Source organism: Colias philodice, chromosome 1, assembly GCF_061535455.1.
Source record: "Colias philodice isolate Cphi_HAF_F1 chromosome 1, ilColPhil1 Martin Lab GWU primary, whole genome shotgun sequence".
In the NCBI taxonomy this organism is placed as follows: domain Eukaryota; kingdom Metazoa; phylum Arthropoda; class Insecta; order Lepidoptera; family Pieridae; genus Colias; species Colias philodice.
The window spans coordinates 14,396,329-14,540,507 of record NC_143086.1 but is presented as its reverse complement, the minus strand read 5'-3'; the positions used below and the strand labels follow the sequence as shown (position 1 = coordinate 14,540,507).

Sequence of the window (144,179 nt, the reverse complement as noted above, 5' to 3'; positions counted from 1 at the left end):
TTGAAACGTTGGGTTTAATATAAAATCGCGTTTAAAAGCTGTTAAAGAGTCGTAATTTTTAAATGTATACATGAGATAAACACGAGATAATATTTATAAGCTCTCTAGGGTATCAAGTAGAGTATTGTAATATTATCTATAGACTATAACGATGCCAATTTTTAGAACTGCACATGAAACATATTCAGTACAAGTTCTATCAAAAATTATTCAAATATTTGCCGGAACAGAGCAACGAGCTAGTGCCACAGAGGGTCTATATGTTGTTTAGAAATAAAACCGATAGCGGGATTTAAAGACTGCTATTTCGTGCTTGCGCCATCTATATTTGCCTTATGTAAAATATTTTGTAAGCTTATTTTATCTTCATTCATCAGCTAAAGTATCTTCATAATTGTCAGATCTTCATAATATGGAGGGTAGAGTGAATGAATGAATACTCTATTTGCACCAGTAACAAAATAATAACAAAAACCACAAACAATAGAAATACGTACAAAAGGCGGCCTTATCGCTAATACAGCAATCTCTTCCAGGCAACCAGGTAGAGGTAAAGAGAGTCATCTCATATTGTAGAAAATTAAAAAAAAAGGCCAGGTGCGAGACGCACTCGCGCATCGAGGATTTCTTAACAAACCTATTTTTTATTATAATATGTTGTTACTCTAAAATCTAAATTTATGTTTTTAGCAATTTTACCTTTATCTGTGTGTGTGTTGCTTGCGAATGTTGATATTTGCGAAAAATTGCAGCATAAACGGCTGTATCTTTTGACTGAGTTTGCAAATATAAGTTTTTTTTTACAACTTCAAGGGACTGTAAAAATGAGGGTTCAGTATAAATTTCACGCGTAAATGAGAAAAAGGGTCTTAACAGACAGACAGATGGACAACAAAGTGATCCTATAAGGGTTCCGCTTTTTGTTTCTGTTAGGTTGGTTAGATACGGAACCCTAAAAATGGTATCAAGTTGGTCTAGCCTATATTAGGTGAAGTTAATAAGATGTGCCTAATTATGAATGCCTATTTTATATGCAAGAGGAGGTAACAGAGTAGACGCATCAAATGGTAAATGTTCCACGTCGACCATATGCACCCACAATCCCAGAGTCCGGGGCCGTTTAAGTAGGAATATGCTCTCTTCTTGAAGGTCCTCACTTGATAGCCGTTTGTAAACGCCGCATGAGGGAGTTTGTTCCAGGTACCTATCTGTGGTGCGCGGGAAGAAAGATAGGCTCAATTTTGGTCTCCCATACAGAGAAGTGATGTGTGGCCCTCGGTAAACACAACTTGCACCGAGACACGACCTGTCGTCGTACTTGTGGTGTAACAGGTGCTTTGTTGGCATTTTAAGAGCAAATACGCACTTTTCTTGAAGGACGTCGTAGATGTTCGAGAAGGTGGTGGAGCGCCAACAACCCAGATAGTACGGAAGGAACCAATGGACAAAATAATTATTTCTAAAGCTCATGTACAACTATATTTTACTGCAAAGTTTCATCCCAATCCGTCCAGTATGCATCCATTCATTGTCTCAAACTTTTGCATTTATAATTAGTAGGACTAGTAGAAATAGTAGGATTTGAAAATAGTTTGGCAAATCCAAAAAGTGCATGCAATGGTTGGTGCCATGGTGGTTAATGAAACACTTGACTCGACTGTAAGCTTGTACTGAACTGCTTAAACTGTAAAACAACAGGACTATAATAATATATTCTGTGACGCATACATACACTAACATCTCCCTTCGTAGAAAATAAAAAAAATTGTAATAAACATTTTTTTTAGCTGAATATAATGCAAATTTTTTCTTCGTATACATTTTGGTTACATATCTTAATACCTATCTTATAAACGAGTAAATAAAATAAAAATTAAAACAATAGCATGGATTTCCACTTATTACTAACTAGGTTTCCGACCGCGGCTTCGCCCGCGCATAGTCAAAGAAAAACCCGCATAGTTCCCGTTCCCGTGGGATTTCCGGGATTGCGTCATTTTCCCGGGATAAAAAGTAGCCTATGTCCTTTCGCGGGTATCAAAATATCTCCATACCAAATTTCATGAAAATTGGTTCAGTAGTTTAGGCGTGATTGAGTAACAGACAGACAGACAGAGTTACTTTTGCATTTATAATACTAGCAGTCCGCCCCGGCTTCGCCCGTGGTACTTATTTACGTTTTCTCTACGTAAGAACCATCCTCGTACTTCAAGGAATATAATAAAAAAAGAATTAACGAAATCGGTTCAGCCGTTCTCAAGTTATGCGCTTACCAACACATTTTGGGATTCATTTTTATGTTATAGAAGATTAGTATGGATTACTTATTTATAAAACCCCAAAAAAAGAACATTCCACATGCTTAGTGCTTACACATTAGCTTACAGAGTAACTAATACTAATAGATTAAAACAAAAAATCTTAATTAACTTCAAAAGTAAGAAAACAAATTGAAAAATAAAATACAATATTAGAAAATATTTTATCGTCATATCCGTATTTAAAAATGTCACAGTCCGTAATTAATTAATAGTCATATCCGAGTAATGCAATAATTATCTTTCAATAAATCTTACAATATATCCTCATAGAATACGTTTATTTATGTGCTTACAGTTTACACATCATACTTAGAAACGACATCATATTCATTAATATCTGTATTCAATTTTCTTCACATGTACTTTCTCATACGTACAATATCAAGATACACAATTTTATTTAAACTCAAACTCATACTCAAACTCAAACAATTATTTATTCAATTAGACTTCTTCCAGAAGCACTTTTGAATCGTCATTACATTTTTAAATTTACCACCGATTCGGAAAGCAGTAGGTATCTATGGAGAAGAACCGGCAAGAATAATTAATTCCTATTTTTTTTCAAGTAATTAAATGTCACATTATTTAATTGTTCATCACTACATAGTATAAAACAAAGTCGCTTTCTTTGTCCCAATGTCCCTATGTATGCTTAAATCTTTAAAACTACGTAACGGATTTTGATGCGGTTTTTTGTAATAGATAGAGTGATTCAAGAGGAAGGTTTTAGTAGGTATATAATTTATTATGTTTTAGACAAAGCGGGCGAAGCCGGGGGCTGAAAGCTAGTAAGAATATAAAAGAAAAACTTAGGTGATCAAGCATAAGATTCCATCTATACCATAACATAAAAAAACAATCTCATTTTTTTTACAAATATTTATTTTTTCCATTCTTCTATTATTCACAAATATCATTAGATATTTATCATGGTAATTCATTAAACTCAAACTAAAATATTTATTTATTCAATTGGACTTCTTCTAGAAGCACTTTTGAAACGTCATTAGTTACATATTTTTAACATTTACCACCGATTCGGATAGCAGTATCTACGGAGAAGAACCGGCAAGAAACTCCATAGTTGCTCTTTTTAATCATGTCAGTTTTACAATTTAATTTTACAAAATACATAATATTATGTAACATTTTTATCATAATATGCCAAAGAACTGTCCTATGGTTTTTACGCGACAACCCTCCATGGGTTTTTATTGTCCATAATATATTTCTTAATAGATCGAGAGCCCACGACGGCCAGACTCCTTATTTTAGAAATGAACCTTGAAAACTGTCCAGCTCCTTAGGTACAATCTTTTTATAGGTCCCCAAGTAACATATATAAAACTAGTGGTCCGCCCCGGCTTCGCCCGTGGTACATATTTCGCAATAAAAGGTAGCCTATGTCCTTTCTCGGGTATCAAAATATCTCCATACCAAATTCCATGCAAATTGGGTCAGTAGTTTAAGCGTGATTGAGTAACAGACAGACAGACAGAGTTACTTTCGCATTTATAATATTAAGTATGGATGTAGCTTTTAAACTATAATGAAAGTTAGGTACTATTTTATACACCTTCACTACCTGTTTCCTGCCAAAGTAACCACAACCCAAACTTGATAGTCGCTGGTCGTTCTTATCTGTATAGGAGACATAATATACAGAGAAACTTTCAACTTTCCTAAAATAAGGCAAGTCTGGCCGTCGTGGGCTCTTGGGTCTGAAATAGTACATTTTTTATATAAGTTTTAAATTTAGAACTACTAAACTAATATTATGAAGAATTCTGTTGTAAAAGCGTATACCTGGACCTATAAATGAATTTTCAACTTTAGCTAGTCGGTAAAATGGCATTTCAATTTTATTTCTGTTTCTTGTGTCATAACAATGTCTATCTCCTACTTTTGTGTGTAAGTAAGCGTTATTGTGTACATATAAAATATTATTAAATATATACTGCGACGGTACAGTAAGGATACCAGTATTCTTAAAGATAGGTATCTCTTAGTGAGTCTCGAGCACGCAAATTATAATATATAGAGCGTATGGCTCTGTTCTGTAATATAAATATAGTTTATATATCTACAGCCCTGCCCCATAGTAGAATTCCATAGGACATAATCATGGACATAACGCTATGAAAGTAGTTAAAGTAAACCAATCTAGCCGTCTCTTCATCGGTGAGATGCCTTATTCTTCTAACTGCATATGCAGCTGAGCTTTCGTCTAGTCGTAATCTATTTGAATTATATTTTAAATATTGAAATACTAGTGGTCCGCCCCGGGCTTCGCCCGTGGTACATATTTAGTATCCTATATCCTTCTCCTGGCTTTAAACTACCTCCCTGCCAATTTTCAGCTAAATCGGTTCAGCCGTTCTTGAGTTATAAGTGGAGTAACTAACACGACTTTCTTATATATATATAGATACGTTTCATTTAGGTATGAAATTAGTGTAATCCTGCCAATCCAAAATGATATCTAAAAAAAATTTCAATTTACGAATCGACAAGATCGTATTTCATTACGAACATTTTATAAAATGCACAGAACGATGCATTGTGACTACACGGTAACACGAAATACGAGACGAAATTACAGACGTTGCATACCATTTCCATATTTGGTCGCAATTTATAAAACAAACGCTTAAATTTACTAATAATACTGCTTTAACTTGAAAGTTCACTTTTAGCTTTTTTTTCACGATATTAAATATTATAAACTTTTACCACCAATTATTTTTGTGTATTCCGTCGTCACTCTTGAATTTCGTTATATTCGGGATTCTGGTCAATTTGGGAAAATATCAGCTGGTCTCCCGGCTCCGGCTGTATCCTTCCAAATCTCCATTTTGTTTAAAATTTTTCTTCATAAATAGATGATATTCCAAATTTCCATATTAGTTTGTTTTGTTTTTTAAACTGTCTTCATAAAATAAACTATGTATGTTCTTTATTTTCATGTTCGTTCTTTTAACTTATTGATATTTATTTTCCATTTTCCAAATTAAATTTTTTCTTCTTTTAATATTTTATTCTCTTCAAAATTATTATTCTCCAAAAATGATCCATAGCTCAGTACTGCCGCGAGACAGCACTGCAGGCAGGGTCACCATGCAATGGTTGGTGGTTAATGAAACAGTTTACTACACTGTAAGCTTGTATTGCTATTGAACTGCTATTACAACTGCTTAAATTGTAGAACAACAGGACTATATTATATTCTATGACGCACACATACAATAGATTACACACTACATGCACGCCTCACACGTTCTATACTATAAACAGAAAACTTGGCAGGAAACCGTAAGATAAAGTAGAAGAAATATAAATTCAATTATAAAGCGGGAAATAAAAAAAAGTTTTATAACACCAATCTATTATTGAGCTCATCCTTATAGGATAAATGTACACGTTTAAAAATAGAATCAACTCATCAGATTGCCTAATTTTTTCTTTATCGATGGAACAAACAGACGTACAGACCATCGGACAGCGTTGATTCATTTTTTTTTAATTTTTCATTATCTACCATATAAATTAAATAAGTTAAAGACCAGCGATCTTTCGAGAGTAGAACACATCCACACGCTTCGCCTTGTGTGGCGTGCAATTACAATCCCTTTTGATAATGCAATCTATCTTCTATATATATAAAAATGAATTGCTGTTCGTTAGTCTCGCTAAAACTCGAGAACGGCTGAACGGATTTATCTTATCATGGTCTTGAATTATTCGTGGAGGTCTAGGGAAGGTTTAAAAGGTGAGAAAAATTCGAATAAATGAATTGCTGTTCGTTAGTCTCGCTAAAACTCGAGAACGGCTGAACGGATTTATCTTATCATAGTCTTGAATTATTCGTGGAGGTCTAGGGAAGGTTTAAAAGGTGAGAAAAATTCGAATAAATGAATTGCTGTTCGTTAGTCTCGCTAAAACTCGAGAACGGCTGAACGGATTTATCTTATCTTGGTCTTGAATTATTCGTGGAGGTCTAGGGAAGGTTTAAAAGGTGAGAAAAATTCGAATAATTGCGAGTAAGATAATATAGTAAGACGACAATTCCATTTTCCCATATAAAAGTTGACCACATACTTTCTGTCAAACATTTGACGGTATATTTTGTACTCTCAGTTCCACTCGAATTGAAGAAGGCATTAAAACAAGACTTTTGAATCGACAACATAATATCAAATTTGCTCATAACATCGTGTATTTCAATTTCAAAATATAAAAATAATTTTGATTTTCGTACATGTCAATCATTAGTTGTCAATGCTGTCAAATACGGAAAATATTGTTTGACATTCATGCGTTCAAAAATGTATTTTGTGTAAAATAATTAAAAAGTAAAAAGGGTGAATAAACTATTGTCTGTATTTTTTTAAATCAATTATTGAAAAGTGCAATTATACAAAGATACATAAAAATTCCTCAAATATTTGTGTTTACGCGTGCTTTCAGAAATTGATAAGGTATTTTCGGTGAGGAAACTAACCAAGAAGGATAATTCGATTAATTATTAAAAAAAAATCTATAAAAATGTAAAAATTGTGACAATTATTTGTCGCGATTTCGTCGACTGCTTCAACAATATTGCGTTGAAATAATATTATAACGTTAAAATTGAAACGGAGGCCCTGACTCATTCGGTTGAACCAAGTTAAGTTGCGTTTTGAAGATTACATTTACGCGATGCAATTAGCACAGAGAAGATGCAGAAAATGTTTGGCTATTGATTATTTTACCGGCGACATACACAGGTAGCCTGAGGTAGCCGAAGTGAATATGTGCAAGATGCAATGACATAATAATATGTTCGTCATTATGGTCGGCCAGATCTATTCATTACATTTATATGTAATCGGAAATGGATGGAAATTATTCAACTGTTGCTTCCCGGACGGACGGATCAAGGGATCGGCACGACATCACCACACGTGTTTTCAACTAAAAAATCCGATCACTGATGAGTTACATTAAAGGAAGACATCTTTGGGATTATTCAATGGATGTATTCAATCGAATGACGAAAATCTGGCTTGCAGCATGCACACATTTTAATTTGGTTAGTCAAAAGAATGACATATATTATGAGTGTGCGTGGATTGTTAATCCTGAAACCGATCCAGACCGACATGTCGATGTTATCACGAATATATGATTCATGGACCGTGTGAAACCATCAACCAACAAACACCATGCATAGTTGACAGCGAGTGTATCAAAAGGAATCTACGAAAATTTACTGTAGAAACTATCACAGGCAACAAGATGATAGTGGTAGAACTATCATAACCAAAGTGAAAGGAAACGATTTCGTTGTCGACACCAGTTAAAGAATGGAAAGAGTTAATCCGAATGCATCCCAGGCTGCAAAACGTAGTTTAATTCGATAATTTTTGTCTGGCACGTGTATGAAGTAATTAAGTATCTAATTATTGTGTTTTTTTATTCTATTTACCTGTACCTATGTGTTATTCATCGAAATAAAATGCTGTTATATATCTTTATTTATTTTGTATCATTGTATTCCATTCATCAAAGCCTAAATTAGTTCCAAGCCCAAAAGCCCAAAGATAACACGACATTCATTGACTGGACGGTACGAAGTTCGCCGGTCCAGCTAGAAAAAAATAAAATAAAAAAAAGTTCTATAAAAATGTAAAAATTCAAATTATTTGTTGCGATTTCGTCGACTGCGTCAACAATATTGAGTAGCTATAAACAAGTTAAATTGCGTTTTGAAGATTGCATCCATTTACGCTATGCGATTAGCACAGAAGAAGATGGAGAAAATGTTGGTCTATTGATTATTTTACCGGCGACATACACAGGTAGCCCAAGTGAATATGTGCAATATGCAACGACATAATAATATTATGTTCGTTATTATGTTCGGCCAGATCTATTTATTACATTTATATGTAATTCGAAATGGATGGAAATTATTCAACTGTTATTGCTTCTCGGACAAATATCAAGTGATGGGCACGACATCACCACACGTGTTTTCAAGCAAAAAAATCCGATCACTGATGAGTTACATTAAAGGAACACATCTTTGGGATTATTCAATGATGGATGTATTCAATCGAATGGCGAAAATCTGGCTTGCAGCATGCACACATTTTAATTTTATTAGCCGAAAGAATAAAATATATGAGTGTGTGGGGATTGCTAATCCTGAAACTGATCCAGACCGACATGACGTTGTTATCACGAATATGATTCATGGACCGTGTGAAACCATCAACCGCCAATCACCATGCATGGTTGACAGCGAGTGTTCCAAAAGGTATCCACGAAAATTGACGGCAGAGACCATCACAGGCAACGATGGTTACCCTGTACCCATTGTATCAGCGTCGATCGCCCGATGATAATGGTAGAATTATCACAACTAAAGTGAAACGAAACGATGGTGTGGTCGACAACAGTTAAATAATGAAAAGAGTTAATCCATGCTGCACAACTTATTGAAATTAAATCATGTTTCGCTAACACGTGTTTGAAGTACTAAAATAAAATACTATTACATATCAATAAATATTAATATTTATTTTGTATCATTGTATTACGTTCATCAAAGCCTAAATTAGTTCAGCAAAAAAGGAAACATGACATTCATTGACTGGGCGGTACGAAGTTCGCCGGGTCAGCTAGTTATATAATAATAATATTATGTCCTATTTATTCAGACGGGTATTTGATCAAAAATTTCTCCAGCGCTCATGTAATGTAAATTATTTTTATGTTCTCGCCATTCCGCAAAAATATTAATAAAGCGGCTTATATGATCTTCCTGAAAGTGAACTAGAAATTGATTCTATCTTGATATTATTGCATCTATTTTAGTGGATCACCTAGTTCATTTAGTCGCATGGCTATGATTTTAATATGTGAAAAGGATTAATTCACCCACGTTTAGTCTTGTCGTTCTAAAAATATATTTTAATAACCAATATTCGTTCTTATTTTATTATTATATGATAATGTAATAACGTAATGTAATGTAAAAACAACGTATGCCTCGGCAGACGTTGTTCTGCCCCACCTCCTTTTCCTTGTTTTTTCTCCATAAAAACCTTTCTTGTGCATTAAAAAAAACGTTAAAACAAAATTAGCCGAATTGGTCGAGCCGTTCTCGAGTTTTGCGCTTAGCAACAGATATGGCGATTCATTTTTATTATAAAGAAGATGTACTGTTACTAATTTCTGGACTTGTACATAAAACTGTACAAGTTCCTCAAAAATTTATTATCCTTAAGACTTAGTTGGGAAACTAGCCAGTGGCCCAGACGGTCGTTTAAGGGTGCTCAGGAAAAAATACTTATAGCGGGTTTTATCAAGGCTAGGCTGGAACCCTACGCCATCTATATTGGCCTCATGTAAATAAGTTTGTAAGCTTATTTTATCTTTATCAGGCACATCAGGTATTTAATTTCAAAAACAACGTCGCAGGTAAAAACTTTTTACTACATTATTGAAAGATTTTAAATTTGTAACACAAAAAGAATGCAGGACAAACTGCAGCGTTTATACCCATCTAGTAACTACACCCTACCAAAGTTCACCTTTAAGCATTCAGCGGTTTCCGAAATTTCGTGTTAAGTGAGTGCGTCATCTTTTGCATTTGTATACCTATTTGTTTTCATATTTTATATAAAGATAGATAATATAATTTCGTATTAAAAGTGTTAGCGGCATCTACGATTAAATAAATGAATCATTATAAAGATAGGGACCAAAGCAGTGCTATAATGTCAGTGCCATAGATGGCGCTATTATCATCACAGCAGCCAGTGTTTGGATGAGTTTCCACAAAACTTTGGCGTGCTGTTTCTTAATTTCTTTTAGAACTAGATCTCCATGAGAATCCAAAACTAGAAAACCTTAATATCAGTGCTATAATACTGCCCTACTTTGACTAGAACCCCAAGTCAAATCCCCATCGTCAGGGCCTAATAGCAACAAGAAACACCATCACCGTAACCAATCCTATGAACAACAAAAAGAACATTCTAGATTGTGGACAAACTAAGCCTTTGCTGGATCAAAAACAAGACGTTTCTAAGTTTAAAGCAATTGTGTACAAAGTTTGCACGAAATCCTCTTAAACTCCGCTTCGAGCGAGCAACAACTAATTAAACTACAGCCGTGAGCTAAATCGAAACTTAAAGGATCTTTAGAATTTGACGCTAAAAAACAAGAACATACTACTTTGTTTATTACTAACTAGTATATATTATAATTACACTCGCTCATCGCTTCTCAGGGTTAAAAAGGAACAGCGTGACCACAGTAGAAAGAACGGAGGAAGTAGGAAGGTTGTGCCGGACCCGAGCAAAGGCTTTTCTGTGTACAAACTGACCGTCAAAGCTACTCCTCTCCCAACCACTGCCGTCAACCGATGCATTAAATATGTATAACAGAAGGTCACCAGCTGATGGTTCAGGACGCAAACTCTTCTGATCACACCGTTACATACAAGATAGTTCTCCTCCAGGTATTTCAGCAACTTGCGAATGATAATGTTTTTCATTATCTTGCAGAGCAAAGAAGTGTTTGGTCGATAAAGCGATGGGTCCGAGCGGTCGCCTTTTTTCGGGAAAGGATGCACTAAAGCTGTCTTCCATGAGTTCAAGACATTGCCATAAGTATAGAGAGTTTTCCGCAGTGCTTTTGAGTAAAACTCTCTGAGTGAATTTAATTAGAAATATAACTTTTCGTATTAATCTGTAGTGATTTTGGAAATATCTATCCATCTTAACATTTTATACGACTAGAGGTACTAGAACTTTATAGCAGATGAATGCAGAATGATATGTAGATATTGAAATGATTTCAAGCTATTATACTAAATTCGGTTTAATAATTTTCATCAATCGGTGGATAGAACTATAACTGTTTGATATATACATCTTTCTCTTTCCCCAAATAATGTTATCAAAAGTTTAAAGCATTAATATCAAGACTAATTCAATGTATGATAATAAAATCCGTCTGTCTGGCCGCTGGCCAAGTTAAACTGCCTTTGTGCTTACGTCAGATTATATCGCGACCCGGCATATAAGATCAAAGCTGAAACACCATGAATTTCAACAATTAACCAAACCTTATGATTTTATTAAATTATTTTTTATTTATTTTTTTTTTTTTACTGGCGGCAAAGAGCCAACGACCGGGCTCAGTGGCGTGCATTAGAAGAGGCCTACGTCCAGCAGTGGACATCGAAAGGCTGATGATGATGATGATGATTTTATTGTAAAAAATAGGTACCTTTGATAAATTACAGACTTACTTTTATTATTTTAATATACTTATCCTACTAATATTATAAATGCGAAAGTTTGTGAGGATGGTTGTATGGATGTTTGTTACTCTTTCACGCAAATACTACTGAATCGATTAGAATAAAATTTGTTATGTAAATCGCTGAAGACCCAGAATAAGACGTAGGCTTCTTTTTATCCCACGAATCCCACAGGGACAGGAACTATGTGGGTTTTTCTTGAAAACGCGGGAAAAGCCGCGGGTGCAAATCTAGTTTACTTTTTTAGTCACAGATGCCATAATCCTTACGTAGTAACTATTATAATCTATGATAATACGGATTTATAAATTCATAAAAAATCTAAAACATACCTTTTAACATTTAATGCTCAGAATATTTTAGTATATTAGTAGTTACACGTTCATTTTGTTTTCGACAATTCTGAACCTTCAACGAGCCTTCATTTAAAAAATGAATCATCAAATCCGGTTCACCCAGGAAAAAGTTCTGTGGTTACAAACCCAAAAAAATACAGTCCAATACTCCTTTTTTGAAGCTGGTTGAAACGTGGTATCATATAAACCGTTATCCTCGTAGTAGAAGTTTTAAAATTTAAACAATGTGATGCAGTAAGAACTAATAACGAACTTTCTCACTATACTATGAGGAGTAGCTTCATTTTTGTAACCGACTAGCATAACGACGTAGAATTTGCTGGAACATTCTGTAATATCTTCATGTTTCATGATATGAGTTTTAACTTACTTGAAAAATTAGGGATTAAAATTATATTATTTTCCCCAAAATATTAGGTACTATTTCATATAAAAACAATGCAAGAAATCAATCAATTTTTAAAATAACTTAGATTGACTTGTGCGAATAAGTTTTTTTGGGGGTCCGCGGATGATGATAAGGTGGCGCTAGGGATCCACGGATCCTGGTAAGATGGCGCTACGGGTCCGCGTTTGAAAAGGAAAGACTGGTGTAGGACATGGCTCAATTACATTAAAACGAATTGTTTGACAGGGTCTGATATAAATTCGTACGTGCTTGAATTAAGGGTGAGAATGTTTTGTGATTAAACGGTTCAACCTAAAGCCATCATGGTTTAACTCAACGATATTTTTGTGTTTTATGCGTTTAAATACATATTATTGATTTATTTTTATTTATTCTGAATAAATAAATAAAAAATACTTGAAATCTCTCTCTAAGAACAATTAGATAAATAAATAACTAATTAATTAAATTAATTCATCTAATTTAAAGAGAGACAAGATTTACACTTACACTAGTAACTACACCAGTGTACGCGGCATATAATTCCTACGTGCGATATACCTCTCACTGTGACGCAAATATTAAAAAGAACTTTACGAATGAGAAATAGAAGTAATAAATCGTTTGAGGCCACAAAGTCTTGTCGTAACTAAAAAACAAAATTGCTTCAAGCATTTCCGAGAAATTACAATGTCCACCAAAACGCCTGAAGCGATTCGACATGGATTCGACGTAGGTACAGTCTCCAAACTTTAACGTACACCACCGGTCTCAGACAATAAATATACGGAAAACTGGCCTTTTCTGACTCAAACCGACCACTACATTTCGTTTTATTTTTTCCGACGTTCAGAGCTCACAAACCAAAGAGATTAAGGTGCGATGAAGTAAGCCGAAAACGGTTTTTGTAAAGTACTCGACTAGTGATGCGCCGAGGTCTATCCGGTTTATAAAATCCTATTATGTGGTGACATTCTCTCAATCGACTGGATCGATTGCTTCTATTTATAGCTTTTTTGTTTTGCTATAGTTGCGTGTTGGTATGTGTGATTTATAGAAAAAATAACACTTGTTGATTGATTTATAGCTGATATTTGTATGCAACTGGCATTTCTGTAAGTGCTATTCAAATTAGCAGTTCTGTGCTGTGGTAATATAATTTCACGGATATATTCAGTATTCACGTCTCCGCTCTATTACCAATAAACGTATGGATGACGAGCATTAATATTGCGAATATATATTAATGGAAGTCCATATCGCATTACACTCGTCGCGTTCACTGAAATGAGTCTTAGACCAATATGATTTGTGTCACTTTAGCTCTATATTATGATATTATGATAATATGTATTGTATACAGAGGATTATTATTTCAGAGCAAATACAACTTTCAGTTAATTAAAATATTGGTCTTGTATATTTGAGTAGATTTGGTTGATTTTATTTTATTTTTATGACTGGATACGTAGATCTAAGCTTGATTGTGTCCAAGAAGATATTATGTCAATGCAATATTGTCTTTTTCTTGCAAATTTAAAGCCCTACAAATCTAGACAAAGGTCGGGCTAGTTAGAAAGTGCAAAAAGTAATCATAGATGTAAAATTATGTTATATTTGAAAAACCGGTATAAATGGGAACATCACTAGTACTTACTCAGCACACTTAGCATGTTTTTGCGCCTCTTGGTCTCAAAAGTGTAATAATCTTTTTCGTAATAGCTTCATTTCTTGAAAACGTGAATGGTATTGGCCTGTCCGGTATCTTATTAACTTGACCCTTAGTTGTAGGCGTTTCCGAACGTATGTAACGCACATGTGTAGGTAACTTAAGTAGTAATTTTGAGACGCAAATCCGAGTAACAAATATGAGTCATATAACATGTGAGTTGAAATTTTGAGTTTCAAATAGAGACATTAGAACAGAGACATTACAAGTAATTCGCGTGTATCACGCCTCTATAGAACTAGCCTTAATAGACGTTAGTAGGTTCTAAAACTTGTTCTAAAACTAGGTTCTAAGACTTAAGTTCGACTAATGGGTCTTAAAGTACTTATATATTCTTGTTTTGTAATTATATAATAGACTATCTCAGTGTAAAACACTAAAGTATGATTTACAGTATCCCGTTTCGCGACCGGCCATTCCATGCCCCGTCCGGGGCTCGATCAAACATTATTATTTATTTTGTATATATTTTTTTGGATGAAGTGATTCAAGCCTGAGCGTGGCTTGGACGGGGCCCGGATGGGGCACGTCCTTGAAATGTGTATGGATATTTTTCATTTGTTTCCCGGCTCCAGCAGCGCTCTGTGGCCCCTAACAGGTAACAGGTACTTAAGAAAAATTGCTTGTAAGGTTCCACTGAATAAAGAAATTCAATATAGCCATTTTTTTATACTTCAATGAGTAATTTAAAAATTTTTATTTCATTTTTATTGTTTCACCATTATTCCGTAATCTCTTCAAAGAAAAGAAAAGAAAAAAACATGTTTTTTTAACGATAGGTATAAAATTATTAACAAACAATAATTTTCCCCTGTCAAACTTATTGTGTTGTTTGCGAAACAAAAGGCTAACAAAGGTCAAAGCCTTAAATAGATTCTGTGATATTGTGTCAAATAAGAGTTTCCATTCAAAAGTAACAAGGTCCCTCACAGGGAGTGCCTGAAGCGGTTCTATACAAAGAGGGAAATATTTGACTTTTACCAGTCTAAATACATGTTTTTAACTTTTGTTTACGCATAATGTTTAGATGCATTTGAGAATGTGTTACAAAAGTGATTTTTATACAGCATAATTTGTATAAATAGGAAAGATTTGATCAGTGATACGTGTTCAAAATCTAACTACATGTCAAATATCGAATCAAATAAAAAAAAACATCCAAGTTCCAACAATCCAATTTTTACATTTTTTTTTTATGTCTGTGATAAAACTTGCTTCGTATGAAATCTCAACATTCTGAAGTACCCTGTATGTTTTATTTCCCTGCTAAATAACGAAAATTTGAAGAAAGAAGAAAGAAAAAACGTTTATTTATTTTTTTATTTATTTATTTAATGGCACATAGTACACGTACATAATGAAAAACAATTTGAAATGATGAAATTTAAATAAAATTTAAATGAAAAACTATTTGCAGCATATATAGCTTTTGATTGTGTTGGCTTAGAAGTTTGATGTCAGTTCATAGTTCAGAACTTCAATTGACGATATACCTGATTATTTTTCCGACCCAAATATCGACCAATAGAATTGCACCATTCGACGTCACGTGGTACAACATAATTTTTTGAAAATTTTCTCTGGTCGTTGATGTCAAACTGACAGGTTGAATTCAATTGTGAAAAATAATCTCCCGAATACCACACGAGCTTCAAAATTATCTGGCATTTCCCTCAAGGTTCCCTGCAAACAAATAAAGTCGTCAAGTTTTTCAGGAAAAATCACTCGCGCTTCGCGCTCGTGATTTTTTAACCTTGACTAAAAACTTGACTCCTTCATTTGTTTGCAACGAACCTACCGGAAAATACCCGATAATTTTGAAGCTCTTGTGGTATTATAAGTGATTATTTGATATATCTTTCAGCTTGCTACATCCACGCGTTTCTTAGAAAAAGGATCTTGACAGACAGATAAACGAACCACTAAGAAATTCTATAAGGGTTCCTTTATTTCCTCTTGCGGCTCGGAACTAAGCAGCTTTATTTACAATTTTTCATTCAACATCATTAAGTTTTTGTCCCAACCGAAATGTAAAAGAAGCAAGCTAATTATCGTATAAAACCCACGTCGCGTCTCCACACATTTTTTGTTCCACACCTAAGTGCAGTTGTAAACAGTAAGCTGAATTTACGAGACATACTTACGTTTGTGGCTCATTTATCACGATCAAAGTGGCGTATGCGTAATAACGGACCAAAATTTCCTCTGTGTGTGGCCGAAACACAATTAGCGAGCGACGCTACATTCAGGATTTACGGAAAATAAGACTGTAATGTCCTAACCGTTAATGATAGTTGCGGCTCCGTGGATTTTTGTTCTGTTTCGTTGAACGTGTATAATGGTAGATGTTGTTTTGAACTGGTAAAAGGAAAGTTGTATTTGAGGACATATTCATAATTTTATGTGCATCTAATGACTAATCTGTTACTTTTGATGCCAAATAAATTACTTTCTAATATGTTATACATTGAGAATCAATAATTTAATCATGTAATAAGGGACTTATAACTCGGGAGTGTTTTTACCTAATAACAAGTGAAAAGCTTTAGATATCTGTTGTAGAAAGTTTTATTGAATTTTACAAATCTTTTGAATATAAAACGAGAGATCACAATAAAATTATATCAAAAGTACAAAATTTTATTTCTAACTTTTGTAACACCCCTTTCCAAGAAACCTTTAAAAGCCAATGGATTTAAACTTCAATCGGAAAAATAGCTTCATTATATTTCAGAATATTTTAAATATTAATACGTATTTCAACTGCTTCTCTACAGAGAGCTTTATTTTGTAAAATATTGATTCATTCGCAGTTTATTACGATTGGAGCAATGAGGAAGATTTATTTCGTCTTTGTGTTTTCGTGTTGTCGATCGTTGAATTTAATATAAAAGTATAATTAATAATATCTATTAATTAATCAGGTGCTCTCAGAAGAAACATTTTTAAAAGAAAGGAAAATATAAATTTTTATTAATAAGCTAGCTTCAAAACTTTGTGGAAATTTCTAGGAGTTAGGAATTAGGATATAATGCAGCAGCAGCTTTGGTTGATAATAATAGAACTAACTTACATTGATTCTTATAAATTATCTGGAGTAGGGATAATATTATTCATTCGACCATTTAATCTTAGGTTATCCTGAAACTATTAACCTGAGTGTGTTTTAAATACATAGTATAATATAATTGTACACTGCGTTCCTATTATGAACTCAGTACATCTCAGACAAGACATTTTAAATTTATTCAGCATGTAAACTGAAGATTTAATGATGTCGTTTATATAAAAACACGTTCGTCGTTCAACAAGCCCTTGCTATAAGAACTCAACAACTCATTAATTGGGTCGCGCTATATTATTTTATATTCCTTTAATGATCCTCTTCCTTCGCTGATAACAATATTAATTTTTGAAATGAATTTTTACGAGTACTTTCATTACATTTAATTAAAAATTTCATCATCGCACGTAGGTAATTTGGAGATAATTTGCGCGATCGTATCATTGGAATACCTACGAGCGGAATTTTCCCGTAGTGTTAAGTATACAATATTAATGGTTCCATTTATTTATCTTAAATGTTTGCGCAGTTTTATAGTTCGTCATAAAAGGATTGTTTTTATACCGCTCGGTAAGTCAAACTGCGTGTTATCGCTGCGGTGTTTCAGTGTAAGTGCATACCAGTAAAAGCTCCAACAAAAACAACAGCCATCTCTGTTTCACTCATAAAAAGCACATCAAATTTTATTACATCACCCATTCTCCACTAGGGTAAATATCCACGAAAATCGAGCTCGCAGTACTTACGTTTGTCATAAAATTAATGATCGAGTCGCATAAGAGCAAAAATATACAGAATATCAAAATAATGTACAATTTTGAAATTATTAAATGCGACTTTTACGAATGCGGCGGAGGGAGGACGATATTTTATGCATAACCGTGGCTTTATGGTCGAGGAAACATAGTTACAAAGACAAACGTCTCTTTGTTATAAGTTTTTATTGTTAAGGCTTGTTAGCTTCTAGTTTACCTATATACGGCAGTTAATGGGTGATTATGGAAGTAAGTGTGCTTGATATAAGATTTTATGGTTCTCGTTAAAATTGAAATAATATTTCTTGGGTGTGGATGAAAATAATGATCTGTTAGACAATGAAAAGATTTTTATAGAATACTAGGTTTCCGCCCGCGGCTTCGCCCGCGCAGTCAAAGAAAAACCCGCATAGTTCCCGTTCCCGTGGGATTTCCGGGATTGCGTCATTTTCCCGGGATAAAAAGTAGCCTATGTCCTTTCTCGGGTATCAAAATATCTCCATACCAAATTTCATGAAAATTGGTTCAGTAGTTTAGGCGTGATTGAGTAACAGACAGACAGACAGAGTTACTTTCGCATTTATAATATTAGTATGGATTTGACTCACGGTCCATCAACAATAATTCGCCCGTGTATTTATATATTATTTTATATAAATATGTATTTATATTTGTATATTTTATCTGTTTGTCTTTTGCATATAAACTGGTAACATGGATCTAGTAAACCGATTTTGATGACATCTAAGCATGCAGAATTAAATATCGGAAATTTGAGATGGATAGAAGACCCTTAATAATAATCGTTTATCTGCTGATTGTTGGAATTATTTTCACTACTAGACTACAGGACTAAGTGCTTGAATTCACGTATAGTAATGAACGAAAACATGATATATTTGCATTGAATTGATTTGGACAATAATAGCCGTCCCTAAAGATAGTTTAACAGAAAACGCTTGAATATTAATAACTGCTTAACTACTATAATACTCGTTGAAACTAGTTGGAGTGCGATTTGGAATTTGTACAGCGCTTAAAGCATAGTTGTGATGCTTCAAGAAGTCTTGAAGTACTAAAGCCGAGATATTTAAATGTCCGCAAGGTTTTTTAAAAAATACGCTGCAGTGAATTTATTGCTTAAGTTACACTGTTTATTAATGGAGTTGTTCTAGAAGCCATGGGCGTAGCTAGCCATGGGCACAGGGTGGGGCAAAAAAAAAACCGGCCAAGTGCGAGTCGGAGTCGCGCACCGAGGGCTCCGAACAAACCTACTTTTTATTATGTTGTAACTGTAAAATGTATGTTTTAGCAATTTTTCCTTTATCTGTGCTATAAGACATTGCTTTTAACCAAATTTCAAGACTGTGTTCACGATGTAGGTTTTGATTCCCTTGCGAATGTCGAAATTTGCGATAATTTGCAGCATAAAACGGCTGTATCTTTTAATTTTCATTTTTTCACAGCTATAAGAGACCGTAGACTTGAGTATTCGATATAAATTTCAGCTTGATACCTCCCACGCGTTCCTGAGGAAAAGGGTGTTGACAGACAAAAATACCTTTTTTTCAAGAACGCATGGCGGTATCAAGCTGAAATAATAATGAATAAATCAACACAAAAGATACAGTCGTTTATGTTGCAAATTTCATCCCTAATCTATACATATAACAAATCTGTAGAAGGGTCAATTCTGTACATTGAAAATATTCAAAAAATAAATAGCAGGGGGCGTTACTGGATCGGTACCAAACCCAAATATGTGATTAAAAAAATTTTGTCCGTCTGTATGTTCAGGCATCACGTGAAAACTAACGGTTCGATTTCGATGAAACTTGGTATAATTATACGTTATTATCCTGGGCATAAAATGGAATACTTTTTATCCTGGAAATCAGAAAAATGAAAAAAAATCATAATTTTCTTAATTTTTCCGCACGGACGGAGTCGCGGGCGGAAGCTAGTACAATAATATGATTCCTTTTTATCCTAAACATGTCTATGTAAATGGAAAAATAAATCTTAGAGCATTAATCTAATTTAATAATGTCTACCATTTTAAACTTAATTGCTCTAAGTTTAAAATGGTAGACATAACACAGTAAATAAAGCAATTAACCTCGCACTTCCGATTCAATTTCATTTTTGTTTTAGGTTAAGGGTCACTTATTGACCATAAAAACACAAAATGCTGATAGATACAGGTGGAGCTTTGCTCGCAATCTTATAGTTTTTGACCGATCTCTCGAAAACTATTAGAGCAGGCTCCAAGGAGATGTTCGTTTGCAAAAATAGCGGACCTAAATCTGACTTCTGATATATATTGTATAGGTCCCAGACATCCTATAGACAGATGTTGCCAACCAGTTTTGTGGTCCCCCTGCCCGCACCCCGGTAATTAAATATGGCATACTAAGAAAAACATAAAAATTTCCAAAACATGCCGTGTGGGGTATCAAATGAAAGAGCTTATTGAGTAGATCACGAATATATAGCATACTATATACATTTCTTACACTTTCTCTAAGATTTTTTAGAAAATTTACGAAAATGGTCCATTTTTGAGTTAACTTTAAACCACTATAGATTGAAAACTCATGAATATATTTTTTATATTATTATTTTAAATAATTAACAATAGTCCATTGTTTATGATTCAATAGTTCGTAATATAATATAAGTGAGCTATGTGGTGGATTTGATGAAAATAACTATATACTATATGAACTTGAAAATATACTCGCCATCTTTGAATGCTCCCCCCACTCCCCCATGCAACTATTTCACTGTACGAAATATTGAATCGTAAACAATGGACTATTGTTAATTATTTAAAATAATAATTTAAAAAATATATTCATGAGTTTTCAATCTATAGTGGTTTAAAGTTAACTCAAAAATGGACCATTTTCGTAAATTTTCTAAAAAATCTTAGAGAAAGTGTAAGAAATGTATATAGTATGCTATATATTCGTGATCTGCTCAATAAGCTCTTTCATTTGATACCCCACACGGCATGTTTTGGAAATTTATATTTTTTTCTTTGTATGCCATATTTAATTACCGGGGTGCGGGCAGGGGGACCACAAAACTGGTTAGCAACATCTGTCTATAGGATGTCTGGGATCTATACAATATATATCAGAAGTCAGATTTAGGTCCGCGATTTTTGCAAACGAAACTCCACTGAGAGTCCGGTCTATATCCACTTTAGGGCAAAAGTTACACAGACTTTTTTGTAGAAAATGAAATTTCGCATCTTTTATATTTTGTTAACTTTTTTGTAAAACTTACTGCTTACGGTTTATGGACTATTTAATGAACCGGTTTATCTTTTTTGGTTAATAACTCGTAAAATATTGGATTAATCAATAAAATGCATGTATGTAGTTTTTAGATAACTTTATTCTCTACAACTTTTGTTTGTTGTACGTTCAATGTATGTAAGAAATGCCGCCGCTCGGCGGGTGACGTGGCAGGCCAAAAGTTTTTTTTACGGATGTAATGAAAACGAAGAAGAAATTTCCAATGCAAGTGGATTTTTGATTTTTTTTTACTTATATAGAAATTTTTTTAATACATTTTTTTAAATATTTTCCTTTCATTTCCTTTTATTTTATTCTTGCATCCGAATATAAAATAACTACTCAATATTATTTAGTTCTACGAAATACATATACAGGGTGTCCCACTTTCGGTATACTAAGCGCAAAGGGACTTGTAGTTTTGCATACGCTGAGTACGTAAAAAATAATTATAAAATTCCAGACGCATTTTTTTTTTAAATAGAGGAATTCTTAAAATTCCATGTGTACACCCCCAACAAGCAAACCGCCCAACTTTGCCACCCGCATGTGAGCTATCGTTTAAGATTATGTTTTCATAGACAAAATACTCACATTAGCGAAGCGGTATATGCCGGCTGCGCGAAGCTAGAGACGAATACATGGATTTTAAGGAAAAATTTAGCAAAAAATTTTTCGCGTAATTTTGTTATTAAAGTATTTTTATGTGATCAGTGTATGCAAAACTACAAGTCCCTTCGCGCTCAGTATACCGAAAGCGGGACACCCGGTATACGAAACATACATACCTTGAAATTTTCTATTTTTCGCCCGGTAATCCAACATTAAACGTTAAATAACTCAAAAAGCATTAGAAAAAAAGTTTCAAATAAAGTAATCCTAAAAAATGGATATATGCATTTCATTGATTAATCCAATATTTAAAGAGTTACTTGCCAAAAACGATTAACCGGCTCATTAAATAGGCCTTAAATCGTAAACGGAAAGTTTTACAAAAAAGTTTACAACGTTTGAAAAAAGTAAAATTTTACTATCTTAAAAAAAATTCAAATATTAGATAGTTTCCGAGATATCAGCCAAAAACTTTTATTTTAAATTGCGAGCGAAGCTCCACCTGGATCTGTCAGCTTTTTGTACTTTTATGGTCAGTAAGTGACCCTTAACCTAAAACAAAAGTGAAATTGGATGGGAAATTTAGTGCGAATTTGGCTAAATAAAAACAGCTTTATTAAATGCGGTAATAGTACTACACTACTTTTTCTGTCACCAAAGGTGGTTTAAATCATGCAACATAGAAGCGCAAGCTTTTTGTGTCGACTGACAACTTTCGAGTGAGAATTTTTTAACGGATATTAAGTTCGGTACCTAGATAATTCAGTTTTTTAGATTTGGTTAGGTACGTTCCAGGTCAGAGCCAGGGTGGGGCAAGCGCCCCACCCTGGCCCACCGTGGCTACGCCCATGCTAGAAGCGCATATATTACGCCGTATTACTTACAGAATGTCTAGGTAGGTATCTTCTAAATGTCTTTCTATTCTATTCTATTCGATTCTAGTCTTCTCTCAAAAATATCAGCTCACGATATTCGGAATTTTCACCCGGGACCGCCAAATTAATCTTTGCTCTTTTCAAATGTCATAATATTATGCAATCATGTTTTTTACATGCTAGCCGTCTCAGCATATATTGTTCTGCCCTATTGACTAAAAAAACTACATTGTGTGTTAACAAAAACTTCAAAAAAAAAAACAAATTGATCGAGCCCTGTTGAGTTTTACGCTTAGCAACACATTAGGCGATTTATTTTTATTAAGTAAATAAATTAGGTAGGTATTATACAATCCACATCCAGTATCTCTTTTTCATCATAATTCTATTAAAATGTGAATTTTTGTAATACAGATAGATGGATGTATGAATTGATGGATGTATGTAACGTCAGCGAATGGATGAAAGGTAAATTTGATTTTTAACTTTTAACAAAAATACAAATTTCAGTTTTTTTTTTTTTAGGAAAAGCTCATGTTCAAACATATTGTAACGCTTCGATTGCGTTTAAATAAACAAGACTCAAATTGAAAAGTTTTATCAATTTAGTTTGCGTAGGCACCCTAAACAAAAATATTTTTATATTCGATACAAATCTAGCGAACTTGTAACGAATATAGTTAATTTCATAATAGAGATGTATCGTAAAATTAAGGGGATTAAAAAATAAGATACCTATAGTGGAACATTCACGGTAACCTTCATAAGAAATATCATTTCAACAACATACATTTACCAAATCATATTCTACTAAATTCAAAACAAATATATACCACGAAAATACCTACATAATATAATGTAGAGGAGACCAATTGATATTGATTAGCACTAGCAATTATATTTAGCACCGTACATAATTGACACAAGACATATTGAAACTTAAGAAAAGTTTCAATAAAAAGACTCTAAAGAATTATTACATTCTATATTTCTGCTTGCGTTTGCAATCGTTTTCTCTACGTGCAAGGACAACAGAATTCAATATAATTGTCCCCTAAAGCCTTTTGAACGCCTTGCGGACAGATAGGCTATTCTGCGAACGTGCAAAATCAAAGGAATGAAATCACTATTGTAGAATATCACGTAGATATAATAAAGATTTAAAAATGTCTTTGAAAAGAAAACTTATGTTACATAATGTTTAAAATTAAAGTGTAAAAAACCCACTTAACGTTTTCTTTTATTTAAAAGAATATGTTTCTAACTTTCTAGTAAAGCAAAGAACAAATGCAGAAACAATATTATGATCATGTAGCTAAAGATAAAATAAGTTGGTTGTTGTTGTTTATGTGAGTAGTAAAATATTCCAAAGATTTAATAATATTAAATAAAGTATAAAAATTAAAAAGTAATAAAATTAATACAATAGGTAATTAATTATTAAAAGGACTACATAAACATTCAGTGAATTTATAATGCGATTTAGATACGTATTATTTTATATCCAACATCAAATTAAGTCCATAAACGTCAGTTAATCCATAACACAATCTTAGATAAATAGTAATAAAAACCTTACACTCTTTTCCACGCATTCGGGTAAGAACCAATCACGTAGACAGAGCGTCTAAACACAAAATATCGGCAAACTTAGCACAGGGCGTGTCAAACAATACGCTTCTATGATGAATAGCTCCACACTAGATTATTTCAAGTGGAGTCTTCGAGCACGTACAGATACTCTAGTAATTAGCCTTTTCTTTAGTATGTGCTGATAGACTTGCCCGAAATTGATAATGTATTTCCAATCTTGGATCGAAAAATATACATTTATAGTATTTTGCATCAACCTTTGTTTATTGTATGTTTTTTAATCGATATCTAACCACCCTTCATTAATTAGACATTTTTTCTTAGAAAATGTATTGTTAATTCTATGCTTACCTACAACTTTTGGATAAGGGGATAACCCCTTTAACAATAAGTTTTGCAGCCAAATAAGAATTCTAAGAAATTAATCGAACAAAAAGAAAATGCAAAGAAATAGAGTAGGAAAATAATATGGACAGATACGTGCAATGTGCATTATGTTCCATACCATGACTCTGGATTCGCGCCAGAAGAATAATTAAATTAAGTACCATTGAGATTAAATATACTGTTACGTCATGCCTCATACAAATAGCCTTTAGCTTCCAGAGTAATAATGAATTGTAAATAATATATGTACAATTTCAACATAAGCCTAAGTTTGTATGTATTATGAGTGGTAATACTGTTATTCATAAGATATATAGGTACTTTTAAGATACATTATAATAAATATTAATTGTTACTACGATGGAGTTGTGACTGAGTTACAAAACTCCATATTTAAACATACTGAGAAAGTTTCTAGAAGTGTAATAATGAACAAGGCTCTTCACATAACTAACAACGAATCTTCTTTCAATATAATAATTTCCCCTCGTTAAAACTTTTCAACTTGTACTAAAGAGATTCCATATGTTACTTACAAAGGATACATATTAATATTATGAGTATATTACTTGACAATATTATTCAAATACAATGGATATGTTAACAAAAACTTTATAATGTAGGTACTTACGTGATTTTCGCTTATTGGTACCTTAACTAGACATTTAGGATTCATTACATGCTCTATTATAAGTACATAATAAGTACAATAAAAGTTTGGAAAATCCAAAAGAGCACTACTCATAATGCTCATTTAATTATGAAATATAAAAAAAAAACTTATTTTAGTTTTCGTTTTTTATTAATTGCAATTAAACGACACTGAATTAATTAATCATTCGCATTCAGTGACCTATAACAATCGTCGATTAGAATATTTAAAAAAAAAATTCAACTCAAATGATGGATTTTTTCACAAGTTATAGTGTTTTCAGGTTTCACACATGACGGAAAATTTTTTGACCTATTTCGGTGTTTTTTTCCAATTCTATTGAAGTAAATCAATTTTTAAAAAGTATGGGATTAATCTCCATTAAATTATCTCGACAATAGTATGCAAAATATCTTGATTCCGTGAACTAACAAGGCTATAATAATAAGAATAGCTGCAAAAATGAGGCGAAAAAAATTTTTCGATCGTAAAGCACTCTCTGATGCTTCGCATCATGAGTCGTGCAAAAATCTAGAGGACATTAAATCGTAACCGCCTTCTCGGTACGCAATGGTTACGAGAGTATAAAATCGAAGAGTTCTGGGTTCAATTCTCTGTGGGGGCTAAGAACAACAATATTTCGGTCAGGCAGGGCACAGTATGTTGATGACCTGATATGCGTTAAGAAAATCGATTAATAAAACAGACATAATATAGCGTATCTATCCCAAGCCCCACAAGGGGATACAAGACATAACACATAGTAACTCAAGTCATGTCACAATAAAAAAAAACTATTTTTTTGTACAGAATATAAACTACACACTCTTATTACGTATCTAACACACTATTGCGCTCAAATAGTTATAAATCTTAAATAATATTTAGTGCACAAAAGAATTTAGTCGTCCTCCCTAATTTTCTCCAAATTACCGTTGGACGACGTCCAAATGATGGAAGCCAAAGGATTTCTTTCTAATATTACGTAATATTTAATCTTGGAGTATATCTCCAGTCCATTGTGTGTTCTTTGCCAAAACAAACCTGCTGACCGTTAAGTATGGATATAATTGCTGTTTCATATAGTACATACCTTTCTAATATAGTACCTACTCGGTACTCCTGGCTTGGTCCAAGAGTCAAGACATCCTTCCTTCTAAATTAATATTAAGTAACGCAATCCCCGCATTATGGATATATATTGGTGTTGGACCAAGCCAGTCGTATATAACTATACATAGTCGTATTTACGATAGAACTTCACTTCAGGTTAGTTCGTTTAACTAAACAATTATTGTGAAACATACAAGAATAAATAAATTCTTCCTACTTGATAAAAAATGTATTAGATCGTAGATCAATTCTGGATTTCCAAGAAACATCGTTCTAGTTTACCCACATTGTCTTAGGTTTCTCTGAAATTGTCCATATTTATATCCCAGATGACTAGAAACTTTTTTTATCTAATAAGGTAAAGTTGATCTCCTACTGTCCATATATAGGTAACTAGCTTTCCACCCGCGGCTCCGACAGCGCAGTCAAAGAAAAACCCGCATAGTTCCCGTTCCCGTGGGATTTCCGGGATAAAACCTATCCTGATTCCCGGGGTAAAAAGTAGCCTATGTCCTTTCTCGAGTATCAAAATATATCTATACCAAATTTCATGCAAATTGGTCAGTAGTTAAGGCGTGATTGAGTAACAGACAGACAGACAGAGTTTCTTTCGCATTTATAATATTAAGTATGGATTCTTTATTACTAATGTCATTTAGATGATAATGTTCCTTAAATGTATGAAACGAAACTTATCTTATTTTACTTGATTGATAATATGCTCAGATAATATAATATTTTGTAGGTATCTCATAACTTTAGTCTTCTCATATCTTATAGTATCGTTCCGCTGCACCTGCGACATTATGGAACTTATAAAGTTGCTAACTGTTGACTATTTTATGCTTTCTCTGTGTGTGTAACTTAAAATAATGTTCTTTTTTTGAAATACCTACAGACAGGAAAAGGGGGGTAACATTTTGAGAAAGAGAATGATAACTGAATCATTTTAGTCAAAGAAATATCAATATTTCAACCTGATGTTTACTCCTTCTTGAAAGAGAGATTTTAAAATTATTATCTCATCTGTATAATATTATATCGTCAAAATAATTTATGTAATTTTGGGATAAGGGATAAGGTATAAATAAAACAACACATCATAGAATACATCAATCGTGTTTATTTAGTTATAATCGTGTGACAAATATAAAATAGTTTAGAAAAATATCGAGTGACGCCGTCGGCTTTCGAGGAAGGAATGCCAATCTCTAAGATTCGTTCCCCAGTGTACCCTGGATATAAGCCTGGGAAAAGTGTAGAGCGTCAAATAAAATATCACACGAACGCACATTGCCCGCAAGTAAACATTAGCTGTTACGTAGTTCTATTAAGTAGTCTCTAGACGGTAATGCAAGCATGACATGCATTTACGTGAATTATCAGGCTGCATGAGCGTCTAAATTACGAAATCTCGCATTTTCTACAATTTGTGTCCAGCCTGAGTTTATTATGAAACAATTTAAGCTTTTGCATGAAAGCAACCGATCTTTAAACCTCTCCTGATCTTTAAACCGATCCTGCTGCATATCGGTCTAACTTTCAGGATAGGTTGAAAGCTTCATCATTCTGCTGACAGCACGTAGTTTGTATGTCAGCCATTTCCATCATCAAACTTAAGGATCATTCATGCATGACACCACGTGACTCATGTCATGCTGAAGTATCGTCTAGGGACAACTTTAAATAATTGTATTTTTCACACCTTTTTAATATATCTGTTTGATTTAAAACCAAAAAAATATTGTTTAATTGTATCCAAGTGCATGTTCTCAAAAAGATAAACCAGTGGATGCGATCAAACTCAATGCCACCGAAATGAATGAAAAGAGATTTCCAACTTATTTGATCGCGATCAAAACGAATTCAACTGAATTCATCTTTTTGTACTGCAATATTTATAGATCTGTCCACTTAGCTTTCATTATCACTGGTAATAAGATTTTAAGCTGACATTTTGGAAATATTGAAAAATTCACTGGAGATTACTATAGCTTTTCAATGATACTTGCTGACCTTTTAGACACCCTCTTTACGTAAACTGCCAATCACGCGAATTTTAAGTCGGTCAGTCTGTAAGTTTTGCAATTCCCAATATTCTGCGCAACTTTCATTACCTTTAATCAAATCTTAAAAAATGCTTTTTCTAAACGCATTGTCTAGTTTTTACTTGGGTAAAAAAATCGATTTACGCCGAAAAAAAAACTAATTAAGTAAATAGGTTAAGTTTTGATTGTACCTACTATTGTTATGTTTGCAACACAAGAAAGTGTTACAATAAATAATAAATTACTGTATTTTCTTTCCAACCCGTAGTAAGATTAAACAGAAGCATTGTCGATATTGAAATGTCTGGAGTTTATTCAAGTAAAACCAAAGCTCACAGCCATGGGAGCAAGTTTAATGCTCTGCTATTTAATGGCGCGATGAAGTTTCGTTTGGAAAGGATTAGCGATCTCTGTGCGAACTTCGTATTATAAGCTGGTTGAATAGTTTAATTAGTGTGGGTTTAAAACGATACAGTGTGAGATTTAGTTTTATAATTCTGTAGATACGTAAAGATTTGATACATATTTTAAGTCTTGGGAGAATTTGTAGCTCTTGATTCATGTCTAGATCAGAATTATATAACATATCAGGCATTTAAGGAAATTTGTACGAATGTGCGTTTGTGCGAAAGGTTACACTTACAAATTATCAGTAGGATAAACGAATCACAAAATAACAGCCAGATTTAGCGATAGTTACGCTAGATAAAGGTTCAAAAATTCTTCAGTCGTTTCTAGACATTTCGTCGTTTACCCCGATTTCAAAACAATATTTACAAACATTGAAATATTTCACGTCAAACGTAACGTAAAACAGGTACAAATGAATTTACAAGTGTGACTAATAGGGATGGGAAGAATGCGTAATATCACTGTTATAAAATTATTTCACTGTTATTTTAGCGCAGTGTTTAATTTCAACCGTAGTTTTACTGTATCCGTTTTACCTGGAACAATTCGTTAAACAATTATGCTATTAATTTGGTATACATAATTGGCATATCAAATTTATAGGCCGATCATTTGGCGAACTCAACACTTAACCATACTCATTGTCATAATAATCCTAAACAAATACAGTGGTGTTACAAAATCAACAATACAAACATTTGTTATGTAAATAACAGTATTAACTTACAAATGGCTTATTTTCAAGTGAATTAGATATTAAATTAGGTATTATTCTCAATATATCTAAAAGTTATAAAACACAATAACAAAATGACAGAAATTGGTTGTTAGAGCAGTACAAAGTACGATAGCAGCAGTGAAATAACAGTGATTTTTAACACACGAAGCTTTCCCATCCCTATTACGGAACGAAACGCTTGAGTCAACGATCGTTCGCTTAATGGAAACAAACTCATGAAAAGAACACATTTGTACCAGTTATATTTGGCACAATGCGTAACACATTTGTAATGGGAAATAACACAAAATCCTTCGTGTAACGCAGAGGAATTTGATTAAAAGCTTTTACCATTACTTAAACATAAAAGAAAGAAATACAGTAAATTCAATAAGGATTAGAATTATCTTAATACTTTATTCATACAGGAAGTAATTGAAGGATTTACAAAGGAGGTCGTCCGAAATGGCGTTCTTTGTTAAATTGTTTTATCAATTATTCATAAAAAACATGTTTTTATAAAAGTATAAAATTAAATAATAACATTTATAACATCGTTTAAAACTTATTTTCTATCCTTAGAAAATACTAAGTCACATTGATTTCGAGAAATCATAAGCATTTGATAAATGCTATACTTTTAAAAATACATATTTTAGATACATTTTTTCAATTTGTTAATTTTATATCCTCATTTTGAGGTTATTCAGATGTTTCAAAGTTACACTTCTATATTTTATCGAAGCCATTTGCGGACATAGATAGAAGACAAAGGTGGGGAAATAATATCGACATATTTCTATAAAACAAACTGAAGTAGTAATTAATTTATAGTTTTATCCTGACTTTTTATTCAGGATAATTCATTACCGTTCGAAAAGATTAAATTTCACACGTAATTAAAATGATGTTTCCATTTCCCAGTTATTTAAATCGGGTTTCCAATTAAAAAAAAACAATAACTATTCCGTATGTAACACTTTAAAATTTTTTTTGACGTTATCCGCACCAATTTGAAATTTAATTAACACTTTAGTGTTTCAAATAAATATGCCGATATTAAAGGCTTCATAGAAGGGAAACAAGAAGTGCAAGTTACAGTGAGAGTCTATCACTACACAGATTAACATTTATAACTTACGGTTATGCTACGTGCATAATGCTATAATCGTCCCAATGTATTATTTTAGTGTGTACGATTTTTGGGGTTAAACTTGATTGATGAGTGTTAAGTAAAATTGTGGAAAATTTGCTTTATGTAGTAGTGTATTCAAATTTTTGTTTACAGCTGATTTTTAAAGGTTGTCAAAAGATTTAAGTTACTAAACTTTTATGATTATTTTACTTAGATGGTTACACAATAATTAAAATCCGTTTCAGAACCGTAAGGAAAAAAAATGATCAAAAAGTATAACTTTTAAGAAATAGATTTGCCAGTAGGTAACTGTTATTTGAAGATACTCAAATTATAACATCACTGTTGTATAGACATAGGACGATTAAATACATTATGCACAGTTTCGTACATTATATACTGACAGTGTACAGGGACCTTTAAGTGTGAAAACATCTAACGGACCATTCCAAAACTTCAGTATATTTATGAGTGTATTATTTATAACGACACGGTAACGTTAAGACGACGATTTATCGTGCGCGTATCGTCGGCTCCTAATTACGGAACGCACGCAATCGTAAAAATAAACATTGTGTATTTGCGAAGAGCTGAGAGCCTGTGGTAAATAGAGTAAATGTGAGCTTATCTCACGTTTTATTTGATAGCAATTTGTTTTATTTAATCTAATACGAAGGTTAATGTAATTAGCATTTAATACTGGAATGATTTAGAAACTATGATTTATTTTCAGGTAAATGATGAATTCATCTTACATGAAAGCGTTTTATTATTGAGATATTTCTCAATTAAATTATTATGTTGCCACCAATGTTATTTTATGCATGTTGGCTTGAAGTACTGTATCAAAATTCATTGGAACACTGAACAAAGCTTACTAGGCAACTCATTGTAACTTTCTTGTAGATGTGCTACATATTCGTAGGCGTTTGCTACAAGCTACGCTTTGGAATGGAAATTAGAAAATATAAATTAGAATAATGTTTGTATTCAATGTATTTAATATCGGTGTCGTTTCGTAATCGTGTCGTCACATATAAACAAGTAGTTTTGGAATAGTTTGGGTTCCATAAGTATATTATAGACCCTATTGAAGGGTTCTACACAACACCAATGACATTTATCGTGATAGATACACACATTAATTATAATAAAATTGATTATCTGTGCCGTATTACTAGAACTTTCCACATATCTGCCGACGAAACCCGCATCAACAATTTGAATTTGATTAATTTTGTCTAATTAATTTAATAAAATTAAGTAATTAAAACAAGAAAATCACCAAACTAAAAACAATGAAAAGGAACAAAAATAAAATCCAAATTTTTATTCCAGAAATAAATATAAACTGATAAAGAAAATGATAATAAAATAATACTACCATTTCAAAAAAGATTATTTAAGTATATTAAATTTAATAATATTTTTTAATAATTATCTAAACTACAGTTCTCAGCAGAGCAGTGGGGACGAAACTGAAATAACTACACTGCGATAGAATTATCCAATAACTTCATAAATTAATTCAAACGTATAATACAATAAATGAAGAAGGCGATTTAATTTCAATAAAACACATTAACAAAACAGTTCCAAATTCCAACAACCTATAGACCACACAAAACATCTACCGCAGTGAAACAACACTGATATGTGCGAAAGAGACAACAACAAGTTCTCAGTCTCATCCCCATCCCGCTGAACTTATCTTGTACATCCATTGACCGCTGAGTACTGAAACGCGAGAGAGCATCGTATCAAGGCAGACATGTATATTGTATAGTGTAGAGCAGGGGTTCCCAAGCTGTGCGCCGTAGAAAGTTCGAGGGGCGCCGTGAGCCGATCTGCTCATATTCGCGAATACCTTTTTTGAGCGCTCGAATCGGTAAGAAACATAGCGTCGTAAAATGACATACACGATTGCCTTACCTAATATCGACTACCTATTCGATTATTATATCGACGATTTCCTTTTCAAATAGCTAGGTTGGGTAGGGCGCTGTGACAAAAAACTTAACATAAAACTGCGTCGCGAGCTGAAAAAGATTAGGAGCCCCTGGTGCAGAGTGTTTAAGCGTAGTCCGTGTAGAATGCATTGCTGGTGCAGTTGCCGTTGTCGGAGGGAGAGTCGGGATGCTCCTCGGGTTCGATACCGTTGGTGCGCATCTCGTCGCGGACCTATGGGAAAAGTTATTTTAATTAGTTAATATTAAAATTACAGATGAAATTATAGTTATTGGTGCAGTTTGTTCATTATTTTCAGAAGAATATGACTATTGGAGTACGATTTGATAATAAAAAAACCGGCCAAGTGCGAGTCGGACTCGCGCACCGAGGGTTCCGTACAATTTAAGGTTTTCGGAATTTTTCCTTTATGTGTGCTTGATGCCAAACGTTGCTTCATGCCAAATTTCAAGATTCTAGGTCGACTGGAAGTACCCTTTATGTTTTGATTCCCTTGCGAGTACTTGCGAGTTTCAAAATATGCAGCTTAAATTGCTGTATCTTTTGATTGCGTTGACATAGAAGTTTGATTTTCACAGCTTCAAGGGAAAGTAGACCTGAGTAATTGATATAAATTTCAGCTTCATACCTCCACGCGTTCCTGAGAAAAAGGGTCTTGACAGACGGACGGACGGACAGACGGACAACAAAGTGATCCTATAAGGGTTCCGTTTTTTCCTTTTGAGGTACGGAACCCTAAAAAGAGTGCGTGTGCGGAGCACACGTGTTAGAAGTGAAACAAGTGAAACAACTTCTTTGGCAAGATTCAAAGATACCAAAATCATCGCCTTAATCCATGACGTTACGGTATTGTCATGACGCGACCTTGAAATTTTACTCTCAACGCGCATAAAGAAGTTTAACTTCAAAAACAAATTGTTATCAAAAATTAATGTGGTAGTGATAATAAAGATTACATTGACATTAGGCGGATCCCCGCAGAGCGAGCAGCTCTCCCGAAGCAATTACTGCGCGGAGCAGCTCGGTTGGTGTGGCTCTTCCGAGTAACGCGGTTTTAATTTGACCGAAAATATAGTCAAACAAGAAATACATATAAACGTCATTCTGCTTATTACTAACAGCCAAACTTTTATTGATTAAAAATTGCACATTAAACCAAACCCTATAAACTGCAGCACTGATTTTCCCTTTAATACTTTTGTATCATAATGAATGCACATTTTACAACTAATAAAGCATGCACCGTCAATCCATTCGTTAGTCGCGTCGATGAAAACTCGATTTTATACAAAGCCTTTAATTATTATGTATCGACCGCCTCTTTGGTACAGTGGTTGAGGCGTGAGCATAGAAGCCAGGGTTCCTGGGTTCGATTCCCGTTGGAGACGAAAAAAAAATGTCTCGGTCTAGAATATAGAAGGCTGATACTTGTCCTTAAAGAAAAATCGATCAATGAAACGGATGTATGCATAATGCATCTTACCCCACTAGGGGACACTGGACTTTTTTGTTATTATTTACTAGCTTTCCGCCGCGGCTTCTGCTTTGTCTAAAACCTAATAAATTATATACTAAAACCTTCCTCGAGAACCACTCTATCTATTAAAAAAAAAACGCATCAAAATCTGTTGCGTAGTTTTAAAGATTTAAGCATACATAAGGATATAGGGACAGATAAAGCGACTTTGTTTTATACTATGTAGTGATGGGCATAAGCCATAGCCAATATCGAATACATTATACACGTATATAAATGGCATTTCAAACAAAATCCTCAGATAATAACCGCCATCCATCACGGGAGACACATTTTTCAAACGGATTTTCGTATTTCGAAATAAAGCGCTGCGAGTTAGAATCATAGATTAGAAAGAGTTAGTTTATTGCTTATGGAAAGTCAACTAGGGAAGCACATAGGAAAGTAATCAATTAATAGTAAAAACTAAAAGGTTAATGATATTAAAAAAGGGATAGAATAAGTCTATAAGCTTGACTTTTTGGGACTAGTATAACTTTATAAGCGCGAATAGAGTCGAATACACGTGTAAAAAGGAATGAAAGCAAATAAAGTAAATAAATCCGCGGTTTCAAATTTCCTTCCAGAAAAGAAGAAACAACAGGGAAAAGTAAAGTTATTCCTACTCTTATCGTAATACACAAATAATTAAGAACGAATATAATATTAGATTCTTGCTTTAGGCGCGTTGAGAGTAAAATTTCAAGGTCGCAATGCCGTCACGTTATGGAGTAAGGCGACGATTTCGGTATCTTTGAATCTTGCCAAAGAGATTTCATTTCTGACACGTGTTCTCGGCACACATGCTCGTTTTTGTTATTTTTCTCGTACATCTCATAGAAAAAATGGAGTTACCAGAAGTAACCAAAAAAAAAAGACGGGTTGCACTCCGGGAGTGCCGGCAGAAGTGAAAACTTGATTATTGAGCATATTTGATATTTTGGAATGGTATCCGTCTTACGCTTTTTCGATCAGGTCACGTGTCCTGACGCGAGTTTAAGATTTTATACCCATTACAGAAAAAGTGCTCAACGCCGCTAAAGAAGTTTTCACTTCAAAAGTATTTTCTTCTCCATACCTTCTCGACCTGCCTCATCACGCGCAGCATGTTCAAGCCGGCGAGGTTCTTCAGCTCCTGCACGGTCCACTGGCCGCTGCGGAGGAGCTCCGCGAACAGATCCGGGTAACGGGACACGTCTTCCAGCCCGCGGGGTACACTGCGGTGTTCAAAATATAAGAAAAACTAGCTCTATTCTTAAAATAATTATTCTGTAACAAAATAACTTTACCGCCTTCTAACAACAGAACTAGCCAAAAAAAATAGGACCAACCGGAAGGCAATCGATTTAAAGTAAAGAAGAAACATCGAGATCGGTTGACCCGGTCTTGCTTGAAGGCACAAAGAATTTCATTAAAATCGGACCATCCGTCAAGGTCCACTGAAATATTATATGCAAAAAAAATTGTGCATAAGGACTTTAAATTTGATTTTCTTTACTAAATTTTATTAATATAGTCGAACCACCTAAAGTTAGTTGCAATGTACGCTAGCGGCAAACAGATACGACGTTTTTACTACTTTTTTCGATTGAATAAAAACTTTAAATTGACATTGTTTTTTGGTCAGTATTTTATCTACAGCGCGGAATTTATGTTTACAAAAGTAATACATATCTGCTGCAATATATATTTGAAATCCTTTAGATATAATATCTACCAATATATTATTTTAATCACTAGTCACAACGCAACGCGACCTAATCGTTATTGAGGAAATAAACCTATTCTCGTGATCCACCACCATTATAAGCTAGGCTATTTCTGTATTATACACTCTAACTAAACTATAATTGTTAATTATTACATAAAAATTCAGTTCTATTTCTGATCCTTGTAATATAATTACAGTTTTTACATTGTCTGTTAATTTCATAATATTAAAGGCTTTAACCAAGAAGCAAGGGAACTGATAATGACTCCAGGCCAAAAATATCAATTCGTAAACTTTGCCGATTTACGTTGAAACTCTTGGAAGTTTGCGAAGTTTCGATTATCGATTGACTTCCACAAATTGGAAGCAAGGTAGCTTCTGTACATTTAGGGCCTGTTTCACAAAATGTTAGACATCCTTTAATTAAATTCTTTGACGAAAAAACTTTTCTTCATAAACATTTTTGCATAAATCCGTTTTAATGTAGGCTCGGATAAATCTGTTTTTGTAGAGGGTGTTTTCTCGTTTCGCCGAAAAATGGCTCGAAAGGTAGTATAACTAGAATCATAGTGACGTCCTTTTCACAGGAACGGTTTAGACTGCGTACTGGACAATATATCAGGAAAGAACAATGCAGTTCGAATTGGTTTAAGCATTGACACAATTAATCTCATTCCCCACATTTCTGACTCAGATTGCAATCGATTGATTCCCTTGCCACGTTTTAATTTTTCCAACACGTTTGCCCATTAGCACTATCAAACAAAAAGGGGTTTAAACGATTCCCAATAGCAATCCGAAGAATGTTGGCGCGACTCGATCAATAATAAAGGTCCAGTCATTTTCTGAAGCCATTTTGAACGAAGGAAATGAAATGGAGGGAAAACACTGAAACGTTCCTCTCAGCTTAGTATCCACATGAGTGGTCTGAAGATTCCGCCATAATTCCTAAAAAAATTCTCTAAATGTAACTCGATATACTTCTAAAGATTTTAATGCTGATTAGAAGGTAATTCGGTAAGAGCTTCTATTTATAGAAAGTTTTAAGTATAATTTGATACGAATTAGTAATTGGAAACGATGGAAAGGTACTTTTAGGGTCTTTCTATCTACTTAAAGAATATTTTTAATAGGCTTAATTTATTTACCGATTAGTTTATTTGAAATTGGTGAACTTTAAAATCAGGTTATTTAAATGCATACCTATTTAAGTACTGGAAGTAGACTCCCTGTCTATTATAATGTTAGTAATTAAGGCATAAAGAGGGGGCAATCCGCGAATATTATGTCTTACTTTATAAAAGAACTCTGTCGAATTAGGTAACGATAATAAATTTTATTTAATGTGTAAAGTAAAAAATAATGGTGTGTTTCAAGTATTACAATATTTAATATTATTTACCGGTTGACGCCATCATAATCTCCGCCGATGCCGACGTAATCAGCTCCGATCATCCTCTTGATGTAGTGGAAGTGTTCTAGAAAGAAAATAAATGTTAGTAAAGTTATATTTAAATTAATATGGAAATTATTAACTTTTGCTAAGCTAAACATATCTTTAATAAAAAGTAATTCATATATTTTGGATATTTTTTTATATTTTGCAATAATAATAATACATAATAAAGTAAGTATCTGACACCCAAACTAGGTAATAAATAACAACCTGTATTTGATTAAAATATTTCCAGCAGTTTCTGAATAAATGGTGTAACTAAGTATACAATTAGTGAAAGGCTCTTGAAAACATTTTTACACTTAAATAATTTATTGAGCTAGTAACGATTGAAAGCGAACGAATACCAATTTAAAAACAAAATTCCCTGGAATGGCTTAATCACGCGTTCATTATGCCAATTCATTCGTTCAAACTAAAAATATATTTATTCGTTTATCTGTTTGCGAATATTGCTACATGTTGCGAGTAACGTCGATTTGTATTTTTACGATTTCAAAGATAAACGACAAATACGATTCGTATCGAATCTGTGTCCTATTCCTTTGGTCTCAAAAGAATGTTTAGGTAAACAGGCAGGTAAAAAATTTTGAAAAGTTTCTTTGAAAAGATATCTCTTAGAGATTAGAGACAGTTTTTAAAGTGATCATTAAATGTATTAAATACCAATATTATGAATAACAACTTTTTATGAATGTTTATTAACATTTTATTTCCGAATTATTCTCATTTTCTAAATCTTTGTCGATACAAACTCTACTGTGACCCTCAAACAGAATGAAAATCTGTTGTATAATTTTTGAAAAAGACAGAAAGATGTATTGTACAATTGACTTTGTTTTATAATATGTAGTGATTTAAAAACAAAATTTAGTTTTAAAATTATCTGAATTCACATTACCTCCAAAGGTCTTATAGATAAGGAGTAGGTAACATGTTGGACAGCTGAGCCTAAGTGATAGGTTTTTGTTTTTCATCGGCTCAGCCTAATGGCTAGAATGATTTGGACCTTCTTGCCCCTAGGTAGCAAGAATCTAATTGTGTGGATTTAGCATTCATTAATCACACCTTATCTGAATGACGAGCGTTTTTATTAATAAAATTTAACTATATCCCGTGTCTTCGTTCGTAATTTCTTTAACGTATTCACTATGTAAAAGGAGCTGTTGACGACCACCTTGGTACAGAGGGGTCCTGGGTTCGATTCCCGGTTGAGACAAAGAAAAAAAAATTGTCTCGGTCTGGCAGGACACAGAAGGCTGATCACCAACTTGTCCCTAAAAAAACGATCAGTGAAACAGATGTATGCATAATGCATCTGCCCCTCATTGGGGACACGGCACTTCGCTTTAAAGGAGCTGTTAATATTTAACTATCGTAATCTTAGATACGTAATATAACAAGTGTCATTACAGAATATTATTATAAAATATTCAAAATAGATACAACTACTTGAAAGGTAGTTAAAGGATAAAGAAAGCTAAGCCAGCATAATATTTATTTACATTTCTCTATTTGAAGGATGCATCATTAGTTGCTAAATCCATACTTCTGTTCACGTAAATTTACAAAATCATACTTGTAATATCGAGATTGTGATTCTGTTAAATGTAAAATAAACTGTTCATTCAAGCCATGTTCTAACAAATAAATTACGATTTTTATATACTAAAATACTTATGTTATTGCTTCATTGAGTTTCAGTCAATTAATATCAAATTTCATCAAGCCTTATTCTAAAAATTATGTACCAAATTATGTACCATGGGCCAAGTCAGGGTGTAGGTACATAATAAAGAGTCATTCTAAAGGGTGTGAATATTGTCAATTGAAGGAAAAAACCCAAACATTTAATCATTTATTGGACACTAGCTTTCCGCCCGCGGCTTCGCCCGCGTTTTCAAAGAAAAACCCGTTCCCGTAGGATTTCCGGGATAAAACCTATCCTATGTCCTTTCTCGGGTATCAAAATATCTCTATACCAAATTTCATGCAAATTGGTTCAGTAGTTAAGGCGTGATTGAGTAACAGACAGAGTTACTTTCGCATTTATAATATTAGTATGGATTTCACACTGGCATCACGCTCACAGATACGCCATGGCATCCGGCTACAAAGCAAACCTTCCGAAGTTTCTGTCGAACTTTCCAGAAGTTGTTCTTAGTTGAATTATTGTTGCTATATGAGACGGTTTGGAATGCGACTGCGATTTAATGCTTTTAACACGTTTAAGAAAATATAATTATAGAAAGAAGATTACTGGATTAAGGAATATGGGAAATACGTTTTTCTAAGGTCAATTTGTGTTGAACGACGCTCTTGAACATTTTTGAGTGAGTCCGTCACAAATGAGATATTTCTAACACCCTACGCGTTCTTACCCAAATTCGTATATATATCTACCTATACGTTCCATCACGATGCGCGCAAAGGAATGTAGACTGGAGTCCACTAAGGACTAGAAGCTCGTTAGAAGGTTATTCTCTGATAGAGTTGTGTACTTGATTCATCAAGAAGTGAGAATAACAATCTAAATTCATGTCCAATTGTTGAATTTAAATTTAATTGATTGACTAGGTATTAAAGGGAACTTTTACATTTATCACACAAATGAAGTAATAATAAATTATTTTACCTTTCATTTTTTTACTCGCATGTACTTAGACGGATTTTCGTATCGACTGTTTAAAATAAAAAATAAAAAAACGGATTTTTGTATTGACTGTTAATTTTTTTAATTTTAAACAGTCAATCCAAACATCCGTTTGGAAACCTCGAACAAAAGGTAACGCAAAGCAAACATCCCTGTTTTGACTGCCTTGTTTTGTTTTAAGTACATTTCCGTGGGCATACAAATATTCAAGTTATTATTAGGGACCCGGGATAAAATTGCGCGACCTACTCAATTACTCACAGCCTTAGCCGGGGCAAAAGGGAATTTTATTTACTTAAATTTTCCATTTTCAAACGGTGATGTAATTTGCGAAAAACCTTGTGAAGGAAAAAATGTTTCCGTAAGTTTGTTAGTGAATGAAAATGTTGCCTGCGGTTCAATATAATTCGTTTTTTTTTAAACTTTAAATAATATGTGATATTTTATCTGAAAATATTTTGATAAATTTATTCTTCAATAATCATTTACATATATCCTTACGTGATAGTTACACCCCTCATAACTCAAGAATGGCTAAACGGAATTTAATGATTTTTGGATGTTTGTATTGCCTTACCAGCGACATCAGAGATGGTAGCATTAGGAGCGCACTTCACGAAGTCAGGGAAGAAATTCACCATCATCAAGCCGCCGTTTTCTTTCTGTGAACAAGTAATTGCAAAATTAATTTGATAGATTAGGCAGAGACAATACATAATTAATTAACAACTTGCTAAGTTGTTTTTCTCACAATTAATAAGTACATAATATCAAAAAGTATTAGCGTTTAAGTAAAAGAATCGAGGCTTTTCGAGTAACTTTTTAAAAGATATCAGGAAGAATCTCCCATGTGTTCATAGATTATTAAATTATTAGATATAAATTAATACGTAGCCCACTACCAAACTATTTCCAACCAGAACACCCATAAAACCTTTAATCCTCCCAAATCGAATTACAATGCCCTCTAATGTAATCAAACGCTAACCTAATTACGTTCCAAATGAGACAGCAACCTAATCCCATATATAAACAATTATTTCGCGATAACAATATACCGACAAACCATAATGCTATCAAACAATTCAGTATTGATTTGGTCTTCCACATCCATCTCTGAGGATGACTAGTCAAATTCCAGGAATATTAAATGCAAATACCATGAATAATTCATTGGAGAGGTTAAATTGTGATGCGGTATTCAAGGTAACGAATATATGCCATTTCTGAAGTGTTATGCAGCTAAGACTAACTAGCAACGCGCCTTGGTTGCGCTAGAGTAATCCTACCGAGCCTATATTATGTCATTCGCAAAGGGCAATTTTAACTGAAGAGGCAACATTTCAAAATTCGTCCAGCAGTTTTCGAGAATATTTACTCAAACAAAAAAATCCTCTGCATAAAATGAGTGTTGATTTGATAAATATATAACAAAACAGATTGTGACTTTACAGCATTAATAAACCAATTGATGTGGTAGCGATAAAATACGTCTCTCAAGTATTTAATTTATTCATAAACTAGCGGTCCGCCCCGGCTTCGCCCGTGGTATATGTTTACGTTTTCTCTACATAAGAACCATTCTTGTACTTCAAGGAATATAATAAAAAAAGAATTATCGAAATCGGTTCAGCCGTTCTCGAGTTATGTGCTTACCAACACATTTTGCGATTCATTTTTATATATGATAGATGTGATAATTGCTGTACAATTTCCATAATCATTGTTACTCAGATAGGTATTAAAATTTTTATTATTCCCTTAAAATTGAAAACCTTCGTCATCCCGAAATTTTGTACAGGTGTTATAAAAAAATGGTGAAAAGTAAAAAAGCGGCCGTGGCGAGGTGAAAGGTTACGAAATATAGATTTTTTTCCAATATTCGCTGTAATTCTTTCCAATCGTTCAAAGTGTTCGTAGAAAATATTGGATGAAATATAAGGAATTTTTTGTTTAAGATTTTGTCCTACAGTTTTGACGATCACGATTTATTTATTAGTCAGAACCTTTAGTAATAAATAGCCTAGCATGGTTTTTCTTTATTTCCATATAATAAATACAATAGTCAATTTTGTTAATTGACTTTCAATCAAATTAACAAACAATGAACACAAAGAAAATTAATCTTACCATGACACACATTACGAAAACAGAAAGCGAAAATTTATTAATTTCCGAAAAAAGCACAATAAAATACATCTAACATTCTATTTCTCCATACATTCAGTCGATTTTTCATTCTACGCAGTTGTCGACGCTAAATCTAAAGGCCTATTCACACAGGGCGGTAATTTAAAGAACTGACGTGACAATATGGGCGCTGAAAGGCATTGCACGCTGACTGCCTTTGTTAGCATTGTGGACGCGACTTTGTGACTGTGTGGTGTGTACAGATTTGGCGATATTTCACCAACAAGTTGTGAAACTTAGCTTTATAAGGTGGAAGTGTTGAAAATTGTTTGATTTCTAGATATTTTGAAATTTGTTACTTACACTTTACACTAATATTATAAAGAAAAAATATTTTTTGGATTTTGTTTGTTTTTATTTTTGAATTGAATCGGTTCCAAAAATGAATAGATTTTAATGACATTTTCCGCAATAGAAAGCTACATAATTAGGAAGGGTAGCCGGTAGAGTAGTAGTAGTAACTATTTAAATCATACGAACTGGTTGTTCAACGAATGCAGAATGGTAGATTAAATTGAAATAATCATGCAACTGCATCTTAGTTCTATTATACCTGGATTTATATAAGTGGCTTGTTATGCCCAATGTTAGGATTTCTACACAACTCTTCAATGAATATTTGTTCAACCCAGATTCTGAACCCGAATCCATTCGATATATACTATTTATTCTACCATACTAATTACAAAATAAATCAACGAAGTAGTTAAATATTTTCGTGAAAAGCGGGAATATTGTCTATGATCGACGCTTCTATATTTTTTTTACATTTTAAATATCTGTTAGGATTTGATTTTTATACAGCTTCATGTAAAAGTTCAAATTATAATTCACCGAAGACCAAAGGGTCAACCAACTTAGTAATAAAACCAAAAAATAAGATCAACGAAACCTTACCAAAGATTGGATAATATCATCCGGAACGTTCCTCTTATGAGGGCAGAGGCTATACACCGAGGAGTGGCTGAATATCACCGGAGCTTTGGACAGCCGGATCGCTGCTCTGGTGGTGTTTTCCCCAACGTGGGAGAGGTCCACTATCATGCCCAGACGGTTCATCTCCCTCACCACTTTCTGTTGACAAATGGTAGTGTAAACTTATGGTATTGGGGTAAGATATGGCTGTGCAGAATTCGTTAGGTTGGTAAAAGGAAGGGTGGTATAGAAAGTCTTTAGGATAGAGATATAAAGAAGGTTGTTGGTGGTTGGAAAGGAATTGAAAATGAGGAAGATTTTATATAGTGCACTTATTTATGAAAATACACAAAAAAATTTAATAAATTCGCGATGCAATTTTATATTACAAGAAGCAGTCCATGAACATCAGAATATGTATTTTTAAATTTTGATGTTCAAAAAGAGCAGAAAATAAAAATTCAGATAAAATAGAATGCATGATGAAAAACTAAATAAGTTTCATGAAATAAACAAATTATCGAGTATGATATTAAATTAAAATTCAAACAAATGAAGGATTTATGAAAAACGGATTAAATAATATAATTTCATAGAATACGGTTTAATATTAAGTATATTATTACGATTACGGTTAATACAATGGTCCGGGTGTATATTGCTATTAATTGAAGTTAGTTAAACTAGCTAATAGGAATTCCGCTGCTATGTTACATGTGTTTTAGTTGCTTTAATTAAATTAATATAGAGTCCATCCAATTCAATTCAATTTATTCAAAACTAGAGGTCCACCCCGGCTTCGCCCCTGGTACATGTTTACGATTTCTCTCCATAAGAACCATCTTCGTACTTCAAGGAATACTATAAAAATGGAAATCGGTCCATCCGTTCACGCGCGATGCTGTGAAGACTTATTTTACAAGAGAATAAACAATTGTTTACCACCTGACCGCGAAACAGTTTCTTAATTATATGGGTAACTGAATCATCTATTTTTTCATCATTCACATTCATCATCTTGACCATGATCTCGCCTGATGATAAGCTGAGATGTGGCCTAATATGGAGAGCGCTTCCCTAGAATGTTATTAGAAATGTTTTATCCTACTACTATTATAAAGGCGAAAGTTTGTAAGTATGGATGTATGGATGTTTGTTACTCTTTCACGCAAATACTACTGAACCGATTACAATGAAATTTAGCACACATATATAGGGCAGCGTGGATTAACACATAGGATAGGTTTTATCCCGGAAATCCCACGGGAACGGGAACTATGCGGGTTTTTCTTTGAAAACGCGGGCGAAGCCGCGGGTGGAAAGCTAGTTTTATATAATATTATGTTCCTTTAAATAAGGTAGAAGATGGAGAGACATTTAAGTAAATGATTTTAGATATTTCGTTTTTGGTTTTGTAATCCTTGTTAAGATTGCTAAAAGAATTTCTACGTTAACTATTTTAAAGTAAATAAGGATTGTTATCAGCCGATTGTATAATTAAATTGCCTAGTTTTCTTCAAATATTATTAATATTTATTCAGAAGGTCCAGTGCTGGGTAATGGTCTTTTTAAGCTATTGCATAGCTTCTATCGCGGGCCTTGAGCGCGGGGACCGAATCGAGAAATTCCGTAACGAAAAACCTCACGCTCCCCACTTCGACGGGCGCGGAGGTGTGTCTTGAAGGCATAGCATGCAATAGCTTTACCGCGGCAGTGCCCGAGTGCCACACGTCTTTTTTTTGTAATACGTTTTATCGGCATCAAGAGCACTTCAAATGGTATTGGGATTTCCTGGAACTGCTACGACTACAAAACCTGAATAGAAATATCACTAATCCTTCTATCTGATTCTTTAAATAAGAATAATAATTGTACCTACGTTTAATGTTTGATTTGTGAGTCTATTGAATACATCATTACAGATTAAAATATGTATGGCATAGAACATAGTTTATTAATAAGGCTTTCGATTGCTTTTTTCTTTTGTTTGTCAGTTTTCTTGCGCTCACCTCATGAGCGTCTTACATGATTATGATATTATTTATATGACTTACAAGTGTATTGCAGAAACTATAAACGTATTTATTTTATTTCAATTCTTTTCTCTTTACAGTACTTAACACGTAAAAATAACAACTCGTGAATGAAAATAGAAATTTAAATAACAATGCAATCAACAATCACACATTGTTGAATTCACCTTTCGCTCATTAATCAAATAACACAAGTTGTTTAGAGGACGCTCAAATGTGAATTATTCAGAATATCACGTATCTGTGGAACTAGCAATTTCATACGAACGCCGCTAATGATGCCATTTTAGAGTTTATTGCCCCATAGAAATTTAATGCTCCATTGGTTATGATGAAAATGTTTAACGAGAATCTGCAATTGGACTAATTATGGAGGTGGACTATTAAGTGCAGGATTTAGCCCAGAAACAAAATATGCGCTAAGTAATAAACATAGCACCAGAAAAGCCATATTTAATTGTCCTTGATTGCTTGTCCGAAAAGGCACATTTTAAAAGCAAAATTGGCACGCGAAACGTAACGTACATGTCGTAATAAAAACCAATTTAACTTCATAACACATGACATATTCGTTTTAAAAGTTTGAAACAGTGCTTAAAAGCGAAACATTCCGCATAAGCTACGGGCGTGCTCTGGGCCTTTTAATTTTAAAGCCATTTATTGTATGCCAATTTTTACAGGCGACCTACCTTCAAATATGCGTACTTTAACATTTATTAAAAACCGCTACATACAAATTTTTATTTTTAAATTTAACTTATATTTGGATAAATATACTTAACCAATTTAAAGTAATTTACCGCAAACCGTAGCCAACTTCGATGTAAAATGTCAAGACTAAAAGTACATAATCTCAAAAACTAAGCAGTTAATAAACGCAGCAGTGACTTTGACCAACTTTAAAACTCTAATTACGGCAGCAATCATCGGCTTCTTAAGACTGCATTTCAGACTTGTGGAAAAAATAACGAGTGAGAAAAAATTCCTCGCAAAAATCTAGACTTGGCACAAATTCTTGGCACTCGCTGAGCTTTTAATGATACGTGAAAATAATGTATGGCGGTATTTTGAAACGGAAAATTATGCGAGTAATAATAACAATATTTTTCATCCGGATTACTTTAATTAGGCTCTAAAAGCGTAATTATAGAGAGGTATCTTGCGGTGGGTATAAAAACTTGGGCCGAGGTCAAAGGAAGTATCATCTAGCCTTTTTATATTCCTTAGCTTGATTAAGTCGTTATGAAGGTAAATGGAATGGCAGATAATCTCGTTCTTGGGCACGGAATTCCAATTGTCTCTATTTGGCTGTTCGTCACTATAAGCATTGCGTTCTCGGGTTTATTTTTATTAAACTTTTCATCTAGTCCTCTTTATTTCTGTCCCATGTTTTCCTTTGTAGCTTTATCTCTTCTATTCTTTATTAAATTCTGGTCGTCTTGACCGGCTTTATATTATTATTTACTGAAATAAATAATCTATAAATATAATTTATAACAAGTCTCCGATTTGAATAATATTGTTTATCTATATAGGCCCAGGGTTGCTGGGCAAAACTGGCGACAACGAGCAAATGACCGGGCTCAATGGCGTGCCATGACTGAGGCCTATGTCCAGCAGTGGACAAACATGGGCTGTTAATGATGATGAGGATGATGATGATGTTTATCTATATAATCATACAAATTTAAAATAAAAAATTTCGATCAGTGAAACAGATGTTTGCATAATGCATCTGCCCCCTTACCCCACTTGGGGACTCGGGACTTCATTTATGTATGTACTAATTCAGCTGAAAATCTATTTCTGTGCTAATTTTTTTAGGTTTATATAAGTAGGAAGAGTAGTCTTTGGTAAAAGACAAACTTTTTGCCTTACAAAGTATTGTATTTATTAAGATTTAGATTTCTATGGAGGAGACACACAAGCTATTGCCGAATACCATGTTCAAAACAGCACTCTTATTTTTGTTTATTACTTCACAGCGTTATGAGAGACAGGTTTTAATGAAAGTTTGAATTTCAGTATTTCTTTGAAGCTCCGAATTTTCTTGTGTGTCATATTTATGTTCGTCTCTTTGAACTGAAATTTATTTTCAAGGTTTAGAAATATGTAGGTATTATGTTTAGTTATTTATTTGCTTGCTATCTTTGAAGTAAATAATTATTAATTACTATAAAATATAATTTAACGTACAACTATATTACTACTAAAACAGTTCTTAATATGTAAGCATTCTTGTATATTTTTCACAAAAACCTTTATAAACACAATCAAAAGCAGTTTACGTTTTGCGATCTTTTATAAAAAATGTAATATTGTTTTCTTTACATAGATATCCAATTCAAAGAAAGAACGTGACCTTTTCTTTTCTCTGTAGGTACATTTATCTATACAGGAAGATCCAGGATACAGGAGATTTTAAATAATGTAGTGGGACAGTCACAAAGTTTGCATCCAGTTCAAAGAAATAATTATTAAAATATTTTTCTAAAGACTAGAAAACATTTGATCACCGGGCGGGATTTGAATTTGCGTCTTTCGCCTTGCCTTGCCGACGCCTATCAGCCACCCGTGATCCCACATGGGCAATCGAATCTCTTCTAATCTACTAATTTTTATAACGTCGACGACGACGAAATATCATTGTTATTATTATACTAAAAAATCTGTGTATCATTTATGTGGGTTATGTTTAGGATTTTAATTGTAACAACTCAACACGCAATGCTTCCTAATTTCCTCTAACTAAATCCAATCAAATATGCTATCTAGATCCTAGGGTTTACAGAACTGAGATGCACTTGACAGATACAATGGCAATACTGGGCAAACGGATGCGATCTTAGAGCTGTAAGATATGTTGATTAGCATTCACTGTTTTAATTAATATAGTATTGTGTTTATTTATCACGCTTTTATAAGCTTCATCTGTGTTTGTATGTAACCAACTTCTTTAGACTCGATTTTAACGCGCTGTAATCGGACAGATTTAACAAATGTGTAATAATTTTTAATGAATTTTGTTTTACGTTTAAATATGATTATTTTTCCGACCCAAATATCGACCAATAAAATTGCACCATTCGACGTCACGTGGTACAACCTACATGGTATTATACTGATAATTTTTTGAAAATTTTCTCTGGTTGTTGACGTCAAACTGACAGGTTCAATTCAATTGTGAAATTATTGGCCGACATTTGGGACGGAAAAATAATCTCCCGAATACCACACGAGCTTCAAAATTATCTGGCATTTCCCTCAAGGTTCCCTGCAAACAAATAAAGTCGTCAAGTTTTTCAGGAAAAATCACTCGCGCTTCGCGCTCGTGATTTTTTAACCTTGACTAAAAACTTGACTCCTTCATTTGTTTGCAACGAACCTATCGAAAAATACCCGATAATTTTGAAGCTCTTGTGGTATTATAAGTGAACATTGATGTTTAACAGAAGCGAATCTTTATGAAAATGAGACCTTATAATTGAATGTGGTTGCGTTAATAAATTTCTGAGAAATATCCAATTAACTTTGTAATAAAAGGTTAACGTTTTGGTAGATAATATTATGGTACCAATAAAAATGATTCGTATAATTATTAAATAAATGATAGTCAGAAATTTGTCATGCTGGGGCCACACTAACGGGAAATGCCATTAATTAACGCGATAATGGACGTTAACTTTAGGTGTAGCCAGTATTATTTAACAACGGTATTAACATTGCCGTTTGGCGAGGCGATAGCTTTATCGCGAGAATTAACGCAATGAAGCGGTCACACTACGTCCATCTTGCTAGAATTTTAGTAAAATTAACGCCGTTTTTATCGCCAACAATCGGCATTCACATTGACCGTTCAAGTGTAGCCACGCCTTAAAAATTATCGGAATAATTATCGCGATAAAGGGCATTAGACGTTAGACGTTAGTGTGGCCCCAGCATCAAAAATTGTCAAATAGTTTGAGGTCCAGTACAAGCTCAAAATAGACTTATTTTTTTTTATGGGACATTGTATAAATAGGGAAACATTCTAGAACAACTTTATGCTTGTAATAGACCATTAAGGTTAAAAAATTCGCATAGAAAAATATGCCAATTGTCAAAGTATTACAAGTATTAACACATTTTAGACTTCTGTGAGAAATAGTATGTAAATTTAGTATTTTAATATAAAAAAAAAAAATCTTACCTCACCAAACTCCGTTAGGCCATTGGCGGCGGGTGGTTCATTTGACGAATCGGCCCTATGGAAAGAGACAACACCATAATATAGAAAAGTTGAAAACAAGTTAGAGAGAGACAAATATATTAATAATATCCTCGATAATGATTGGCTCCGATCAATATTACCATGTGTTTTTCAACTTTCCTATCGCAAGCAAAATAGCAGAAAACTCGTTAATTTAAATTCATTCGCTTTCGCATGTTGTTTATTTTTAATACATTTGCCTCAGCAATAATGAATGTTTTGCCTTTATTCGGATATATTATGGTTTTGTTGTTTATGGATGTGCAAATATTATTAGCTTTATTACGATTTATCTGTTTTTCTCTGATGAAAGGGATAACAGTCATAAGGAAAAGAATGGCCAAATGATAATAACTTATAAAAAAAACGGATTATTACTATATTGTATTCTGTAGAAAAAGTTTGGAGTTAGATGCAAACTGTATTAGTATAAGTGCCTTAAAGGTTAAAAATAATTTTGACAATAATAATAGGTATTTGAATATTAAGAGATTCAATAAGGTATGCAAAATAAAAATATAGATCGGTAGAAGCATAGTTTAGGATTATTGAAAATACATTTATGTCCATGATAAAGGAATTAATTCTAGGCGGGATGTGGGTACAAAGGTCCGACAGCACACCAAAACGTATGGATCCAACTATAGAAGTACCCTTTGAGGGTATTTTGTATTTCATAGCACCAATTTCGCTTATTTGGAGGTTAGAATATATTACCGTATCGAAATACTAAGTGTGGGTAGAATAGTCTGCAAAATATTGTTGAAAAATGTAGAAATTACCATACCGAAAGTCTCTTTGGTTAAAACGAAAACACAAAATTATAATAATTTTTCACTTTACTTTGTAATTCAATTTTATTATTGAAAAATGTTTTTCAATTTGAAGCATTTCTCCCGTAATTCGATTTTTATTACGTTTGATTGAATTCTTGATGAAAGCAAATTATAATTTTATTAAATCGTATTTGAGGTTATGAACAAATGTGATACGAGTATAGAGATTTTGAGTAATATTGAATAATATATCGTTTATTGTAAAAATAAATTGAGGGGAATATTTACTATATCTGTTTATTTTATTTTTACTTTAGACAATAATTAGTAGAATAAATTGATCTACAAACCAAATAATTACATTGTTTTTGATTTCTCTTGATTTTGAAAACAATTTAGTCCCCGAATATATGATTTAATTTACAGGCGTCTACAGCTCCTCTATCGTATGCGGAGGGAATTACAAAAGCGAAGTTCGAATACTCAAACAATAGATTCAATGGTTTTATTAAACAAACCCACGGCTGCTAAATGATGCAATTTTGAAGCTATGGCCGTTGGAATAGATAATTGGGTAAAGTTGAACGCTAAGGTTTTATGTACTTTATTGGTTTGGATTTGTGATGGACTTTTAATGTGATCTGGGAATAGACAATACTTACAGGTTTTTGTAAATGTTTTTGTAAATGTAAAAACATGTAAAAAAATGTAAATATGTAATGTAAATAGATATATGATTATTTTAATATCATTGCTTCACGTTATAGTTTTGCGATAGAAATTAGTAAAAGTTCTTAGTATTAATGGAACTATGATTATCTCTAGACTTCTAAAGGATTGAGAAACTACTCACTTATATTATTATTGTCAAAATGATATTACTGTTTTATATAACACACAAAACTTTCATCAACAATTACTTCAAGATTTTCATTTAGTTAAAATTTTACATAAAATAAAACAAAAAAAAAATGAATGATGAAAAGATTTTTTGACAAAATATAGAATTAAAATTTTCCCCTATATTTTTAGCATAATATAGTGTACTTACCATGGCGTATTACAGGTGTGAGTGAGAGTCATGTACCGCACGCCAAGCTGGTAGTAGCTACGAAGGACCCCCAGGGAGTTGGCGATAGAGTGTCCCCCCTCTATACCGATGAGTGATGCGATCTTACGTGGCCGTGCGCTGTGCGCTTCCAGGATGTCTGTTGAAATAATGATTTTGTAATGATAATAGTAAATTTAATTTAACTATGAACTAGAAATTTCAAAGTGATAATTATTTTAAACATGTGAAAGTGATTGCTAATTTATTTGTTCTGTTTGCTTGTTTGCTCTACCTCATTATGCATATTACATTGTTATTAATAAATGTATTAGAGTTCAATGGTGCATGCAATGGCGATAAAGTAAAATAGCGTCATTTGTTTATTTTTTTATCTCACATCGCCAACATGAATATTTAGATGTATAGAGATACTACTTAACAAAATTTATTTCTAGCATCAAGTATAATCGCTACTTTTTTGTCAGTTACGACCTTTTATTTTGTACTGTTTATTTATTTCAATTGAGTTAACAAACAAAATTCAACTTAAGTTTGTAATTATACAGTTACTATGAAAATAAGATTTGTAACAACTACGACATTGGGGCTTTCAAGAAAAGAGCTTATTTGTCCATAAAAGGTCGGCAAAGCACCTGCAACACTTCTAGTGTTACAAGCATAAGTTTCTGTGATCTGTGGTTACAAGTGTAGGTATATGCGCGGTGGCGATAAAAAAAAACAGCGACGAAATGAACACAATTTATTTTACATAAATTAAAGGAACATTCAATTGAAATATAGCTTTATACGTTCTTTTGAATTCTCTGATGTGTTCAAATTTCAAAGTATAAGTAAATGTTAAAATCTCCCGAGCATTGGAGAAGGAAAATCATTATTTTTACTTCCCCAGTGTATATTAATTTATCACGTTTGTCACATTGTAGCTAAATTGTAACGTCATCATTTTTAACGTATTTACTTTAAGTGCAGGTCCACACTGCGAGCCTAGCGCGGTTGCGACGGCGGGCGCGAAATATCAAACGTATGAAACGCGCCTTTGCGTCCACATTGAAATGACTATGGCGGAAGCCTAGTGCGACGGTAATGAGCGAGCCAGCGCGCGTAGTTTTCAAACTCTCCTATCCGCGCGTTCTGGCCACACTACGGGCCTAGTCAGCAAGCGACCCAATGCGCGGACGGCGGGGGTATCAAACCAGTTCGGTCTTGTCGCTCGACTTCTTATATTATATCCTTTATTGTTTTTCGTAAAATAGCGGTAAATACTTAATTGTTGAAGTGAAACTTCTTTATTTATAAGTGCGATTCAATCTAAAACACTTACATACACCACAGTAATTTTGTAGGGTATAATCTCAATTCTTCATATAAGATTCACCCGTTATTCCTCTGTTTTATTTATTTCGTGTACAACTTCTATAATGATCTCATCTCAAAATCGGACTGTCCAGTAAAAATAGCAAATCGTCCAAAGTTTGCAACACCCGAAAAACGTCGAACCGCTACTTGAGTTCGCGCGTCGGTGTGGCCACCGCGAGCGCCCGCTCGTCGCGCCCGCCTAGGCCGCCGCCACCGCGCATTCAGTGTGGACGCACACTAACAGGGCGCGATGAATGTCTTTTGATTGTTTTGTGTTTCTTCTTCAAAAGACAGAATTATTAATAAAGTAGGTATGTAATAAATAATAAATGTTTGCAACGTTTTGAGAGTCATGTTTTATATACATATAACATTCTTAATGTTCTATGCTTTTTTCTTCACCTTTCATTTGCTTTTATGAGCAGCGATTAAGAATCTAAAAGTCGTTTCATCTTAACGCAGGTATAATTGCTGTAACCAACCCATTGTTTAAAAATTTAAAAATCTCTATTTTCCAAGTAACTACAATTTGCCATAAAAAATCTTTTTCCCAGGTGACTAACGCCCAACTTATTTGGCCCGGCTTGAATGAAAAACCTAATTATTTTCAAAAACAAAAGAAGCAGGTTGGCGTAGCGCTAACACGGCCCATTGTACAGAAAAATCGCAATGAAAATTATAATTGTGTGCCCGCAAACAATTAAGGCATAGAAAAGGAAAGTGTAGCCCAAATAGAATATTATTTTTGCCTTGCTATTTATTGCGGGAAGAATAATAGTGTTTATTCTGTGTTATTAGTTTTCTATTTAGTCAGTTTCTTTCCATTGTTTAAGAAATTTACTTGAAATAAGTTCAATTTAAAGTGGAAAACGTGAACATATGAATAGAAATTTTATTTCATATTACGTAAACTCAAACTCAAACTCAAACATTTATTTATTCAATTAGACTTCTTCTAGAAGCACTTTTGAAACGTCATTAGGTACATATTTTTAACATTTACCACCGATTCGGAAAGCAGTATCTACGGAGAAGAATCGGCAAGAAACTCCATAGTTGCTCTTTTTAATCATATCAGTTTTACAATTTTACAAATTACATATGTAACATCATAATAATTATATTAACATAATATGCCAAAGAACTGTCCTGTGGTTTTTACGCGACAACCCTCCATGGGTTTTTATCGTCCATATATTCCTTAATACTGTAATAAATTAAAGCCAGCTTAAGCTGAAGAATTTGATTGTTTGCTTGAACGCGTTACTCTCAGGAACCATGAGTTGGATTTGCGCGCTAGTACCTAAATTATATTATCCTGATAACTCGTGAAAAGTGGAACTGTATCTGCCTATGTTCCTCCTTCCACTTAAATTGTTCTAAATTGTAAACTAAATACTGGAAAAGCACTTCACATTGAGTTAAGTATGATCATTATTTGTTTATTGGTCATGAAATAATTTTGTTAATGTTAAGTCATGTTTACTTTAATTCGAAAATGTTTAGTATTATGTGGGAAGCAATAAAGTTTGAGTGGGTTACTATTACTTGTTTATTATACGAAATTAATATGAAAACACATAATATAATGCTATACATACATACAAACATACATAAAATAATATCTATGTTACAGGGAAACCAAAAATATTAATTGAGTGTTTAATTATTGTATAGACTCTACATATACAAAATTCTCATATCACAATGTAAACATACTTGACTGGCCGGTTGGCTTGGTTGGTAGTGGCCCTGCCTTCCAAGCCAGAGGTCGTGGGTTCGATTTCCACCCGGTGCAAATATTTGTGTGATGAACATAGATGTTTGCGCCGTGTCTGGGTGTTAATTATCTATATAAGTATTTATTTAAAATTATGTATGTATGTTTATCAGCCATCTGGTTTCCATAACACAAGCGAAAGCTTAGTATGGGATCAGATCGTGCCGTGTGTGAAAATTGTCCCAAATATTTATTTATTTATTTATACTCCTCCGAAACTGCTGGACCGATTCTCATAAAATTTTGTGTACATATCGGGTTTGAAAATCGGACAACATATATTTTTCATACCCATAAGTGACAAGAGTAAGGCAGAACAATATTTGACGGGACAGCTATTTATATTTATAACTTCTAATGTTACAAGTGTTTATGGGCGGTGATGACCACTTAACATCAGGTGGCCCACCGCCTACCTGCCTCTTAGCTTGCTCTATAATATATATATATATTATAATTATAAGAAACTAGCGGTTCGCCCCGGCTTCGCCCGTGGTACATATGAAAAATAGATGTTGGCCGATTCTCAGACTTACCCGATATGCACAGAAAATTTCATGAGAATCGGTCCACCCGTTTCGGAGGAGTATGCAGACTAACATTGTGACACGAGAATTTTATATATAAGATAATCTCACCAGTTACAGAAGTAGCCATTTGGAAGTGCTGCGGGTACTTTTCAACCAATCGTTTGATGACATCTATTTGCTCCAAAGTGAGCTGGACAGCGTCCTTGTTCTGGGCACTGCAGGGCACGAATGCTGACCAGAACTGGAACAAAAATGATGCATTAGTCAAAGTGAAATCCTGGGTCCCGTTAAAGAGCCAGATGGTAGTTTCAGGATCCGTAGAAACGCGGAAATTCAACACCTTGTGACCGAGCCCAAATCATTGGCCAGACAAAGGCGCAACGCCTCCGATGGCTCGGTCACGTTTTAAGAATGGGGGATGATTGGGCCGTGAAAAAGGCATATCTGGGAATTGCAACTGGCCGACGCCCTGTGGGCAGTCCCAGATATCGATGGAGCGACGCAACAGTAGCCGATCTACGCAAGCTGGAGGCCGTCAATTGGCAAGAAACTGCGCGCGATCGAGGAAAGCGTGAACTCGTGTCGGAAGCCAAGACTCTGTTTGGGTCGCATAGCTAGTTAAGTAGTAGATATAGCGTTAGATCAGCCTGTAGCTGCATCTGCTGAAGGAATATTCACTTGTTTAAATTTTTCAAGTGAAACTTCTATAGAAGCATTGAGAGTAAAATTTCAAGGTCGCGTCATGGCAATACCGTCACGTCATGGATTAAAGCGGATTTCGGTATTTTTGAATCTTGCCAAAGAAATTTCACTTCAGACATGTGTGCTCGGCACATACGCTCTTTTTTTTAAGTAAACATGACTTGAGAATGCAATTTATGCATCACCTTAAAACAATAAAAACGTCACATTATCAAATGGAAAATCTAGTGGGCTATTATTATCAAAATGTCTAACAATATAAGCGTAGTTCTTGATACAGGTTCTAAGAATACCAAAGCGGGGTTTGCGGGAGAATCATTTCCAAGATGTATTTTTCCAACTACTGTTGCAAGGTAAGAAATAATAATATAAACTTTTAGAATAATGACACGCATGAGGAAAGATTTCTATTTTTGTATGTTTTGTATCAACAGAAAATTAATTTATAGATTTTAAAATTACCATTACCAAGCTTATAACGATTAACATTGTCTGTATTTTTTATCTCGGTTCATCCAGGACAAGCTAGTGAATTATGTTCTACTACTTATAGAAAATTCTTCAGACCTAATCTAATCTGATACAATTATTAAGACTTCAAAACAACACAACACTTGAACTTAAAACGACATTGTACTCAAACTCAAACATTTATTTATTCAATTAGACTTCTTCTAGAAGCACTTTTGAAACGTCATTACATATTTTTAACATTTACCACCGATTCGGAAAGCAGTATCTACGGAGAAGAACCGGCAAGAAACTCCATAGTTGCTCTTTTTAATCATGTCAGTTTTACAATTTAATTTTACAAATTACATATGTAACATCATAATCATATAATCATACTAGCGGTCCGCCCGGGCTTCGCCCGTGGTACATGTTTACGTTTTCTCTACATAAGAACCATCCTCGTACTTCAAGGAATATATCTAATAAAAAAAGAATTATCGAAATCGGTTCAGCCGTTCTCGAGTTATGCGCTTACCAACACATTTTGCGATTCATTTTTATGTATAAAGATTATCGTAATATGCCAAAGAACTGTCCTGTGGTTTTTACGCGACAACCCTCCATGGGTTTTTATCGTCCATATATTCCTTAATACTGTAATAGGCTCTCTGAACTAGTACATTTTTTTATATAAGTTTTAAATTTAGAACTACTAAACTCTTTACTGTCCCTACTACCGTGGAGGTACATAAAATATATAGGACATATATATACATATAGTCTGTATTTTAAATGTGATTCGTGCTTCGGCTCCGATTGAGCCACGCTTGAAAGTGAAGGGTCTCAACCATCAGAAAATCGGCGCTTAGGTTGTTGCATGCAATTTTATTTGTTTTTTTATGTGTATTTCTTTAAACCTACACTGTTATTATTGATAGAGTGCAACGGATTAATACAAAATATTAATGTAAACATAATTTTACTGATACATTTAATGTCTTGATATGAGTATTTTTTGGACATAAAAAAATTAAACATTTATATTTTAAAATGAAACCACATAAATTGAAGCTGTAATACGGTCACTACCCGACCAACACGGTATTTATTATATGTATTTAATTTGTTCTATAAATATTTTTTTTAAATTCAGGACGCGATACGAAGCCCTTTCCCACAGTCCAGAGATATACTTTGGCAAAGAAGCAGTTCAGAAAAGGGGAATTTCAAAGCTGACCTGGCCAGTTCACCGTGGCATGATCGAGGATTGGGACGAAATGGAGAAACTCTGGCATCATCTTTTCTACCGAGAATTGCACGTCGCACCCGAAATATCACCAACCCTTCTTGCTGTGCATCCTTTGACCCAGAAAAGGGATAAGTGAGTGCCTTTTCGCATGAATGTAATTCCCTTTTACGAAGTCCGAGTGAATTATTTATACACCATTTGGAAAGATTAATTGAAGGTCTTTACTTTTTAATGGTGGTGTCTTGAAACAATAGTCGTGCAAACCCTTAGTTATATGCTATTTATTTCAGCTATTGTACCACACATAATTAGACAAAAGAGTAAATGAAAATTTTTAATATTAATCTTCTACCCTTTTGTGCATACATTGGTTATTTGTGTTATCATTTTTGTAACCACGCGTTATAATTTTTTTGTTTATATAAATATTTTTTTGTTTGTTTATAATTTTTTTAAACGGTGAATAGAAATAGAAAGCCCGACCGACCACATAAAAATATCATGTACCTAACATAACATTATTATTTGTTACAACTGAGTTAAAAGGATATTGAATAAAATACGTAACTACCTATTCATTTGAGGAATTTAAAATTTCAAAATCTGAGCCATACAGCACACTACACAATATCTAAAAGCTTATTTATAGTTCATTTTGCTGCGCTCATATAAAAGTTAAGGAGTACAAACGTAGCACAATAGAAATTCTAATATCAAACTCATATTTGAGTAAAATGGAATGTATAGCTCTCCATTGCTCGCGTAATACGAGCCTGCATAATATGAAGGAGTTGGGGGCGCATTGTATCGTTATTAACAAATAGCTCCCGTCTCTCGCTTTCATTGAATAATGAAGAATCTGGGCTCCGTCTGTTTCTATTAATCTCAGTCCTACCTCCACATGAATGCTTTTACATCGACTTGCAGACGGCAATAATTCCCTCTTCAAATGCATTTCGGCGCTCCGTAATTTTATAAATTAATTTGTATATTTTGCGTTCTACAAATAGAAATGTCAGAGAAACTCGTTAATTTTAATTATTCAAAGGAGCATTTATTGAAAAACGAGGAATACCATTTCTCGGTAGTAAGTATCTCGCAGTTGTGCTTCAAAAATATATGGATGCTATAATGTTTAGTTCGTTTGAATCAAATTAAAATAAAATCCTTTAATTAAAGAATCCATGTATAAAAAGTTACTAGGCTTATGAAATATTAACCAATTATCTGTATTTTTACTTGATCTTCTTATATATTAGATATATAATTGCAAGTATATCAGAATATACTTGCAATTAGCTCATTATAACCATACCATTTTTAGGGAACGAATCGCCGAGATCCTATTCGAATCTTTCATCGTCAAGGACTTATACTTGGCGTCTTCACCAGCGCTAGTAGTGCATGCTAGTGGAAGAACAACAGGGGTGGTGTATGAAAACGGATATTCCTGCAGTTACACGATCCCAGTGTTCGAAGGATTCCCGCTTAAACATGCAACAGTTAGCTCGGAAATAAATGGGAAACTACTGACAGAGAGACTTCAACACTTGCTAAAGGGAGTTGGGTATTGCTTCACAACACCTCATGAATTTGATTTATTGGATCAAATGAAGGTAGTTTAATGTTTGAGTTTGTTTGTTTTGTGTGGAGTAGTAGACTTCCATTTATGTTTTGCTTACTTTGCGTGATTATACTGTGTGAAGAATTGTTGAATTATAAACATTTGTTTCGGGTGAAAGTATATTCAAAGTTTGTTTGAATTAGTGTGGGAAATAAATCCATCGTTGAAAGTTATTGTTTGTAATATGAAGTGTTTTATGTTGATAAATAGACAGACTTTTATTATTATTTGATTTATTAGCGTTCAGTAATAGCTGTACAATATAAAAATAATAAAGTTATATACCGATTAATTAATATTGTGTCATTACGATGAAACACGACTGAAGCGTCGGGGTATTCCTGTAAATAAGTTAGTCATTCATTTGTATTGCTACTTCTTATACAGATAACATTGTATAAATTCAATAACCTTATGTAAAACTCCTATAAATTAGATAAATAAACACAGCCCACAATAGTTGATAGTAAGAAACATCTGACAATGTTTCGCTCAAGCATTACTTGATTGTTCACTCGTGCTTTTATTTACTTCCTTAAAGCTAAAATTATATGAAATGTTTCAGGAAAACCTATGTTTCACACCAAACGACTATGAGGCTGAAGTTACTGAATTCGCGTTTTCAAAGGAGAAAGTTCAGTATGAACTTCCGGACGGCCAACACGTGATCATTGGTGATGAAAGATTTCGATGTCCCGAAGTGTTGTTTCAACCGAGTCTCCATGGTCTAAAATGCCCAAATATTGTGGAAGATTTACGTTTAAGTATTTCACGATCAGACTTGGATTATAAGGCGTTATTCTATAATAATATAATCCTCTCTGGTGGTAGTAGTCTGATAAAAGGGTTGCCGGATAGACTGTTTTTGGAATTGAGGAAGCGGGCGACGGATTCTTGCGAATTAAATGCTAAGATTGATGCAATGCCTTCAAGGAATATAGCTGCGTGGGTCGGAGGGTCTATATTGGCATCGTTATCGTCATACAAGGACTTCTGGATGTCCAGGGAGGAGTATGAAGACGCTGGACCCGATCGCGTTCATTATAAATTCTTCTAAGCTATGACAAGAGTGGATGTTACAAAAATATATTTCTTATTGTACTAATATCTTCTTTACATTTATCTAAAGTAATATAAAGATTTCGTATCTAATGAGCTTCCTAAAAAGACATATATAATATATTTAATTGTGTAAAATACATGCAGCTCCTACATGAGATATAATTGTGAAGCCATCATTGCATTGAAATATAACACCATAAGGCAAATAGTTTAGCAAAAGTATTAAAGCAGATCTGACTTTTAAATAAATACCATCTGCAAATTTCTCACCAGCTGCATTGCTATAAAAGCAACACTGCCGCTTTTATGCCTCCTATATAAATATATATAGCCTATTTACATTCACCGCTTAGCGTATACGAGATATGTAGCGATAGTAATGTGATGTTTTTAAATCCTCAACAATTAAACGATGTTTACAAACACTACGCGTATAAAAATCTCGTGCTGTTAGTTCCGTTTTTTCACGAACTTTGTTGTTTTAAGCCGTTGTTTTAATTTGGCCTATTTTGTTAAGAGGCTTTGAGAGGCGTGTTTATTTGCTTTATAAGTTTAAAGTAAATAAGAACATCATCGTTATTTTTCATTTCAGAACTGTGAAAATTACATTCTGTTTTCACGGTATGCATACCTTGGAATATAATATCTCAAAATCACTAAACCGATTGCTGATGTTTAAAAAATTCAGAAATCATAATAATCTTAATACTATTATAAAGGCGAAAGTTTGTATGGATGTATGGATGTATGGATGTATGGATGTATGGATGTTTGTTACTCTTTCACGTAAAAACTACTGAACCGATTACAATGAAATTTAGCACACATATAGAGGGTAACTTGGATTAACACATAGGATAGGTTTTATCCCGGAAATCCCACGGGAACGGGAACTATGCGGGTTTTCCTTTGAAAACGCGGGCGAAGCCGCGGGCGGAAATCTAGTATTAACTAAATGCTGAATAATTATTATGAAACATGTATTTTAAAACTGTTAAAGATCCACTGTGCTCACTGTGCTCATACAAGGAATTATAGTAAGCCTCGAATAAATAAATCTTAAATAAAAAGCCATAAACATGACTGTGTCAAAACATAAGCTTGTCAAATTAGCATAATCAAACAAAACATCATTGCGTAATACAGGATAACTCTTCACGAATCCCAAAAGCCTGTAACATGGCATTCGAAAAGCCGGTCGTCGTGTTGGACCATGGAAGCTATATAATGAAGGCCGGATTTGCATGCGATAACCACCCTGTATCCATGTTTAGAACGCTCGTAGGCCGCCCTAATTATTTAAAAGGTACTTACGGACGGGAATATTACGATGTCTTTATTGGAGACGAGGCGGAGGCTAGAATCGACGATTTAGAACTATGCAGTCCAGTTGTTAACGGCCAGATTGTACATTGGGATAATATGGAGAGGATCTGGCATCATGTGTTTTATAGGGAATTGAAAGCGGCCCCTGAAGATAGATCTGTGATGATGGCGTGTGATAACTGTTCTACTATGGAAGAAAAGTATGGAGTTTGTTTACCGATTATTGTAGACGTAGTATAAAAACTAGATATGAAAGAAAAAAAGTGCCACGTCGCAATGTGCGGAGAGGCACATTTTATATCTCTTTCATTGGTCGATTTTATTTAATATGCACGTGTTTCTTATCGTATTAAAGTGAGTTCTTGTACCTATCTAACAATCCGTGAATATTAAGTATATCTAGAAAGTAATGGTTTTCATTCATTAAATTATTCTAATCTAGTTTATACAGAGAACAGTCTTGGATAAAGTAATAAATTTAAAGAAGATCTCATTTTCAAAGCCTTGTAAGGTAATATCTTATTCTACAAAGTCGTTGGATTCAATTGTTCAATAGCAGACAAGGAGTTAATTATACGTTTCAACTAGTAACAAACTCAGGGTTTAAAAAGCGCTTAAAGAGAATAAAAAAATAAGTCTTAAACGTATAAAATAAATGAAGGCGAAATTGCCAATTATCATTAATCCATTATGCATCGATAATGGATTAATGTGTATAATACTGATAATCAACATATCAAATTTACACCAGCCATCATTTCAGGATAAAATGCTGCGAGATATTTTTCGAAGTATTAAATTCGCCGGGCCTGTGCATCCAACCACAAAGCGTTCTGGCCATGTACGGGTCTGGTTTCACAACCGGCATATGCGTAGACATCGGTTATGATACTACGGATGTAAACCCCGTGTTTGAGGGAGGCATGATCAAGTATGCACATATTCAGACCGGTTTGGCAGGCGCTCAAATATCGAATTATATAAAACACAGCTTGGTCGAACGCAACCTAGCTCACGGAATCAAAACTCCCAAGGATATAGACGATATTCTTAGAAACCAATTGTACATAACCCCTGACTGTGCCATGCCAAGAAACAATTACAAGAGGTCGGTCAACACGGCTTGCGGCGTGGCAATCGATCTGACTAATGAAGCGTTCATGGCAGGGGAGATGTTTTTCCAACCGGATTTCGTGATGGGTGAAAAGACAAATTACATCCCTTTGCATGACGCTGTGTTGACGGCTTCATTGAAGTGCGATTCGGAGCTACGTCCCGAATTGTATGACGCGATTGTGCCTTGCGGAGGCTTTGCGATGGTGCCAGGTATGAATGAGAGGTTACAAATCGAGCTGGAAAATCTGACACATCGGCCAGTGACAATTTCGTCATCAACAGAGGCATATGCTGTAGTGTGGCTCGGTGGAGCGACATTCGCGGGATTGCCAGACGCAAAAAAACTCTGGGTGACGAGAAAACAATACGAGGAACACGGCGTTAAAATAATAAAAAATAAATTCATGTAACTGTTGATTTATTTAACAAAGTTGTATGTAAATTGGACGTGCGCTCCTCAAATTAGCGAAATGAATGCTCAATTTGGTTCCTGACATTTCACACGAGTGCCTTTCAGTTTAGCCGCGGAGTTAGTCACAAAGTTTTTAAACGTGAGATGAGCGTTAAAATTATGTTAGCGCCGGGATGAAAGGGCAATTAAAATTTCTTTCAGATACCTTTTAAACATCGACGTACGTTAAGTAAAGTCGTTTGAAAGCTTTTACTCATTTTTATCACGGTTAAGTATAGAGTTTATGATGATGCTTTATAGTAGTTTATTACAAATTATATTTAGATAATTTTTTTAATCATGTTTCTAGAGTGTGAAAGAAATATATAATAGTTGAGGTGTAAAAGGAATATACTGAATTTTCTTCATGCTACGCACATCACTCATATATTAGCTAACTATTATACTACCGCATAAGATATACGATACTATAAATTACCAATTGGTAATCAATAGATAAACAAGCGAATTTATAACTGTAACCCAATAAGCACAATCACAGACAACAAACGTATTCAACCTTTGCCATTTAGCCATTTATAACAGAAATTAACATGGAAATTTGAACAGGTATTGCATCGAATATCACACAATGACAAACTAGGTATGCACGTCCTATATAATTGATTTAATACACAAACACGAAAGCTCAGAGGCAGTTCACGCTTTGGAGCTGTTAGTTCTAGCGAATTCTCGGAAGGGCCGTGCTTGAGACGTGATGTGAAGGAGGATTGTTAGCTCTCGATACAGATTTGTAATCCACGAGAAAGCGACTTTGTTTTATACTATGTAGTGAAGACCATCGGCAGAGAAATACTGATAAAAATTAATAATTCTGTTACAAGCCACTCAGGTCTACGAATATTGATTTTATCGTCGTATTTTATGTACGGCGGTCGAAATTTTCGAAAATTTGCAGCATAAACAGCTGTATATTTTGATTGCTTTAGGTAGCTTATAAGTTCGATTTTCACAGCTTCAAGGGTCCGACTTGAGTGTTTAATTGAACACACAGCTTGATAGTTGATACCTCCATGCGTTCCTGAGAAAAAGGGTCTTGACAAACAGACGGACAACAAGGTGATCCTATTAGGGTTCCGAACCTTAAAAAGATTTAAAGTACGGATTTATTCAGCCAAGGAACTTAGCATAATACCCGCCTGACACATTGCAAGTTTTAAGAGAACTAACGAAGAATACATGGAAGTTCGGTAATTAGTGCATGTGAGACCAGGTGGCGGAATAATTTAGGATCAAACTTCATGTATTATGTAATGGAGGTAAAGCATCAGCGCTGTTTTAAAATTAAAAAGTGCTTTTGGTGATTTATTAGCATTGTTTGTAGAAATACTTTTAACGGATTTTAAATTCGGTTTATTAATTAGGCAACAATTCGAAATTATCCGAAAACTGTGGTAAGTGGTTTGTAATAAACAGTTTGTATAAAATTGATAAATACAAAGTACTAATTAATGTGTAATGCTTTGTGTATTAATGTATTCTTGGTATACTAATAAACAAATAATAAAATTTGGTACGTAGGTACAGTATTTAATCCAATGTTTCGAACACTTTACAGCGACCGTTGTTCCGAGGAGGCCTAAATATTAACAATTTATATTTGTTTAAAATTCTTCAACAATATAACAGAATTAATTAGATTGGCTCTGAACCCTAGGTTTCCGGTGAAACGTGGCGACGTCTAGACAAATTCGGTTATACTCACGGCTTGGCTTACATCTGAGATTTATTCTCTCCTTTCGTTTAGTGTCGTGCATCGCTTTTGTATAGAGCAACTAGAACAGTTATATGTATAGTTTATTTATTACGAAAACATTAGACTTATCATTTAAGCCGGCAACATCTTCACAAGAACTCTTGCAAAGACTCATGGGTGGTGATCGCTCGCTACAGGGCGACTCACTAATTCGTTTGCTTCTTATTAAAAAAAATTAGCTGTACCGGCTAACGTTGTTCTGACATTACTCACGGCTTGGCTTACATCTGAGATTTATTCTCTCCTTTCGTTTAGTGTCGTGCATCGTTTTTGTATAGAGCAACTAGAACAGTTATATGTATAGTTTATTTATTACGAAAACATTAGACTTATCATTTAAGCCGGCAACATCTTCACAAGAACTCTTGCAAAGACTCATGGGTGGTGATCGCTCGCTACAGGGCGACTCACTAATTCGTTTGCTTCTTATTAAAAAAAATTAGCTGTACCGGCTAACGTTGTTCTGACTTATTCCTGTCACTAAGGGGTATGAAAAAAAGATGTTATCCAATTATTATCAGCATACCCGATACGCACACAAAAATTCATGAGAATTGGTCAAATCGTTTCGGAGGAGTTTAACTACAAACACCGCGACACGAGTTTTTTTAATCATATTTGTTTGGAACTGATATTAAAACTTATATCAGTTTTGAAGGATGTAGGACGAATGGTCACATCTAGGAATTACGCCTTAAACCTAGATATATATGACTATAGTGCCTTTTAGGAACAATATATGTTATTAAATTGTATTCCATGGTATGAGCATGAATATCATTATGGTATCGAGATGATGGCGGCAGAATATTAGATATTAGATCCCAATTCATGAGTCAATAATATCACAATATCATATTGCATTACGCTCCCTATTATATTACGGTGTACCGTACTAATATTCGCTGCTTTGTGTATTAATGTTATACATAGTATTAGCATAGCATATTATTTAGTACAAACAATATATTAAAATTTTATGATTGATCCCATAGTAGAAGGTATTTTGATTTTCTCTGTTGTTAACTGCGTTAATTCAAGCACCTTTTATTAAAGTTTTAATCCATCAGGCCCCGGAATCACAGACACAATAGAAAATCTATTGTGTCGCGGTCGGATCTGGCCGCTCGGTGGTTGAGAGGTTAAGGCATCGATGTATTAAGATATCTTAATACATTGGTATAATATAACAGCATGATTAGATAGAGATTTGGACTGATTTAAAATTCCTGTGTTATGGGACATGTTCATGGCAAAATGTTCAACAGAAGCAAAATTAAGAATGCAATGACATGGCCCAGTGTCCCTGTGAGGTAGTTCGTTAACTCTTTGAATAATTCATGTGGTATCGCGATGTGGCATAGAATTAGCATGTAATCTGGTTGCACGGAAAAATGTCACGAAGCAATGAGGCCTAATTATATCCGGGAATCAGAGCTGTTGTGTTGTTGCTTTCAAATGCTTGAATAGCTTTTTAAGCTATTGCATAGCTTCTATCGCGGGCCTTGAGCGCGGGGACCGAATCCAGAAATTCCGTAACGAAAAAACCTCACGCTCCCCATTCCGACGGGCACGGAGGTGTGGCTTGAACGCATGCTATGCAATAGCTTTACCGCGGCAGTCCCCGAGTGCCACACGTCTTTTTTAATTGTAACTTCTAACACGTCTAATGTATTTGTCTCTAGTGGGACTGTTTTTATTTTTAATTAACGGTACTTGGTGCTGATGTAGAAATACTGTCGAAAAAGAATGGCACGTTAAATGTCTGATCTTGTAACAATTTTTAAGGATGCGTGTTTTACTCCTTACATAAGAGTACTGAAAGAAGCAATCCCAGTTATGTCAAGCTGATATCGTTCTAAAATAAATTGCTAGAGGTGAGAATATTGAGTTATTTATTTTGCCAGTAAAACTAGTAGGATTATTCAGAAATATATACATTACATAAATAATAGTATTATAAATAAATAAATAAATAAATAAATAAATAGTAGACCGTTACATAATTAAATGTATACACATAAATAAAGAGCGCTAGTAAACATTTGACCAGATAAATAAATGCCAAGGGGCAAAGATAAATAAAAATAAGCTCTATTTAGCAATTCTGAATAAATATTTCGCCCGCCATTGATATGCAAATGAACGTTCTGTAGTGCAGCAAAATTAAGTCCTCGGGGATACTTTTGCATTTTAATATTATTGGATTTCGACCGTGACCTGTTGAATATTTCTTTTGTAATTAATTGAAGCTACGTCTAGTAACCACAATGTTAATAGGTTAGAATTGTTTTTATGTATTGGATAGTAGGTCTACTGAATATGAGGTTCATTGAAGATACTTTTAATTTTTAAAATGATTTTTGACTCTGCATTCGTAGTATTATTCTGAAAAGGAAACGATAATAAACCTTCGCACACTGATATTCGTAAAATTTGATATATCCGAATATATTTTATATCTATTAGTAATAACATTGTATGAGACAGTCATGGTTAAAATTTAACACTAAAAGAAAACGTACTTACGTAGAACGTTACTTAATTAAAATAATTATTATCAATATAATATGTAGAACTGTAATTATTAAACATACTCGATACATGAATATCAATGCACCTACAGAATATTCCTACACACATTTTTTAAACCCTACGATACATGTATCGAGAAATACAGCGTCAGAAACTATCATATTTCCTGTCTTTCGCGTTCAGTGATCTGAAACTGTCTCTATTTCTATTTAATAATAAAATTCCCGTACATTTTATATAAAATTCTATTCATTTTAAGGAGGACAACCTTTCTGTCAATGTTTAATCTGTGCCAATCTTATAATTTTATCATCGACGTTTCTCTGAAGCATCGTCTGCTAATTATTGTACTTGTGAATAGCATCTCCAGTACTGAGAGATTGAAAAATGTCTTTTAAAAATAAGCCCTTTGACTCCTGTAACGATTGCAAGAAAACATGCTAATTGCTTTCGATTCTTATTTTGTTTGTTTATTTCTCTTCAATGAGGTTTTACATTGAAACAGAAGTAAAAATATCAGCAAGAGTCATCACAACTCTTTATTAATAGTTATAATTATGAATCAACAAAAAATCATTTATTTACTAAACATAACTGCATCAATTAGCAATTTTTATGATTCTTTCAATTTCTCTACACACCTAGAATAAAGATGGAGTGAAAAACTTTCAGAGAACTTATTTTTTCATATTCCTCCGGACATTAAATTGTTTAATTTAAGTCTATATAATATCATAAAACGTATAAGAAAAATATTATCATGTAACGTACCTGAGCGCCAACCATGCCCTGCCTCAATCTCGGCAGATCAGTATGGGAGTACTTCGAGATGGACCAAGGTTCCACCTGCGTCAGGTCGGTGTCCAGCTCGAACTCGTTGATCTGGTTGCGCAGGAACTTGCGGATGTTCCATGGCAAGTCGTTGTGCCTGGAAAAGGGGTTGTGTTTATCAAATGTTCTAGAAGGTTCTAGAATGTTCCAGAACGTTCGAGGATGTTCTGGAATGTTTTCAAATGATTGAAAATGTTCTCGAATGTTATCAAACATTTTGAAATCAAATGTTCTTGAAGTATACGTCGTTTTATCAAAGAACCATCGTATATTCTTTATTTAAAAGCGTAAATGCACCATAAAAGTGGCGTGCCTACTCTTTATTCGCAAAGTTGGAAGTCTTTAAATTGTTACGAAGGTTAACGCACAGTCATTTAAAGCGGGAAGCGATTCGATGCCTGTTGAGATAAGTCCCAATGTGGTATAGATTCTTGATCACTTAAACGGCCATAAAAGTCTTTTGCCGAACGTGTACAGTATTTACCGTAGCTGTTAGAAAACATTTCCAATTTTAGTTATATTGAATTTAATTAAAAATCTATATTCTACAGGGTCATATGTAGGACTTAGAGATGGGACAAACTAAATAGTTTAGTTAGACCACAATTAGATATAAAACTCTTCCGTTTTTGAGCCTAAAATATATTACACAAAAATAGATTATTCGAAAAAACGACCAATAAAAAATACATGAATAGAGTGCGATACTTTAAATACAGAGAATACCATTTTCCCTTCCCCATTTATCCTGATTGCGTGGGGTACTTGCCCTATCTTGGCCTATTGTGAATATCTTTGATAGATAGCCTGGTTCGGCCGCATTTGCTAAGAAACGAGTTGCGGTCAATTTATATAAAAACTCTTACATAAACCGTCAATACGCTTAGGAGATAATACATTATCCTGCGCTTGACGGGAAGAATAAGAAAGTAAGTGAAATAGCTACAGGATATAGCTAATAATTAATCTATAAACTGCAGTTAAGAATTTATGGTCACCGGTGGGGAGAAATACGTTAGCCTTTATAATGTTGCATAATAGATAAAAAAATACTTGTGGCACTCGAGGACTGCCGGTTTTTTCATTACGGAATTTTTACATTCGGTCGCCGCGCTCAGTCTGAGATAAAAGCTATGCAATTATAGCTTACAATATTTTCAATTATGTTATTATATTAAGGACTTAAGTTATCTATCTATAAAATCTTGTCAGAATTGGTGGTATTTTGACAGAAAAAAAATGCATTTGCATTTCGTTCAAATTTTTGTTTAATTTCCGAAAACAAAGAAAAATAATTATAAAGGTAATAGTAATTACTAATTATCATACTGCTCCATCTTAATAATTTGTTTATGATAATAAATAATATTATATACTTTATTGCATAGGAATTCTTTGGTGCGGCCTGAGCGGGGCCTACTCAAATATAACTCTATATAGTGAATTGGACTGCTGGTATTTCAACCAAAATATCTGCAGCCCTGAGGCTGACATACTTCAAATCATAATGGAATATTACTAACATTGTTTATGAAATTATATTGTTACAAACAAGGCACATTGCGTGCCTGAATAAATAAATATAATAAAATTGAGTTTGTGATTTTAAAAGACTTTTTAGTATTTTTTTCTAATTGTCTTTTTCAAATACTAATGAAATATTATTATGTGTGTGTTAGTCTGTTTTAGTTAACCTGCACTGGCCATATTAAACTTTCACTGGAAGTGTACTTACACTGGAAAAACCACGTGTTATCAATTGCCGCTTGAATTCTGAACTAAAAAACGGAATCATACCATATATTATATTAATTATTACATTATCTCAAACCCGATAAAACAATAACACCGCAAGGAAATAAGAAACAGTTATTCACCGTTACATTTGGACCACGAAGAATAAATCTTCATTATCGTCTAACCAGACGCGACGTTTCAAGCGATTTACACTTGGAAATACGTTTAATTTAAAGGAAATTTCAATCTATCTGTATTGAAAAATTCCATCTCGCTACATTCTCTTTATTATGTTTTGCCTCAACTAGACAATTAGTGAAAAAGCGGTTCGGTAAAATGGAGGTAGAAAAATGTAATTCGAATATCTAGTTTCTATCTTGCTTCATTTTATTAATTATCTTCACACTTATAGAAGTGGAATATTTTTTTTCTGTGAGAATATTAATGAAAATTATAGTTGTGAGAGACAATCTGATTTCAGGTCTATTTTAGTTAATTGGATAGACTTTGATTGTATACCTAAATATAGGTTGTTTTAACTTATTAAAAGTCATTGAAAACACGCTAATTCTATTTTAAATAATAATTATTTAACACAAAATGGTTCGTAAAATTGTAACAAACAGAACCTGATACATAAATTCTCCAAACAATTAATTAACATATAATTTTTGGAACTGAACCTCTCACATAAAAAGATCTTTTTCAATACTTAATCCGTCATAAACCACCCAAAATACGTATTCTTACGCGTAAAGAAGTTCAAAACACTCCTATTTTAGTACAAGGCCTCACTAGCTCCCTGAAGACAAATATAACGTATATAAAATACATATAAAAGTGTAAATAGCGGTCTAAGCAGAACGACAAATTGAACTTCGAGGACTCCCGACAACTGGAGTTTTGTATTTCTCTTATGAGTAGTTAGTATGGTACAAACTATATGTTAATGGCTGTTTGGATACCCTTTTATTTGCTAGTGTTATACCCTTTGTGGTGATGTAGATGTAAGATTATGTTTGCAGAAATGGAAGTTTATTATAGGCAGATAGAGGTGCTTATGTGTTTCTTCCTTTATCGGTAGGAGCATTTTAATTACTTCGGATATTATTATTACAGAAATAACCATAAATAACACGAATGTATGTTTTTTTCTTTCAGTTGATATAATTTATCCTCAATATCACAATTTTAAGCTTATCAAGTCAAATTTTCATTCTATAAAGTGATCCATATTTCAAAAAGCAACTCAAATACCATCTTCTAGAAGCAAACCAAAACGACTCAGTCTTAATTTACAACTATTAAAGCACTAATTCCTCACCCATCCGTAAGCGGTACTTCCTCCAGGATCTGCTTAGCGATCTCCAGCCTCTCCCGATCGTATGACGCAGCTGCTACCACGGCCATGATGGCCAGAAGCACGCAGCCGACTGCCCGTCTCTGGCTGCCTTGGATCAGCCTCACTGTGGAAATCATGCTTGTTAATAACTTTATTTTCTGTAATACCACCCGTGTTACTAGTTATGGGTGGTGGTGATCACTTAACATCAGGTGGCCGTTTTGCTTGCTCAGACATAAAAAAAATACTTGGCGCTTGCTTCGACATAAAAAATGACTTGTCTTTAAAAGCCAGCAAGAGTGAGAAGACCAATGTTCCGAGACATTATTATTTATCATTGCTCTATAAAAAATGCTTTTGAAATGAGTGGTAAGTAAATTCATTCTGTATATTGACGATTCAAAAGCATTGCTAAATAAAGTTTATTTGAATTAATAAATGTTTGAGTTTTGGATGAAATTACTTATGGAGGATAAAATGGGAGTATCACATGAGCCAGCTAAATGATATCTCGATAGAAATGACAATATCTGACCTACAGACGTCTATTTTTAATGGCCAGGTCATCTCGAACCTTAATTGGAAAATGAAGTTCTACTGCTTTTAATTAAGTCGGAAATTGATTATGGAATAAAGTCGCTATGTCAGTTTCAACGTCGAATTGTGAAAGCTCATTAGAAAAAAATAGTGTTTCTAAAATGTTTTACGAATTTTTAACAAAAAAGTAGGTTTATCAATTCATTTTGCTTTTCGTAGAAATTATTAAGAGCGTATTAATGACATGAAAATAGAAATAAGAAAATGTATATTTTTATGTAAATATTCATAACGAATTTGTACAAGAAATGTTTGTAGATGAAAAAAGGACTTATCCTACACACACACCCACGTCAATTGTACTTTTTATAATGTACAATGGTTTATGAAATAGTTATCTAGAAAATCTGAAGATTTGTTTTCTGTTAATATTTTTAGATACACATGAAAATTATTAAAGACAAATATTATCTATCAAATATCTAAATAGATAAATTCGCGATGCTGTAAAATATACACAGTGGGTATACAAAACACAAAACCTCAACACTACAACCTTCAAAACCGCGACAACTTTCCTCGTGTAAAGCATGTCTGATAAATTCCCCAAATGTATTTAATACTTGGTTAAAACTCGGTTATATAAAAGCACTTACCGTCTACAATATTATATTTTGAATAAAACTATCAGCGCTTACACTAAAAGCGCAACTTCAGCTGTAATCAGATTTACATGTTCATACAACGTACGATTGAGAGCTATTACTTACCACCAGAACCTTTTATCTCAAAGTAGCATCGTCGCTTTTCACAGAACACGATACATTACGGCGTATGCATGAAAAGATTTATGAAATTGCGTACACGATGAAGTGTGCCGATCTATGTATAATGAGGATGAAATTCAGGTCGTGTCGCTTCCAATTCACATGCTAGTGTTCTAAGGCTTTTATATTCCTTCTACTTTCCGTGAAATACAACGAAATTGTAGGAAATTTACTTTAGCGAAGAAAGTGATGAACAGACCATAATATAATTAATAGTACTTATATGTATATTCAGAAAATATACGGGTTTTTAGTTCCGTATCTCAAACGGAAATAAACTAAGCCCTTAAGGAATACTTTGTTGACCATCTGTCTATCTGTCAACCCTTTTTCTCGGGAACAAGTGAAATATCATGTATTTTTTAAATTTAACTTCGTGGTTGGATGACCCTTATGTTACATATTTTTTTAGTTAAGTTTTTTAAAATAAGTTTTTTAGTTAAACCCTTTTCCTTAATTTCTTTAATAATTTAGTTTCATATACATCAATATTTTCGTTCTTTGTAACTTTTTACTAAGCATTATTTTATGTACATTCTGAAACAAGAATTATCCGAATTAATTTTTGCTTTGAAGATTTAATAATAATTCACTGAATTAGAATACAAAGGCATTTTCTACAAAAACTCATAAACCAAGAGATTTCTTGGGATTCACCTTTCTAATCTAATAAAGGATAAAGGGAAAAGTCTAATAATGATCAGTGAAAAATGTGAATAATATTTTTATGAAAAATACCTTCAGGAATAGAACCTATAGTCATCTATAAAAGCTGCATAACAATGCATGGTTTTAATAATCAAACTTGTCTTAAATATGAGCAATTAAATGTAAAATTTCAATATGGAAACATGATTGCATTTCTGTATAGAAACTAGAATTTCACCAACCTACCTAACACTGAAAGATTTTTTAAATCGTACCCGTAGTTCCTAAGATTATCACATGCAAACAAACAAAGTCTACAGTGTAATATAATATTATTAGTATAGATTCCTGCTGTTGATTATTTATTATTTTCTGCATGTTTCTATCTATTGTAGCAAATAATTGGTTTCTATTTATTACACGTTTATTATAATATGTTCCTACATTCCCACTGGAAAGGAAAAACAATAAAACTGGTTTTTATAAATCAGACATTGCTGTAACGTGTAAAATGAAAAGTGCATTGTTATAAAAATGTCGCTTCCAGGTGCCGTTTCAAATGCGTTATTGTTGTATAAAACAATTTGATGTTAGATAACTGTAGACATTTGTAGCAAATTACGTATTTTTAAAGAGAGCTTTTTAAGTGGGTTATTTATTAATTGATGGTTAAAAAGCCTTCAATTTGTAATGTGCAAAATTATTTTATATTTATTTCCTTAGAGTATATATTACTAGTATAAATACTCCTAAGTTTATTTCGCTATAGGTATATACTACGCTCGCTTTTCTGTGATTTATCTATCAAAAATATTCCAATTAAAAATAGATTTTAGGTATTTATAAAGTATTTTTTTTTTGTGTTATTATGTTTCACTTTTAGGGTTATAACCTCCAATGTTCAGACACGGCGTTAAGTACATCTAAAAATAGATTTTTTATTCAATATAAATAGGGCTATTGTAAATTATTGTATATTTATATAAGTGGTATAATTACTAACTTTTTTTAAAAAAGAAGGTGTAAGTAGCTTTTATCGAAAGATTTTCTAAATGGGTATGGGTTTATTCTATTTCTAATGGGTTATTTCATTCCTTCACTTCGTTTACAAACACCTTACAGCATACATAAAAGCGCTTTAGAGAACTCTTGCATCTATGAATCGCTCCACAAAATTACAGTTGAAATGATCTGATTAAATCGATACTCCCAAACGAATTCATTGCAGTAAATCGAATTCCTCTCGAGAACTAATGGATAGATCGAATTAGAATCACAAACAAATCGAATTTCAATCGAATGGGCGCTCCAGCTCTCGAGTTCGAGAGAGTTTTGAAATGATTCAACTATTCGAACTTCATCATATCTATTGATGTTTCTACGCTTAACTTTTAGGTATGTGAAATGTTGGATGTATATAGCAGTGATTTCACAAACTTAAAGGTTGTGTTCCAGTCTGAATAAACTAGGACAGTCTAGTAACTAGCCGGCTTATAGACTCATGGCAGTTGGAAGTTGTTAGGAAGTTGTAATTGTCTTAATAAGTTTCTGCAGAGCAATGCTGTTCTGCTGTTTAAAACATTGACGTTAAACATAGTTAATGCATTTTAAAAGGATTCAGTTCTTTCTACAATCCAGTTTTGCAACTGCGTACCAATGCTAAGCACGAAGGAATATTTATTATTACAGTAGAAAAGAAAAGCGTTCTTAATTGGGTAGGTACTCAAATTTCAGAGCCATTATCATTGTGTTTGAAAATTTACCTGTTTCAATAACTAAATTAATTGTGATTCAACAGAAGTGCAACTAATCATGGAGGCTTATAGACAGAGCTTATCCACAATGACGCATATGTTTACTTACCTTCTGTTCAAACTGATATTGATATGAAAATTAACACATAATTGGGACGTCCGCGTCGCTTCAAATTCCTACACTACAATATCAATAATAGTGCTAGTATGTCGAAACACTGATATAATATGGTGAGATATTTCAACCAACGTGCTTGCAATTTCCTTTCAAATTTCCTTCAAAATCTTTGATCCATAACATTTCTATGAGAATATCAAAGGGGATTCAATAAACAATTGTTGTAAGCGGCTGATTTGTTATTCGGTATGCGTGCCGTAGGCTTTGTAACGGAGAATCTGCCCTACTTTTGGAGGTCAGCAAGATTGGCACATTACTTATATACTGACCGGGCCTAGTGATGTATTATTAATAGTAATTGAGAGAAACGTTACTTTATTTCTATGTTCTATTGCGATGATATTGGTGTATAGAAATATAGCTTGGTTGTAAAAATGTTTTGCACCGAACAAATATTAAGGAACGGTTTCGGTTAGGTTAATAAGTAGAAATTAACTTCTACGCAATCTTTGTCATTTTAACTGGACACATAAGATAACGAGAACATATCCATAAGGTGTGAAATCGTCCATCAGTGTTACATATAATAGTTTGTCTACTATAACGGCCCTGATTTTCATGCTATGACGGTTGAATGTAGTCCAATATTTAAATAAAAAAAAGAAAAACAAAAAAAAAAAAACAGAAAAATGCTCGTTAAACTTTTAATTAGATGCTTTTTGCTTTATTTTTTAAAACAGTTTCCTTAACATCATTTGGTATTTACAAACATAAGTATACGAAGGAATAAAGGAATGTTCCCCTAATAAAGTGAAATTATTACTCAGTTTGAAAATGTTGTAAATCTGAAAACTTAGTAATAATACTTACGAAAGAAAACTTTGAAGTGAACTTGACATTTGAAGCTTGCTACTTAAAGCAAAGTTCTTGTTAAATAACAAAGTTAATGAGGAATTTCTATGTTCATTTAAGTAATCATAAAGACAGACATGATTGTGAAAGGCAGAAGTTAAAGACAGGAATTGGAGAAATACCTATTAATGTTCTGAAACTAGTGACGCGATACAGTGCACTGAAAACAGTTACTAATAAGATTTAGATAGTGTTTCTTGTTATTTGGATTTTCAACTGTTAATTCACGTAAGTATCTAACTATAACTATTGATCGACAAAATCTAAGCTTGGTGTGTAATGTATTATATATTTAGTATTTACATTTCATAAAATATCTTTAAATGTGTGAAGAATTTTCTCATACCTACAGTAAATGGCAGAAAGTTCTGTATCTACTTTAAGATGTCAAATAAAAAATTCGATTTAAGCTATTGCATAGCTTCTATCGCGGGCCTTGAGCGCGGGGACGGAATCGATAAATTCCGTAACGAAAAAACCTCACGCTCCCCACTCCGACGGGCTCGGAGGTGTGGCTTGAAGGCATGCTATGCATTAGCTTTAACGCGGCAGTCCCCGAGTGCCACACTTCTTTTTATTTTCATAGATTTCGTGGTACCTATTATAATGTTTTAAATAAAACTACTATCAGTATAGTTGGCTGGTATTCTTATACAAAGTGCGTTCCAATGGGATCGGGAGATATTCATTATAAGTTTAAAATGATATAGCTATGCTATGTTTATATAAACAAAAGACATAATAACTTTTAGAAATAGGTGTATTACTTACATCTCATTATTTAGTACTAGATTTCCGCCCGCGGCTTCGCCCGCGTTTTCAAAGGAAAACCCGCATAGTTCCCGTTCCCGTGGGATTTTCGGGATAAAACCTATCCTATGTGTTAATCCAAGTTACCCTCTATATGTGTGCTAAATTTCACTGTAATCGGTTCAGTAGTTTTTACGTGAAAGAGTAACAAACATCCATACATCCATACATCCATACATCCAAACAAACTTTCGCCTTTATAATAGTATTAAGATTTGGCTTTATGCTTTAAAGAAATGAAAAATAAATAGATTCTATCGCTGGCTTGTTTACATAAAAATACTCGGAAATTCACATAACTTATTGTAAAAACTTACTTCCTGGTAATTTCGGAATCCTTGTCACCCGCCGAGGGGCATGACCTGTGGGCAAATAAAATTAATTATTATAATTTTCAAGTATGATATTATATATCAGATATAAAATATTTGCAAGTAGCTTCTAAACTGCCAAAAACATTGTAAAAGGTAACATTAAGACGCTATATGCAAAAGGTAATAACATAACGCCATTTTACGTTGATTTACAATAATCTTCGACATTATTTTTTTACATTAAACACATTTTATCTTGACTTCGCTTTAATAATCTTCTTCTTATATATAAATGTGAATTGCAAAATGTGTTGGTAAGCGCATAACTCGAGAACGGCTGAACCGATTTCGATAATTCTTTTTTTATTATATTCCTTGAAGTACGAGGATGGTTCTTATGTAGAGAAAACGTAAACATGTACCACGGGCTAAGCCGGGGCGGACCGATAGTTTAAAATAAAAAAATAATACTTTTCCAATTCACTATTACAAAATGTGTTTATTAAGATAATAGGTCAGCTATTAACATTTTAAACGTCTTTCAAAGTATCGGCCCAAAGATCAAAGTCCCTTATCAAACTTTAGAAAAGTATATTAATTCATTTAAAAACCGTTCAAACTTTTCAGACTAGTTATAGAAATGTCATCTGCAACGAAAGAGCGCGGAAAAGTCTAGATTTAATTTTAGCATAGTGTGAATTGCACATGACTCTTGTACTAGACTATAATATTCTTATATCAATACTACATCTTAATATATAATATAAATCTCGTGTCACAATGTTTGTCCTCAATGGACTCATAAACCACTTAACTGTTTATAATAAAATTCGCACACCATGTGCAGTTCGATCCAACTTGAGAGATAGGATAGTTTAAACATGGTAGGTACGGGAGAAGCCGGGGCGGACCGCTAGTACTACATATTATAAAACAAAGTTCTCGGCGTGAGACTGTTCGCAATATATTCAAAAACTACAGCACCGATTTTCAATCTGGTATCAATAATGGATAGCGTGGCTCTCGAGGAAGTACCTACATAATTTGTTAAGTTCAAATAACGTGGGCGAAGCCGCATGCGAAAGCTAGTTTAGTATTTTCTAGTTAGTATTTTAGTGAGTTTTTTTCTACTTTTAAGTCGTAAAGGAAACTCAGATTTATCCACTGCGGTCCAAGTTTCCGCCGAGAAATAAGTAATCATTAAAATGTACCCCCGGGGTGGCATTTAGAGACACTACGGGCGTTAATTAACCCGAAGTGTGTAGTGACAGGGCTGCTTGAGGTAATGAAGGAATCAAGATTGTATTGAATAGGTCTGTTTCGGTTGAAGCGTATTTTCTGTGAAGCTTTGATGAGGGAAGCGAAGTTATGAACTGGAAAAATAGTTTTGATTTGTGAAGAAGATAATAAGAATTAGAAAAAAAATGACCATTAGAAAATGGTAGGAAGAATCTTTTATACAATTTTAATAGAAATAAAAAATAAGATATAGTTACGATATAAGCTTTGTCTAAACATTAGATAGGTATTAGTCCGGAAAAGGTAACGTTGAAGTTGATTTTTGCGCAGTAATATTTTTATTTCCATAACTGAAAATCAATTGCGCTACTACAGTATGACATAGTCAAAGTAAAACAATACCTTATCAACAACAATTTAATTTAGTAGATAATGTACGAGTAATATGACCACAAATAGTTTGATCAAATTTCCAGAGTTAATCAGTAAACGAGTCATTATTAGAAGAATATTGAGCTCATGAAATCAGTAATGTTTGTCGTAGTGCCAGTTCAAACTGGGCATTTGGATTATGTCCAAATTTAACAAGGCTATTTGCAAATCTGTATGAACATATGACGGCGGTAAATTTATATTTTAAATTGTCGGTAGTTTGTCGGAACCGCAGTCGGCCCTGACGGTATTGCTTCTGCATCTACAAGTTATGAAACCTATAAAGTATGCTGAATTTATTTATGCAAAGCCAATGCATGCTCTTGTACGAATAGAAAAAAAGAAACTTCTTTGGCAGGCGTTCCTTTGTTCTTTTGAAAACAGAAAAGTAACATCGGAACTTTTTTTAGTTTTTTGTAAAGTTTTGTTTATGTGGAATAGTGAGTATTTTTATGAATAGGTACTATGTTTTTAACATAGTTTTTTTTTTAATAAGTTGATTGTAATAAAGTTGCGTAGCTTCAAGTTTCTAACTACGATGAATGAAGTTAGACCTTTTATTACAATAGGGATCTTATACCTTATGCCTATTGATATAAATAACTATCTGCAAAAACTAATCTTTCATACTTTTCCTAACCAAAATAAACTCAACATTTTAACAAAAAAACAAACCCTAGAAACAGACGCGTCAAGCAATATTTAAGAGCACTCTCACTTTCGCCTATCTCTATAATGTCTAGAACGTTCCAGAAGAAAAATATACAATAGCGACGTACACTGATATCCAAGTTGAGCAATAAAAATGTCCACACATATAAAATACAGCTAATAGCCAAGAAACAAAATACACTATATACCTACATTCCGTGATAAATCGCCTTTGAACTTCATCTGAAGGGTGCGTGATTGTGGTCTGAATAAATACTTTGGGTCAAAGGTTTTATACGAATCTAGATGTATAGTACATATACGAACTGATTTGATTGTCTCGTTATATTACTGTAAAAATTTACATTGCCATGTAACAAACAACATGAAATAGAAAAGCATTTTTAAAAAGCTTTTTGTGTAAAACTATCGTTCGCTACGGTATAAATGAATCCAATTAACCTCGCTATATACGCATATCATCAGTCTATTCTCTCTCAAATAAAATAACCCGTAAAGATTCTACGTGTAAATTTTTTGATGAAACATTTTTGTACGATTCAGTTACACGAACAAAGACGTAGTTTAAAAAAAGGAAATCCATTAACAGATTCTCTATCAGAGCAATCTAATCTGAACCTTGATTTACAATCCCTATTTTTCATGCAAACAAAATATAAACGAAACAGCCACTAAAGAAAAGTAAAAAGGGGCAATTCTAGATATTTCTCCAATAAATTGTCCGGTATCTGTGCTGAGGATAAAATAAAACATTTACGCGACACGGCTTCGAATTATTGCTCTCTGCCTCCGATCTTACCTTACTTTACCTTAAAATACGTCATTACCTTTTTAATCTAGCTAATGTTTTATTCTCTTTAGAGGTCGAACGGCGCTTTGTTTTATATTGTCCCACTATTTGTACACAATTTTATAAATTGTTTTACGTTCAAACACAGCTTTATTCTGAATTTTCTTTACTCTTTTTCAAGTTGTTCGCTAACAACGTTCAGCTATTGAATAGTTATTAAATTAAAAATCTCCGTATTTTCTCTCGTAAAATGATAGAAAAATTAAGTTTATTTGAAAGTAAAGAAATGGCTATGATATGATTAGTTATGGATGAATACTTTTCAATAAAAATGTATCTTATTATTAAATACCTATAGCTTTCAGATGAATACACAATATACACATGGGGACTAAATAATTGTGTTATTAATCGTCAAACGAAATTATTATCAAATCAGAACAAGTGACAGCTCATGTTTAGTACGAGGTTTAACATTATAGGCGAGATCTTAGTCTATTTTCCCTCTATTAACATTAGGGACTCATCTTTACTGGCGGCTTGGTACTACAACAACAATTTAACCGTACGTTAACCTCAGTCCTGATTCAAACAGTTAGTAATCTCAACCAGGAGGCATGCCATAACGCAAGCCATGCGTACATTCTAGAACAAAACAAATGACGTCATCCCGTGACGTCATGTCACCGCAATTAGTATAAACGGAACCCTTATGTGTTCATTACAGTTTCCCGCTCAGTTAGGTCCTCAACAGTCCTCTTCGGAGTAACAAGTTATGAGGGCTCTTTGCGGTCCTTCTTAGGTGTAGTTGCGGTCCAAAACTGTTACATTAAACGTTTTTAAGACTATGAGACGGTTTTTAAGAGGGTTAATGAGAAAATGTTGTCTCGAAGTGGCATTGTGGAAACTATTGTTAAGGGTTATTTAGTGAACGAACAGTGTCAAGGTATTTAAGGAAAACTCTTATTTTTCTGTTAGCGTTTTACTGGAGTGTAGTGTATATTTTTGTACTTGTATATTTTCTATATATTATTTTTGTTATTTAAATCGTTCTTACTTTTTCAGGCATTACTAAAAATGTCGGAGCAAAGAGCTCACATAAACGCGAACGGTGTCAGAAATAGCTCAAAAAGCATCACTTATCAAGTTTAACCATTCCAATGAAGCGGCAAGGTAGACATATAAGGTATGTGAAGCACAGACGAAGCTCTGCTGGCAATAAATAAAAGACCAAGCGCTGTCTCTCTGACTGAGTGGCTAATCCATCAACGCCCTGTTGGACTACTGTAGCTAATTGCATAACTTTGGTGGTAATCATAGAAATTCTTATGAGAGGAATATTTGTTTTCGTGTTAAATGTTCCTCGTATAAACTATAAAATATCTGTAAAGTTACTCAGTTTTAATTATCTAAATAAGGCATAATTTTCCTATTTCGGTTTCAGTAAATAGAGCACTTTCATTTTAAGATACATTATACAGATAGCTTAATGTGATTTAAGGATATACCTACTCCTAAAATCAAAATTTACTGGCAAGGACGTCTTAATAATTGATGAATATTAATAAGTATCGAAATAGAACGATCCGATCACTCTTATTGACAATGTATCTCACCCTCAAAAGTTTGTAAATGATGAATCAGATATTGTTTCCCTACAACTTGGTACCAGGGATGATAATGTATAGTAATTCAATTACCTGGTCCAAGCCTGCCTCTGGAATGCCTTCTGCAGAACTTATACAAACACTGCCTTGGTTGTTCTAAACATACCTACCGTACCCATACCAATCTCTTGCATTCGACCATGAATGCATCGAGCCTATCATGCTATATTCATCAGTATAACTCAGGAATATAGAATTGTACTGGCATTACAAAATGGACTCCGTGTTCCGTGCATTATGAACATTACTATCAAAATGTGTTTCTCACGTGATACCCAAGAGAATACAGGTGTATTCATGAACATTAAATAAAATTACTCGTTCGGAGATTAAGAGGGGAAGTTTATACAATGGGAGATGATTAATGATGAAGTTTTTATTACATTCGACGCTCTGGAAATGGGTGTTTTTGTCGGATTAATAAATATGTAGCCCAATCACGTGTGGACGATTCATACGAGGACGGGTATTTTCAATTTATAAGGTTAAAAAATTGCCTATGATTGAGGTTAAGCTTTAGGATTATTTGACCTAATTGAAATTATAGGGTAAGGTTGCTCAAGTCGTACCCCCTAAGGAAATTATGCTATAATATTCACGACAATTGAAATAATACAAAATAATCCACATTTACTGAATCTTTATTTAGTTGTCTATTATTAAAAAATCACAGAAACTTACAATGTTAATATTAAAAAATATATTTTAACGTTTTTCAAAAACATACCTTCGGTACGATTAAGGCGCCTAGTTGCCTAATTCGTACCACATACAGCCTAAGTCGTACTTAGAAAATACACTTTAGTGAAGATATAATAAACTATATAGAAAAATTCTTAATAATAAGAGATCAATTTTAAGTAAGTTAAAATTACAAATCATTCAGTCTGAGATTAACTTAAGCATATTATTTGGTAATTATTTTAGTGAATAACAAAATCTTAGACCTAAATAGAAGTACGAGTAAAGAATTTTTAACAGGTACGACTTAAGCATACTTATCTTTGAGGTTGAAAAATAAAATTACTAACACAACCTAAAAATTTTCTCCTGTTTGAGTATGCCCAAACGATTGACAGATAAGCATTAAAAATGGTTGTAAACAAAGACAAAATATAAAAATAACATTCCTGCCGTAAAAAGCTTATGAATGAGTCGTTAATTTTACATGAAAAGTGATAAAAAACTTACTTTTTGAATTATTTTCGCTGCACGAAGCCGACCGCCTGACCACTTGTTTACGCTTGCTCGCGCGACTAAATAGTTCACGTTAACAACACTAGATGGCCCAATTCAATGGTATCAGACGAGATATTAGTGGTATCAGAAGTAGAATACAACTTAAACTTGTTTTGTATAAAGTATAAAAATATGTAAAATTTGTAATGTATGAGTATTACCTTAAACTAGAGATAAGTTTAACTTATATATAAGATAGCATGTAACTCATTTTAAGTGAACTATTGTTTTTATGAGTAATAAAGTCTTTAAACCTATATTGGTGGGGTACGACTAACGCCGTGGTACGACTTGAGCAACCTTACCCTAATTACTCCCGGTATTATTTTGCGTTTAAATATTTATACAAGCCTAATTTTGCAAATTAATATTATAATAATATCCAATTCTTAAATGCATAATATTTCTTGGAATGAATGTATATACTTATAAATTTTTAATTCAATACGATGTAGTTCTAAAGTGAATTGCAGTACAGTTCAATAAGAGTTCAATGTATAATATTAGACATTTCAATATTATTAATTCAAATACTAGTATACATGAACGTTACCTTTTCTTCAAGACGTAAGTTCTAACTTCAACTACACAAATATAATACTAACAAAGGTACTTTTAACTAATAGATTCCTCCTAGGTGAAGATTTCACCGCTACTACAAATTAGCAGTGCCTACACCTTGTGGTAACTCTTGTAAATTAATTATACAAGACCTGCAAGCTTTCAAATAAAATCCTTATACGTAGAAAGACGTGTACATGCCGTATGGTCTATGCCATAGAATACACATTCGCTTACACATGCAATTAATTCAATTTGATTGCATTTACTTGATCAAAATCTATACTAATATTATAAAGCTGAAGAGTTGGTTTGTTTGAACGCGCTTATCTCAGGAACTTATTGGTCCGTTGTTAGATAGCCCATTTATTGAGGAAGGCGATTATTAAAGACCAACAGGAGCGGAGCAATGCGGACAAAACCGCGTTTTCAGTAAACGTATTGAATATTTTATTTTGTAAAGTATTTTTTCAAGCTGCTGAAAGAAATAACTATTATAATTTTATTACTAACCGACCGCAGATGTAAATTCTCTAAGAAAATTTTATTTTAAAGAGAAAAACATCTTGAACTAAAAATTACTTTAAGCATTTTTAACTTCAGCGCTTATTTTTTTTAAGTTGATATTTAAGCGTTCTAACAGACGAACGGCAAGTTGCGAGCGGCAGAGGCTACTTCAGCCGTCGTCACATGTCGACGTCAGTCGTCGACGCGTCGGCAGCAGTCAATATGTCGACGGCTGCCGTCGACAAGTGGCGACGCTTGCAGTTTGCTCACAACACAAAACTGCAAGCGTCGCGACTTGTTGACGGCAGTTTTGTGTTGACGGCAAACTGCAAGCGTTTCACGTTTGACGGCATCCGTTTTTGCGTGTCGACGGCAGCCGGCAGACGGCAGTCGACATATTGACTGCTGCCGTCGACTGCCGTCGACATGTGGCGACGGCTGAAGTAGCCTCTGCCGTTCACAACTTGCCATTCGTCTGTTAGAACTCTAACTGAATAAATTAATTAAATTATTTGAACAGAATACATAGAACTTTCAAGTTTTCGTTTTGAGTTGGGGATCCATAAATAATGATTATATGGTTTAGTCTTATTTGTCTTTTGCGACGCTGCGTAAAGCACGCATTTCATTAAGTATAACTTATAAGCAATAATTTTAATAATCTTCCCATGCCCTTAGCCTATACGCCTTTTACAAAATTCTGTTCCAAAGAAACTACGAGCCAAATTTCTATAAACAACTAAAAACTTCAAAATCCGGCGCGTTATAGTATTGTTAGAAATAACACGCGAGGCCGAGTTAAATATTAGTTTGAATGTAATAAGAATGTACTGCGATTCTACACAGCTACCTTATTGATGTAGGTAGTTGATAACAAATCGCAGCAAGTCAACGACTGCTGTTAAAGTGAGGGTAGTTGGGTCGAACGTCGTATAAACAACGTCCGAGCCCCTAGGCACGATTCGTACGAATGCGAATACGAATGCGCCACGAGTCAAAAGAAAGCGGCAATTTATAGTATTCGACAGCTAAGCATGTTCGGACAGGAAACAGTGACAACCACATTGACAACTATTTATCCTCAAAAATATTAAATCAAAAGTTACGTCTAACAATATCGTCTAAAATAAGACAGTAAAAACGGCTCAAAACATCCAACAATTTTCAATTTATAAGGAATTTCGTACCTCGTGTGAAATTCGTGTAGATTGTGAAAGCGTCAAGCAAATGCAATCAGCTTAAGTTTTTTAACAAACAGACTACGTTTAGCTCACAGAGATGTTTCTTCGCAAAATAAATCTATTTCTTTGGATGCCTGAGCGCGACGTGATGTTTTTAGCATCATCGCGACATTCTTTTCAGATGAAATTTCATTATCTTCTCTGCTTGTAACTTGTATTTTGTGCGACAGGTACATTTTGCATATATTTTAGTATATGATTAACTTGTATTGCAAAATGGTGATTATTTTTTTATATTCCTTAGAAAGTTTTAAGTCTCCAGAGTCAAACTTCTCTAATGGGTACTTATAGTATAAGGTATATAGAACTAATTCTATATCTGTAGAAAAAAATAGGGAATCACAAAACCGTAACGTACCTAACGTAAACGTAATAAATGAAAATCTATACATATAATAAAATCGTAGGAAAGTCAAAACTGTACATTGAATATTTTTTTAAAAGAATACATAATCCATGATCTATAATCGATATAGAAGCCAAAAATATAGTTTTTAGAATTTTTGTCTGTTTGTCTGTTTGTCTGTTTGTCTGTTTGTCTGTTTGTCTGTTTGTCTGTTTGTCTGTATGTTTGTCCGAGCTAATCTCGAAAAGTACTGCATAGATTGACTTCAAATTTTGCACGAATATTACTAACAGGTCGTGTGAGGTTTTTTTAAACATATTATCATGCTATCACCTCCGGGGGAGGAGCTGTGAACCTTTACTTTTCTTACGTATTCCGTGAACTACGACAGCGTACAATCTAAAGACTCATGTTTAAATGTTGTTTTTGAGTAAGCCATGCTATTATCTAGCTTTACACTATAAAAACTACGTCATTTACGTAATTTGGGCAGAGAAACTGTTTAATGAATCTTAGTACTATAAAGACAAATTTGATTCAGCGCCATCTATGAGATTTCGTAAAAATCAAATCAATTTACATGTTAACACTACTGAACACAATGTTAAAAATTAATAATTTAAATATAATTATGTTATTTATTTATTTAACTCTTTAACCCATAATAAATCTTCCCTTCCCTATAAGGTGCGCTTATATAATTCGTGTGAATATACTACATTTTTAAAAGTGAGGGTAGATGTATATTATTTTAAGTCAAACTAGACACCATTACAGTTAATCTAATATTGATTGTGTTCATTGGTTACATTTTTAAAAATCTTCGTGTTTTAATAATTCGATCACGAGGCGGGACTCTAATACAAAAAGGTTAGTTCGTTGATAATTATTATTCCTTCATCATTTACATGTTGTTAGTAAAAATATGCTTTGACTGTTAATACTTTTGTTCAGTATTTATCTGTATGATTATTGCTTGGTAATTAATATATTTTCATGTCGTATACCTAATTATAAACATAAGTGTGATGTGAAACTAGCTGGATTTATTTTTACACACTCATTACACACTCATAGTCTTATATTTTGTGTTAATGTTAAAATAGTATTAATAGTGTAAATCATAATATTTTTTCAAAGTTAAAAATATTTCCTTTTTTCTGATGGTGTTGGCATCGAATTAAACCGCGCTGTCGTTTCGTTCACAAAAAGTCATGTTATTAGGACCGAATATGTAGCCGCCTCAACTTACGGAAACGAGAGTAACCTGCGTTGTCTGTTAGTTATTATGTAGTCGAATTTAACGTTACATGGAAATTGGAATCTAAATATATTTATACCTACTTATATTAAATCTGTAGAGGTCAATTCTGCACATGAAATATATTTCCTAAATAACTATCACGAGGTGATTAGAGATCGACATCGACGTCAAAAATGTTTGTCCGTCTGTCTGTCTGTATAACCGTTATAGAAACAAAAACTACTCGACGGATTTAAACGAAACTTGGTATAATTATTTTTCATATTCGTGAGCAGAGCAGCAACTCCATTTTTAAGCTTTCGTCGCGTGTGCGTTCTTAATGCGTGTATCTTAATGGTAAAAGCTACACAGAAATCAAGTATGAAAGAAATGTTCTCCATATTATATAAAAAATATCTCCCGACATCATAAATGTCTATCTTTTATGGTTGAGCTTAGCTTTCTGATTATATTTGTCTACTAGCTGTCCCCGCGACTTCGTTCGCGTGGAATAGTGACTATGGGACCTATGACCATGGGCTCAGGGTGGGGCAACAATAAAAAATCATTTTTATTTTCATGCTCCCACTCCCGCGCCCACTCGCACTCCCACGCCATATGCCACGTTCAGTCCCAATCCCACGCCCACGCCCACTCCCCTTCACAATTAGTACCTACCAGATCAAAGCCAGGATAAGCGCCCCACCCAGCCCCACCGTGGCTACGCCCATGCTGAATTACTACTTAACATACAATTATTGAGTAAATACGTACAACCATACTGTACTGTTGTACTACCATAAATAATTAAAAGAATTGTTATTAAAATTTCTTACTAAACTGAGCTAAAAAACTTACGTACCAAATTATTAAAGAAAATCAAGAAATGAAATGCCTAACCTATACCAAATAGTTACTACATATTGTAATTAAAAATTATGATTAGTATATAATATCGAAAATCAAAAAAGAAATGCCTAACTAATTCTACGTAAAATTTCTTTTAAATTATGTCATATTATTTTTTAGGAACCAGGGGGGGGGAGAGGAGCAAATTCTATTTCCTTCCTTTCTTAAACGGATGTTTTTAATAATCTATGGTGTAGCCAGTAGCCACTGATCAGCTTAATCGATACTCAGTTTTTATCAAATCCAGAAACAAATCCAAATTAGATCTTTCCTGTCTCACGCACGTAACTAAAGGCTGAAGAGAGAGAGAGCACGTAACTAAACCGTTTAGACGAAGAAAAGTGTATAGAAAAAGGAATAAATAATTTCATAAACTTCCCGACGATCTTTAAAAATAAATTATAACTTTCATTTTTTTCATTCCCACTTTTACCCCTATGTAGGTATAATAAGTGGATGAACCAATTTTGATACACTTTATCTAAGAACCAGCGTCGGAAAATATTCTGCCTAACAAAAAAAACCGCATCTAATTCGGTTTACCTGTTAGCCAGCTACGGTGCCATAGACAGACACACACACACACACAGAAATACATAGCGGTCAAACACATAACACCAGTCTTTTTGCGTCGGGGGTTAAAAATATAATACGACATAATTTAAAGGACATTTTATGTGGAAAATTTACCTATACACCAGGGTAGATAATTTTTGAAACAAAAAAAAATCGCAGTAGGATGAAACCCATTAGAAAAGGATATGATAAAAATGTAAGGAAAAATAAATTACGGTCAATCGGAGTTCGGGAAGTGGGAGGGGGGGAGCTTTTAAGAGAAAAAAATGGTTTCTCTCGATTTCTCGATAATAATAACACCTGCTAATTTTTTTCTACATATTTTAATTGTACAGACATCACTTTTCCACAATTTTATTATATGTATTGATGATGATGATTGAGATTATAACACTCTTAGTCCGTTTTAATTTTTATTCACCCGCATCAGTGCCACCTAAAAAATCTTTATACATATATCGAAATTCGAGCAAAGTTAAGAAAATGAGAAATAAGAGTTCTCAAGGATCGTTAGAGATAAGAGGCTTACTATTGACCGAAAACAACATGTGTTATGCCGAACCTGAAACCGCTTCACAACGAGAATTGCGGCTCACAGCTGACCGCGAACGGCATGTACTATCCTGTGAGACCGAAACCTTCACTGAGGGTATATATAACGTCTCACAGCTGATCGCAAATGGCATATTGTACTATCCCGTGAGACCGAAACCCTCACTGAGAGGGAATTACGTCTCACAGCTGATCACGATCGTCATATTTTATCTCGAGAATTCTGAAACTTTTACTCAATATGAAGACCGTTTGACAAATAATAGGGTGCACCATAATATTATTCGATCTCTCGAAGATGAACATGAGCATAAGCAATGACTAGAGTAGGGACGCGAATATTACCATTATTTGAGACAAGAACGATTAATAAGTTTGTTTAATGAAAGATTAAGAATTGAAACTATTGGTCTCTTTAAACGGACGAATAGCGAGAGGCCCGTCTTATTGCAGACAGATTTCGACATAGTCTTAATGACTTAGAGGTAAACATAGAAGATCAATCTACAAATTCGGTGGTGTGGTCCGACAAAATAATATAAAAGTGGGTTTGCTTATAACCTCACAATTGATTACAGATCATCTTCTGTATAGGCGATATTAACGTAGTATGTTCTTTTTGTAATGCTTTAAAGTGGAGTAAGGAGTCGGCTTTCGTTTGAAGATACGCCGGAACCTTTGAAATCACTACTTTTAATTTTTAGAGGAACATGTGCAATCTAAACAGTTCTTAGACAATATTAGCTCTTATAGTATTGCGTTTTAAATGATCCTTTGGTGCTCAACAATTATTAGATGCTCCTTTCATTCTTACTTTTAAGATACAAGGTCAAGTTTATCATTTGATAGGATCCCTTTTGCCTGAAGGCCAACCTAAGTTTCTTTAAATATATTTTGTATTCGACTACGACGAATAATCGAATACAAGAAATCAATATTTCTCGAATTTAAAACTGAACTCATTTCACAATTTTAGAACATGTTAATTCATCAGGTTAATCCGTATATATGCGTTTTAAATCGACATTAGAAGCTTTTCCTCAAGATGGTGATATTAATATAAAATTGGTATAAATGCCGATAGACGGAAGTCTATCAGCACTCAGGAATTCCCTGAGCGTGTTATAACGCCCAGGCCGCAGTATTACAATTTTTCCTACAGTAGGGCGACGAATGTATTTTCGCATAGCAACGGAGGGGAACTCGTGGGGGGTAAAGTGACGCGGGCCACGTACCACAAACATGTTTAGTTTGTGGTACCGAGCGCGAAAGAAAGTCATCGTGTTTTTAGTAAAGTTACTATGTAAACTAACGTAATTTATTACTTAGGTACATATTCTATAATGGTGTGCTCAAACTGTTAATCTACATTTAAATCACATTCATTCATGTTTTCCTCAGATATTCGATGTCTATGATTTTCGATGATTTTAAGATTTTCTTATCAGAGTATTCAATTTTAATGTAGTTAAATTTTATAAGAGACAATTAAGAACATTCAAAAATAAAGTGTCACGTATTTTTTTTAAACGACGAATGACGAAAAACGACCGAATCGCGGACGAAGTCGCGGGCAACAGCTAGTATTCCATACAAAACCGGATATTACAAAGAGATTATGGGAAAATTATTGTCATACCAAAAAAATACATAATACTTTAAGCCAGAATGCGTCCTGTGCACGGGTATTGGTAGATAATAATACCAGCTTATCACATCTGCGAATTTTATAAAACCGAGGATTTGTATTGAAAAAAATGCGTCAATGCTCAAACGTAGATATTTCATAATCTGTCTTCTTCTTCGATTTAAACATGTCGGTAGTAAATTACCAAATTTATTTTACGTTTTTAGTAATGTAGGTGTATTATTAGCAATTACTGCATAAAAAAAATAATGTAGTATCACTGAATAATTACTAATAACTGGCGTGTAATATAATTAATAAATATAATAATTGCGAACATAAATCGCAGCAAACTTCACGACAAATACATTACAATAACTAAGTATTTAGTAATTTGTTCTATCACTTTTAAAAGTATGTACTAGAAAACAAACAAATGTCATTATACGTATCACGTTCGTAACAAACCGTATTTAATGAATGACGTGAAAATGAATACGTACATTAACATCATCAATCGGTCGAAACAAAAGCGTCGAAATTTCCAGTATATCAAAACCTTAGATCCAATCAGGTAGGTCCCAAAGTTCCGTTTCATAGTCGTAATACGTTCAAGATTGAATGAAGTATTTGTTGTAGATTACAATCGAACGCTATATTGTGAAACGTTGCCCTAAATTTACATTTTATTAAGACTTCTCACGAAATAACAATGTGTTGGAATCGAGCACAAATGCGCCGCATCGCGTCGCCTTGTTCCAACGGATTTGCGCGGGAAATTCTTAGAGCGTTCTATTGTTTTTTTTTTTTACTCGAAGCCAATGGGTTTATGTGTCACCAGGAATGTTGCGATTAGTAAAACTTTTTCATAGGTAAGCGATTTAATTATTATTGTAATTGAGATTTTTTTTTTCATTTTATTGCTGATTTTATGGGTCAAGGACCAAGGTATACGCTTATACAATAGATTTCCTCACAATATTAAAGAGTTCAGTAGTTCTAAATTAAAAACTTATATAAAAAATGTACTAGTAATATATGGACGATAAAGACCCATGGAGGGTTGTCGCGTAAAAACCACAGGACAGTTCTTTGGCATATTATGTAGTTAGATATAAGTTACATAATATTATGTAATATTGACATGACTTTAAAAGAGCAACTATGGAGTTTCTTGCCGATTCTTCTCCATAGATACTGCTTTCCGAATCGGTGGTAAATGTTAAAAATACTATGTAATGACGATTCGAAAGTGCTACTAAATAATAGTCTAATTGAATAAATGAATGTTTGAGTTTGAGTTAATTCAGATTTAATTTAATTTCGTGGGAAAAATTCGTAACGAAAGCAAATTGATTTTTACGAATTCTTAAAAATATTTAGTGAACATTTCAAATTATAATTATTTTCAATGTACTTATCAAATTTTACGAGAGTATTTTTTATTCTTTAATTAATTTTATTGTTATTTTATTATTTTTATCAAAAGCACATCAAAAATAACTGAGCATTTGAACTGACGTCAAGCGAAATCGCTACGATTCCAAAACTTTATACAAATAAACACAGGATTGCTTTGTTAAATCGAGCCGAATAAAAATTGTACATACCGGTACTCAACTGGCTAGAAATTGCTCAACAAAGGTAGTGTTTGTTCCAGATTTTGCTCCAAATCGGCTAAAAGTTAAGCCTGCGTATAACGTTTCATCTGAATTTCATGTTTAAAGTATATTCAGAATTTCATGATTTATTAATATGAGAGATATAAGTTTTATTAATTATTAAGAAATTTTATTCGTGTTTTTGATACTTATTTTAAAGTAGTAAATTATGGTATCTAACAATTTAAGATTAAAATAATTACTATGTTAATCTTACAAATGAATAGTGGACGTATATAGATATTATTATGTTCAGTGTATTACATTCATAGTACTTACGAAAATTATCAAAATATTGTCAAAATGCTGATGCAAAACAATAAAAAAATAACCAATAATGTTATTTAAATCTAAATATTATAAGAATAAACGACTATATATGCCAACTAAAATAGCGTTAAGAGATTGAACAAAAAATAATTATAACTCACCAGTCACCAAATTAAAAATTAAAACACTGCTCAGAAAGTAAATAAGAAAAGAAACTCCAATAAGAACTTTCTATTATTTTTACTTCATATTACATTTTATTTCAATCAAGTTAAACAAAAAGCGAATCAATTTGTTCAGATCGAAAATGTTCGAAATATTTAAATGCTTTTTTCTTTCTTCCAAATTTAAAAAGTTAAACATTTATTAACTGCCAGTCACTTATAGACAAATAAAATGAGGTTTTACGGTGAATATTATTTTTTATTTATATATCTTTGTGTCATGTTGGTGTTATGTTAGTTAACTGTTAAAGAGTTTTTGGGAAATCTTTTGAATTTTTGTGTGATATACTATGGTTTAATTGATCATAAAATTCAACAGGGAAATAAAACAAAAAGCGCTTTACACGTAATTTACATTGACACAGTCGTTAAATGGAACACGGAATAATATAGGATTCGTAGAACTCGCAATATCGGTATGGATAGAGGATTATAATCGCGATAATTATTGTCCCGGATTTGCGTGTAAATCCGTTAAAGACGGATTAATTCAGTGTTTTAATTGAAGCCCCACATTACGCGGCTCATAGTACGCATTCCAATATTATTGAATATCTACAATAGCCGTTAATTTGTACATAAATTGGGATGGTCTAATTAATATTGAATTGCTTATTAGTGAGCTGCCGTTTGTACACAATAATTCGGTATGACAATAGGACACGTATTTTGGCAGTATTGATAACATATCTGAATTTCAATACGACGCATGTGTACAATATTTTGAAATAATTATCATTGGTTATGTTTTTCATCCTAACCCGTAATTGATTTACGAGATATAATACTGAATTACAAACTTCTATTTTAGAATACTTCTATACTAGTATATAAAACTGAAGAGTTTGTTTGTTTGCTCAAACGCGCTAAACTCAGGAGCTATCTATTCGATTTGAAATATTCTTTCAGTGTTAGATAAAACATGTATCGAGGAAGGCGGAAAAATGCGGGTAAAACCCCGAAGCAGTAGTTATTAGTAGGTAGTAGGTTAGTAGTCATATAAATAGTTACGTTAGTGTTTTAATGAACGTTTATTTTAACGACTCGTAAAAATCTCAATATTTTTGCAAGACAGAATAACTTTACGATCATAATGGCATATACCTAGTCTAAAATCCCACCGCAGGATCAGTGCGTTCATAGTTTTTTGATGAAACCAAAATTTTATGTAGGTATATATATATATAGATATGAATTGTAGGAAAAATTAAATCCTGCTATGGAATTCTGTGATTCGATTACCCTTTGTTCAATTTGATTAGTCTATGTGCCGTTGATTTTCATTTTTATTTGATTGTTTCATTGAACTAGATTTTTTAATACATACCATAACGTTCGTTGATTATGCCCGCGATCCTTTAATTTTGTGTTCTCGTAGACACTCGTAGATAATATTTTAAATTCTTTGTATATTTCTATGTATGAGTATATTATACCAGAATTATTAGAAGGTTCTCTTTATGTGTCTCACATAAATCAATACTGAATATTGTATACTTGAGACTTATATATAATAATTATAATATAATCAAAAGTGTAATAAAGCCCTTTATGGGTACGAATCTGTCTTGAAGTTTATTTTATAGCCCGTGTTATCTTTCCTGCCACGAAATTCCCGGGTTTATACATTATTTACAAGAAATTTAAATGACTATTTAAATTTTGCTCGCTTACATAACCTCATCTTTACCTATCGGTCAAACTATCTTGTTAAACTCGAGGTAGGTTATTACGATAATACCAACATACATAATACAAACCAGTGATAATAACAACATAATACCAACCCAAACGCTGTATATTAAAACTACGTTTTAGTTAAACATATTAATTATTATGAAGCTTGTTGCCAACTTTTGCAATTTCACTGACAATGGTTGATAAAATTATGCTCGCAAATATTAACAAACTAAAATCGTGAGCCGGCTAAAACAAAGCAATATTGAATCGACGAACCTACGGCTTCCAAAATGGCGGCACAACATAACTGAATTTAATTTTGAAAACAATAAAGCAATTCACTGCGTTATAACATTTTGACACCTACATCATAACAGACAATGGACTGCGGTTGATGTTTTGCTGTTAAAATAATACATAAAACATAATATAGGTATGTAGGTATTTGTTATATTATCGAAATAAATTGGACAAGTGCGAGTCAGGCCAACATTATCATTTTATATCTGTGACCCAGAAAGTCTTCCAAAATGTCACCAAATTTGACAAAGAATTCTCGTACATATTTTCCCTTCCCCCATGTTCACAAATTTTGTTTTCCTTCCTTTACATCTCATATACACTAAATATTCAAGATTCACACAATGAGATTTGAGAAGTAAATTTCCCTCAATGCCATTTAATATTCCCGCAAACAATTTTCACGGACAACAATTATATAACAGTGGCATAATACATTTTCAAAAGCGCCGTTAAAATGTACAGTAGGTACGTGTGCATAACAATACGAGTACCTACTGAATATTAAACGAAGCCGTTCATTAAACAGAAGAACTTTGAATCTATCCCATTACCCTTTATCTAGGCTACATTCATTAAATCAAAATTGCAAAGTGAAAACTTTTTGTGGCCACCTTCTCTGGAAAGTTCCATCGCTTGGACAGATTTTTATTACAATTTCCACTTGCGGGAATTCAATTCAAGTTTTAATGGCAATAGTTTTTCATTAACCTCGGTATTACCTGAGTCCTGAAGTGCGGATAATGTAAGAAATGATTTATATTCTTCTTAACTCTTAAATTGTGGTGGCTGTAAATATGGGATATTTCATTGAAATTTTTGTAAATTCATTTACCTACTAGAATCAATTTCGTTTAAACCAATGACGTTGTGAAAGCATCAATTATAATCAATAGCTGTACGAAGAACTGTACCTACATATTTAGAAACATAGTTTCCAAAACTATCCTACCTGTACCTAACCTAAAAAATATTTTCTGAATAGCTTCGAATTTGTATAGACGAAGCGCGCGTACAACCCGACACGCAGCCAGCGCCGGAATATATTTAATTCTCTTCGTTTTATTGGAAATTTCGTTTTCCCCTGATTGCTGTATTGTACCCTGGGAGGGTCTTTAACAATAGCTACTTACACAGTCACGTTTCTGGAGACTACGTGCGTTGGAACTGAGAGATTTTATTGATTATTATTTTGGGTGATCGTAATCCAGAACTCGCTAAAGGGTGTTCAAAAGTTAAGTGTAATTTCTTGTTAGCTATTTTTAACAGAATCTAATCATTTTTGCTAAGCTGCTTAGGTACCTATAATTTTTTTCGTTGTGTGTGGTACATATCAGCTATCTATTTATTAATCGTCCCTTGAAAAAGATAGAGAAAAATTAAATATGTTAAATATAGCCATTATTTTTTTAATATTATGTAACTATTATGTAAACAAAATCTGTCTTGCCTTAAGTGCAAAAGTCGAAAGTCTTTTAAAAACAAACTATACAGACAAACTAAATTAAATACTGGAATAAGTAAATGACATACTAAAATACATCTACCGATATGATATCATGCTGAGAAAATTTGCGGCACTTCAGTACTAATTTTCAAGGCTTAGTGCGCGTAGACTTTCGTTTACTGATTATTATTTTTTCTATGATAAGCCGTACCTAAATTATTCCAATCATTAAATCCTTTTCTATAAAATATAACTCATCTCTTGTTGTCTTGTATTGAAGGCTTATCAGGGAAGCTACTAAATTAGGCAAGTTTCTAATTAATGCAGGCAAGTACCCTTCCCGAACCCCTATAAATTGCAAACAGAGTCCCTCGCTTTGTTTCGTTTCAATAAATATATCGCAAATCGTTTACGAGCCTGATTATAAATAAAGAAACAATTTGTGTCGTATTAATTTAATTGGAGAATTTAAACACGCCTTCCCTTCGTTTAGGTTAATAAGAAACTTTTAACGTTAATCCAAGTAAGGAGGTATGTAAGATGTATTTCTAAATTAGAAATCGAAATATGCGCGAGTCTTGTATTCCAAGAAATTAAATAAATATCAGGAAAGAAATAAGAATAATAGTAATAGAGATTGTAATTAACAAACACATGAAAACGATAGAAAATAACGTATCGTAGCTATTTCGAAATAGTAAAAGCAGAATCAATAAAAAGCATGAAAAGCCACGGGCTACAGCTAGTAATTGATAACAGATTGGTTTAGCTACAAAGCTCGTTTATTGAATTAATGATTACTTTTACGGTCGGATAGATCCCATTACTATTTGAACGGAATGTTAACCGTTTCGTAATATCCGCCGTATTCAATATGATGACGTCACGCTTCCTGCGTTATTTCCAGTTTTAAATGGGAATAGAAATTAAATATCGAATATTATTTTGTTTGTATTGCTTGCTTGATTGTATAAATTACCACTTTCGTGAAAGGATTATTTTGAGTTTTGATTTTTAGGCTGTTCTTAGGATTCAATGATCTCTTGGAGTTGGTTGATAGTTGACTTGATCATAGTTTATCTATGGACTTGATATTGGTATACATGATAATACTGCCATCCAAACTTCAAATGAATCAATAATTTGCTTCTATCTAATTTTATTGAAGCCACCGAAGGCTTATTGTGGGATAATAAAAGCTCATGCGCTACATCTAGCGCATGAGCTTTTTTAAGTATAAATTAAATAGTAAAAATTAAATACATATAATTAAAATTAATATAAATTAAATATAATTAAAAGTTAATTTTATGGAAATATCATAATATTTTCATATATTTAACAAAATTAACAAAATATTATTGATTCAAGGAAGGAAAGGTCTTTGAGAACTTAAAAAGTTATAGTGCCTATTATGTTCTTCAAATACCGAAAAATCAGTTATAGCAACTCCTTTAAAACCGAAAGGTAATAACCATTAAAGCAACGTAAACTTGGAATACACAGTAAACTACCCAGATAATATCTTAGAGCAAAGACAATAGTATAATTCCGATTAACTGCAAGAATGCGGTCGGTTCCTGCGAAAGTTCAGCAAAATAATATCGCTAGCCCATTCAAACCAACGAGGGTGGTCCAATCTAAACAGGGCTGTCAAAGTTAGCCTAACTTACTTATCACATCGCCTATTTGCTCGCCAGCCCCCCTAGACAAGTGGCTTTCTATTAGCGTAAAGTTCAATAGAATAGATTATGAATGTATGAGATTGACGTAATCAATCGTCGCCGTCGTCGTAATCAAACGTCAATCTCATACATTCATAATCTATTGAACTTTACGCTAATAGAAAGCCACTTGTCTAGGGGGGCTGTTCAGTTGAAGCCAGTTAATTCTGAATAGAACTAGAATTTCATTAATGTCACTGTGTATTGAACATAACAGAACTTGTTAATTGGTAATGGATATATGTACTGGTAAGGCCAATCCAAGTAAAGTTTGAAAGGCAAAAGATTTAGGTGCATATTATTTTCTGTCGTACATAATTAAAAATATTCTCGTAGGAAATTTAGCAAGATGTACCTTAATTTTAAATAATATATCTGTTTTAAACAGTCAGACTATAATATGACTACTAAATTGGATATCGAATTTGATTAGGAAAACAAAATTTAAATAAGAAGCCTACGAACCGTGTGACTTTGCAACTAAATTATTTAAAACTACACGTAATATCAAAAAGTTTAACAACCTTGTAAAACTGCTATTTTATTTAAAATAAAATTTGCTTTAAAACTTAGCTTTAATATCGACTGGCAACCCTAGACCACATTGTTCTTGCTGCCGTTACATGCGTTTCCTTGAGAGTACAATATTAAACACTGGTAACCTAACTGCTAGCTAGCTAATACTCTTGCCTTCTTATACGTTTGTTATTTACATAGAACTTGTGAATACTAAATATTTATTTTATTATTAAGATTTAAAGCCAGTTTTACATCTCCTGGACAATGATATTCTTCTAGATATATTGTTTCGTTATCTACTACTATAACAATAAACAAATATTTTAATAATTTTATTATTATTTTTTTTTTTAAAGTAAATTATATTATTCTGATACATTCAAAATTTAATACACGTCTAAGCTAACAAATCGTAAGATTTGTCATCATCCATATTATGAAAAACAAAATCCTCAAAATCCAGCCACTTAAGCTATGAGCTACATGCCTGAAAAAGTATTTTTTTTTTAATTAAAGCAAAAGCAAATCTTAATTTGCTTAGACTAAAATATAAATTCCATATTATTGGCATTCTTCATTCAACAAAACGAAAAGGCGTAGGCAGATAATATATTATTAAGATTGAAAATAAAAATATGTATAGATAAGATTCTATTTTTATTTTGTAATCTGACATATTTTTACTTAAAACTCTTAATGGAATTTTAAGAAATATCTTTCAAGCTAGGAAGGTACAGGTACAAAAAGAAATAATAAAAGAAATAATAATCCAAATAGCAAAAAAATATATTGAAAATTTTACTTATTTTTCGTAAAATCGTTGGTAGAGTAACGAAATTCTTACTATCCATGAATATGAAAGAAATTTTAGTTTCCGAGGGATTTAAAAGGTTTTCTTAAGGTGAAATCGCACTTGGATTCAGTTTCATTTATCATTCGGTGGCAATATTTTACTTTTCTTTAGAAGTTGTTCTGTTAATGTTTGTTTTTTGTGTGTCGTAGAAATAAGAATGAAGATAAGAATGAGAAGGTAGGTATCTAGTTCAGAATACTGGATCAGTTAAATTATATTTCTTTCCACAGTCTGCATCGTGAATCGAATCTACGACGTTTAAACGCCATAATTACTACTACATATACACATTCATTATACTCGTATAAAAGTTTAAGAAGGGGTCGTGATTTTATAGAAATAACAAACATTGTTATCCAGAAGTACTCCCATAGCAAAACGAAACTTTCCTACATACTACTAACTAGATAAACATAAAAAAATGATCTCAACTTATTCGTAAGGCATTTACTACTCTACTTATATACATATAGCGTACATTTTAGATCGCACCAATTCGTAGTTGAACATATAAACTTTGGCTATTCCTTATTACGGAACAACACCCAAGTCACGCAGGTATTATAGGTACACGGTCGCTTAATATGACCCTAGATAACTTCACTAGTTTGTGCAAGTTTCGCCACAGATAATTAAACAGTTGCGATGGAAGTTTCTTCGTCAGACACGAAGTAATTTAGGCTGAATCGCGTCGAGTATTGGGATTTGAAGGGTTCTAAAATGGGTTTTATGGCCTGGAGATATGAATGTTTTTTAATTGTTTGTAATTCATTATATCAGGTAGCATCTATTTATTTAAATTGTCACTGATTTAAATGGTTTAGATATGTGTTTTAAGGCCTGAATAATTGTTTATATGAACTTTTTTTACTTATTTGTAAAGTGCAGCAGTGGTTTATTATTTTAATTGTCGCTGTATTGTGTGAATGGAACGAGATTATATGAAATTCTTCTAATTATTATAGTAGTCGTTTACAACAAAGATATAAATAGCCTATTTAAAATAGGAATGAGTTAAAAATGGACAATATGTTTATCAGTATACTGATATTCGAATCAATTAAAGAAAGAAAGAAAAATATAAGATTCAAAAGTTATAAGATCTATAACAGTATATCATAAAGTCGAAATGAAATATTATACTGAATAAACTTTGATCGAAGAATAATTTTTGGTTATATAAATCAAGACAAAGTTTTGAAGAGTTTTCATCTGTTAATATGAGCTCTTCAACCAACTGTGTGAAAGTTCATGAAATTATAGAAAATACAAAATACTAATGGAAAGAAAAGTGTTTTCCTAGTCTATAATTTTCTCCTTGGCAAATAGTTGAAAGAAGATACTTGATGCAAACAATCATTAGGTCTTATTGCTTTAATAATTCAATCGCAGACACTCATGTTACATATTGAAAAATAAAGTATTATTATTTTATGAGTAGTGGCCATGTAGTGGCCAATGTTAAAAGTTCAATAAACAAATGAAAGTTTGTGCGGATAAAACCGCAATAAAACTCTATGTTCTCCCGGACAAGAATTGCAATTTTCAATACTGCATATTCTTCATAAACTTTTATTTAGGTATTCAGTGATTCATAATTACAACTAAGAGTTCTAACAGAAGAACAGCAAGTTGTGAAGGGCAGAGGTTACTTCAGCCACATGTCGACGGCAGTCGTCGTCGCATCGGCGGCAGCAGTCAATATGTCGACGGCTGCCGTCACAACTTGCCGTTCGTCTGTAAGAACTCTAACATCTGATGTGTTGTTAAAGTATGCGACAAATATAGTAGCTGAAAAAATAAATCATCATGAAAGTGGCTTCTCCAAAAATTATAAGTTTGGTTAAGCTTTTGTTGTTATGGTCGTTACTATATTATGAACAAAACCCAATATAAATAAATTATGAAGTACCTGCAGTAGGAACAAATACTTACAACTGCTTTTAAATAAATTTGAAATTGTTAAGCTTGGAATTTTCTCGTATTTCCATAGTATGAGACGAGATATTAGGTTTTTAATCTAGCATTCCACACACGGGAGATTACGTCTTACGGTTTATTAAAACATTTCTTGTTCAAAATATTCATTTATTTTTATGATCTTTTCTTAGTAAAATGTGTGGGTTGAACTATGTTTCAAAAAACCCTTCATAGGATACTTTTTATTATGTCTCATCTTTTGTATTACTATCACAATTAATATTATTTTAATCCCAAGTATAAACCGGCAAAATTAAAAACACCTAATTAATTATCATACAAACAACGAACTCCTAACATCTGAAATTGAAGACCAATTATTTGTCCAATTAGAGCTTAACCTAGCATTTGCGACAAATTACAAGCTGAAAACGACACAAAGTCATCAAATAAAGAGTAATTACAAAAAAATCCCGCCAAAATAACATAAGCCTTAATGGCATTAATATATGAGCATAAATATCGCGAAAACATTTTTTGCGGCAAAATACGCTGTGAAAGTAACCCTCTCGTTAGGGTTGTCAACTGTGGAGTTTGTAAGATCAAATTACTCGTTCATTAATTAAAAGTTACTGTGTTCAAGTTAAATCAAAACAGGAAGTAACAATATACGGAATAATCATTAAGTAGATTTAAATATTAGGTACCTAAAATAAATAAAAAATCGTCGTCTCTTTATTAAAGGAAAACAATTTAATCTTATATTTTAAATATTATTCTAAGAAGCCGCTTTTATTCCAAAGCTCGGTGCAGATTGCAGACTTATTTTCCGTGCGTCCAGAATTGTGCTTTAAAATAAATTATTACACGTTTTTGTTTATTCACCTTTTTAAAATACAACTACAAATTTTCTAAATAACTTCGTAGCGACAACCCTAGCTCGTATATATTCATTAAAGCGTAATTAGGAGTCCAAATGATAATGCAGGCAACAAAAATATGTTTACACCGCATCTTAATGCGTGGAAGGATTTAACGACCCTAACGCGGATTGCTGAAACATTTTTCATGTGGTTTAATGACCTTATACATAATAAATGATGCGAAGGTGACAGTGAATGATAAACATCTGTAAGACAATAGCCTTTATACAAAAAAGACCGTGTGTGCTCAGCACCCGTGTCAGAAGTGAAACTTCTTTGGCAAGATTCAAAGATACCTAAATCGTTGCATTACTCCATGACGTGACGGTATTGACATGACGCGATCTTGAAAATTTACTCTCAACATGCCAAACGAAGTTTCAATTCAAAAAAAAAAACTTTATTTAGTCACAGATTTTTGATACTTTATTGATTTTTTATAGACATTAGGGAAAGTTACTTCTTAATGATTGTATTTTATGAAGTTCCTGATAGCCACTATGACGTATATTCACTATTATTATACTGTATTATTTAATCTTTTAACTGAAAGATAAGTTGAACTAGATCGGCTTTATAACAAAAATTTCTAAAGCCGACAAGAAGCATTAACTCAGTCTATTATATATATGATTTTTTCCTGTCTCAACGATTCTGCTGTATTCGAAGCATTTCCAAATTTACCTCAGAACATTCAAAATAAATACAAAAAAAAATAATCTAAATCCAAAATCATCAGAAAATAATGTAAAACTTAAGGATTACTTGATAATAATCCCTTACAGATAGCATAAATTACATTCTTAAATTGCTTATAAATCTCTAAGCTAACTTTTATTCCAGAACTATTTATTATTTGTCAGGCCATTCATCAGTTGAATGCTCGTTTAAGAGCGATATTAAACAAGTAATTAATCAGTTTACTGCAAGCGCTGGGAGCTATTTATTCACTATAAATGTAGTAATTGAATGGCTAGTCATCGGTATAATGAAAATAGAAGCCGGTTAGCGGATTGGATGCAATTATACTATATCGCATTTCATAATCTCCTTTCTTTTGGTAGACAAATGATTGTAAATTATCCATACTAATATTATAAATGCGAAAGTAACTCTGTCTGTCTGTCTGTTACTCAATCACGCCTTAACTACTGAACCAATTTGCATGAAATTTGGTATAGAGATATTTTGATACCCGAGAAAGGACATAGGCTACTTTTTATCCCGGGAAATAGGATAGGTTTTATCCCGGAAATCCCACGGGAACTGGAACTATACGGGTTTTTCTTTGACTGCGCGGGCGAAGCTGCGGGTGGAAAGCTAGTAATGAAATAATAATATGTAAGCTAAGCTAAAAGTTACAGTAATGCATTTATAATATGAGTATTAGCGTACTATTCGGAATAAAATTCGGAAAGAAAATAGCTGGAAACCTGGCGTTATACGCGCATGTTTTTGTCTGCGATTAAAGCCTCGGCAGATATAATCATAATAATATAAACTTAGTTAACATAATAATATATCAGTGCAATCGAATACAAAAAAATATGAATTTCCAAGAATATAACATTAAGTGTAAATATTAAAACCTTATCCCGTCATGGATTTTCTACGAACTTATTACCTCTATTATTTGATATTTCACAATACAGCATTCTACACAGTTCTACGCAATTTGGTAGATCGATTATTTACATTTCACGAACATTCAGGGTATATCGATGTACGCACGAAAACTATGATAAATGGATCATATAAATCAACAATTTTCTATTACGCATTATGGTGCAGGCAATATTTGACAATATACGGAACCCGAAATTGATCACAGTGGCCTTAATAGTTTAGCGAGGAACCCTGTAGTTGTGAGATTAATTGGTTGTTGTATTTAGATAAAATGTAGTACCTAAATATGATGTTGGGAATATGATTGTTTCAAGATAAGATGAGTGACGTCACTACATAGTATAAAACGAAGTAGCTTTCTATGTCCCTTTGTCACTATGTATGCTCAAATCTTTAAAAGTACGCAACGGATTTTGATGAGGTTTTTTTAATAGATAGAGTGATTCAAAAGGCTCGTTTTAGTATATCATTAATTAGGTTTTAGACAGCCGCGGGTGGAAAGCTAGTAGATCAGTTAGTAGTAATAATAAATATTTCTAAGCATCTGACCCTAAACTATCTAAAGAATATATTACGTTCTATGGAAACTGATATAATGATATAATGTTTTCTCAAAAGCATACTTACAAATTATAAACACACAATTTGTATTGTAATTGTATCCACACCTCTCATAAAAATCATTTTCACAAATAAACAGAAAGAAAAGGAAAATAAATATATAAATTTGCAAATCCAAAACCTCACTGTCATCTTATAAAAACAACTTATATCAGAGATATATATTCAACCAAATCTATATCCAAAGCTAGATAAGCATAATGTAGCAAAACATTCAAAAATATCGTTCAATTTAAGGGTACCGTTTAAGCTTTTAATAACGTAGGATGTTTGTGCCATTTTTTATCAATCGAGGCCGCAATAAGAGATCCCCTTTGATAAGCGTATCAGGTGCTTTTGATCGAAAATGTATTTGCGACGCGTTCCACGTAAAAATATATTGAGCGCCGGTTTTAAGGCGAATATCTTCATTATCAATTTCCTAGAGCAAACGAGGTTATTTCTGTAATACTTTTAGTCATAATTTGATTTCTCAGTGTGAAGTAAGTTACTTTTTAACTATTAAACATCTTTGCAAAATAATTTAGACCACAAGTCTTATCTATCACTTTTTAACACGCTCATAATATTATAAGCTTTACCTGTATGTTTGTAAATTTGTATATAACCGACTCCTTTTGTTGACCTACTTAAAACGGACAGATTCAATTCTTTGTGGAATTATCAAGGACTAGCTCCGCTCCTGTTGATCTTAGCGTGATGATATATAGCATTCCTCGATATATGGGCTATCTAACTCCGAAGGATATTTTCTAATCGGACCAGTAGTTCCTAAGATTAGCGCGTTAAAACAAACTCTTTATCTTCATAATAATATTAGCATAGATAGGTGACATTTTTTTCATGAGTTTAAACGTTAGGACTGTAAACGCATACACTTAAGAGATTGTACCAGCACAAATAGAAGCTAGGCTATTTGATTTGGCCGCTATTAGAATACCCGAATGCGAGATCACGTAAAGCTGTCGGTCCAGCTTGTGTTGGATCTTTCATCGGATTATCAGTATGCAGTAAGGATTGCAATTCTGTTTATCGTTACCTGTACATTTATAGTACCTATTAGTCTTAGTTGAAACTAACACTAATAGGTTGCTTGCAGTTTTAACCCGTCTCTAGTGAGCTTCGAAATTTTGAGACATTTTTTCTGGTTATTTATGGTTTCTATTTTTCGTTAAGGCCATAGATAAATATCGATTTAGTTGAGGTTTTCTTTTTTATAAAAAGCATTCAGCATTCACGGTTCCGACACAAAAAATGTGGTAGTAAAGGACGCAGTTGTCTTGTGAGCTTCTTAGTTTTTGTATAGCATCTTGGCCAAAAGTCAGAAGTATTATTTATATAAAATGTAAGTACTTATAGAATTCATTTAATATAAAACATGACACTGTAATTTTGCTATGTCTTTCATATTAGAACCGACAGCGTGTGAATATTTTTACAAGAAAGGAAAAAACATACAAAAATATTTCACTTATTTTACTAAAACAAAATAAAATGTACACAAAATGATTTCATAGATGTATGGAATATAGCTCAGTGGTTTGGACCCGTTTCAAAGTCATTTTTAATATAGGCTGTGACATTTCGTAAGATCTTTTTTATACAAAATTATGTTCTACGTAGGTAATCATGTTTTTCCAATAACATATAAGGCTTTAAAAGCTTTGTAGACGCTTAATCCATTAAGTATTTGACCTTGTTAAATTGTATTTCTCAAGGAGAAAGTAAAAAGGCCAAGAAAAATATAAGAATTCGAAAATTATGAAAGTTAACAATAAAACTTATATAAAAGGAGGAGTGTGTAGCGCGTAAATGTGGATAAATATGTAAAACTTAAACTCAAAAATTGATTTATTTAACTTTAAGAAGATAATTATTATAGATATTAATATGTACCATCGAAAAACGTCTTTCGTTGACGTTTTGAAAAAATGTTGTATATAAAAGTTGTTCCTTGAAAAACAATCTACAAAAATAGTCTTATATCATTTCTTCGTAAAATGATAAAAAAAAGTTTTATTAAAAAATATAAATAGCTCTAATTTTTGAACATTTTCGCTTATAACTTTTTTATTTATAGTTCTACGACAAAAAGTTACTGAATCAAAGTTGTAGACAATTTAATTTGCAACAAATAATGTTAACATTGTTTTATTATCAGATAAATAGTTTAAGAGATATATCGTTAAAACCATTTCAACCGCTATTTTCAAGATGGCGGCCGTGGGACAAGGGTGGCGACCCCACAAACTTGGTGATAGCTTCACACTGACCCCCCCTACACATCAAAAAAATAAAATTGCGTCCTCTAAAAAACGCAACCCCAAATGTAACTTTTCAATTGACTATTTGTATTTTGCGATAACAGGGAAACATTGACATAAGGCACCATACACATGGCGTAAAACCGGTTAGGACATAACTTAATTAGTTGTTATATTATGATATAATATTATGATAATTATATTACAGAATATATGGGCATAATTTGCTTCATTCTATAATATAAAAATGAATCCCAAAATGTGTTGGTAAGCGCATAACTTGAGAACGGCTGAACCGATTTCGATAATTCTTTTTTTATTATATTCCTGAAGTACGAGGATGGTTCTTATGTAGAGAAAACGTAAATATGTACCACGGGCGAAGCCGGGGCGGACCGCTAGTTCTTAATATATACAGGGTTACTTGTAAAACACCGGCAACCTCGCAGGACAAGATAGCTAACATCATAAGTAACAACATTTGTTCTACGACTTTTGATAATTTGTTAGATTTTATTTTCATACAAAAATAAATATTCATTTAATTTTCCGTCTGAATATTATAAACTCTACGCCTCCCAAAAATAACGTAAACAAAAAGCGAACGAGAGGGGGAAGGGGGCGTCGCGTCGTCCATCCGATAATTAATAGAACATAGACTTACAAATGTAAGGAGAGTACAATAAAAGTTTAAAAAATCATTTAAAAATAATTTATTGCGTTATGCCAAAAGTCGTAGAACAAATGTTGTTACTTATGATGTTAGCTATCTTGTCCTGCGAGGTTGCTGGTGTTTTACAAGTAACCCTGTATATGTATAGATAAATCTCGTGTCATAATGTTTGTCCTCAATGGACTCCTAAACCACTTAACCGATTATAATAAAATTCGCACACCATGTGCAGTTCGATCCAACTTGAGAGATAGGATAGTTTAAACATGTAGGTACCACGGGCGAAGCCGGGGCGGACCGCTAGTTAGAAATATAAGTATGTTACATATTATTATCCAGAGGCATAATAGTTACTAATTTGCTAAAATATTCAGTTTCCTTTTAAATGATAATATTTATTTCGTTAAATTAAGTATAAAAATTTATTTCTTGAAACTACAGATATAATATATTTACTATTGTTTAAAAAAGATTCCAAATCTTTCATCCTAGAATACTATACGAGTTAATAAAACCAACAAAATAAGCTGCTACAGATTGATTATTTTCTTCATACCTTAAGTAATAATTACACCCATACATACACATATTGCTACGCAAAGTCGCTCATGTGAACCAGCCCTTATAAAGTAAAACAAACACGCCGCAGTTAAATTATTTCAACAAAACGAATGAATAGGTCGGCTGGTAAAGAACAATGGTGTTTGGTTGTTATTTACGGAACCTCGCAATTCGAACAATGTGGGAGCATATGCAAAAAAGGCCGTGAACACGTCTGCGACATGCTTACTCAATTAAATCGTTATTTGCTTTTAGCAATGATTAAAACTTATTTATAAAAGGGTAGAGCAGAATCTTTTTTGTTCAATATTTAGTTTATCACTCAAGAACAATCTTTTTTTTTATTATTCTTGGGATTTAGACTAGAGAATAAAATATATTATGGTATAATATAACCAATATGATGTACTATGTAGGCATCTGCTAAGAAGTGGTTTTGATAAATTCTACTCCCAATGGGATAAACTACACGATGAAATTTTTCCCCGTGGAAAGTCACTAACTCACTACATAGTATAAAAGTCTCTTTATATGCTTAAATCTTTAAATCTACGGTTATGCGGTTTTTTAAACAGTCAGAGTGATTCTCGAAGAAGCTGCGGGGAACAGCTAGTTCTACATAAAACAATGTACATCTCCATTCTGTAGCAACCGCTCTGACTCAGCAACATTGGAACACCACTTTCACCCGAACTTTACTCGTTACCTCGTATAATTAATTTTTGATATATCGGTCTGGTTTTGATTTTCTGACTCGTGAAGGTCTAATTCATGAAGATTATAATAATTATTTTAGACGTATAAAATTTTATTAGCTTCAGTAGATAGTAGATACCCTTATTCTTCCAGCCTTCATAATTCATCATATTACTTTATAAGGGCCTGACTATTTAAATAATTATTTTATAGAGAGAAAATAGCGAAGGGAAAATTATGTGCTAATCCCTACTAATATTATAAATGCGAAAGTAACTCTGTCTGTCTGTCGACTGTCTGTTACGCTTTCCCGCTAAACCTCTCAACCGATTTTGATGAAATTTGGCACAGACAATATTTAGACCCTGAGAAAGAACATAGGCTACCTTTTATCAAAACACCACGCGGGCGAAGCCGCGGGCGGAAGCTAGTGTCTAATATTATTAAGTAAAATGGTAAATACAATTCAAATATAAAAGTTTAATTGTGCTATTCTATTTAATTTAAATGATACAAGTGCGTTTACAACAAACGAAAATAAGCCAGTATTTTTTATAAACGTAGTTTGAAACTTTATATTATTTTGTCTACATGGATTCTAACAGAAAAATGCACATAGGGTAGACTGGGTACGGTAGTGCCAATTTTAGTTTGTCCACCTATATTTTTTAAATTATGCTAATAATCTGAACAAAAACTGTATTATAATGTAGTTTATTCATTGGTTAACGACTAAATGTTAAAACTTTAGGCCTAAATCAAGTAGTTAAATTATGAAAAATATTTATTTAAAAAAAGGAAGATTGTCACAATCGACCACATCCCAGGGGCGGTTGTGAGTACTGGGAGTCAATAGAGACAGTATGAAAATTATATGAAATGATTACACAACAGGATAGAAATGCTCTAAATGATCACGAAATACTTTTTCATGACTTTACTTATTAATTACATAACAAGAAATATTTATTTATTTATAATATGACCCTTAACAAAAATTACTTTCCTTACAAAAGTGATAAAATCTGGTAACAGTTTAATCTTTCACAACTTTCAAGGCACTATAGTATCTTTAAAAATATTATCAGTCTCCATTAATACTGACATTTTATAATAGTCTTCATTAAAAATTAGTTTAAATTACAATATTTATCAAAGAAATGTCAATCACATTCATAATCACAATAAAACTTATGTTTGTAGGAACTCTATTTTATTTTGAAACAAAACTTTAAACGTAATAAAAGTGCTCATCTTTCAAATAAAAAATATAAATATTCTCATGGTATCTTACAAAGAAAAAAAACAAAAATATTCTCATAGTAAAGTAGTAGCTATGCAAAAGTCTATCAAAATAAGTAATAATCTGCAGCACTGCGCAAAGAAGTCCTGCGTTTTACTTCATTCGTAGGGGAGACCGGGTTTGGTTGTCTCACGGGTTGTTTGTCACAGCGGTCTTAACACAAAACTGAACTATCGAATAAGTCTGTTGAACAGCGTGGCAAGAGCGATACAGTGAAAACGCTGTCCCAACTTCGCGTCAGACCGCTCCGATCTGCCGTGAGGGCCTCACACGTGTTTATTGTTTTCGCACAGCAAAAGTAAATTTTTGTGCTGCTGTGTCGAACCTCGTAATTATACGTTCTTGTTTTACAGTAATAATCTTTCAGTTCATTTGATGATGATGAAATGTGTTTTATAATATCGTAGTATAGTTTTTTAGATATTCATTGATCGGAATTTATTTTCAATTTTATTTTCATAAAACGTGTTATGGGGCTCTTTGTCACAAATTTTCGGGGGCTGGTTGTCACCTATAAACCAGCCCCCTGTATGCGAGATGACTTTAATTGCGTTTTGAGGTTGTTTGTTTTAGCCGTAAATTTTCAATCAACACCGGAAAATCACCCTAACAAACCTGCTGGAAGTCCATCTGTCCTTGAGGACTCTATATTGACTCACGATTATTATTGTTTGCTAAAATTGCGATTGATTAATATTCAGACTGAAATAAAGACCGTAGACACGGTTTCATTTGGTTAAGAGTTCTTAATTAAAAATTATTCCGTAAAATTATAAGACCAAAGTGTGACTTTCTATTTATAAATTGCCTGTTATTTAGTACGTGACTACCTACCCTAGGCATTGTGACAACCATGCCTGACCCGGGGTTATAAGTCACATTTTTCTTTAGAGTGAAAATACAAAATATTTCTACAACTGATAATATTACACAAAAATACGTTTATTTATTTTGTAACAGAATAATTACACTATCTTTTGGTATACAAATATCATTCCTAAACAACGTATTTTGGAAGTTACATAAAAAAAGATAAAAATGTGACTTTCATCCCCGCTCTCCCCTACTGCGACACGGTACACGGTACACTCTTGAGCTTTTCTGATGCGATTTCAAGGCGTCTAAAACAAAAACAACAGATTTTACTTATGTCACAACCGTACCCGGTTAAAGTGTCGTAACCAGAGACTGTTTTTATAAAAATATAATCACCACGCCAAGACAAAATAACCTACAATAAATGTAAGTATTGATATTAAACTGCTTATATGTGACTTATATCGATGAATAACACTCAATACCCTTTCAGCATAGATATTACAGTAATTTGGAAATGAAAATGAACGAAAAAACTTACTTTTGGCGGTTAAAATCAAAATGGGCTTCTGCTCACGTACTTACTGCGCGGAATATAATGCAACCCTGTGAAACAGGTTGAGACGAGCAAGCCGCTCCTCTTTGATGACCTCTGCTATTCCCTATATTTTCGAAAATATGACGACTGTCACTACCGGGACCTGGCACAACCGTACCCAGTCTACCCTACTGTTGCTTAGTGAATTTCGTTTTTAAAACAAAACGCTATGTGTATTCTGTCATATGCCAACATTCCATGAAAAGACCACAAAGGTTTCTAACATGACTATTAAAAACATACAAAAAAATTCTACGTCGGTTCAACCATTTTCGAGCGAAGATTGACAGACCATTGAAGTGCAGTTAAAAGACTTCACGTGGTTTCACATTTCGTTAAGTATTGATTCTCACAAATCCAAACGAATTTGTTATAAAAGTTTACATAAAGTCGGGTTTCAATTAAAGTTTTTATCCTTTTACCGGTTTATATTTTATATTCAGTTTCCACGATATTAATAAGAAAGTGTCCCGGCAGAAAAACATTTGTTTGGTCAGCTAGTTTCATTCATAAAATACACTAAAGAATAACAAAAATATGACAAAATTAACCTCACTTTAAATATGTTGTCAGCTCTTTGTTAACACCTGACAATTTCGTGCTATTTAATATGTTTTACAAATATTTATTACTGTTAATATTATAGACCGGGAGATATTGACACAAAATTTCGAGTCATTTGTAACAGGATGGCGGTTCTACAGGGGTCTTAGTACGCAATGACAAAAAGAAAAATGATGGTGTGAACGCTGGTACCGGCGGCTTAGTCGCGTGGGCGTTAGTCGAACTCGTCGGAAAAATATCGAAAGTCAAACGATTTGTAACACAAAAATTTTAGAATTTTTTTAAGTAGGCGGTAGTGTCATGCCATACTTTTCCGGTGTGACTTACAGCCCGCCATACCGACGCGAATGTGTTGATTAAAAAAAAAAACAATTCAACCATTTGTACCAGGCTAACTTTTGCACAGGTAACCATCGTCGTGCAGCCATTTACGAAAATCGCCATGACATACTTTTCGGACGATTCCAAATGGTCGCCATACCGCCGAAAATCTGCAAATTTTTTCTCGCCGAACGATTTGTCGATGCACGGGCTTAATACTAAGTGCTTAGTGTTTGGCACCGACTTCAAACCTATTTAATAGATAGCACATCTAAATAATATGTAGTAATTAATAATATCAAATCTTTTTTATTTTTTACTTTTCCGTTTTTGAAGTCGGTTCTTTTTAACGCAGTTAATTTTATTAAAACATCAAATAGTTTTATATTGAATACTCAATCAATATAATTGGCTTTAACCTTATACAGTAAACATTTTCCAAAACACGAGAGTGTTTACTGTTTATTTTATTAAAATTCATCCGTATATTGACTGACGAATATTTATGGCAGACATATGGGAGACAAATCTATGGTTTAAAAGAATCTATACATATAATAAATCTGTAGAAGGGTCAATTCTGTACATTGAAAATATTGAAAAAATAAATAGCAGGGGGTTTTAATGGATCGATACCAAACCCAAATATGTGATTAAAAAAATTTTTGTCTGTCTGTCTGTCTGTCTGTCTGTCTGTATGTGAAGGCATCACGTGAAAACTAACGGTTCGATTTCGATGAAACTTGGTACAATTATACCTTATTATCCTGGGCATAAAATAGGATACTTTTTATCCCGGAAAAATACGTAGAAAAAAAATAAATCTTTATCTTTAATAATTTATCTTTAATAATTTTTTCTTAATTTTTCCGCGCGGACGGAGTCGCGGGCGGAAGCTAGTTGAAAATAAATATCATATTTTAAAACTGATTTGAATTAGTTTACATTTTTTTTAATAAATATCATATTGCGAAACTGATTTGAATTAGTTTACATTTTTTTTATCTATACATCACTGATTCTAAAAATACATGGTACAAAAGATAATTGAAATTCTCTCCCACACTACAGTAAATAAAAGAAAGACCAATGTACTTCATTACCAAACAATTAACCGTCGATTAAAAATCTTAACCTTAGAAAATAAACCTTTGTTTAAGCATGTTTAACCGAACGTGTAAACTGGAAGATAATTTAAAAAGCAATTTCGCATTTATTTTCTCGTCTCTTCCATCAAGCTGCTATTGTCTTGTACGGACCTTAATCGAAAACCTTTCATATTCCGTCCCTTGGAAAATCTAAATTAATACACACCATATTTTGAATAAACACGTATGAATACAAAGGATAAAATTTTATGTTTTAACAATGCAAATGCGAACTATATTTACAAAATCAAACTTAAAAATACATCATTCAAATTAAATAGAAAATAAATATTTTGCTATTATTTTTAGATTTGAATTGTTATCTTTCAGTATTATAATTAGTTTCGGAATGTATAATATATAGGCTCTAAAATTATACTCAAGTGGCAATGTTCTTTCTTTTCTAAAATTCAAATGAATTCATTTCGCCCAACTTTGATTGTATTTTACGTTATTTTTCTATAGGAGACATAGACTGAAACTTTAGCGTCTAAAATACAGCTTAAATATGATGATAAAAGGAAACAGAGTTTATGTGAGAAAGGACATTTAGAACACATGAAAATCCGTGCACAGAAAGTCACCTAGTTGTTACTAAAATCGAAAAACAAAATACAATTTTCGGAAGTTTTAATGGAAATATCGTTCACAATTAAACTTGTACTGCTTGCATTCGAGCTGCTAATCAATGTTTGCAGCTCGAATGAGTTATGGCTTTTTAACGATCGTTTGTTATTCTATCCGTATGTTTGTTCCCGTTTATTATGTTTTTCGTACGTCAGTAATTGGTTCTAACCGTTGGTAACAAAGAGTTTCATGAACATGAATGAAAACATTATATTACACACTTGTTACAAAATAAAGGTTTATACATTATTTACATGATTGTATATGTATTACGAGAATGTGTTTAAATAGTATAATAATTATATGTATATGTGTGTTTTAAAGTCTTTAAAAATTTATGAATGTTATTAAATTATTATTTATTCTTTTATACAATATTAGCTTACCGCCCGCGGCTTCGCCTGCTTTGTCTAAAACCTAAGGCGCGCCGCACACCAGGCATACATTTGTATCTCGATAATTGTGGCGCCACATTTGAAACGCGACACATTTATCGCCCCCATATATTTGTACGCGAGCACGCACACCGAGGAAACATCTGTAGCGGGCGCACTTTGTGGCGAGACGTTGTCCGCGCTACACGAATTCAAGATCGAACACGTTCGTTATTTGTGGCGCCACACCAAGAAATCGTCGTCATCAGACGATGATGTTGACATTCTCAAAGCGGTGCCACGCTACAAATGTGCTTCCGATGTGCGCATATACAATACATTTGTAGCAAGCTGAATTGTAGCGCATTGATTGTGGCGACGTAAATGTTCGATGCATGTAGCATGTGGCGCTGGTGTGCGGCGCGCCTTATAAATTATATACTAAAACCTTCCTCTTGAATCACTTGATCTATTAAAAATACCGCATCAAAATCCGTTGCGTAGTTTTAAAGATTTAAGCATACAAAGGGACATAGGGACATAGGGACAGAGAAAGCGACTTTGTTTTATATGTACTATGTAGTGATTTTACGTTAATACTAAAGTTCTATCCCATAGTTAAAGTTTGTATATATTATATACTATCTAGGTACATATATATATATATATATATATCTATACCAATATTATAAAGAGGAAAAGTTTGTAATTATGTATGTATGTATGGTTTTCACGCATAAACTACTGGACCGATTTCAAAAATTCTTTCACCAATAGAAAGCTGCATCTTCACTGAGCAACATAGGCTATATTGCATTTTCAAAAAAATTAGAGATCCTTACCAAAAATGCAATACCCAAGGTGTAAAAAAATTCCTCAATAAAACTTCTGTCATCGCGTGCGCTGCGGAATCTATTGAAGATACAACAAAAAAATGTTCTACGGTATTATAGAATGGATCAATATCTACAAGAAAGTCCGCGATACCATATGTCCATCTTCAGTAGTTATGTTACTACAACAACTTTTTTACGTTTTCAAAGTAAATAGAAGTGCCGACAGTAATCAAACCATGTTATCCATACACATATATTAATCCTTATCCCATTAAATGATGTTTTATTATAGACTGTTTCAATACCAGCAAAATACTTTTTAAATGAAAAATATTGGATATTCCATTCAAAAGATATAACGAATTTTTAAAAGTGTCAATCTACAGAAAATAGTAGGTATACTGTTCAATACAATGAGCAGGCCGTAGTGTGGGACGCGGACGCGGACGGGGTAAAGGTGATTTTCATGTGATTAAAAATTAAACCTATAGTGCGACCCATAGTAGATTTTTCACTGTCACGATATCGCTATCTATGCGGGTGAAACTGCAGGGCATTGCTAGTATATATATATGTACCTAGACATCCGCAAGTTCAATAAATTTAATAAACCTCTCCACAAAACATTACTTGTCAGTATGTAGATACAAAATTAAATTATACTATAATGAAAATCTTCAAGTAGGAATCAACTTTATTAAAATTAGAAACTGAACGCTCTACACAATTTTCCTCTACACTTATTTTTTTTTCAAACTCATATTAAAATTTAAAAATCACCTGCATCATATTAAAGAAAAAATATTTTCTTTATAAGAATACTAGCTTACCGCCCGCGGCTTCGCCCGCTTTGTCTAAAACCTAATAAATTATATACTAAAACCTTCCTCTTGAACCACTCTACCTATTAAAAAACCGCATCAAAATTCCTTGCGTAGTTTTAAAGATTTAAGCATACAATGGGAAATAGGGACAGAGAAAGCGACTTTGTTTTATACTATGTAGTGATTCATCTTGTATATAAATATTCACCTTAAATTAAATTTTGTCGAAGCACGTATAATATACAGCTCTTCATGAAAAGAATACTAATTATTATATCTTCTTCATACGAGTATTACTTTTCTTTTCTAATATATTTGAATTAATTCAAGTTTGAAAGTTAAAAAAAAGAGCGTGCGTGCGTACATGCCGAGCACACGTGTCAGAAGTGAAACTTATTGGCATATACCAAAATCGTCGCCTTACTCCATGACGTGGTGGTATTGCCATGACGCGACTTTGAAATTTTACTCTCTACGCGCTTAAAGAAGTTTCACTTCAATGAGATCTATAAGGTATAGTGTAATATATATTATGTAGGTAGTACGTATAAATGCGAAAGTTTGTGAGGATGGATGTATGTGTATATGTATGATTGTTACTCTTTCACACAAATACTACTGTACCGATTAAAATGAAATTTAGCACACATAAAGAGGGTAACTTGGATTAACACATGGGATAGGTTTTGTCCCGGAAATCCCACGGGAACGGGAACTGTGCGGGCTTTTCTTTGAAAACGCGGGCAAAGTCGTGGGCGGAAGATAGTATTAATATTTAAAACATTTTTAATCCGTTTGAAGGTATTTAAGTCCATGCATATTCAATAAGAAAGTGGAAATAATCCTATATTGAACTATTTGTGAAATGTTCTCGAATAATCCTTGCATGTTTGCAATCAGAAAAGCTGAAACGGATTAAGATACACTTAATGAATAAATATAAAACGATTTTCCTACATATTAATTAACGTGACAACACAATTATGTATAGTATGTATATTACCTAGGTATGTATAATTTTCGTATGTTTTTAATATAATATAAAACCTCCGATATGTAACCAACCTATTCGTTTTTTTATATATTGTTAGAACTAATAAGATTTAAAATGGAGATAATTATAACGACAGAAAAAAAAAACATAATTTACACACAAATATTTAAATCCAAAATTAAAACTAAACCATGTATAAATTAATGGAATCACCTATCAATATCAATTATGCATTGCTATTGATAGGAAATAGTTAAATATTTATATTTACAAATTGAGGCAATACAAACGCTATAATAACTTTTACAAAACTGGCTCGTTAGTATAACACTTTTGGATCAACTCCTAACATAAACTCGATACAGCCGTAATCATTACATAATTCGCAGAACAATCTGGAAAAAACAAAGCCAATTTGTATCCAAACGCAATGAAAAATACATCAGAATCAACGTTGATAACCAAAATGTATTGTATCTGGTATTATTTTTATTTACTAGATGTGTCCCGCAATATCACCCGCGTACTCGTTTAAAGCGTTTTGCCTTTTAATCCTAATGTTCCTTATGCTTATAAAATATCAGATTAAAAAGTAGCCTAAGTTAATCTTTGTTATATCGGCTATCTGTTAGTGAAAGTCCCGTCAAAATCGATGCCGCTGTTTCAGAGATAAGCTGGAACAAACAGAATACACTCATTGTCAATATGTCAATAGACATACAAACATTGTATAAATAACTTTTTTGTAAAAGTGATAATTTTAATGTTTCAAATAGGCAAATTTAGTATTGGTATAGATTATTACTAACTCTCGTATTGTATCGTAAACATATTGTTTTATGAAATCTAAAATTGATGAAATACCTCGCGGTTACGAATTCGTAACAAACAATGTACAAGTTAAATGAAAATAACATAAATAAAGCCAATAAAAGTATTGATACAGACCGAAGTACTCTTATCTTTAATTCTGTTTATCAAACCTCAATATCAATAATCACTTTGAAGTGTATTGTGAAGTACGTAAGCTGTTTAAAGCTTTTTCATTTGTAGGTATTTCTCTGTTGTCCCTCTGCCGGGACTTTTTGGCACGTAACGGATTTTGTTGCTTCTGTATTTTTATATTACACTAGCTGCGCTCCGCGGTTTCACACTCGTGGCTCCGCTCCTGTTGGTCTTAGCGTGATGATATTATATGTATAGCCTATTATTAGCCTTCCTCGATGAATCGGCTATCTAAAACCGAAAGAATTTTTCAAATCGGACCAGTAGTTCCTGAGATTAGCGCGTTCAAACAAACAAAAAAAAACTGGTCAAATTCAGTGATCAGTGATGAAGATAGTTAAAAATTGCTCAATAAAGAAAAGGTACCTTATGTGTTTAAATGATTAGTAAAACGGAATCAAATTGATCGATCGAACTAAATACTTCAATTATCGAGAAGTATTGTGGCTATCCTATTTTGCGTCCTTTTCATTACTCTTCAATGAAAAAAAAGACATCCTCAAATTTTATAAATGAATATTATTCCTATCAAAAGCTTACATTCACTCGTATGTACCTCAAAAAGTTCCAGCTAAGGTTCCAGCAAAACTTACGCAAGGATTCAAATTTCTATCTTAAGAGCATCACAAACGGGCAAAGAGTTATATTGCGTCGTAAAAACGTTGTAAACTCAAATAGTTTCCATCAGATGGAAAGGAAGGGTGCTAGTAATTGAGCCCAGGCACATAAATATCCCTAACTTTATTTTTATTCGAGTGGATTTATTGTAAGATGCGCAGTAACGTTGAATTTTGTTCCCGAAACTGGGCAAAATAGATCCATTCCAACTATTTGTAAGTTTTCGAAGGAAAATAATTGTAATGGCCTCAATAAAAATTAATAGGTCATAAAATCACGAGAAGGGTTAAAATTCAAATTTATATGAGCCATATTTAATACTACTTGGAGACGACCTTTAGTTATATTATACGCCTACAAACCTAGGTCTAAGTCCGAGATAATATTTCAAGTCAATTTCGTTTTCACAGAATTCAGTTTCAATTTGTTTTATTTAAATAAGTACAATTTTATACTTTATTTCTAGTTTTAGCATTTTACAAAATAATGCACACCGCAGAATCAAACTTTGCGTCATCTCAAATGACATAACCATACAAAATCAGAAACAGAAGATTTATTTTTATTAAAACACTACAGAAACTCTAATTACAATCGTGTATCTAAATGCGACGTAAAATATTCCTATCAATTGAACAACTAGCATACAGATGGATAAAATAGCCATTTGATTGGCTTGCAATAAACGTAACTGTAGTGTAGTATGGCCGACGATTCGCGCGAATTGGCTTGAGCTGTGAGCTGCCGAAAATCGGCGCGTAATAATAGCATTTTTAAATATATTTCACACGACTATTGGACGTTACAAGCCAGAATTAATTAATCGACGTATTCTGCTTAACCCTTAGTCAGATAGTAATAATAGATTTTTATTATAATTCTATATATTAATATCATAGAGTCATAGACTAAAGTTCTGGTTTTAAGCTATAGAGCAGTCAAAAAAGTGAGCGGTCTAATACAAATATACATATTTGAAGACTGAAGCTAGCTCAGTGAGCGGACATTATTGTCACAATTAAACTAACAGAGAAAGCCGCTAAAACATAAAATAATTTGGAAAATCCAAAAGTGCACGCCTCATAATTTTTTTTTAATAAATATTTATTAATTATTATTTTTGTTTATTTAATAACAATTAAACCACATAGAATCAGACCCTGAAAAATGAAAGGGTTCTATTCCTGAGCATACTCAAGCGTAAGAGAAAAAAAAAGACTCGATTAGTAAAGTATTTCGGTCGCTATCGTGTTAACAAGAAAAAGGATCCGCACATACAGACACACGGACGTCCAAGACAGAACTTTTTTAAACTGTTTTTTAACTAGTTTAAATAACAAAAATGACATCAAAAATATCATGAACGTTAAAAATAGTGTTTTTTCTTAATATGTGTGTGTATGTATTATCTTACAAGTGCAATGTATGATACATAAAGACATTTTAAGTTTGAAAAATCAGATGTTTTGCGCGAAGTGACAGTAGTACCCACCTCAACGCTTCGCTTATGAGGCGTGCAAAAAAAAACATAATATTTAACATAATATTATAATTTATTAAGAGCAGTGAAATTAAATGTGGAATACATTTAATTTCACTGCTTTAATTTTGGCAGAACACATACTTGAATATCCCAGTTTAATAATGATGGTATCGAATTCTGACAAACATTATTCCATTTACACAAGGAAAGCTGATCTGCGGAAGGCTGAATGTAATTAGTAATGCAATACTAGCAATGCCCGCGGGCTCGCTTCACCAGGGTAATATAGTGTTGGAGAATAAAGCATCAATTTATAAGCAAAGGCTAATGAATTTTTGTGGTATTGCTTTTGCAGCGTATTTTATAATGTTTCATTAAATATTAATTAATGTAGAGTAGAGACTAAAAAGATTATAAAAACTGTTCAGACTTTCTTCAGTTCTAAGGCCATGCGCAGACGACAGACTATCCGTGACGCACTTTTTAGTCTGTGAAAATAGAACCTATGAAATTATATGCAGTAACGCACACGACGCGCAAAAAGTCCGGCGCACAAAAAATCCGTGTAATTCGGGCAGACCGCACCGCGCCGCTCCGCACAAAAGTGTGTGAAAAGAATTGAACGTTTGCTTCAACGCGCGCTAACGCAGACGGCGGACACTTTACACGATTTCCATAGCGTCTACGTCCCTACAGCTCTGCCGACAAAATGATCGAAGATGTGCGTCGTGTGCGTTGAGTCTGTGAAAAATCCGCGACCGACTTTTTGCGCGCCATGCAGACTTTTTGTGCGCCGCAGACTCGATCGCACAAAAAGTGTGCCGTCTGCGCAGGGCCTAAAAGGTGTAAACATACTTTTTTATAATTTTATATGGGGAATTTTCAGTGTATGTTGGAGATATTCAATTAGTTAATGTTCGGTTTTGACACAGCCGTTTTAAATTCGTTGTGAGTTTTTAGAAATCCACACAAAAAATATACACTTACAAAAACTCTCAATTTTAAGTATCCAGGAATGCTAGGAATTAGATATACTTGGCAACTAGAACACCAAATATTACATTGATATTTATTCATGAACTCCCAAAAAATAATATAAACAGTAATGGTAAATGTTTTACGCACTTACGAATTTGAAATGATGTAAATTCTACTTAAATATTCGTTAATTTAACGTAAAATGAGCATTCAAAGGCAAAGAACGGAACGCATCAAAATCTGGACTTCAAGCTTAGTTGATTCCAAAATCCTTGTTGAGAAACGTTGTAATATCATTGCTTTTACATGATGTACTTTATATATGAAATGGTGTTTAAAATCTTTATGTAAATGGACACAAAAATATGCATAGGTATTTTTTTATAATTAACTAGCTGTGCCGTGCGGTTTCACCCGCATTACTCCGCTCCTGTTGGTCTTAGCATGATGATATATATATATTACTCGTGGATATTGTAGCTTTCGAATGGTGAAAGAATTTTTAAAATCGGTCCAGTAGTTTATGAGCCTATTCATTACAATCAAACAAACAAAGTTTTCCTCTTTATAATATTAGTGAAGACTAAGCGAAGAATAGGCGGGGAGTTAAATAGTACTTGGATTCGGCTTCAAGACTGGAGCAACCTAAGTGGAAAAAAAATCGAAACAAACCAGTCTGCAAATTCAGTTTAAAATTAAAAAAAATGTGTGCGTGTACTAGTGTACACACGTAAGAAGTGAAACTTCTTTATGACCTTATTTTTTCAAAAAATAATTTACTATATGCAACTTTACAGAAATACGTCGAATCACGCGTGGTAGGGATAAGAAAAAGATGGCGCGTAACGGAAAAAAATCACGCGTAACGAAAAAATGTTACACTAATTTTTTTTCCAACCCCGATAAAGAAGTTTCACTTCAATTAAAGATTCTTACTATTTACCAGGAAAATACTATATAACAAGTGTATTTGTGAACTCGAAAGCATTCTTCCATGCTCCATACATCACACGGAGAGTACAATTGAACAGAGTGTATCAGGCGCATGACTGATCTGACGTGAACGAGTACTAGGTAATGTAGGAGCTATTCCCAGGTTACTATGAGATTATTAGAAAAATATAGTACATTATTCGGTTGTTCAGGCTACACTAGAACTTTAAAAGTATACCAAAGCATGCATTGACGACACAATATAGAATTGAATGATAGGATCTATTTAGGAAATTTATCAGTAATAAAATTTTATTTAATTACATATTAGGCAGGTTCCTACACAACGATAATCTTCCAGGTAACCTCAGAATTACCTGCACTACGGTCTACGATCAGCATATTATCTCACAATAAGTATACCTACAACTATTACTATAATAAAACTAAGATTAACCAAAGCAAACTCTTTCATAATCCAGCTAACATAAATATCATTGTCATGAATCAAGCATGAATCCAAAACATTGTTCATATTGTGACGTCAAATGTCATAACAAATTGTACCATAATATTTCTATCGAATGGTCGAGGCGCTGAAGCATGTATTCCATTGAACACAATCTTCGTGAAGCTGGGATGGAGTTCGATGGACTGTGGGTAATGGACAGCGAATGTATCAGAAAGTATGTACCTGTGTATACCTGTATGTGGGGTAGGTATAGTTTTATATTTGGTAATGGGTAGAAGTTTGAATTATTATTTAATTCCAAAAATCGCCATCCATTCATCGGCCATTCTAATAAGGTTTTTGAGGAAAAAACTAAGATATTGAAGAATATTATAACAATGTCCTCGATATTGATTTTATTTAATTTGTCTCTGATTTTTTTCGTGTCGTGTAACTGTAAATGGAAGCACAGGCTGCTGAAAAACAGTTGTTACTATCTTAGGAGCCTGGGTCGCTCTAATTTGTAAAATGTTTTAAGTGGAATAAATGATTTATTTATTTATTTATTGAAACAACGTTGATCTTTGTTTAAGAGTGGACAATATAATATTATTTATCTATCTATAGTTATATATGTATATAAAACTCAAAGGTGACTCATATAGTGATCTATCAACGCACAGCCCAAACCACTGGACGTATCGGGCTGAAATTTGGCATGCAGGTAGATGTTAGGACGTAGGCATCCGCTAAGAAAGGATTTCCCGAAATTCTTGCGGGAACGGGGAAAAACGGGGATGCACGTACAAAGTCGTGGGTGGAAGCTAGTTTTATATATTTTCCAGGAATGAAACTACTAAGATTGGTCTATAGATTATAACCACTTGGGTTTGTTTATAGCACAGGTAAAACCGCGAGCAAAACTAGTTCGTAATAATTTTTTAAATTATCTTACCAAATATGATGAATCTTAGGTAAATGGGTCATAGCACTTAAAACTGCCTCGGAAAATGTCTAATCATTTTCGGGGAAATTTTCTTAATTTACCTTCTTACGACATAAATTGGTTTTAGAAGATATCGAATATAATTTACCTTCACATTATTCAAACCTGTCGATACGATTGACCTCAAAACTGTAAAAAATATGTTACAACATGAAAAATATTTTGTTTGTTTTCCCTTTAGCCGAGAAAATTATCTATAAAAAGAAACCTGTTTATTCCATTCAACTATTTCTTAAAAAACGTTATTTTTCGTCTTGAATATTTAAAGATCATAAACTATTTATATGTAATTGATAGTACATAATATATATCCTTACAGTATGGCACATTCAGTTCTCATATGAATCAGTACTAACGGCACAATTAGTTACAGATGTGACCACTTTACGTAGAATTTGGGACATAATATATTGAATTGTGCTATAAGAAGAGACTAATAGAGCATATAGTACTAATTTTCACCAAATTGTTGTACTATTTCTTTGTATGGATCCTTACCCTTGTTGAAGATAAATTACTAAAAAGAATTGTTCTGAACAACAATAAACAACTGTGAATTAACAGTCGATGCTTCTATAGCTTAATGAATTCAATTCCAAAGTGCAATAAAAATAATACCTTAATTGCAGAATCAAAACGACTCAAAATCAAATGCATTTTTAACTACATCACACTTATCAGATTCACCTTAAAACTCTTCTCATTTATATACCGACCACCACGCTCGTTGTAATTCAAAAACTAAATCGCCCCAAAACTAAATCACCTTTAACCATATTTACCTCGTGTCTATTAAATAAACCGATTAAATCTGCACGTCAGATAACAACAGAAGCGTAATTGCAATCACCTGAGAGACTTGTAAATTGTCACTCATTTTCCCATTAAGGGTGCCTTTCCACCTATAATGAGCGAGGATGTGTAGCGAGGAATATGTTTTTTAAATAACCATAGTATCACTTCAAACGCTAAACGTTTCAAACTTCAAACTAAATGAAGCAATATGATTGGTTATTTAAAACACATTCCTCGCACATTATTGGTGGAAAATCACCCTTATGTCCTGCATTTTGCAAGCATTCAAAGCTTATCAATTCAAACGTGCACACGACACTAACTTTAGCATCCATTTTGTTATGAATAGAGGATAATAAAATACATTTCTCTTTATAACTTCAGTCTGCATTTAACAGGCCGTAGGAGACGCTTTTAAAGGTTTACCTTGCTAATAAATGTGACTAATGTATAAACTTAACTATCGTCTGGAAATGAACTGTTGACTATTAAGTAAGTTTAATAGTATTTTAATAATGTTTGGACTGTGAATGTATGAAATAAGTCCGGTAGATACTGTACCCGTATATACATGATGGTTTCATGAACTATCATAGACTTTGAAAGACATTGATTTGAATTTGGTTTTTTCTTGGTTTAAAATTTTAATTACGATGCTTTTCTAAAGCGTCCTTAAACGAAATAGAGTTATTTATGTTACAGCTGCAACATAAAGTCCCGAAACTCTAAGGTACTAATTCATAAAATAGTAAATTTGTTGCTCCAACTCCGCCACGAGCATTAAGATAGTATGAAAGGGGTACATCAAGGAAGCGGTAATAGCAAGAAACTTTCACGTCTAAAACGACTTGTAGACTGCAGTGTTTCGGACAACACGCCTTTAATATTCCTAAAAGGGATCTATGAGTTACCTTGGAAATGTTTGACAAATAAGTTCGAGGTTTCTGCAATATTGAGGATGCATTTTGATGGACGATTCTGTTCTCCAAGACTCCTATCTAAGGTGTATCGTTGTGCTCTTATATCTATGATCAGAATTATCTACGTTCCCCAAACGATATTAATATGGTGATTAGGATCATTTAAGCATGACTCATGTGTCAAGAAAAACATATCAAGTTTAACAAGGATTATCATCAGATAGTTTCTCTGGATACGCTAGGTACTGGACGTGCCAATATGTAGTTCTTAATAACTAATAACTAATGTCTGTCACAAATCTACTGGAAATTAAAAAAATAATGCTATTTTGCCTCTTACGCAAACGTAGAAATTAAGCGGATTGGAACCAATTTCACATATATATTTGTTCACCATCACCATCAGCCCATATACGTTCCCACTGCTGGGACACGGGCCACCTATGAGGGTACAGGCCATAATCCACCACGCTGGCCAAGTGCGGGTTGGCGGATGACACATGTCGTCGAACTTTTGATTCTTCGACATGTCGGTTTCCTCACGATGTTTTCCTTCACCGTTCGAGCAGTGGTGATGTTACAACATGCGCAGATAAATTGAAAAATCAATTTATTTCCTGCGCGCTCGCCTGGTCTCGAACCCCGGACTTATCGATTCGAAGTCCGAGGTCTCACCACTGACCCACCACTGCTCCTATATATTTGTTACAGAAGAATTATTAACGTATTATATTTTTAAATATGATATGTAACGAGATCGAATCTCCAGTTAATTCACAAGCAAAAAGAAACCGAGGTGGCTGTGGATTGCGGAATTTCTCCAGCATCATACATTATTAATAACCCGCCGTTGAAGGGAGGAGGGTGAATATTTCTTATCACTGTATGTATATTTAGGTCATTTATTTCGATGTTTTCGATTTAAAATAACATTACGATATTAACTATTACGAATATTCCTTATTTAGATATATTTTTTATTCTATTGTGGATGAAATTTGTGAAGATTCAAGGCTTACCAAATAGATGAAATAAAAAATAAAAATCGATAGATCCTGCTTGTATAAAATATGGTAATTTTGGTAAAAATGGCAATATATTGATATTAATTAATATGACTTTATATCATAAACTAAATGAATAATGTAATTACATTTTATAAATTGTAAACTATCTAAAAATTATATTTTATTTAAAAAAAACAGCTTTTCCTCATTGTTATACAATTTTAACGATTCAATTGCGCAATTCGTGGCAATTTTAAAACAAGTCTGAGTCTAGTTACGCAAGAAATATTTACTTCTAGAAGTAGTGGAAACTATTAAAACTGCGACTCATGTTCCGCCAGTATTCTTCCAGTCATGGAATAGCAATTTATTCAGAAAAAAATCCTACCTTTACCTAAAAAGTGATTCGCAAAAACGATCACCTCTCAATAGTCTAACTGCTTTCTATTTCGATTATTTAGCAGATCGTTTAATAAATTACAGACACTCCAATATTACATCGTAATTACATTTCATTTTCTAAACATATTATCCTAATATTTTTTCCTCTCAAAATTCATATCACGAACTCTAGTATGAAGAGGATCACACCAGAGTCTAGACCAACAACGTTAATAAAACCCGACCAGAATAAACTTAGGCTATAAATATTAGGAAAAAGGCACAGGCTATCATTTCTGAATAAGGTCAAAGGGATTACTTTGAAACCGTATCGCAAAAACTAATAATCCTTTACCTCTGGCCTACAACGGATCTTTAAATCTTCAAGATCCATTTTAATCCTGAAATAAGAAAATTTAATGCTGAAACATCTTTTAATTATTATTTTTTTTTTAAACCTAAACTGCCTTCTAATTTTTAGAACTGACCATAACTAAATAAGACCACATATGAAGTATCTGTTTTCTAATAAAAAACATATGCTAAAATCGCAAAGTGGAAAGTGCTGAGGCACCACACTCAAAAAAAATGTATGCGAGTACACACGTAAGAAGTGAAACTTCTTTATGACCTTAAAAATGTCACGAGTATGGCGTAACGCAAAAATGTCACGCGTACGGCGTAACGCAAAAATGTCACGCGTACGGCGTAACGCAAAAATGTTACACTAAATTTTTGTCCAACCCCGATAAAGAAGTTTCACTTCAAAAATACAGTCAAATTGAGGATTTTTTAACTTCAAAAAAGGAGGAGGTCCTTTCTTTGAAGTTAAAAAATAACTATTTCGAAGTCGGTTGAAAATGTAATACTAAATCATTTTCAAAAGCAAATCTTTCCAACAATGTATATAGACACTATTCGCTATCACAATATGATGTTGAACGAAGAATGGAAATGAGATTGACCAAGCATACTTCACGATGTATTCGTACAAACATTCGCTGAGAAACCAGGATTTCTTCTACATTTCATATATTTGCGGAATCCGCTCAGTTAATTCAAGCCAATGTTGATTCTGTTTGATTTGTTGTGATAGAAAAGTGCAAATATAAGGAAGCGTAAATTATGGATTTATTTTTGATAGAAATCATGTTTGAATGAGTTTGTTTGTGTTCGTTATTTTATCCTTGTTAATAGTTTAGGCAGTTGAGGTAAAGAAGAAGCTTAGAATACTTCCGATAACATATCGTAGTATATCAAATTTCAACAAAAGTAATTGAGAAGTTGAAAAAAAGTTGAAAAAAGGTTATTAGCACCACGTACTCGAAATTAAAAAAATGCGTTTATTACTTTCTTCTTTGTTTTTATTGCGGAGAAATTTAAAGGTGGCTTTTTATCCAAGTAAAAAGCAATGTCTTATTGTGATTATTATATTATGTGACTACTTTTTAAGAACACAGCTGTAGATTCTCATAAAATATAAATAAATAAAAGAAAACTAAACAAGCAAGCAAACCCGTGCGCTACATCTAGTACTTGCTACAAAATAACATTTTTGCATACGTAATACGCTTGCCCTCAGAATATCTTACGAGTGAAACAAAAATATTCCCGTACGTAATAACATTTTTATATTCGGTAAGTAATGAATGGCTATGAAGGAATACTAGGTTTTCGTAAAGCGACATTAATACTGTAAAACCATTCAAAGGCGACCCGGGCTCGCGATTTTCCCACTACTTTTATATTTCTAGTAGGGTTGTTGAGGAAGTGATTATGAGGAAGAGGAGGAGGAAGAGGAATTTTCACACGCAAATTTAGGGGATGCGGATGAGGATGAGGATATTTTTTTGAGGAAGAGGATGCGGATGAGGAAGCGGAAGAGGAAGCGGATGAGGACGAGGATGATAGGAAATTATAATCAAAATTAAAAATTAAAAAATTAAAACAAAAGCCACTCTCCTGTCTGTACATATTGAATGTTGATATTTTAACTACTAGGAAAATTGCCCCTTTGTCATAAAAAAGCATCTTACTCAGTGTTCATATTCAATAAACATATTAATTGGTCCAAAAGTTTTCGAGCTTATTAATTGCAAAAAAATATTATATGCAAAAACAAGCAAGTAACAGCGCGGGTGGCATGGTCCGCTCACCCGATCGCGAATTTACAAAGCCTAGCCTATTTGAGTCACGAGTCGGACACAGATATGATTTTGTTTATGCATATTACTCGACAAAACCTAATCTATCTCAGTAAAAAAGTGACTCAAATCGATTAGATTTTGTCGAGATATTTTCATACATTACATACGAATAAAACCTAGTCGAATAGAGTCTCTGCCCGATCGGATCGGCCCGGCCGCGGCATCGCGCTGCAGCGAGTGCGTTGTCGTAGATACGGCATCCTCATAAATTTCCTCTAAATTTTGAGGAAGCGATAGCGGAAGAGGAATTTTTTGATTTAATTTTTGAGGATGCGGTAACGGTTGAGGAACCCAAAATATTGCGGAACTTCCGCATTATGAGGAAGCGGAAGAGGAATCCTCAACAACCCTAATTTCTAGCTGAAACCGGGTATTTTTTACTCGTCTAAATTTATTTCATATTTTCAACACTCGCCCGTATTTCGCTGCGAGTGAACATGGCCTAGTATTTTTAATGTCCTCAAATGAATATGTAATTAGTGAATTATGAAATAGCTTTAACTCGCGGTTTTACTTCATAGGATGAATGTTGAAAATTCTAATTTATTCTAATACATAAGGAACTAAGGACGTTTTAAATGGCAGTAAAATAACATAAAAACATGCTTTTCATTTGGACTTAGTAAAAGAGTAATGTAATTCTCGTTATGCTAAAAACTTGCGCTAATTTTATAAAATAAAAATATATTTCTAGACTTTTCACATAAGCCTTCCAGAACCAACCTGAGTCATAAACGACTTGAGTACGGTACGGAATTCGTCTCTATAAAGCGAGATGATTTACATCGTTACTTTCACGTTTTTTAATTTATTAAATTAAATTACAAGCATAAATATGTATTTTTATGCATCAAATCAAATATTTTTATTTTATGTTTTGTATGCAATAAAGATTATAAATAAATATAATTTTTTTTTTTTTTTTATATGCCAAATAGCAAAACAAAATAGGGAATCGGTATATTGTGATCATCTATTCAATTATGAATATTAAACAAATTTTGATAAAAATTTCACTGAAAGTTCGAAACTTTTTATCCGCTCTAGTCGTTTGGTATAAAATGGTAATAAAATTTCAAAGCGATTCCTTAAGAAGTTGAATGAATAATTTAATTTTTTAGGGTTGAATTCCTGTCCTGATTGTGGCCAGATTATAATTTATCCCTTCTAAAGACGATGAAAAGATCACCGTAAGTTATAAAGGGATTTAAAACTACCAGTTGGAAGTCAAGTGCGAGTCGGACTCGCGACACTGAGAGTTCCATTTTTATATTATTTGTTGCCATGTCTATGCAACAGAAATAAATCATCTCTGAAAATTTCAACTGTCGATCTATCATCAGTTTATGAGATACAGCCTGATGATAAACTTATGTACAAACATACAGCGAGGTCTCGGTAATAATTTTAACCGTCTGAATACGGAACCCTAAAAATGAAACGGATTTTAAAATCCCCGCAAGATTTTCATGTATGACGAATGGAAAAATCGGCTGAACATGCTGGAAAACTCAATTGTTAACATCTCTGTATACCATGTTTTTTTGGCAAATAAATTAATTTGAATTTAAATCGTCCAAAAATTTCAAATGTCAGCCGATATGCCAATAATAGTTTTATAGCATTCCATTTCAGAATATTGTATGCTACGAAACATCTGATATATTCCGTGTTAAAGTGTACACTGTACAACACAAAAGTTGTCCGACTGCGTTTGTCGACCCAGTTGAAATGAAACGAATAACTCGTCACATAGTTGTTTAAAATTATATGAGCATTCAATTTTTAACATTTATTTAATTCTAGTCTCGTTTTAATTGTAAATAGTTTTACTTTACTACGTTGCCAACTTTAAAATTAAGCAACATACAACATAACAACACAACAGATTTTGGTGGGGTTTTATTAATGGATAGAGTTAATCAAGAGGGAGATTTTAGGAAATTATTTATTTGAGTTTGAGTTGGGTGATCCTAAACCTAAGATGGTTTAACAACAAAAAACGGGCGAAGCCGTACGTGCAAAGCTAGTATGTTATAAATTACAAAAGGATAGACGGTTTCTATTGCACTCAAAATCTAATCCGATGTGTACCAAATTTGGTACAGAGACTTTATTCTGGATAACCTAGCATATAGGCTTTTTACCCAGATACCTAGTAAGTACTGTGGCTTTACTTACCTTGGTAATAACAACTTAAGTAGTAGTTTAAAATAATATCCAACAGATATTTGTAAGAGGAAAATTACAACAACGTTTTGGCCGAAATTTTATATGTACATAGATTACGGTCTAGCATATAAGCCATTTTATCAAGGTAACATTTGAGTATAATAACATGAGCTAGTAATGACACAAAGAACCTTTGAAAATACACCCTTATTTATATATTTTGCTCGTAATCAGGCCAAATGAGATGTGAAATGTCGATTATACAATATAATATTAGTTATTGTATGGTTATTGTCAGGTGTCCTTTAATCTACCTTTGTAATTTAGAAATATGGAATTAGTTCAAGCTTTTGTGAATACCTATTTATTACCTTAAAAGAAAATGAATCTTACAAATTTTAAAAACATTTTTTTCTTTTATTCTATTGAATACTAATTCGAGCCTTCACTATATTATTGCAATTTAAATAATATCGCATACATGTGACCAATTCATATACTCATTCTAAGAGTGCTTAAGAAAACTGCATTAAAACATTCACGGAAAGAATTCAGTTTATATCGTTTTAACTTTTAATTGAAACACATAGTGAAAAGACCAGTAGTACAAATATGATACTTAGATACTGAATTTCCTGAACTATAATTATTTTTCTGTAACCGTCAAGTTTGCTATGGTTTGTTACGCCAAACAATTCATTTCATGTTATGAAGCTGAGGTTTTCCAACCGTTTATTTTATAAAGGAATTCAACAGTATTTAATTGATAAAATGTGTTAGTAGTATTTACTTCGTTTTAAACGCTTAAGTGATTGTAGTAATAGACAGTTATTTCTTTCTTATATAAATTTACCATTTTATTAAATCTTCGTGCATCCAACTTATTTATTCTGTGCAATACGCAAGTACCTAAAGAAAGAATTTAGTATCTAAAGATGCTAAATAGAAACGAAAGAATTAATTCTATTTTTATCAACTCAAACATTCAAGCAAATAAACTAACTTATTAATTTGTAGGATCAAAGATCAACAAATAGAGTCACGCGCAACCTACGCCCAAATTGAAAAAGAATATTCATTGCAAAAATATACTATCCTTGTTATATTTAAGTCTAACTCCTTCTATTTATACTCTGTTAAACATGATAACTATTTTCGGCAAGTATTATAAACATCTTCACATTTCTAGTACCAAGGGCATTCCAAACTTGGGCTATACATATAGCATACGCCTCAAATACCTGTGGATCGCTTTATAATGGTTTCACCCTCTCAGGCGTCCTTGAGGGCACAACCCTCCGTTCGGTGACCTTGTAACGGTCGCGCTCAAATATTCGAAAATAGGCAAGTCCACACAGAGCGAGCGGCCTCGCAAAACAATTGCTCGCAAGCTCGGTCAGTGTGGACGAGGCTTGGACAAGGAAAGTGACGTCACACGCGCTTTCTTCAGCCGAGCCACGTAAAGAGACCGCGCTGCTTCACGTAGCAGTTGCTTCGCGAGGTTGCTCGCTCTGTGTGGACCGCTTATTTAAATTAACAACAATTCTATTCCCAAAAGCAATTATAAATGGCGCGAGCTCAGCGCCACTTCTAAAGATAAACCAATTATATGTTAGAGTTCCGTGACCCAAAATTTAAAAATAGATTGCGATAGATGATCCCTGCTAATGTGACCCTCCGTCCTTCCTCGTAATGGATCCTTTTATAGAAATAAATGCGGAAATAGAAAAAAAATAGCATGTCGTGTTGATACAGATTCAGGAATTACCGATAGCTACGTATTTTGAGACGAATTTTATATGTAACTAATTTATTCAACAATAAGTTTTGAGATAGTTTTGAGATAGTTTTGAATATTTTGAGCACAACAATTATAAATTGTAATTATTATAATCTTTATTTCATTTTAAGCCAACCACATCATTAAAACAATATTAATCTTTGTGTAAACAAAGTAGGTATATTTATAGAAGCCACTGTAAACGCGTGTTTAACGGTTTAAACATTTTTAAATTCCCGCCTCACGCTGACAAAATTTAACAAATTAAAGTTCACGTAGCTGCAGGAAATAATGCACTTTTATGTTGATTATAATACCTTAAGCTATCAATAATTTATGAGATGATAAATGGTTCTTGAGTTCGCCTTGCAAGGGTAAAAGCTTTTAAGATTATAAGGCAAGTTATATTTTATATAAATTACTACCTGCGAAAGTACTAGGGTGAAATTTTTATAAAAACTAGGCCACTCTCCTGTCTTAAAGATACTGGTTTGAAGAATGTTCGGTTTAGTTTGAAGATGGTTTGAAGGTTTTATACTTATGATTGTAAGAATAATATAATATATGGCAGAAGCACATACTTATAGGCAAATACCTTTCCTAAAAAAAACTATTAGGACAAATCCGTTTCATCTAGAAATTGGGTTAAGGCGCTTTTAGTTGTATTTAAGGTCTACTCAATTAGGTGACTTAACCCAATTCAAAGGGTAAAAAAAAGGTGGTATAAGCCGTTTTTCTTTGTCCCTAAGTGAAAAACATTTGGGCCTCTCGTAAATGACCATTATAAAACAAAAGGGAAAATTTATTTCAATTACAGTGAGATATATATTTTTAGACGTTTCACAAAGCGTGTGATCTGTGTGATATTCGAAATTGTAAACCAAAAAGTAAATAGTAATACATAGTAATAGTACATATTATATCATTTCACACAAATAAAATTAACCGTATCATAGATATAGATATATTCAAACAGAATACCACACTATATTAACTAAGCTCAAGCTAAATAATCACTTCAGATCTAAAAGAACTAATAGATCATAACCATAACCTATTAGAAATATAAACTATATCAACAGAAACACAGATATAACGCCCAAAATCCCATACCACACATTCTATTCGTGGTATAAAAATACCCGTAAAAAGGATTAGGCTAGGTCGTCGACAAGTGACATAAAACTAAAGTAAACCTTATATGGGTCGGTCTCAGCCCGAGGTGAGTTGTCGAGATTTGAAATACTGAATACAAGAAAGTGAAAGGATTGTAAGGAACGAGTGATCTCGGTCATACATCACAAACTACAGAAATGTGTAAACTCGCTGAATCGAATTGGGTTAGGCTTTATTAGTTTGAGTGTTTGCTGCTAATGGATAGGGAGGTTGGAAAGTTGGTACGAATTGAGGAAAAATTTACTGAATGAACCTTGGTGCTGTGGTTAACGTATGAGCATAGGACCGAGGTTGTAGGTTCGATTCCCGGTGGGGAAGAGGAAAAAAAGTCTGGTTGGAACACAAAAGGCTGATCACGTTCTTTGCCTGTAAAGAATATCGATCAGTGAAATAGATGTATCTGCCCCATACCTCACAACCGGAAAAACCACTCCGGAATTCATTCCACACTGAAGTGAAATGAATTCCGGTGTTCAAGTCACCTTTTCAAATACTGCACTCAACTAGTTTTGAAGAGGAAATTAGTGAACATATACCCAAAAAATTGTATAGGCAATACAACCAAAATTCACAAAACATTCACGCAACAAAGCTTGCCATACAACACAATACCTACACAAAACACAAATCCTTTTAATTTAATTACTTAATTAAACACCGATCGCAAATAGCATGATACGTGTTTGATATCATGCTATTTGCGATCGGTGCACAAATGGATACAAAATAACGCTTGAAATCTTGCACACAACAACCAAATAAAGGATTTAATGATCATTCCGATGCCACAGGGCACAAAAGAGCAGACCGCGCACGCAAATAATAATTGCTGCGTATAAATGTGGCCTGTGAATGCAGCCGAATGCAATGATTGAAAGCATATAGCGGTGTGCTGGTGCGTCCACACTGGACTGGACATCAGTTTTGCTAGATTTTAGAAATAATGCTTCTGACACACATGAAATTTGGCAAAAGGATTTTCAAGACTATTTGACATAGATACATGGTACTAACTTTCATTCCCTATTTTATGCCCTGGAGGGTAGAATTTGGGCTGTACGTTAATAGATCAGTCAGTAAGTCAGTCAACTTTACGTTTTAAATATTAAGGTAGAGATAATATCAGATAGAAATAATCTATGTAAAAAAATGTGTTGCTAAGCATAAAACTCGGGAACGGCTCGACCATTGGCTCGAAATTTTTACTAAAGCACAAATAAGCTTCGTATCGAGAAAACACGAAAAAGGACAATAGGCCAGACCAACGTCTATTGGGGCAACGGGTATTAAGATAGCTATAGATAATACGCATATAGATATATTGGTAGATAATCTCTTAATTATTATCTATTATCTCTTAATAAGATCTTCCACCTGAAAACTGGCAATACGTTCCCTAATGCTGTGAACTGTCATGGGCGGCGACTATCACCTACCATCAAGTGGGTCGCCTGCTCCATTGCCGGGGTTGCAATAAAAAAAAAAGATATATAGATATTGGTATCAGACCGGTGTGGCTACACCACAATGATCAAAGCGACAAATTGTACGGTAAACTGTATTCCAATAATTCGTGCCAACGCACCAGACACTGTTGCAGTTGATAATGAATGATGTAATTAATTCTGCCGTTTATACTCGTATTAACATGTTACTTGTGATTGAGTGTCACTACATAGTATGAAACAAAGTCGCTTTCTATGTACCTCTGTATGCTTAAATATGGCTTAAATCTTTAAAAGTACGCAACGGATTTTGATGCGATTTTTAATAGATAAAGTGATTTAAGATTTTTATTAAGTTTTAGACAAGGCGAACGAAGCCTCGGGCGGAAAGCTAGTTCTATTATAAATTACTCAAAACCAGGTACAATATTGTACAATATTGTATTCACTGAAAAGTGTTTCATATTGGTTGAGATGGTTGTTAATCATCTCAATAGATGGCGCGCAGTGTGTCCCTTAGACACATAAAACTGAAAGAATAGAATAAATTCGATTGCTCTGGCGGGTCACGAGTGGCTGAATTGGTCAGTTATCTGCCCCGGAATGGCGCGAATGGATGCGGGTTCGAGTCCCGCCTCGTGATCTAATTTTTTCTATTCTTTATAAATTTATACAAAACCAGGCATTTAACTCGAAATCAGAACAAATGGTTTCCCAGGCTTGGCAGAGATTGTTGTCCAACCATAAGGCTGCCTTTTGTGCAAAATATTTGGTTGTAAAGGTTTACATATAATATTTTGTATATTAAAGCATTATAAATAAATAAAATATTTCGGTAATTCATACTACAATTGAAATAAAAGACTTGCTTTCCGCCCGCGGACTTGCCCGCGTAGCGAAACAAAACCACGACGTCTGATGATTAATCGCCATAAAAAGTAGTCTATGTCACTCTCTATCCAACTATCTCCAGAAAATTCATTTGATATAATCACTCCATTGTTACGTGAAAGAAAAACAAACAAACGAATAAAACATATTAGTAAAGATAAACATACTTACTAAAAGAATAAAATAAAAATTTAATAATTTAATTCAAAAATACTGGATCTTATTTTTCTACTATTATAAAATTACAACTGCATACAAAAAGTGTATCTACTGACAAAAACTAGGAAGACTTGCTATCCGCTTTTCGTAAAGATATGTCTTTAGGAATACTTACTTTCATTTAGAGCCAAAACATTTCTCAACTGTAATAATAGTATTCAAAAGTGCTATTAAGAGTCTAGCTTAAAATTAAAGTTCTTTTGGAAGTTCTTTTGAATGCGCATGTTTGAGAAAACAATTTGTGCAGAAAAGAGCTGGCATATGGCTCGGTAGTTACTTCTTAAACTTTAATATGATGTATTAAGCTAAATATAGATAATTCTTTTTATTTTTAACTAATCGTATAAATCCACGCAAATCCCAAATAAATATTTAAAAACAAATATATAAAAACAGAAATTCAAAAAAAAATAACAGTAGTTTTTATTATACTTAAAAAAAACCTAGAATACGTAAATTTAAGTTTGAATATGAATTGAGTAGCCAATAAGTTTTGAGAATTGTAAATTAAAAATAAGAGTATTTATAGAAATACAAACTAGATTATTTTAGTATAATATCTTTAAAATACAATATAGTTGAATAACATCGTTTATTTAAAATGTAGATAACAATGAATCAGGCTTAATTTAATTTATTTGCGTTACATTATTTAAACCGAGATAAATTGATATCACGGTGGAAGTGTAACTTAATGTGTAATTTATTACTTTTAAATATTCTTCGGATATCAAATACAAATTATTACTATTTATTTTATGTGTTTAATGTATACTATTACATATTATATTATATTATATTACACATACTACACGTTTAAATTTGTTAATTAAATTACTCGCAATTTGAAAAAGACGGACATTGGAAAATCTTTACTAATATAATAAAGCTGAAGAGTTCGTTTGTTTGAACGTGCTAATCTCGGGAACTACTGGTCCGATTTGAAAAATTCTTTCGATGTTAGATAGCCCATTTATCGAAGAAGGCTATTGGCTATATATAATCATGCTAAGACCAACAGGAGCGGAGCACTGCGGGTAAAACCGCGGAGCACAGCTAGTAATTAATAAAAACCAATGTATGTGTCTCTATATGAAGTCAAAATAACAGTTAATCAGTAAATAACAAGGAAGGGTTGAAAAAAAACCCCTGAATTTCAACCTTTCCAGCTTTGATTTTATTTTTAAATAAGGTTACTTGACCATTCCATCCAATTCAAATCGGTTTAATCTAAATACATTAAGGCTTAGCCGTATAGTTAAGTAACCATATTATATGTACAGACTTTTAGATATAGAAGATGAAAATCCATGTGTCATATAAGTACACTTCTATCTTAATATATATAAATCTCATGTCACAATGTTTGTCCTCCATGGACTCCTTAACCACTTAACCGATTATAATAAAATTCGCACACCATGTGCAGTTCGATACAACTTGAGAGATAGGATAGTTTAAACATGAAGGTACCACGGGCGAAGCCGGGGCAGACCGCTAGTTAAAATGTATATTTTAAACATGTTTTTTAAATGTTATTTGTTTATACTATTAAAGAACTCTATAAAATACATTATTTCAATATATTTATACCGAATTATAAAATTATTATTTGTATAATTCCTTGCATTAATTCATTGAAATATATTTAGAGCGTTATTAATAATTTAAAGGTATTATATCAATCGTTACTGAACAATTTCGAAATTGTAAATAATTAATATTATTTACGATATTATTAACTAGTTTGCCCGGCTCTGCCCGGGTTTATAATATTTACTGTACTCTCTTTTTTCTCACTGTATTGTGTGTATTATATAGTATACATATACATATTAGTTGTTTAGTTAACCGACTTCAAAAAAGGAGGAGGTTCTCAATTATTTTTTAATCTAGTTTATAATCTTAAGAAAAGAGATCTTAATATCTCTTATTTAATTCGGTAGATCTCTCGTAATTAACAAATTACAATTTAAGTACATATTTAGTAGTTTAGTAGGGCGGTTTTAGTTTAGATTTAGATAAATTTTCCAAAGCTAAATTATTGTGATAAAATTTTTTTGATCAGCTCTAACTTGAAATCAACTCTACACTGCTCATCAATCAAATTTTATTAAATTTAATGTTTATTCATTTTTATTATTATTCTACCGAGATAATTTTGAAATAATGTTTAAATTTTATAGAGTTATACAAATAATAAGAAGACTTATAACTCAACAACATAAGTTTTAAGCATACATCTATATAATTAAAAAATGAATCGCCAAATGTGTTGGTAAGCGTATAACTCCAGAACGGCTGAACCGATTTCGTTAATTCTTTTTTTTATAATATTCCTTGAAGTACGAGGATGGTTCTAATAGGGAGTAAACGTAAACATATACAACAGGCGAAGCATGGGCGGACCGCTAGTGTTATAATACGAATTGATATTCCCATTAGAGTCTTTATCGGCAAGGACCCAAAATTAAAAATATTAATAACTAGATTTCCGCCCGCGGCTTCGCCCACGTTTGCAAAGGAAAACCCGCATAGTTCCCGTTCTTGTGGGATTTCCGGGATAAAAACTATCCTATGTGTTAATCCAAGTTACCCTCTATAGGTGTGCTAAATTTCATTGTAATCGGTTCAGTAGTTTTTACGTGAAAGAGTAACAAACATCCATACATCCATACATCCTTACAAACTTTCGCCTTTATAATATATATTAGAAGGAGCTTTAAAATAATAATTACCTGCGACATATATGGGTATTTTTTTAACAACCAATGTATGTATTAACATTGTCTAGAACATATAAATTGAAATACAAAAATCAACGTTAATTGTGTTATTTAATTTACGCCACCAAAAATCTAATAAATAATTAGATTTAACAAGATATTTAGGTTGAGTTCCAAGCATGGTCTTGTTTACTAGCGAAATCCGCTTTCAAAAAATCAACAAGTAATCCAATTTATAAAATACGAACAAAATAAAAAAAACAATCACATTTTTATCTCAACCGTTTAATTGTTGACTCTATCCGCGTAAAAAGAATTTGTACGCTTTAATTAAACAAAATAAATTGCTACATATTTTCTCTATTATTTCTACAAACACACCTATTGTTTCAGCAAATGAATGTTAATATTGACTCAAGCCCCGAAATATTCTGAACCACGCACAACGGGCATAATTTCAACGTAAACACCCGAATTCTTGACCTTAAACATTAGAAAAAAATTACGCGCGTAAAAAGTATTGTCGTGTACCTCTTTTGTATTTTTATTTTTTATCTGTGCTATTTTTGAATTTGGAAGTTAAAGTTTGTACGTACCGGGCTCGTGATTACGAACGAAGGTTTGCGCGGAAGGCATGAGTGCTGTGCGTGTATCACACACCGGTTGCGCGCGGGAACTGTCAAACGCTTTCGGCGGGATCTCGAGATACGGCCAGTGATGTTCTACGATAGATTAGTGACTTCTGACCTGTGTTATCGATAAATGTCACCCGTGGGCAAAGTTAAATGTACTACATTGTTATTACTCATTACGATTGCATACCGTGCAATATATTTATATTTCGCAGAAGTTTTATATTTAAGTATTTTTTTTAATAGAGCTATTTTTAAATTATAAACGATCTTCAAACAAAAACTGTAATTTGCCCATCAGTGGAAATTTTAAGAAAGTCGCGTTCAAACTTTCCAATGCGAATTTATTTTGTTAATTGGCTTAGCGGAATTCCATTACGCCACTTAATTTCAAGGGTCCAATTTCCCGGGCGAGAAATATCGTAATGTCTCATCCCTACGTAGGGCGCATGCGTACAAGCGTCCTAAGCATTCGCTGGGTAGACTTAGCCCGTTGATTGATTCACGAAGTTGTGCGCAGGTTAACTCTCCAGGCACGTGCCTTCGCCAACCTCAAAGGACCGTGGCGTCCTTCCCTTCGTTCCAAAAGTGGAGCCCTAAAGGGGAGCGCCTCAAAAAACATGGCTCAAAACAAACTGGCTGGCCTTATCTGGGCACTTAGCGAGCGTGTCATTTGTTTTGCAAGAGTATACGCTCAACTCGCCAAAGTTAGTTGTAGCGGGTGAACGCGCGATCTTCAACTGTTGTTCTGAATTAAATAGTTATGTTCTGATGCTTGAAGGTCATGAATTAATGTAAATTAGTATTTAGACTGTATAAATAATCTTTCCTTTGATTACTTATATTTTGGTCCTTCGAGTAACTTTGAATTTTTAAGTAAATTGAGATAAATTTACTGAAGCAAATAGTTTTTAGGACAAATCAGATTTTAAAAACTGCACGTAAAAAAATTTCATTTTATTTATGAGCGCATGTAGAAATTTAATAACGTAATTATTGGACTGCCATGAGTTTTGACGAATTAATTTATTTTTTAGTAAATTGTCAGGGGAAACCACGGGACTTAGCTAGTGAACCATTAAATAATATAGCCTTTAAGCGGTGAAAACGGTTACACAGTTATTCAGGACTCACGATCAATTTAATGGTGTAGAAATTCCATAAAAGCCCGAAACTGTTTAGATTTAAATCTGTGATGTATATGAATCTGTAAAAAAACATTAATTACTTAAGGGTTATAATGGTTAATTTATGTATAAATGTATCGTATATTATGCTGGCCATACACCATACTTTCTATCGTCCAATCGGCATGACGCTGCAGCTTGATCCAATTTGCAGTTTGTCCATAGAGACCACACACACAACGTTTGAATTGTCCAATCGGCAGCAACGTTCAGTTGAAGCCATGGCGTCACCGGTGACAGACGACGATGTTTTAGCCATTTTGGGCGTTTTATTCGTAAAAATGAAACATAAAAAGGATTATATGCCGGGAAGATTGTTGTTATATATATGTACCTATTTAATGAGAAGTACCCAATGTGTTAAGTAATCTGGTACTTCATCTATCTCCCAAACAAATCTTATTCAAATCCGTAACCGTTGACATCTAAACATCCATATACTTTCATATTTATCCACCAAGCGAGCGAAGCGCCTATGCTTCAGCTTGGACGAAAAATGACCAGAAAATTGACCAGACTGAAGTGACGATCGCATATCGCCATACACGGTCCAATCGACATGATCCAATCGCCATGATCAAGCCAAAAGAATCGAAATTCGATTGTTCCGTCAAGTATAACTATCATGCCAAATAATGCCAATCCACTCCCACACATGGTCAGTTCTAACTGATCCAATCGGTAGCGTCATGCCGAATGGACGATAGGAAGTATGGTGTATGGCCAGCATTAGAGGAAATGGGGGAAAAAAAAACTTTCATATCCATTATTTTTTTTATTATGAAGATTAGAATGAATTAAAATAGTATGAACTAGCTTTCCGAGCGCTGTTTCGCTCTCTTTATCTATATCTTAACAAATTATACACTTAAACCTTCCTCTTGAATAACTCTATCTATTAAAAAAACTGCTCCACAATTGGTTGGGTAGTTTTAAAGATTTTATCATACACTAGCTGCTCCGCGCGGTTTCACCCCCGTGGCTCCACTCCTGTTGGTCGTAGCGTGATGATATATAGCCTATAGCCTTCCTCGATAAGTGAGCTATCTAACACCGAAAGAATTTTTCAAATCGGGCCAGTAGTTCCCGAGATTTGCGCGTTCAAACAAACAAACAAACTCTTCAGCTTTATAATATTAGTATAAATAGAGACAGCCCCGGATAGACGAATTCGTATTGTAGTGTAATTTTTCCTTTTTTTAATTGTTTCAACTTACGTTTTTTTTATATGGAAATGAATAGATGGGTATTTGTTTGCTAATTATTATTTGCATTCTGAACTATGGAAATAGACGGAAATAGACTTCTAGCCAAGTGCCGAAATGTGGTTCTCGTAGAAGTGTGAATTTCTATACGTGCATTGTACTCCGCCCTTTAGGGACTACGCTATGTATTCACACTAAATTTATATTTCAACAATTTCAAGTTATATTGTAGGTTTAAATAAAATAGTTTATAGTAGACTAGAGTAGATAATTTTTGAAACAAAAAAAAATCGCAGTCGGATGAAACCCATTAGAAAAGGAGGGGAATATGATGAAAATTAAAGGAAAAACAAATTACGGTCAATCCGAGTTCGGGAAAAGGGAGGGGAGAGCTTTTAAGAGAAAAAAATGGTTTCTCTTGATTTCCGACAAAACTACAAGTCCTACGGAAAAAAGTTCAATGGCAAAGTTGTAGATAATAAAAAGATCTACAACTTTTGGATTGACAATTTTTTCACATAACCTCAAAATTTAGGTGAAAAATTCAAAAAACCAAGTTTTTGGTTTTTTATTTTTATCTACTTCAAAATTTATTTTTTTTTTCTACGAAATTTGGTGGAAACTTGCTTTATTATGTCCCAAATACACTGTAATTTATTTGACTGAAAATATTTATTTTTTCGCCTTATTTTGAATTAATACCAAAAAAACAACCTAATTTTCAATCGAAAAGTCACCCGTCAAAATATCAGCTTTTTTCAAAAACTTGGGGAGCTTTTTATTCATTGAAATCTCTACTTTCATATGGTGTAAAAAAAATAAACATTACCATAGTAAATGTTCTCAGAAAATGCATACAAACAGTGTGAAAATGAGCTTTTACTAAATCAGGCACACTTCTCAAACTACCTGAAATGTTTTTATCGACATCATTTTGCTTTTGAATATGCTGTAAAATATTATACTTAGAACAGATAATTTTTTTTCTTTTGAAATATTACCGAAAAGCCGATACAAGAGAAGATATAGAGTTCGAGAAGTGTGCCTGATTTAGTAAAAGCTAATTATGACACTGTTTGTAAGCATTTCCTGAGAACATTTACTATGGTAAGGTTTATTTTTTTTACACCATATAAAAGAAGAGATTTTGATGAATAAAAGGCTCCCAAAGTTTTTGAAAAAAGCTGATATTTTGACGGGTGACTTTTCGATTGAAAATTAGGTTGTTTTTTTGGTATTAATTCAAAATAAGGCGAAAAAATAAATATTTTCAATCAAATAAATTACAGTGTATTTGGGATATAATAAAGCAAGTTTCTACCAAATTTCGTAGAAAAAAAAAAAATTTTGAAGTAGTTAAAAATAAAAAACCAAAACTTGGTTTTTTGAATTTTTCACCTAAATTTTGAGGTTATGTGAAAAAATTGTCAATACAAAAGTTGTAGATTTTTTTATTACCTACAACTTTGCCATTGAACTTTTTTCCGTAGGACTTGTAGTTTTGTCGGAAATCGAGAGAAACCATTTTTTTCTCTTAAAAGCTCCCCCCTCCCACTTCCCGAACTCGGATTGACCGTAATTTATTTTTCCTTTAATTTTCATCATATTCCCCTCCTTTTCTAATGGGTTTCATCCGACTGCGATTTTTTTGCACTTTTTATTATTTTTAAAGGGATCTACCCCAGTGTAGTCTACCAGAATCTGATGGCATATTTATATTTAAGAAATAAAAGATTTTCATGTGGCAACTTATTTGACAACTATCAAATTGGTTGTCAAATTATTTGTCTTTTTTGCAGTTGATGAATAATTTTTAGGATTTTGTCTAAAAAATCTTCGAAAATGTCGAAAAAGCCGCTGCGATCACAAGCAAGAGGTGT

At 33.1% G+C, this 144,179-nt stretch overlaps 3 protein-coding genes across 3 annotated transcripts; 2 read left to right on the top strand and 1 right to left on the bottom strand.

Annotated features, from left to right (window-relative positions):
- Positions 1-32,166: 32,166 nt before the first annotated feature.
- Positions 32,167-139,947, bottom strand: LOC149491482 (dipeptidase 1-like). The gene is made up of 12 exons (XM_089697922.1): positions 139,872-139,947; positions 77,118-77,162; positions 71,177-71,318; positions 68,056-68,212; positions 55,098-55,230; positions 51,303-51,459; positions 49,416-49,470; positions 43,176-43,352; positions 40,666-40,750; positions 37,382-37,457; positions 35,347-35,485; positions 32,167-32,965 (listed from the first exon to the last, which is right to left on the bottom strand). Exons 1-12 carry the CDS (start codon positions 139,909-139,911, stop codon positions 32,858-32,860), a joined length of 1,314 nt encoding a protein of 437 aa, XP_089554048.1. The 5' UTR covers positions 139,912-139,947; the 3' UTR covers positions 32,167-32,857.
- LOC149491484 (uncharacterized) lies at positions 55,935-60,074 on the top strand. The gene is made up of 4 exons (XM_089699764.1): positions 55,935-56,044; positions 57,298-57,525; positions 58,718-59,009; positions 59,583-60,074. The coding sequence occupies exons 1-4, from the start codon at positions 55,938-55,940 to the stop codon at positions 60,072-60,074; spliced, it is 1,119 nt and encodes a 372-aa protein (XP_089555890.1). The 5' UTR covers positions 55,935-55,937.
- LOC149491483 (uncharacterized) lies at positions 61,259-62,931 on the top strand. The gene is made up of 2 exons (XM_089699755.1): positions 61,259-61,605; positions 62,169-62,931. Exons 1-2 carry the CDS (start codon positions 61,259-61,261, stop codon positions 62,929-62,931), a joined length of 1,110 nt encoding a protein of 369 aa, XP_089555881.1.
- Positions 139,948-144,179: the final 4,232 nt, after the last annotated feature.

Coding starts and splice junctions, on each gene's coding strand:
- LOC149491484 (XM_089699764.1), top strand. CDS start 55,938: ATGTCTAACAATATAAGCGTAGTTCTTGATACAGGTTCTAAGAATACC. Junction 56,045..57,297: donor TTTCCAACTACTGTTGCAAG/GTAAGAAATAAT, acceptor TTTTAAATTCAG/GACGCGATACGAAGCCCTTT. Junction 59,010..59,582: donor ATTTATTGGATCAAATGAAG/GTAGTTTAATGT, acceptor GAAATGTTTCAG/GAAAACCTATGTTTCACACC.
- LOC149491483 (XM_089699755.1), top strand. CDS start 61,259: ATGGCATTCGAAAAGCCGGTCGTCGTGTTGGACCATGGAAGCTATATA. Junction 61,606..62,168: donor TGTTCTACTATGGAAGAAAA/GTATGGAGTTTG, acceptor CCATCATTTCAG/GATAAAATGCTGCGAGATAT.
- LOC149491482 (XM_089697922.1), bottom strand. CDS start 139,911: ATGCCTTCCGCGCAAACCTTCGTTCGTAATCACGAGCCCG. Junction 77,163..139,871: donor CGTTCGTAATCACGAGCCCG/GTACGTACAAAC, acceptor ATTTGCCCACAG/GTCATGCCCCTCGGCGGGTG. Junction 37,458..40,665: donor TACCATCTCTGATGTCGCTG/GTAAGGCAATAC, acceptor TTTTCTTTCTAG/AACACTTCCACTACATCAAG.